This window comes from Daktulosphaira vitifoliae, unplaced genomic scaffold, assembly GCF_025091365.1.
Source record: "Daktulosphaira vitifoliae isolate Bord-2020 unplaced genomic scaffold, ASM2509136v1 Scaffold_5, whole genome shotgun sequence".
Lineage (NCBI taxonomy): Eukaryota > Metazoa > Arthropoda > Insecta > Hemiptera > Phylloxeridae > Daktulosphaira > Daktulosphaira vitifoliae.
Genome location: NW_026099576.1, coordinates 3,913,945 through 4,051,576, shown reverse-complemented (window position 1 = coordinate 4,051,576; position 137,632 = coordinate 3,913,945). Strand labels below are relative to the sequence as shown.

Here is a 137,632-nt window from a genome sequence, read left to right as displayed (position 1 = left end):
TTTTTTTTTTGTGTCTGTTACCACTTTTTCTCAGCTCTCACCGAACCGATTTCTTTCAATGATACGTCAAAAGATCACAAATTGTATCTAGTCGAAGACATTACCCTCAAAAATTGAAAAAAATTCCCTCGTTCCCCGTAAATGGGGGAAACCTCCAAAAAAATTACGAATTTAAAAATCGCTAATTTTCGAAATGTTTTCAATTTTTTTTACTTAAAAGTGCCATAACTTTTCAAAAATAAACATATCAATATAATTCTTTTTTATATAGATGCATAATATCATTACCTTTTAGTTGGTATATTTTTTTCATAAATTTAACCCTTAACCTGCCCACAAGGGGGGATTTAAAATGACAACTTTTTCACAAAAAATTAACTTTTTCAACTTAACTTTTGAAAATGTTCCGGAAGGTCTGACACTTTTATATATATCTTAAATTAAAGCTAATGTAATGTTCTTTATTATGCAAAAAAAAAATTTCGGACTTTATTTTATCTTCACGGTGAAAATGGCTACCGAATGCTATTTTTGTGTGAAAATTTTCGATTTTGTATTTTACATTTTTAACTTTATTATGCTATAACTTTTTGAAAAATGTATGGATCAGTACAATTTTTTTATGAGGAGTAGTATTCATATACATCTTTCATTTGACATACTGTTTTTTTAAATCGGACCATTTCCCTATATACGAGGGGGGTTCAAATCTAAAAAATGCACGTAAAAAAAAGAACTTTTTCAACTTAAATTTTGAAAGTGTTCCGGAAGGTCTGACACTTTTATATATATTTTAAATTAAAGCTAATGTAATATACTTTATTATGGTAAAAAAAAAATCCGGACTTTATTTTATCTTCATGGTGAAAACAGACATCAAAGTTTATAAAAAAAAATACGATTTTTGTAAAAAAATTCTTTTTTATATTTTTAACTTTATAATGCTATAACTTTTTGAAAGATGTATGGATCAATATAATTTTTTTTTTATAGATGCATGATGTCTTTACCTATCATTTGGTATATATTTTTTTTATATCTGACCCTTTACCTGCCCACAGGGGGGGATTTAAAATGACAACTTTTTCACAAAAAATGTACTTTTTCAACTTAAATTTTGAAACTGTTCCGGAAAGTCTGACACTTTTATTTATATCTTAAATTAAAGTTAATGTAATCTACTTTATTATGCGAAAAAAACATTTCGGACTTTATTTTATCTTCACGGTGAAAATGGCTACCAAATGCTATTATTATGTGAAAATTGTTATAATTCAAAAATATAAAACAATAGTTAAGTAAAAATAATGAAAATAAAAGAAGGGCGATGGGCTTAGTGAGAACCTGATGTTGTGGTTTTTTTACTTTAAAGTGCTATAACTTTATAAAAAATGTATGGATCAATAATTATGTGCCCTAAGTATGAGGTGAAGACGAAATACAAGATACAAATACCAGGTGTACTCAAAAGGTGCCCTAAGTATGAGGTGAAGACGAAGTGCAACACACAAATACTCTGAAATGTTGAGGAAGAGAGTAGGTAGGTTAAAAAAGAAAGAACAAAAACTTGACTTTATACAGTAAGCCAAACAGCGACAACCGAGTACTGAGACTGATGAACGACACAAGACACTGGAGTTAACTGACCAAGATAGACAAGTCTTTTTTTAATTTAAAATTTCAATGTATTAATAATTAAATGTATGTTAAGTTATTTATTTTCTTTAATCAGGACCCCTATTTTTAGTTTAATGATATAATTTCAAAAAATTTTGTCCGATCAACTATCTTTCTGTTATTGCTAATTTGTTTATGACCAATTTTGTATTGATAATTTGATGTTTAGCATACAGTACTCGTCAAGTACAACTTGTTATTATTATCATACTAGTGGCGTTCTTTCTTGTTAAGTTTTATCTCGGGAGGAAATATACATATAAAATTGTTTTACTCTCCACTTACATAAAAAATACATATTTACCATAAATGTTTATTTATTTTTATCACGGAGGTTTAATCTCCCGTATCCCCTTGTGATAACGCTCATGCATCATACAGATATCTTATACTTAATAATTCATGTCTATTAATATTAATAGACGCATGCTCTCATATTCAATGCAAGTTCAGTATCGTATATTGTTGAATGACTGGTGTGCAACACATTTTCTTGACAACTAGCAGAATAATAATTTATGGCCATTTAAACAGATTATTGTAGCTTCCGGTATTATAAATATACAATTAATGATTAATTTGTATTTCAAATTCAAATCTTTAAACAAAAAATTTTTGACAATATGCAATTGTAAAATTTGTTAAATGAAACAATCACTTTATTTTTTTAATTTTGCCTAAATTGAAATATTCCTTTACGAAAATAAACAATTTTTAATGATTTAAAAAAAATGAGTATCTTATCCTTTAATAATCATTCAGTAGATATTATATATAAAGAATTACTCAGTTTTTCCTTACAATATTTTAAAAGAATAAGAAAATCTACTTATGGGTGCTATGTAGCCAAAGCTTCCACCTATTTCACCTATGATTGCATATTAAAATTTTTTAAGTAAAATTTACGTAAAAAATAGTGGCAAATAAAAAATTTATATATTTATTTATTTTAATATCAAATGTGACATAACAATTTTTATTATTTTAAATAAAATTAACAAAAAATAAAGTAAAAATTAATAATAAAAAAAATACAATACACTCAAATGATATTATGCATCAGAGTCAACTTTTTTAACTTCCATTTCTAATTCTTCAGGGGTTCTTAAATCAATAGCAAATCGAGATTTTGATGAACCAGTATAACGCACTTTTCTACTGTATGCCTAAATTACACAAAATATTAATTAAGAATTGATTTATGACTAAAAAATATAATGAAGTTAATAAGAAATTAAAAACATAACATTACTTGAAAAGCTGCTGCTAAAGCATATGTTAAACTTCTTGCAGCATTTCGACTTTCACAAACAAATGCAATACAATCGAATGGCTTCCTGTCAGGTGACGTCGAATTCTTAACGATTATCATACAAAATACCCGTGTGTAAACTAAATCCTGTAATTAAAGTTATTTAAAACTAGACTACATTATTATTTTTTTAATGTGATATATTTATACGTGTACAGGGCCCCACTTTTCATAAGGTTGCGCAAATTTTTAGATCCGGGTCAGTTAAGATCTACACCGATACACATTGCAAAAAAATTAATTTAAGACTCATTAATTAATCGTTCCTAAATATTTCAGGACTAAGTAATTAACCTCTCTAATACCCCCTTCTTCCTTGCAGGAAGAAGCATTACTAGAAAATTTTGCTTTATCTTACATTTAACATCTTACTTAACAAACACTAACTTTAATAGTCTTATTAAAAAAATTATCATAATAATCTAAATTTGTTATGCTTTGTAATTCGATAGGTCGCTGTGGTATGATAAGTTATTAGGCCTATAAAAAGTTGTGCTAAATTAAATTTTTTTAAGTCTGTTCACTCTTGTACAATATTGTTGGGGGATTTTTTAAAGTAACATCACCGTTTTAGACGGGCTGAGGGCAGCCCTATGCTACTTTTACAAAAGTTTTATTATTACATTTTTATTAAAAAAAGGTAACTTACTTGAACTCCATATGAAACTGTATGAATAGGAAAAAATGCTGTTTTTTTTTCTTTGATCACCTCACATCCTTCTTCTGATATTCGTAGTTCAACTAGAGGTGGTAATGGTGACGAAGACAATTTAGCTTTTGCCACCATTAAATCTACGGGTTTACGGGTATGTTTAATACCCCATAAGCCTCTAGCTTCAGAAGAGCCCAGCTCTCTAACCACGTATGACTGAGGTAAATGTTGATGACGAATATCTTCATTCATTATTAAATTATGCAAAATGTCTTGCTAAAAATTAATTTTACAAATGAAAAAAGTTTATAATGTATTAAGTCAAATGCTTGTTATTCAATGTAGGCGCGTTTTTCGAATGAAACTGAAATGTATAAACAGGTATTACGTTGTTACATATTTCTATTATAATTTAAAGTCAACGCACGAATGAATTCACCTGTCGCCATCAGTTCAGTAGTTGGTAACACAATAGATTGTAATTTGTTGCCCATCTGCCATCTGTTATCGGATATCCTGTTTCCTGCTAAATCCCATGAATGTATGATGTCCTATTACTATTACTATTTTAGTGTAGATATCTACAAACTTGGTATAATGATAAATAATATTGACTGACACTAAGGGACTAAGCTTATTTGATCGATTTTATTTTGAAAATGTTAATGTATTTTGTTTAGGATAACATTTAGTGATGTAAAATGAGTTTGTTTTATTCTAACTCTTTACACAGAGTAGAACAACTTTTGATTCAATAATCATTTCACTGTAATTTTTTTTTAAACAATTTTTGCATTCTAAGATTACGATACAATCATATTAATTATTGTATATTTTTAATAACAAAAATATGTTTTTTATGATTTTTAATTATTTTTTTTAAAATAACTTGGGATAGTATTCATTAATTTACAATCATTTTGATACATACTCACTCGTATGTATTACTAGTGAATATACATCACCTCAAGTTGTACTCACCTGCGCTAGATACCTCTCTTGTTATTTTTAGCTTCGATGCGAAGCTGAGAATGTATTAATTTTACTATGATGTGTTTTTTTTTACTTTTTTATTTATTTATTTTTTTTGTAGCTGTGAACAAACTTAGCTCTTGCTGGACCGATTTTCATAAACAATACGTCAAAAGATCACAAATCGTATCTTGTCGAAGACATTACCCTCAAAAATTGAAAAAATTTCTCTCGTTCCCTGTAAATGTGGGAAACCCTCAAAAAATTACAAACTTAAAAATCGCTATTTTTCAACATTTTTTCAATTTTTTTTACTTAAAACTGCCATAACTTTTTTAAAAATGACCAAATCAATATATATATTTTTTTTATAAATACCTTATCTATCTTTTGATAGATTTTTGTGAACATTTGACCCCTAACCAGCCCACAGGAAGGGTCTCAAACTGGCAACTTTTTCACAAAAAATAAACTTTTTCAACTTAACTTTTGAAAATATTTTGGAAATACTGACACTTTTATATATAAGTTAAATTAAAGCTTATGTAATATACTTTAATTTGAAACAAAAAAATTGACCTCTGGATTTGTTTTCATGATGAAAATAACTACCGTATTTAAAAATATGCTATTTTTGTGTTAAAATTCTGGGTTTAGTATTTTATTTTATTTTAAAATCCCTGACAAGAGGAGAACACTGATTTTCATAAATATTATATAAATCAAATTGATAAAGCATAGAAAGTTAAACTTATTTAAATTTTTTTGCTTTTTTTAAGTACAGAAAAATAACTTTGAAATTTGAACTAGCTTAAATAGCCATTTTTTTCAGCCTACGGTAGCGACGTACGGTTGCCGAATCGGTAAATGTTGTGTCTTACGCTCTTGGGGTACAACATTCTAATCCGCATATGGCAAGGAATTTTTTGCATTTATTTCTTAATTCTTTTTAAGTTAGAATAAATTTTCAACTCCTTTAATTTTTATCTCATTTATATTCAATAACTTCAATAAAGATCAAGGATCCCATCAATGTAGTCGCCCCTCGTGAGAAGAAATTTCTTATTCATATTAAAATTATTTTACTATATTTCAGGTTTTAGCTTCGAAACAAAGCTGAGATGGTATTTTTTGTGACTATCATTTATTTTCTTTGCTCTAACTTGACCTACGTTTTTCAATGATACGTGAAATGATTATAATTAGTTGAAGATATTGCCCTCAAAAATTGAAAAAAAATTCTTATCTATCAATTAAACAGTTACTTATCCCATGTTCTCCATACAGACAATTAAAATCATTAATTTCTAATGTTTTCAAAGTATTTATTGACGAATTAAGTTTGATATGATAGATTTTAACTACAAAATTTAATCATTTTATTTTGTAATTTAATAATTTTTTACTCTATTTGTGTGTGCTACTACTAGACTTTTTTTCTCCACGGTCGACATAATGTCGGTCGCCCTGGAACTACCGTGAGGTATTGCTTTAGGTGAGGTCTACTACTAGACTACAATATTCCAAATTTTTTGGTAACACATTGCTATATAAAACATGCTATATAAAAAATGATTGTTAGTTTCTTCTGAATTAACAATGGATTTTTACAATTATAACCAAATTTTGTAATGCGCTCAATTGAGTAAATCATTTTAACAACTTTGTTTTGATTGTTCTTTTTGTTAAAGTAAATCATTAAAATTAACTAAGTTCTGAATACTACAATTGTAGAATCTTTTAAAACACCAAAAGTTACTAGGAAATGATTACTATTATTTCTATTTAAGTTTTCTATTACGATAAAAATACGAAAAAATATTGAGGTTTTCTGATAAATTTACTATAAATTGTAATTATAAAACTTTCTGACTGCATATTTATATTTATCTTAATGATACAATTTTTTGAATTTTCATAAAGTTTTCTATTTAATGATGTCAATTTCAAACTTGCAAATTGAGCTAAAAGTTAAGGTAATAAATTAATTATTTTTTACTATAAACTTTCACAAAAATTAACTTTAATGGATTAAAAATATAGGTTAAATATGACATTTTCCTTATTTTTAACATATTAATAATCAAAATCAGTATTAATTTAAAACAATTTTTTGTTGTTTTTAATTATTTTTTTTATTTATAAATACTTATTTTTTTATAATATTATTAATATTAAAACTTATAAATGATAGAAAAAGTCTAATTGCACATTTGAAAACATTGCAAAAAGTTGATTTAGAATAGTATATTTTTGTTTCTGATGAAAGTTCCTTGTAGTCCTGTATATAAAACTTATAACTTTGTTATAAATAACAAACATTTTTTATTGAAAAGTATTACAATATTAAATTATTGAATATCAATTTCATGCTAAATTTAATTACTTAATTATTATTTGTTCATATATTATAATTATAAATCAAATAATTAATCGGGATAAAATTAAGGGAATAAGAATTATTGTTGCTATTGAAATAATCTACCAATTTCTTAAAAATTAAACACTATCTACAGATTTGCATCGAAGCGTTTCTTATGATAATGATTTTAACTTTTTTGCTTTTGCTGATGGGCGGCGTAAAGCCTATTTACTTGTGTCAGGCGGGCACCTATAACAAGTTGTATAAGATTTATGATTAGTTTGTACTTACTTGTTTTATTGTATCCATTTGATCGGTTGCGTTTTCCCTGTGGTTAATGTTGCTGTTGGTGAATGTGTTTTCCTTCCAAGTTCGCGGATGTGTTCGTGCGTTGAACAGCTGTTTTTGAGAAAGAATCGTACTGTTTCTTGTGTAATCTGGTCTTTTATTGTCGTTGTATTAGCCGATTGTCGGATAGTATATTTTGACACGAATATAGGTGATTTTGTAATGTATCGGAGGCTGATGTTCTGTGTTGCTTCGATTCACTTCCAATTTGTATTTGAAACGTTTGATGCCCATGCTGGTCCGGCGTATGTAATTATTATCTTGATGTACAAGTGATTTTAATCACTGTCAGATATCATATATACTTGTCCTAACTATGTCACTTCCATATTGTGTACCGCGACCTCACTGTGCTACAATTTTTTTTTTTAATTAAAATAAATTCTTCTAACGTAGTTTATGGATAAAAAAGTTGTTTAAAAAAAATACAACGATATTTTATTTATATATTATATCAAAATTTATAAGAGTTGTTAATTAGATCTGTTCTACTCTTTATAGTTAGAAAAAATATCTTCTTTTTAGGTCTACTAAATGGTTAAAAATGTAGGAATATCCCTATCGTTTTCTGATATTAGTGATTTCAATGGCATACACAAAATTTTTTAATTAGTAATCGCTAAAGTAATATTCTATTTAAAAATCAAAATTGTCAGTCTAACAATAGTTACCATAGAAAAAATTTTATTCTAAAAATTCTGTATTATAATAATGTATGGTAGTTCTCTATATCTCTATAACTAAAATAAATTTTTACACATAGGCACACTAAAACAACTTTTTGAAGGTGTAAATTAAATTTTCACACACCCTAAAAATATTTTTATTCAATAAATGTTCGTAATTTTGGAGGTGTCATTTTAGGAAAGGGGTAAGTTTGTCAGGTAGCCCCTATGTTTTTATATTCAATATTCAAAGCAAAAAAATCAACTTATCAACAAATATTTTTATATATTAAGTAGTTTATATATATATATATATATATATNAATATGGTGAATTAACACTACCCTGCCTGACGGTAAATTTTCTTTCTTGTAAATAAGAATTAATAATTAAGTATAATGGCGCTGGAAGCATTTTTTTTAATTTATAGAGCAAACCATTATGCCAGACACGATCAAATGCCTGGGCGACATCTAAAAATAGACCGGTGCAGTATTGTTTATTTTCTAATGCTGAGGCAATCGTGTCGGTCAACCTGTGCACTTGATGAATTGTTGAGTGCTTCGCTCTAAATCCAAATTGAGTGTTAGGTATAATGTTATTTTCTTTTAATATAGGCCGAATTCTTTTAAGAAGTAATTTTTCGAATAGTTTTCCTAAAGTAGGCAACAAGCTGATGGGTCTGTATGACGTTACCATGTTTTTTGGTTTACCTGGCTTGGGTATAGTTCATTACAGAAACAAAAACAAATAATATTTTTCAATTTTTGAAACTTAACCAATTTTTTAGAAGTATAGGTAATATTATTGGTGAAATAATTGAACATTTTTTTTATTGTTTATGTTAATGGTACAGTAGAAATATTCATTTGCCTAATTTTTTTTTAGTAATTGTTAACATATTTTAAATTATTACAATTAAGATCTGAGTAATTATCTATGTCTTACTCTACAGAGTGATCAGTAATTAAGGAAACGGGTCAGTTGTTACAAACAATGAAAATAATAGAAACCTGTTTCCTCCCTTACCGAATACTCAATATGGTGAGATCTTAATACAAAAATTTTAGTATCCACTTCAAACATTTTGTTTACAAATCATGGGATTAATGATTCATTTAAAAATGATATCAATGCTTCCAAAAGGCTGTAAAAGCAATTTTTTTGGAAATATGATATTCGGCTCTATCAATAAGTTGCTTTTATCAAAACTTTGATAATTCACTTTCGACAAAAGTATCAAATATGATTTTTTTGATTGGAAACATCAAAATCTTAATCAAATGTATGCTTAAATGCAGCACATAATTAGATTGTTATAGAAAGAACTATCCTTCAATATGCGATTCATTGGTGCATTAAATAAATTATTTGTATTTAAAATTGGAACATTTTATTTAACTCTTAATTTTCTTTTTATTAATCCATGTAATATTAGCTACTTGGCAATTAATTATAAATTATTTACAATAATTTAACTTAACTCTTAATTTTTTTATCCCAATCCTATAAATAATTTCTAGATCTACCACTAGTCCAAAGCCATAGACAAATTGTTTAAATCTGTCATTTTTCTTGTATACTAGCAGTGAGCTAGTTTTTAAGTGAAACAAGTAATTTATATATTTTATTTCAGACATAAAGAATCTATTATTGTCTATTTGTAGTTAAATTGTTGTTTTTGGTAGATAATAATTGAGGTTTATTGAATGCAAGAGGTACTAGACAATTTTTTTTAATTTTAATAAAATCAACTTTAAAGTTTTTGTTTTTTATAATAAAATTATATAATAAATTTATTTTACAATAAAATCCATTTTGTATAATTTCCATGAGTATTAAAAATTTTTTTTTTTTTTTAAATTAAATTTCTAATTTTTAGTTTAAATGCTCATTATACTCACCATTTTTTTTAAATGTCACTTATTCCTTTTGCATTCAAAGTAACTAAATTTATAAATATAAGTGTAAGCTAGTCTACAATGACAATTTTCTATTCATAATAAATATTATACTTAATATGCCATATAATTTTACAATCATTATAGAGGACCAAAAAAAACCATAAATTATTTGGAAATAGAATTATAATTAATTATTTTAATTTATTCATTATAATTATTTTGTAAAGAAACAAAACTAATTTATGTAACAATTATTCACTAAAACTTCTTTTATTTTAACGGTAAAGATGATCAGCATAGATATTAGCTGCAATTTCTGATTCCCATTTGTCACCATTATTCAATAATTTATCTTTATTATATAAAAGTTCTTCATGGGTTTCTGTTGAATATTCAAAATTTGGCCCCTAAAAGATAAAACAATAATTTTAAATATATATAAAAAAAAACCATCAACTTTATAATACTTCAACAATGGCATCTACTGGACATGCTTCTTGACAAAAACCACAGTAAATACATTTAGTCATATCAATATCATAACGAGTTGTACGACGACTTCCATCAGCTCTTTCTTCAGCTTCAATTGTTATAGCCTATTAAAAATAGGAATAAATATAATTGCTAATAACCAAGCTTTATGTCAAAGGATTAGTTTATATATATATATATTTAATATGGCATAGAAACATTTATATAAATATTTTTTATTTGATTATTAGTAACATATGTTATACAAACATAGAATCTTAATTTTTTAATTAAAAAAAATATTTTCAACTTCAACACTATCATCATTAAAAAAAAAAATTGTAATTATTTATTAAATAATTGTAATAACAAAAGAAAATGACAAAAATAACAATTAAAATATTTTTACAAAAAAAAAAAAAAATAAAAAATATATATATAAATTATTATTATAAACAATAATCATAAAATTATATAATTAAATATGTATTAAATTTATATGTTTTATTTAACTTACTTGTGCAGGACAAATAGCTTCACATAGTTTACAAGCAATGCATCTTTCTTCTCCTGATGGATAGCGTCGAAGTGCATGTTCTCCTCGAAAACGTGGTGATAGTGGCCCTTTTTCAAATGGATAGTTAATTGTAGCAGGTTCTTTGAAAAAGTGAGCTAATGATACAGCAGCACCTAAACAAAAAATATAAAATAATACTTTTTGGAAAGCATTTTTTGAAAAATAATGTTGAGTAAAATTTTAAGTATACTTCAGTTAAAAGAATTTCATTATCATGGACATAATTATGGTAAATCCTTCCTTAAAGTTCTTTTGAATAATAATATAGATTATCCTCAATTCCCTTCCTAAATTAATTTTAAAATTTCCACTCGGTTTAATTGCTCATCTACCTCATTAGTTATTTCTAGCTCGAACACTACATTTTAAATCCTCCAATGAACCATTTTATATATTTGGCTAATAATGAACCATCCTTTTCATTTTAAATTAAAAACTAATCTGAATCTTAATATATAATACATAAAATATCTTTTATTCATTTAATACAAAATATTATTAAATTAAAAATGATTGTATATAGTTAATAGTTATTTTGAAATTGGATATTAATATGTAAATATATTAATAAAATAACATAAACAATTTAAACTATACTCATAGAAGTATGATTGTTATCTTAGCGGCAAATTAAGCAAGAGAAGTTAGAAAGTTTAAATGTTTCCTAATATTTATTATTCAAAAAAAGTTAAATGAGGTAGTATTGGGCTCATAAATATGTCCAATGTCTTTTTAATGATAGTAAATTGAAAACAAAATAAAAAGTCAACAAAAAGTTCTAAAAATACAAAATTTCCTGCTCGTCAGAATTTTATAGGATTCCTGGGAATTTAGAGATAAGTAACTTACTTGTATAATTTTTGATCTAAAATAAAAAATAACTGATATCACATTAACTCTATGAAAAAATAATTTAATTACCAGTTTTATAATATTAATACAATCATGTAAAATACTTTTAATTGATATATTTTACAATAATACAATTAAAATTTTTAATTTACGTTTTTTTTAATAACTAAAAATTAGGTAAAGGTTTTTTGTACAGAGAACACTTCATTTATAAAATTAATATTATTATTAAAAAAAAAATACCTCTGAATAATTCAGTGGTAAAGGCATATGAAATAGCTTCATCAGAAAGCTTGCTCCAGCTAACATCTTCAAATTCGTCATCTCTGTTAACATTCACATAATTGGTTCTAGATGCTAATTTTAATGGTAACCATGCAGATGATCGTACAACAGGTTTGCCTAAAAAAACCAAAGCATTCATTTAAGAGGTTTATGTATATTTTATAGTTTACATGCAAGTTGTAAAAATGTCTGTACTTAACCTTTTAACAATTTCATTGTATAAAAATTAACAAATTGGTTTAGAGGAATATTACAATATACATTTATATATATATTTACTATAAAGTAAAATTCTAAGAATTCTGTAAAATATATTTAGTTTATCATATCACAGTATATTACATTGATCAATATGTAATGATTTATTTGCTTGTTTAATAGTTGTTCAAGTAAAAACGAACAAACTATTTAAGAATATTAAAAGTAATATTGATATTCTTATCATAAATTTTGTTCTTTTAAACTTTAGTAAAGTTTATTGTTAAATTATAATTGACTAAACTGATGACATTAATGACTTACCTAATTTGGCTAAGGCTACAAAGCTCATTTTATACGAGATAATTCTATTAATCCTTAATTTATTAAAGTAAAATAATATTTAAAGTAATAATTAATGTTAATATCAATTAACTTTTCATTTAAAGATACAATTTTAATAGAGATTAAGTTCAAGAATTTTAACCTTCTGAAATTATATACCACAATTTACAATGATAATACAGTGCCCAATTGTCTCCTAACTGATAATAGCATTTCCACCAACACCACTCTGTTCCTTACAGTGTTTGTTACCAATATAAAATAGTTACTTTCCCCCAAAATAGATATTGGTCTCTTTATTTGCATTTTATTAGCGTAATTAATCAAAATTATTACTTTAACATGCTTTTTTTAAATAATTTTTTGCATCATTGGACATACAATTTAAAAAATGAAATAAATAAATAATTCAGAATATCAACATTTCTTTTTTTTTAACTTGAGAATTTTAAGAACTCTCATCGTTTTAAACTTATGTTAAATAAACATTATAATAGAAAGCATTCAAATTTTCAAGTTGCAATATTTTACAGTTAAAAATTAGTTACTTAGATTAATATTCACTGAAATAACTCAGAATACTAAACATGAAATGATTTTTTCTAATATTTATTTTGTTTGAATATCAATTTATAGACTAGTGACTATACAGGATCATATAAGCTCATACAAGATAATTGTGAGCAATATCTTCATAAAATATATGCAGATAGGTTAGTTATTTAAAGAAGATGGGTTTAAAAATGTTAAAATAAAAAAAATTACAACCTTTTATATATTAAAGACAATTTTTAAGCCTTTAAAAATAATACAAAACAAGAAATTTATCAGTCAACCCATACAAATGAAATAATTATAAGTAAACTTTATTTTATATAATACGGCTAAATAGTTTTAATGCTGTATTTGTTTTAAATGATTTGTTGCTCTCTCAGTGATGTTTAAAGCTGGATTAATTGGACTCAATCCTTCCATTTCAACGAGGCTTAATCCACAAAGACTTAAACATGTATGCATTGGATCTGGTATGGAATCCATATCTTTACTAAATCCACCAGTCAAGAAATTAGCATTATTTAATACAAAATCCTTGTTTTTTTCTTTATTTATTTTATCTAATGATCCTATAATTCTGAGTGTAGCACCAATCCAAAACGAATAACACGTATCTGGATCTTTATTTGGTCTACCTTGAAAACCATTAATTTGACGATTAACAGCCCAACGCTCCAAAATTTTTAATTTTTTACTGTTTATTACATCATTTAGCTTGTTAAGTAAAGATAAAGATGCAATTGCACAATAAGTAGATCCTCCATGTGATTCTGTTCCTGGATTTTGTCCAAATGCTCCATCATAGTTTAAACATTTAGAAATGAAATGAATAGTATTATTGACATTAATAAGAGATGAATCGTTTAATATAAAACAAACAGCTAAAGAACAATAAACAAATCTTAAATCACTTTCACCATATTCATAATTACTTTTAAAACTTCCATCAGGTTTTTGAAGTGCAGCAACTCCTTGAAGAATAGCAGTTTTATTTAAACGACTCAAGTCATCTCCTAAGGTTATTAAAATACATAGTGCCATGTATGTCATAGCAACATTGCTTTCACAGTATTTCTCACAACTTGGATAATTTTTTAAATGAATGACTGTAGTTGAACCCATAAAACCACATTTATGATCCAGAACATTTTCACTTGGTACAAGTTGCAGACCATAAACCCATTCAATTATACTCCGTTTATGTTCTTCTGTCAATAAATCTAAACCATCTAATACATCTAAGCCAATAAGTACAAAATATAAAATGGTCAGACGAGAACAATCAAACATAGCAGATTCACTAGGTAATATATCTAATGAACGGCGAAAATACTTTTTATGTTGTTCAGGTTTGAATTCAACTTGATGCATTTTTGTAAGATATATATAGTTAACTTCGTATCAACTATAATTCCAGTATAATATCAGCATTTTTTGTTGATCACAAATTGTAATACAAACTAATACTTGTTATTTAGGTATCTAAAATAAGAGTTTAAATTCTAGAAAGCATGAAATATTATAGTATTTNCTGAGAGAAGCTTTCTTAGAACGGTAAAAGGAATAAAAAATAAAAAATTGAAATAATACCTATTATATTTGAACTTATTTAAACAGTGGGTTATAAGTCTCCTATCCTAGCTGGTAGTTCGCGTTACATACTTGTATTATTTTTATCAATTACTATTAGATGAATTCAGCTGTTAAGTTATAGCTTAATCAAAGAATAGATAAGATATATTCTGTGTCTCGATATTGTTTTCTAATCTGTTGAGATGAATGCCAGCATTGGATCACCAAAGAATATCGGTGAATTTAGCTCATGAGATCCAGCGCCCAATCACTAATTGATAAGAAGGTGTTGGTTAAATTTCTTGTCATGTAAGATTTCAAGAAGTAATTACAAATATGTTCTTGTATAGTTGTATACTTATAAAATAAAATATCATTAACATTGTACAATTTTTATTAATTATTATTCTACCTTATAATATTATAATTATTATACTATAAAAATATATAACAACGAAATATATATAGATATAAAGGTTGACAACCGGTATAAAATTCAGTCAAATAATTAAGATACAGCCGACTTCAAATAGTAAGAATAGAAGCTGTGGTGATGATGATGATTCTTTTTTATCTATTGCATAAAGATGTACAAAAACCAAATATAAAATTTAAGCATTAATGATTGATGATTTGATAATTTTCTTATAAATCAAAAAAAGGATTTTTTTAAATCTATTAATGAAGTTTAAATCCGATGAAAAAATTGTTAACTGGTAATTATTTATACTTTGTTCATTCACAAAAATTAGTTATTTTGTTTATAAAAGGGTAATATATTCATACAATTAATATTTAATTGAATTAATATAGTAAAATTCTAAAAATTACATTTATTTTTCAAAAGGAGAGTAGTAATTTTTATTTGATAAAAATTTACGATAAAGATTACGTATATGATAATTTAATAAATTTAAAATATAAAATAAAATGGGTTTTTACTCATTACATTAAAATAAATTATATTAACTAGTAAACCCCTTAAAAAACTAAAAATGTAACCCAATATCCATTATTAAATATTGTGGCAATCAAATTCTTATTTTTGGTTACAATAATTGTATTCATTGTTTATTGTAACTAATAATTACAATAATTTTGGGAGCTTACTTTACAGACATTATTGGGGATCACTACCTTTTGTTTCTTAACCATATTGCTCCGATGAACACCTGTAAATTTAATTTTAATCAGCTGTTTAAATATAAACTGAATACGATAAATAGTATATTGTATATAAGGTATGCTCATAACCAAATTGGATTTATCTACTTTTCTTATAACTATTGTTGGATAAAGTTGAAGTTAAGTGTAAGGCATAGATATATATATATGGTGTAGGTCTGTAGTTCGTATTAATGTTATGAGATATTGGTATCAATATAATATTATATTAATATTTATATCTGTGATTCGTGTTCTGAAACTTTTTAGCAGTCGAAACAATGATAGTATACTGCGCACCTACCTATAGTTTTTTAATAAAAGTAATCATGGCTGCTATGATGTCATAATATATCTAAAAACAAACATTGTAAATTGCGATTTTTAGTGCTCGACTTATCAATCAATACTATTTGTACATGTATAAAAGTTTATGACGATTTTTGATAAATGTTATTAATATTTGGAGTTAATTTATCAAATTTATCTTAGTTTAAGAGAAAATTAAAAACTGTTTGGCTTGTTGATATCTACAGTAAGTATATTAGTAATTAGTTTTTACTTCTTACTTAGATAGTTTATAGTTAATATATAACTATTATCTTGTGAATTTAAAGATTTGTTTCATACTTCAATATTTTATACAAATTGTAATATCCATATTAATCTTTTACACAATACCCACTCTTCTTGTAAACTTCCTGGAATTTTAATATTAAAGTATTCAAGGATATTAGCCATAAGGAAACATTTAATTCAACATGAATTTCTATTTATTTTATATTCATAGTTATCTTATTTTTTTATAACCAATTATACATATAATTACAATTATAAATTGTGGTTTTATTAATTGATTTGTATTTTAAATAATTACTTATTTGAATAAATAATTAAAATGTTTTACAGATGACGCCTCAACAACTTCCTCATAATAATAATACAACTCTCAAGTTTATTGAACGCCGAAAAAATGAGTGGCGATGTTTACTCTGTTGTCATGTACGAACTGCTACTATTTTTCTTGGTCTTTGGCATTTGGTAATTAATTTAAATTTAAAAATATTCGTTGAATTGGTAAATTTTCATTTTGATGTTTCGTGTTTGAATTATAGATGTTGCAATTATTGGCTCTAAGTACGTTGGTTGTTTTGTTACGTCATCCTGAATTGTTAAAACCTTATCAATTAAGGACTAACTCAATTGAGCATAATGATTTACCTATAGCTTTGGCTGAGCAAAATATCCCTGTTGTAAATACAAAAACAGACATTCCAACATTTTTAAATTATGAAAGTGATGAAATTTCACCGACTAACTTCATAGGTGTATCTACTAAAAATGATCGAGATTACCTTTTATCATATGGAATGTTTGTTAATCATCAGATGCGATATGGTAAGTATTAAACAAAAGTCTAGATTATTATTCTTAAAAAATAAATTTTAAGTTTTTACTGTATTTAATAGTTTTTTAAATATTTGGGTTCTATTTTTAGAAGAATTAAATTTTGCTGCTATCTTAATTTTATGCATGATATTCATAACAGTAACAATGATTTATGGTGCAATCAAAGGAAAACCAAAGTTATTAATGCCATTTTTCTGTATGAGATTATTCGATTTATTTGTAACTACGTAAGTTTGATATATAACGTAATGTATGGCTATACAGTAAATATTTGTGTGATTTGTCTATATTCTTTAGTTTTAAATGCTCTATAATTTGATAACTATCTAAACATAAGAGTATTAACATTCAATTATGTATAAAAAAAATTTCAATAATATAGTGGATAGCTTAAATAAAATGTCTGATAGTTTAAATTAATGAAAATTAATTTTAAAGTAAAATTTAAAATATTTATTAGATTTATATTGTTTTTAGATTGACAGCATTGGGATATTTGTGTTATTTACCTGACTTACAACGTATGATTAAACAATCTGAATCTAACTATGTACCGCAAAGTGTGTCCTCTTTAAATCCAAATTATGTATCTCTGATAATAATATTATCATTTGCAGTGTCAATTATATCCCAGGTTAGTTTATAGAAATTATGAGTTATAGTATTTTAAAAATTATGATGGTTTAAATAAAAAGGTTTATGCTTTAAATAAAACAAATTTAAAAAAAAAATATATTTTTAGTACATAACCATTTATTACTCCCAGAAAAAAACCAAATTGATTGAGCATAATTACTTGTGGTTTAATCTTCAAAAAATATTTAATTTATAATATCATCTATATAAAGAGAAGGGCACTTAGCCTATAATGTGGCGATCCAAGGGACTCATAGTGGAAGATGCTAACATTAATTGTTCTTACTGGCAGAAGAAAGAAATATAATTTCAAGAATATTAAAAAAACCAATTCAGCCAGGCTATATTTCTGATATTATATCAGATCACAAAATTGTTTTAATAGATATAATGGAATAAATTTGAAGTGCCAGAAAAGCCAAAGAGCAAATATGACAACTAAGATAGAGAACATAAAATTCGTTGATTAATAATTAATTTTGTTAAAATGATTATATTTATTTTTAATGTTGTAATCTGACATGTATAATACAGACCTAGTGGCATTATATATACAAGTGGTAAAATTGATAAATTTTGAATTAAAATTTTATAAGCTAATGACTAGTGATGTACTAAATATTTTGTGTTACTTTTTTTAATTATAATTTATGCATTAGTAGACTTCGTTAAAATAATATTTTTTATTATTTGTTTTTAATAATAAAAAAAAAAAAGTTAGTTTTCTATTTTTAATTTTTTTAAATAGTTATTTTTTAGTTGTTTTCTCACATAAAACTGACGGATTCATATTAACTATAGGATAAATGCTCATCAAATTATAAGCATTTTAATACATAGAGTGAGTATGTAGCACAGTCGAAGTATATATTATAAATATACACCAATACAAGCTATACCCACTCAATATATTAAAAAAAAAGGTGCATAACTTAACAAATACACATCCTAAATTTTTTTGTAAAAAAAAAAGCTAAAAAAAATGGCTATTTTTAAATTAAAAACAAATAATAAAAAATATGATTTTAATGTAGTCTAAGAATGCATAAATTATTAAGAAGAAAAATTTTGCAAAATATTTAAGAGATTAGAAGTTATTAGATTTGTTAAAATATTGTGGAGTAACGTCAATATTTAACTATGATTAATAATAAATATGTTAAAAATTAATTTAATGAAAATTATTTTTAGGGATACTTTGTTGCTGTTATGTGGAGCTGTTACAAGTACTTAACCTTTAAACTAGTTTCTTCAAGACCTACTATACATTATATTGAATCAAACTTTGCCGTACAAAATCTTTTACATCCAGATTATGATTTTTCCATGAAAAAATTCCCACCACCACCACCATCATATTCAGCAACTGTAGCTGATACAAATATATCTACACCTAACATTTCACCTCCGCCATATAATTAATTTTGGTTAATCATAAGTGGAAGTTAAGTTTTTTGTCCATATAATTTAAAAATCAAATCAATGACAGTTTTTTAAAACTAGTCCCTTATATTATCTGTTTATTATATTTTCTGAAATGTTTAAAAATAATATAAATATTTAGGTCATTCTAATAATTGATTATTGTCGTCTTGATTGAATTGTAATCTCAGATCTATAATTTTATCGTTTTTTTTTTAGTGTTAAGTGTGTATTTGCTTTTATCATTTATGATGGATTATCATTCCATTTGATGTTTATGAAAATAGTAAAATAGCTCATTTATATTATATTTTCAGTGTTAAATTTATTGTTAAAGCTTAAAATTCTAAGTTTTACTGTTAATTTTTTAATCTAATGTTTTAATGGGATAAGTATTAGGTAGTGGTGGTCGATATTTTGATAATTAGGAATCGATATAAGTCGAAACAAAAATATCAATCTATAAAAAAATCGACTAAAAAAAGATTTGATAGAAAATTTATAAATTAAATCGAAAAATGTTAGGTCAGATTAAAAAATTTGAAAATCGATATTTTTTTAATATGGAGATATTTTTCTCATCAATTTTTAATAATCTTAATATATTAATGTATTTTTTTAGAAATATTTTTAAAAAATAGCCATATACTTAACATAAAAACACAGTTTAATACTTTAAGTAAATCACAATACTATTTACAAGAATTATACAATAAATAGAAAAATATATATCAACGATATATTTGTAAAACTGAATCCATTCGTATTAAAAACGATCTTCACGATATCGAATTAAAAAATCGATTTTTCATAATATCAATTCCAGATTACCTATCAGATGGAGTATTTTTATTTGAATAAATAATTATTTGATCGTCAAAGTTGGAACGATTGGAAAGAATCCATTCAACGAAACAAATATATTATAATCAGATGACTTTTTAGGTTTCCGCGAAGTATATTAGATACGTTTATTAGACTCTATTGTAATCCAACGACAGTTATTATCGTAGAAATCCATGAGAAATATGTTATTCATTTAGTTAGACAATTATTTGTTGATAGTCGGAGGTGTAACAGTTTTATTTTTGGAATAGGCCATTACATTTTTATGGGTTGTTTGAATAGGAACCAGTTCAGCGACGACCTTGAGGTCGCTGGTTTGCTGTTATGATTGCGAGTTAAAATGTTGATACTAATGTATTTCAATTTCGCTTCTAAAAGATGTAAGTAAAAGATATTGTGAGTACTTTTTTAAAAAGTAAACAATTATATTTTTATGAACGTATGATACATGGCGATCACAATGAGCGAGAAGGAAAAAATGTTCTCATTTATTTTTATTTTTTTTTCTGAAACGATCATTTATATGAAAGTACCGTTATAAAAAAAAATTGAATATGTTTGTCAGGGTTGGGTTTAATAATGACCACAGAATTTTGATCTCTCACAAAAATCAGTTTTACATATAAGTTGATAATAATTTTTAGCTTCGATGCCAAGCTGAGAAGGTATTAATTTACCCTGATGTGTTTATTATTTTACTTTATTTTTGTGTCTGCCACTATTTTCTCAGCTCTCCTGGACTGATTTTTCACAACGATACGTCAAAAGATCATAAATCGTATCTAGTTGAAGACATTACCCACAAAAATTAAAAAATTTTTCCTCGTTCCTGTAAATGGTGAAAATACCCCAAAAAATTACAATTTTTAAAATTGATAAATTTTGACATTTTTTTCTAAAAATTTCCATAACTTATTGAAAAATGAATGATTAAAAAATTTTTTATTTGATAAAATAAATTATTTGATTTGATAATCTGACCCTTTATCTACTCACAGAGGGGATTTAAAATAGAAACTTTTTTACAAAAGTCATCTTATTGAACTTAACTTTTGAAAATGTTCCGGAAATATTACGTTCTTTAAACATATGCTAAATTGAAGCTTACATTATGTACTTTTAGTTAAAAAAAAAACTTATCCCGACGTCCTTTCTTCTATGTGCGAATGACTGTCAAAATTGAACAAAAAATGTAATTTTAGTGTAAAAATCAATGTTTTGGTACTTAAAACTGCCATAACTTTTTGAAATATTAACAAATTAAAATAATATTTTTTTATATTTAAACTTTAGGTATTTCCCTTTCGTTTGATATAATTTTTTTGTTACCCGACTCATATCTACCCACAGGGGGGATTCACAATAGCAACTTAACTTTTGAAAATGTTCCGGAAATACTGCGTCCTTTAAACATATGTCAAATTAAAACCTATGTTATGTACTAATAATTAAAAAAAAAAATTTGTTCCGATGACTTATCTCTACTTGCAAATGGCTACCATAGTTAAAAAACATGCTATTATTGTGTTAAATTTTTTTTTTATTTATTTTTAAATACTTTTATAAGGGTTTGTCATAGTTATGAGTCCATTAATTTTTATAAAATTTACATGAATCTAACTTAAATTCAATATAAATTTAAATTTGTTTTAATTATTTTACCTCCTCAAAGTTAAGAAAAGCGACTTTGAATTTTTGAACAAGCTTAAATAAATCTTTATAAAATAAAATATTTTTATAAATAAAAATTATTCATCACAATCACAGTGGTTGCGTTATTAACTATTCAGTCTTATAAGTTTGTAGTACAAAGCTCGAACCCCGCCAGTTAAAATAACTTTTTGAATTTTTTACTTAATTTTTTTTTTTTTGAGGTGGAAAACAAAATTCAACACGAAAAGTTGAATAACAAAAGTATATTTTTGACTCCGAAATTTATTTGTAGATAATTTATTCATAATTAACCACAACTTATTTTCTGAACATTTTTGTATCAAGCCCTTCAGTTTTTACACACATTTGCCATAAAAGTAATAACTTCTTAATAATATTTTATAAATTCTCCGAAAAAATTACTTTACTAAATTATTAAATATCAATCTCATACTAATTTAATTGATATAGTAAATATTTATTCATATAGAAGTATATATTATACTTCTAAATCAAAAAACTACTAATCAGGAATAATGAAGAAAATAGGAGTTAATTTTGCTTTTAGAATAATCCACCAATTTATTAAAATTAAACACTATCTACAGATTTGTATCGAAGCGTTTCTTATAATAGTGTTTTTAATGGCTGTAAAATATTATCTATACTAGTTCCAATTATGCCACGTCCACAATGTGCTACCATTTTTTTGCTCATTAATAATAATAATAAAAGACTGATGTAGAATTATTTATGCAGATATTTTTATTCTACAAAGGGTCGGACCTAGAGTTACATATTCTTAATTTTTCATCGGGAATTATTATTTTTCTAAATATAAATGCGTTTATGTAGTAATTTAATTTCATAACCATTTTAATGATTGAAAAAGTTACCATCGGCATTTTTTTAACTGATAAATCAATCATATTTTTTATTATTCGAACAGAATATTTGACTTTTATCCTCTAAACCAAAATTTTTGTCGACTGTATATTAATAATAGATTTGTTGATTTTCAATGGTTTTTTTAGATTTTTTTTATCGCTACTTTATAAAATAAATTTCTTACTATTTAAAGATATATTATTCAGTTCAACGGTTTATTGTAAAAATTCTACAGTACTTTCATTGAATAAATAATCAAGTGAACAGTAAAATGATGGGTCATTTGCATATAATCTAAACTACTACAAACTATACTTGTTTGACAAGCAATGCCTTTTATATTTTACTTATATTATTTAGTAACTACACAAGTGACGTCATTTTTGTGATTTATATAAAATAATAGTTATAATTTATAATTGCATTATTATAATAATTATAATAATCAAGAATTAAAATTTTTTATGTATATAATATTTTCTACTTTCTTTTTTTTTATATTTAAATTATTTAAATTATAGAAGTATCAACATAATTCAGTGAATAACGGCGTAACAATCAAACGTATAAATATTATTTATTAAACAAAAAAATCTCTAGTGTTCAAATATTTTTTTCGATATATTATCAATTATCCGATAACTGTAAAATATGTACTTAAAATAATCTTGTTTAAAGAGACCTCAATAACAAACTTTAGCAATAATGATGATTATTGGATATAGATAAATCCTTATAAACAGTGTCAAACTGGTTACGAGACTAGCAGTCAACAACACTATTTTAATAACATTAAAATTTTGGCAGATTAGATTTACAAAACAGTTTAAAAAAAATTATACAATTTTATATAACTGTCCCCCAAAAAAAATTATCCTCTAAGTCCGTGTCTGTATATAAGGTTAGATTTATTTAGTATTAAACCATTAAATTTAAATTCTAATATAGTAAAAAATCCGCAACGGAAATTGAAATTGGGTGATTATCATTAAATATGATATATAATCTTTAATGGTAACTATAATTTCGAATGTAGGTTTTAATCTAAACTATTTAGCATTATTAAAAAACTAGTTTCATTTATCTACACTTTTAAGATTAATACCATATTGATATGTAAAATAATGTATTATTTATTAGTTTAAATAGAAGGATAAATAAAAATTTGACATTCGTCTTGATGTTATTTAAGTTTAACATTTTATAAAGCTAATGTAATGCTCGTTAGCTTTTATTGGCTAGGAAATATAAGGTATCTATATAACGGAGAGAGTAATTGTATATAAACCATCAGTAAAAGACGATCATCAATAGTTGATGACCTTCGTTCATATCCTTTTATAGTAACAAATCCCCTTGTGTATGTGCACATATACTTAATGCCATAATTATTCGTTTTTACTTTCAAAACTGCCTCCTTATTGAGGCAACTTACGTGATCACAGGGCCCCAAGAACTGTTTATATTATGTAGACGTGTGATGAATTCTTTTGTTTTTTACCATTGATGCAATAATTATTGCACGATTATAAGTGTTTAAAGTTTATAATTTATAACTGAAAAATACTGAAAATATTGATTAAAATAACTCAATTTTAATTTATTTTATTTTACAGCGATTCGGTTGTGTAAAATTACAAAAAAAAAAAAAAAATGAATACACAATTTATTTATCACTTCTATTAAAAAAAAAAGTAATATTTAGCTAGTAAACTTATACATCATCAATATTTTTAATACAATAAACTTTGCTATACAAAAATTATTAATAAATATATATTTATTAAATAAATATATACGAATAAAATATAAATGAATATTTTATTTATAGATAAATATAGAGTATATTTTAATTAACAAACTAAACGCCATAAATTTCACCATTGTTTGTCACCTAGTACTCAATATATCTAATGACTTATTTGAGTTGAACACTTTTTCGATTTTTAATTAAAACATATTTTTGTAAATAACCATTTCTAAATTTTAATGGTAAAAAAATGTTATCCAGTCAATGTTTTTTGTAATATATTTTGGAAAACTATATTTTTTGTAAATAATTTATTTTTAAAATATCAAATTAATAAAAAAATAGTTAGTAAAAATTAAATTATAATATTGTAATATATTATAATACAAACAACAAATTCTTAAATATGTGCCTAGAATGAGGTAATCATTTTTGTCATTAAATAACCTCGTAGCAATTTAATATACCTACACATGAATTATAATTTATGTATTGTAGTTATTGATCTGCTGTCTGTCAGTGAATCAATGTGGGATCAAAAAGATTTCATAAATTAACTGTATTTATTTCCTGCTCACAGAAAAGCTACGACAAACTTGGTGTTTAAATATTGATGATGGATGAGTTTATATATATAGATTTAAAAGGTGTCTTATTTCAGGGATATCATTCTTTCTTTTGTGGTAATGGATTTACAAAGTTCTAATATAGTATTATATATCTATAGATTAATTGGTTAAGAAGTTAAAATTGCAATAATTTATTCTAATTAATAATTTAATTAAATAAACACTATAATATATACATTAAGTGATTCACTTGTTAGAGACTACTTAATTAATTAAAAATAAAAGTAAAATTATTTTTTTTTTTATTTGATACTTTAAGTTAAGTGGTTTTCTCAATATTTCAATTACAAAGTTTTTTTTATGTTCACTTCTTATATATTATAAGGGCGTTAACTTAAATTTATTTAATAGATCAATGTCTAATTAGGAAAATGACAGGTCCATAGAAACTTTTGGACTAATATTTTGGAAGTTATTGACATAATCATATCTAGGTGAGAAGGAAAAAACGGCCAGAAAATGTTTAGTTATAAAAATAGCAGCACCTCTCTTCATATCTATTCATTAGTTTAAATTGATAATAAGGCAATAAAAAATTATTGAAAAATAAATGACATTAAAATATAGACATTAATAAACATGGTTAAAAATATATTTATTGTAAAATAAATAGAATATATTAGAATTCTGATGATATCAAAGAAATTTTGAACAGTCATAATCTGCTTAAAATAAAAAAATGTATTTAAATTTAAAATTTTATAACACCAAATGGTCATTTTGTATATTTAGTTATTATTTTACAATTTATTTGTTTTACTTTTTTCAAATAGTAGTTTTGACAAAAATATTTTCTTGAATCATTAATTTTTTTTTTTATCTTGTTATTTACTAGGGCTTATTAAAATAAATCAATTTTAACTCTGTACATTTTCATAAAAAAAACATTATTTATAAAATATAAATTAAATTATTCATTGCTATTCAGATAACAATATGCAATAACTAATATTAATTAATTATGAAAAATGAAAGATCTTATTAAATAAATTAGTAATTAGTTATTGCCATTGTCATTGGTACATTTGTCAATGTCAATCAATTAAATTAATTGCACCAATAGTACATTTAACAACTATACATTAAATTATATAACTGGAACTTGTTCCATTAAACAAGTAATTTTTACTTTTACTTTAAAAAACATTAAACAATATATATTTCGGAATGAGGGCTACAACCCCCTTATTGCAAACCGTCTTAACAATTATCATTTTAATTGATATAATAATTGTAATATTATATTATTTCATTTTATTATATTATATTTAAGATTAAAAGAAATTAAAGAACATTTTTTTAGATATTTTTGTAAATTTAAAGATCTTTAAGTTATGCAATTTAATTCTAAATAGTATGCTTAAAATGTAATAGTTAATGGTAGACTGTATGTATTTTTAAAGATATATACGACTATTTAAAATAATAATGAGTGTAGAAGACTATCTTTAAACTGATTATATTATTATTTATAAATGTATATGTAAATTGAACAATAAAGGAAAAAATATCCAGTTTGTTTTATTATTGCACCTAGTAATACCGTAATCGATTGGCAAACATAATCAATGTTGATTTTGTCTATTCAAACTGAATAAATTATTCATTGAAATGCGTTCATTTATCATTGTTAACAAATTCATGAACAAGTTAAATAACCCCGTTATACATTTGTTGGGAGCATATAAAAAATAGCACCCACAGTAATGTGATTTTAACCGCTATAAATATAAGAAAATATTTTGCTGAAAATTTTGTCCACTCATAAGTTCTTCACCGGAAAGTTGATAACGTGGGCGTGCCTTTGTCAAAGGAAGAAACAATTCTCAACAAGACAGACAACCGGCTCGAATGAGTATATTTTAATGAGGCAATAACTCGTCCTCCTACTTCAATTGTTTTACAACCTACTTTCGAATAAGTGCGAATTGATCCTACACATGTACTTCAATTTAACGGAGCCATATTGTTTTTATTGTACTTTCCTAAAATTATCTTACCCTATGAAAAGCAATTATTTATTTTGTATAGTAAATAATTTTTGAAACCTGAAATCTGTATGAATTAATGACTGTAAAATTAAAATTAAAATAGTTTTTGAGCGTTATTACCACGTAATAAATTAGGAAAAAATTAAATTTATTGATAAATTAATGAAGCAAAACTTATATTTAGAGTCTGAAATTATCATTTTTTTTTTGAAAATATTTTTATGTTTTTGTTCCTTAGAAATAATTAGAAAAAAATTACGAACTAGATAGAACTACAAAATTCATTAAAACATAATCATTCTTGTTTTAAACAATTTTTTTTAAATAAAATTTACTGATTTTAGGCCTCCATTTACAAATTCATGGTGCCCTTAAATACTACAATTGAATTAAGTAAAAAAAAAAAGCTTATCAACTATCCATAAAACATTATTTTCCCCAATTATGCTTTAGAGGGCCCACTTTTTTTGTGTGTCTAATACAAATGTTTTTCCATAAATATGAAATTGGATGATTAAATAAAATTATTTAGTTATTAATCTTAATGGAAAATTTTCATTATGTATAAATATGTCAAATCAATATTTAATTGATTCTTTAAATGTAATACATTTTGACAAGTTATGAACTTCCTTTATTTTGTAAAATTTTTTTCTACAAACGAATAATGGAAAATAATGAATAATTAATAACTCTATTATGAAATGCTAATACGTTATTCGGCGCAGATCTGTGTTTCTGGAGTATTTGAAGAAGTATAATTATTTAATCAATGCTTCATGTAAAATTGAGAGAGCTTCTATCAAAAAATTCGTGTTATTTTTCGTCAAGTAGGAGTGATGTATAGTTTCTTATATAGATTTAAAGTACTAAAGACGCTTACTTTTTATAAAGTATTAAGTATATATTATCTATCAAACATATGGGGGTGCCATTCTCCGAAAGTAGAATTCAATTGTTTTAGTTGGAAATTGTTCATTAATAAGGAGATTTTAATAAAAAAATAAAAAATAAAAACTCTACATCATTTAGAAAAATTATTCATTTGACACAAATAATTTTTCGTAACGCCTCCTATACATGTAGCTTCGGGATGGCTTTGGTTCTTAAGTGCGATTGTACCTCAGATTACAATTAAAAAATATTAGANATAAGGAGATTTTAATAAAAAAATAAAAAATAAAAACTCTACATCATTTAGAAAAATTATTCATTTGACACAAATAATTTTTCATAACGCCTCCTATACATGTAGCTTCGGGATGGCTTTGGTTCTTAAGTGCGATTGTACCTCAGATTACAATTAAAAACATAATACTTTGTAACTTGGTCGAATCATCCTAGTCCTCCAATGTGTGCAAAGAATTGGATGACTTTATATTTATATAATTGTTTGTAAATTTATTTTCAAAAACTATTGTACGATGAGCAATAAAAATGAATAGACATCAATAAACTAAAATGTGACTTCTAAAAAAATTAACATTTATGTAAGTAGTAATTTTGTTTTTTAACGAGGTGGACAAATAAGTTAGCATGGTCCTATGAACCTATATACGTTTGCATCTACAAATGCGATGAGTAATTATTTTAATTATAAATAATTAGCTTAGAAAGAGAAATAACCTTTATTACAAAAAGTGAACTGTCCGACTCATAACTGAAATATTTCTCAATTGTTGTTTTTAGAAAGTAAAAACTTACTACACTAAGAAGAATTTCTGAAATCAAGTAACTCTTTATTTCAAACAATCTTTTGACAGATATCGATTGAAAAGAGTCAATTCAGTATAAAAATATTATTTTAATAAATTTAAAGAAATAGATAACTTAATAGCATAGTATAAAGTGTATATTACATTATTATTTGAGTACTATGACTTAAGCGCCTCTTTTAGTAATGAAATTTTGAAATAATAATAAAATTTAATACATGGTCAAGAATAAGTCGTAGTAAATATTTATTTGTTAAAGGTAAATATTGCCCAAGTATTATTTATGCGTGGTCGATAATAACTCATAGGAGTTAAATTTGTTTAATAGGAGAAAATTTGCATAAATGCATAATAATGATGACTTCACCAGAAATATCGTATTGTATCTTAGTATTGCCCTAAAAAGTTATTTCCGTCCAATACAAAACGTAGTACGTCTATTTGTAATCCGTATAAATAATTATAAATTGAAAAAAAAAATACATTTTAAAGACTATTAGATTTTCTTAAAATGATGAAGTATCGAACAATATATAAATAAATAGTTATGTTAAGTAAAAGTTTTGATTTTGAAAATCCACAATTTGTTACATTATTTTAAAGTTGTGTGTATGTGTTCAATATTCCGTCGGACGTCGTGTATTATGTTTGTCGCTAAAAATGATTTATTTTAAGTATTTGTAATGTGCGGGGGACGGATCGGAGTTATCTGTGTTATGGCGTCGCCCACTTGAACGACTAACACCGTAGTGCAAAACTGTTCATGTTTTGTACCACATTAATTATCATAGTCTTCCAAAAAAGGCACATGCAATCTCAATACGTACGTGTAACGTCACAAATACAATATATCAATTAGTGTACAAACCATTAGAATCCAAAACTGTTAATGCTTATTTATTTAAAATTTGTATACGTTAAAATTGTACGGGTCATCTCGAATAACACTTTTCAACAATTGATTTCTTGACTATCAGATTAATGAATACATTTACGCAATTTAGATTTTACTGTGTAATATTACAAATATGTGGGTATTTAAACGTTAAATTAATACATCAATCAATTAATTATTATTGTGGAACTAGTTACATATATTTAAATAGCTTGCATTTGATAATAGCCCTCAGGTGAACTTTCATCAATTATTTTGTTAATCATTAATTATAACAAGAATATAATTATACGTAATGTAATCTGTGTGTGTTGAGATTTTTAAGAATAGATTACTTGCATAAAAAAATAAAAATTATTGTAACTTAACTTTTTTGGACTAATAAAAGTGTTGTTTGTTATTTGTTATTTTTTTTTATGAAATAAATTGAATGATTGATTCCATTGGCGTATGTATGTTAGGGACGAATATTAAAGATTAAGTTTGACAAAAATCAAAACAAAGTTTATTTAATGTGACATTAAATTAATCCAGTTATTGATAAATTTAATTTCTAGTTTAAACTATAATGTAGTATTAGTTCTTATTGCAAATAATTCTAAATTATTGCCACGTAACTTTTCTTCACTGTAAAATGTCTATGATAAAAATAGTGACCTGAAAAAATAAAAAATGAAATGTTTAATAACTTATAAGTTATGATAGAAGTTTAATAACGAATAATTATTAGTTTCTTAACTTCATATTATTATAAATCATAAAATATTGTACACGAAATCCATATTTTAACACCATTAGTAATTTTTAAATTCTCGATCATTTAAAATCAATGATCGTTAAACGTGGTCAATTATTATGACGATAACGTAATTTATTCATAAAAAATTATATTAATTGCAGTAAAACTATAAAAAATAAATAAGTATCTAAAAGGTATCATTCTCAACTGCTATGTAATTGAATATAATTGTTATAATATTAATAACTCCTGGAATGGTTCATTTAATCATTTTGAAATTTGATTTGTTAAAATAAAAATTATGTACTTAAAAAATATTTAGATTGAATAATTTATAGGGCTTTTTTTAGAAGTGTTCCAATAATTCTTTATTTTTGACCTGATTTTGTCAAAAATTTAGAAAATTATTCAAATTTTTACTTTATAATTATGTCGTTTGAATGTCATAAATAATTTATTTTCTTTTGTGCTGCATTAATGCGTTATATTAAAAAAACATACTAAATTGGTCTTTACTGTAAAATTAAATATTAGTTTTGTAGACAGTATCAAGAAAAAAGAATAAGTTGATAAATGTGTTAGATTATTTAAATTAAGTAAAAAGTAGAGTAAATTAGGGTAAGTGTCTATACAGTGTATGAGTTTAATATTGAAATAAATTATTTAACTTTATAGTTATGAACTAAATTGTTCTAACTTAACCAGTTTGATAAATATAAAATCTCGAACTATTTTTAGTTCGGTTTTTTAAATCGTTATAAAATCATCGAGTTAAAATAAAATACATTATATAGATAAAAAAATGTTAATACTTTTATATTATACAGGTGGAATAGATGTAACTGACAACTCATATAACTTATGATCTACATAACATTTTTACTTTTTTTAGCTTCGATGCGAAGCTGAGAAGGTATTAATTTTACTATGATGTTTTTTTTTTTTTTTTTTATGTCTGTTACCACTTTTTCTCAGCTCTCACTGGACCGATTTCTTTCAACAATACGTCAAAAGACTCAAATCGGTAATGTTTCTTTTTTTTTTTTGTCATAAAGATTAGAGATAATCATTTCTGTATAAAGCGCGTTAAACGTTATTATTATCCATGGAAAAGAAATAGCATACTGTTACCAATACATAACGTAATAAGACAGTGTTTACTTCCGTCCTTTATATAATATGGACTAACATTCGATACTATAGGAAAATTGTAAAAAAAATCAAAATTTAACAAATTTAAAAATGCTGTATAAACGTAAATACTGAATTAAAATAAGAATTTTTGGGTATTAAAATTTTTCTATAAAATGGCTATCTTCAAATCTTAATAAAAAATTAATTTTTAAAATATTTTTTGCAATTGCGAAAAATAACATTAAACATATTTTAAATATAGTTCTATATTGTAAAAATTGAATAAAAAAAAAGGATAAAATGTAATAGATAGATCATAAGTTATACGAGTTATCAGTTAAGTGATTCCACTCTGTATAAAACACTTTAAGAATAATATTTTAAGTTAATGACACAAATTAATAAAAATTGAATTTTATTTTAGTTGTATATAGAATATTTTTATTAATCAATATTAAGTAATGACTTGTTCTTATTTTTGTATACAATTTTTGGCATGAAATTTAAAGAAAACATTTTGATTTGAGGAAAAGTCCGATATAACCCTAAAAGGACTCATTTTATATTTGTTTTGAAATAAATGAGGTTTATAGATTATTTTATTGAATTTGGACAATTAATGTAATAATTTTTTCTTTAATTTTTTGTAATTAGTTTAATTATTGAAAAATATTACTATTAATAAAAAAATGTATTCCTAAATGGATTTAATTGCAAAATGATTAAATTTATTAAACTTTGTCAATACTTAACAGTTATTTATTTGTTAATTAGCTTGTTAAAACTTATTTTATACTAACTGGACTTTTACCTCCCCTATTGATCAGGATAAAGCTACCATTTTTCATTTTATTTCAGTTAATTACTCATTAAATAAAGTTTATATCCGACTATTAATACTTAATTTGTGAGATTAAGGGGATTTAATTAAAACTATTTTATGAAATCATCTATGAAAAGTGTCAATTTTTAAACGTTTAAAAACCAGTATGAAAAAAGTGATTTTACATTAGTCGTGGATATGACAGTATATAGAAACGACTCGTGCCGCATACATTCGAAAAATCTCAAGAATCTTAGTGTGACGGCCGCGTTACAGTAATAGTATGTGTACTTGTTATTCGTTGTTGAACAACATTGCTGCTTAGTGTAAAATTATCATTAGTATTAATTTCCTCTTCGGCATATAAACAATTGACCTGTTGATTCAATACCTACAATAGTAATGCTTTCTGTAATGTCGCCCACGGTGTTGATATGTCAATCTCCCAATTGAAAGCATAATATAAGTTGTTAAATACGCAGAATCTAGCCTTAGTTATGATATAAAAACATTCGTGCATATTATACAGTTATTGCCTTGTTTCAAACGTGATACTATTGCCTTACTGGATTTAAATAAGCAAATTCAGTATTGTTTATTGCTCTTTAAAAATCTTTTGATACAGGTCATTTTATTCAATTGCTCAATATTGTAAATTAAAACACATATTTTAGTAATAATTATGCTTGACTGCAAGACTAATATGTCTTAATTAAGCTGATGAACTAATTTGAAAATTCTATTGATTAGTTAAATATTTTGAAAGCGGTGATAGTAAATTTCAGTAATTTTTTGAGGAGAGCAAACATATAGTTAAAAATTCCTATCCTTTTAATTATAAAACAAAAATAGACACTTAAATATAAGAAAATTATAATATTTTTCAAGAATAGATTTCATTACTTGATACTACTTTTAATGAACAATGAAATCAAATCATATTAAAAATATATGGAATATTTCTGTTTTCCTCTGTACCCTTTAAATATATACCCCACAAAACAAGTTTTTATTTGGACTTGGTTTAAAAATACATAAAACAGTGGTGCAGCTATTGGTATAGACCGCTCATGAACATAAAATCATATTAGCGGAGGAAGTGGAGAGATGAATCTCCTCATTACTTTACGTTCTAAAAGCTATTTGGACTTTACTTCCACACAAAATTTCTAATTGCGCTATACCATAAGATATTATACTATTTTAATATTATAATAAAATCATTCAAACTACTTATGAAATGTCTATACAGACTTTGTGTAAAAAAAATTTAGTATATCTAATGTTAATATAAATTTTACATTTATATATATATATATATATATATATACATATATAAAGTTGTTATTTAATTAAGTTTCTAATTCTATGAAACAAATTTAAATAAATGTGTGTGTTAATACGAGACATATTTTCTCAAGTACACAGTTTTATGTAAATAATATTTATTAGTATAAACCCCTTTTTTAATTTTAAAGATGAACCATTACATAGAATATAATTCTACCAATGTATCTATTTACCTAATAAATTTATTCTAAATAATATAAAGCGTATACATTTGTAATATATAAATTCAATAAATTAACAAATTTTATATAATTTAAATGTAAATATTTAAACTAATATGTCCATTATAAATATGCTACACTAAATGTAGCTAAACAACAAATATTCAAATGTCAAATAAGTATTCAATTAATTTTTGTTCTTACAAAACTAACCTGTTAAATAACTTGTGTCTTTTTTCTAATATAATTTTTTATTTTCAAGATAATTTATATAAATTCAATAATATTGTTTTACTTTTTTAGTTAAGATAAGGCACATATGTGTTCTGTATCTTTAATTAACCTCGTGACCTTCATTTGTAAAAATCTTAAACTTCGACTAATTAGAGGTGTAACTCAATGTTATTAAGAAATTCTGCTTTGTATTAGCTCTTTCATTTTTAAATACTGATTGGAAATATTTGAATTTTAGTTTTAATATTAGTTATTGTATTTAAGGTTTTTTTTTTTAATAATTTTGATTCTATTTTATAGAATTGTTAAAAATAATTTGTCATAAGAATTTATATACAATTCATTTTAAGGATATGGATAAAACTAATTTAATTATTTTTAATTTAAAAACTTCCCTATATTTACCCACGTTACACAATATCTGTAACATAGGTAGATATAGGGAGGTTACTCCACAGTATGTTTAATAACCCCAAAAGTACAAACTTTAGTTAATTATTATTATAATCAAGTTTCCTGGTCAATTACTATATATTATTCTAATCTCCTTAAAACGTATACTAAGTATCCCCGACTGTGTTTTAAAGGAAATCTCCTTCATTCTGTATATATATACTATTCTATTATAAAAACTTTTATTGTAATTAAAGAACACTACTACCAAGCATTAGTATAACGATAATAATTAGAACTCGATTGTAATTGAAAGGTCCCTTACAGATTAATTCTTTAAGTTATATATCTTTTAAGGAAAATTGGATGTAAATTAATTTTTTATATTAAAATGTTGAAAGAAAGGTCTTTCTGTATATTGTTGACTATTATACTTTGGTTCCATAATTGTTAAAAATTTAAGTGTACTCAAGATACTTGTTGTACGTATAATTTACTTGTAACAAATGCATTGATATATTAATTCACATATGTGTAGTATTTTGTTCTGAAACAATAGTTTTAAATGCAATAATTAAAACTTGCATTTAAGAAAGGTAGCTTGTGAGTCATTTAAAATCAACCGAACCTTAATGGGTAATATTAATAAACGTGTAAAGGAAATTACATAGAATTGAAAACGAGTCCTTGGCCTTCATTTTTTTTGTTAATAGTCATTAATCTCTATCGTCCTCGATGCTGCACATTTCGCTTTTATAACATTTATTATAAAATTACTTTCACTCTAGGTAATTTTACTGTTTAAATTCGCAACAAAATTAAATTTTCATGTTTAATTGTTAAAATCTCATAAATATGTGTTGGTCAAATGATAATGTACTCAATTTTTTTTGTTAGGGATTAATACGTAGACATTCATTATAATTCCTACCAGTCGATGTAAAAATGAATGTATAACATGCATTTGCATCACGAGGATATTGATATCTATCCTCTTACTATGCATGTTAAATAGTTAAATAAAAATTATAGTTTAATATTTTTAATACTGAAATTTGAGTTTATAATTTATTTACTATGGCAATTCATTAAATAAAATAGTTATATGCGCTACTTATGCCTGTCAATTACTTTTTCAAAAACTAAATGTAAATTTATGAAACCTTTTAAACTTATTTTATTTACCTATGGCTGATGTTGTTTTCAAAACTTCATTTTATTTTGAAAAATTATTCGAATATTTTAGACTCTAAACAATTTATTTTTGAAGTTCAACTTTTTAACTATTAAGTATAGGCAATTCTAAAATATCACAAAAAGTATCGAGATAATAAATTCGCGTATATAATAAGAATACAATAATTTACGTAAGAGAAATCATAATTTAAATTCATTTGTTTGTTTATTATTTATAAGGCATCATTACATTTATGGTATAAATTTCTTCATTTGAGTTTGAAACAATTTTTAGGTCAAAGAATAAATGTAAAAGTATACATATATTTAAATTATAAATGAAAATATAATTTACTTATTAATTACATAGATCATATAATCATAGTTATTAATTTGTATATTGTTTATATATTTCCTGAATTTGATTTCCACATATAATATAGCAATTCAATAAAATCAATTATTTATGATACAAATTAACGAATCTGTAATTACACATATAAATAATAATTACTAAATAACTATTATTTAGGTTTTAGCTAAACAAAAATTTGTTTCAAATTAAACAATTTATATCTCGATTGAATTACAATGGTTTTGTTATAAAAATAATTTGGTAATAATATATATTAACAATTTTAAAAGCTTCTATTTGTTCTATATAATTTATTTAAATTGAAATATTATGAATATATTTGACTTAGTACATTTGCTACAGATAATTATTTTCCTGGAAGATAATATCTATAAAGTTAGTCAGGCTTTTCTAATTCCTAGACAAATATATAAAAAAAAACATTTTTGTAAATGATAATTTCAATGTGAATATTTGTGTTTTCGTAGTTATTGTTTATTTCATTATTAAGATTTAATAGCTATGTCGGTTTGCACGATTAACATTACTTTTTTTACGAATGTAAATAATGAATGATGCAAAATGATTTATCTTAAAATTTTATCGTGTACACAATTTTTAATTGTTTAAACCGCAATATTTTTTTTTTAATTGCAAATGAATTGTCGGAATAAACTAGTGTTGTTTCAGCAAAGCCATAAATGCAGTCTAAGCGGTATTCGCCCTTCACTCTCTCGAGTTAACCAATACTTTACATAGGGATTGCACATTTGATAATATGTAACTAGGATAAGTTAAAGTCGTTTCATGGAATTAATATTATAAAGGCTTATACAGAGTGTGCCATCGTTAAAAAATAAATAAACCTTGTTATATCACTTAAATATAAAATGTTTTTTAAACCGTCACAAATTATGTCAAAATAATATTGATTGCACAATCAAATATTATTATTTATTAAATTTTAACATGGCTATTTTACATTTGTTGGATAAGGAAGTAATGATATCTAATACTTTTATCTTCGTCATTATTAAATAATCATTTTCAAATACGTTTTTAAAGTAGTTACTAAAACATGTTTAAGTTATCAAATGTAATAACTAACTGATATATTTGATTTTTTGCTGGTAATATCTGCTTGATGTTAATTCGTATGTTACATGAATCATGCGGTATATGGTTAGAAAATACATTGCATGGGTTTTGCTATTAAACATTGCCATTTATTTAAAATTCTTATATGGAAACAAACAAGTTTTTTTTCTTAGTTTTAAATAGGAATAATTTGTAGTTATGATTTTTATGCTTTACAAACTGTATGATTTTTTAAACGTAATACCATTTAAAATACTTATAAATGTATTTAACAGTTACAATAAAATAAAAAGGATTATACAATAAAAAATAATTGCTAGTATTTTAATATCATAACAGAGTAGAAAAGTTCTCTTTAGATTCCGAATCGGACTTAAAAGCTTTATTACGACTAACAAAAGTTACTTATCAGTGAATTAAATTTCATTAATTATTGGTTTTAAAAAAGTTAGATAGTTACAAAACAAAATGATATTGTAATTAATATTTTTATGTTCATAGTCAATAGAAGTCATGAAAAAAAGAAAATTGTTGAATTATAGAAAACTACAGGTAATCGGTTGATGGTAAAGAATAGAAAACTGGGATTTAGTCTATAATAAAAAATTATTAATAGGAAATGGTATAAAAAAGGTATTCGGGCATTTATAGGCTTTACACTTAACATTTTGTACTATGTAGTGGTCAGTGTGAAGATTACCTGCTTGGACAAGTACCTAGCAGAGTCGCCAGAGGGTGACTTTTCACTTGTTGCCAAGCTGTTAGGAATGCGGTGGGATTCGTTGTGATAAGAAACACATAGGCTTGTAACCTCCGGACCGACGTAGGCCCCCGTAGGAGTTACCGAAGGACAGAACGTAATCTGCTTCATTGAGATTTCCAGACACCGGTTAGTATCCATAGTGCCTCAATACAAGACGGTACAACATCGCGAATAATTTATTTATTTATTATTTATTTGTTCGTATTCTCTTATCAAGTTATTAATCTGATCCTAGCAAGGCAGGTTAGATAAGCATATTACTTTTAATCTAACACATATTCATAGTTAATAATTAACATGTTATACTAATTTATTTAATAAAACCAACATTTAATTTCACTGTGAATTAACCCTTATATTTAATGACTATTTAAAGTATCGCGCAATTTTTATTTTATTTTATTTAGTGAAAATCAAGTTCATATCATAATACAGGATAATCCTCTAAAGGTAGTTATAAATTCAAATAGCATGTTATTACTTAAAATTAGTTAAATTGTAATGTTTTAAGAGTTATAATATTTCAATAATTACATATTCGTTTGTTTTTATCCTCAAAAACTAAAATAGAGGTTTACAATTTTTTTCAATGAAGTCATCATTTTTAACCCGTCTTAAATTACTGAAGATATATATTAGGATGTTATTTTTAGATAATTATTATAAAATCATTAAAATGTATATTAAGGGTAATATTTATAAGGAAATAACATTTATACTGTTGATTATTATCTAAAAGAATGTTTATTGGTTTTGACATTCTTTTTGACCTGGTATTCAGTTATATTACTGTTAAGAATCAAAAATGTACACCAGGAAAACCTATGACTCTTTGAGTCATCTGTAGTTAATCACAAATAAAATTAAATGTTAGCATATATATTAATAATTTATTACTAAAAAAAGGGTTTAAAAGTATTACAAACACGATTTTTTTTTTAATTGTAGTTATTTTGTAAAAATTTGTCAATTTCGTCGGAAAAGTAAAAATAAATTAAAACTTTAAATAGCATTTAATGGAATTTGATATTTAAACAATAAAAAATATACCTAACCTATAAAAAAATTTACTTTTTATGATTATTTGACAAATAACATGCTTTACTATAAAAATCATTAATAATTCTTTTGAATAAAAACTTTTAGATATAAGGCACAGAAATAAATTAATATAGTACTGCCAATAAGTGTCTTCACAATTGTAAGCGAGCATGAATTTTATATTATTATTTTATAATATAGTATAAAACATTAGAGCATTTAATAAAATATATTTTTCATTAAAAAAAAAAAGAAATATGTATATAATCATGGATTTAGTTAAATTGAATTAGCCTTACAATTAACAGTTTATAGTTAACATTTATTTATTACAAATAAAGGTATTTATTAATCTATACAAAGTGGAATTAAATTAGTGTCACGTAATTTTGTAACAATTTTGATTGTTTAAAAATAACAATATAAGCTTAGTATAACTCAAAACAAAAGCAGCATATAAGCTGTCAGGTCAAGGAATATCCCGTAGGGCGAATAACTACATATTTGCAAGTGATAATGTCATTTTGAAAACCTTTCAATTATTTACAGAAAAAATTCAATACCCAAAAGCTATGTATTGATTAACTTCAATCTTTTATTCGTAAATTCATTAGAAAAATTTTTCTTGGGGAAAATAGAAAAGGGCGCTTATTTATATATTTAGTATATGTAAATAGTTGGCTTTAATTTAATTAATAGAGTTGTTAAATTCTGTTGAAATGAAAAAGTTAATAGTGAAATTTGGTAATTCAATTTTAAAGTTAATAAAGTAATCATCTATTTTCTGATCCTTAGATCGCTAATAAAAATTGTCTTTTTTATATCTTCCTAAACCACACTTTTAGGCTTTTCATTATGAGATATTAAAAAAAAATAATAATAATTAAAAAATAATCATATAGTCATATTAATAATATTAAATGAATAAACAATTAGTAATTTAAAAAATTTTGTTGATAAAAATTTCATGTCGAATATTACTATTAAGTATATCTATGATTATTTTATTAATCTACATATCTTATTGATACTTTTATTCGTTTTGATAATGATGATAAATGTAATCGTCATGGAGATATTATGTATATTTCCTAATACCTCAGTTATATTCTTCTTAAGGTTCATAGTCCGGTGCGTTGCCTGATACAGGGTAAGCGGTAGTATACATGAATTTAAATAAAATATGGGATATCGCTCATGGAATGCAATGGGTACAATAATACAACCAGTTTTAGTGTTTCTTCGGTGCTATGCCGCCACCGTACTTAATAGTTAATACGAGTAATATGTTGATGATCTGACCAATAGGTAAGAATGCTTAAGTTATGACAAATGCAGGAACAAGTCAGTTTCCATTTTTTAGCACTTAAATGCTTTTACGGTTACATCATGTTCTAAACTAGTTGATTAAACAAAATTATTCGTTAAAAATTCATTCATTCATCTGAGAAATCTTTTTTTTATAAATTATATCAATATTATTGTTATCCTCCTCAATGTTAGTTTTATAAACTTTACAATATATGAAATAGTTTCATACAGAAAATATCATATTAACTGTAGTAATTTTTATTTGTTGAATAATAAATAGGACAAAAGACAATATGAGGCCGTTAGATTGTGCAAACATTGTTTAAAAAATTTGAGTAAAAATAATTTGTATCGTCACTGTCATGCAAAATGTAGCCAAGTGATTTAAGAGAATTATATTATTTATTTTTTGTAATAATTGGAACTTGAAAAATATATTAAATACTACAATTTTTCGATTTTATTGTGGTTTATCTATTGACAAATATATAATTACTTATAGTTTTAATTTATTTAGGAATCTGTTAACTTTTTGAAGTTTAAAAAAAATACATAAAAAAAGGTATTGGCCGAATCTTGTACAACAAGATATTAAATCAAGCACTTAATAACTTTAAGTATTTCAAGGTAACTACAAAAGATATGTACTTCTATTTACTTGCTGTTAGATACTACCCCATGAATATATTATACAGAAAATGGTTTTCACGACATACTTGTGTAACTTTTGTAAGTGTGCATGAACCATAAAGACCTTGAATGAACTTAAATATTATGACTAAACCCAACAATTCATTTATAAACAAACGCTCATATTAAAACGTATATTTTATTTTAAAAATACCTACACGTTTAAAAACTTTCTAGGATAAAAATTAATGTACAAATAGTAGGCTGAAGTAAATATTACAGACAATGTTTATTGCTTGTACATTAATCAAGTGAATTTATTCAATAAAACATTAATTATGTTTCATATTTCACAAGTGTTTAATTGATAAGCACTTATGACAATTCTTGACGATTTCTTCTAGGTTTTTAAGCTATTCATTTATTTATTTGATACTTTTTCATGAAATTTTTAACAAATATGCTAAATTCACAATTAAGTTAAACAAATATGAATAAAAGACTACGTTAGAAAAATGTATGGAATGTAATTTTCAGTCAAAATCATAAATCAAAAACGTTAAAGAGCTTCTTTTTGGCACCTGTTAATGAAATTTCAAAAAAAAAAAAAAAATGTTCAGTATTATGTACTATTTTATACATTAACAATCTAAAATATAACATCTTAAACTTATTATTTTAATTTTTTGGGTATATTGTTTTTGGCTATTTGGTGGAATAATTAAGGAAATTTCACTAGAGAATCAGATAATTAAAAAATCAAAAAGTAGTGGAAGGCGGCTAATATTTTGAAAAACTTATCATTGACGACTCATTTATTTTACAACGTTTTTAGCTATTGGAGCTTAATCTAAAGTATAAATTTCAAGAGCCTATCTTAAATAAAAACCGAGATAAGTGGGTTCAAAAACCGGTTGAATTGTTTAGTGTAAAAATATACTTGTATTGCTCATATAAGGTAATTTTTTAAAATAATTTTAATATAAAATGTATATTCTTTTTTTATTTTAACATTATTTAAGTTTTTTTTTTTGTCTCAAGGTTAAGTATAATTTTAATATTTATATATGTCTCATATGAAAAAAATTACATCCCTGTCTAAAAAATATTATTTATTAATTTAATAAACAATAATATCATGGTTTCAGGACTAATAGTGCCCAGTCAAATGGTTTACTTTTCAACGTGTTTATATAAAAAAATGTCTACTAGTTTGTAAATCTAATTATAAAATGTCTAACTAAGAGTATGTATATTGTAGCTTACTATTTTAAAATCTATTTAAGAATGGTCAAAATTAACATAGTACAATTTATTTAAAAATATAATGAAATCATGTTTATCATATTTGAAGAAAAATTTAATTAATCTTCTACTTCTGTATATAGTTTTACTTTGTAGCTAATTTCTTGCAAATAAATAACAATTTTATGATTCTCTGTGTACGTTTAATAATAAGAACCATACTTCTGATTTGTTCGTGGTTAGTTGTGTGATTTTTTTATGGGATACGGAACTCTCCGATGACCGGTTAGTTAGTGTTTGAGTAATCAAACAAGAACATGGGCAGGAGTTCTTTGGCTACATAATATTTTTATCTGGTGAAACATCGATCTATGTATTTCTTCTGTTTTGTTAATCAATACACAAATGTGTAAATGTGATCCATAATAACATTATGAATTGTGCAGATACAGTTGAATGCTTTGTCTGTTACAAAAACTAATATTCTACCAGTGTCTTTCAATGACAAATTTTAAAAACTGTTAATTTGCTAGAGTTCTGCTATAAGGAATAACTGTAACATAATCATTTCAATTTTTTGGTATGGATGGTTTATCAATATTTTGACGTCTATTTACTGTTCTCAACAAGTGTTGTATTTTTTCATTTAAAATATTTTTGGCTTTTACGTGAATAATATTTGTGGGGCTGATCATAAAGTTTTCTTTGGGCTCAATGTTTTATTCAGATTACTGTTTTCTTCGATTATATTTCAATAGGGTTTGCAATATGAGAGTACTGTTTCTTTAAAATTAACAATTAATTTTTTTATTTTATTATTATTTATACTAATTGCATTATAAGTATATTTTAATTTACATTTCTAGTATAATCATTGATCATTGTTGTTCGGTTTTTGTAGATAATATATTAAATTATTGACGAGCAAAAAATGGAGTGGCTTTTGTTCGATTTCGAAATGAAAAGCTTTATTTTAAACGTATTAAAAGTAAAAAAACGGAATATGTAATACTTAATAATGATTATTTAATTTCTATCTATAAAAGACTTTATTATTGTAGATATTTTTGTAAAGAAACATTATACGGAAGACATTAAGTATTAGACAATTTTTCTGTAAACTAATATTATAATATCTATATTTTATTTAAGTACACAAATTTTTTATAATAAGAATAGTCGCCCAAGCGCCGAAACGTAGAACATCACTACTTTTGTATTTATAATGATAAGAAAGACTTCTTGTATGCATGTCTTTTTAAAATACATATATAAATAAGTACTTAATTAAGTAGAATTATGAGGGATGGATACACATACTCTGACTGATACTTCACACAAGGCTCACCATTAGCCAGCTTGGGGAGCTGTGAATAGTGGCAGAACCGCATTTGGCTATTCGAGTTGACCCACCGACGTCAACTGAAAACCTATTCGGAATCACGTTATGTAAGACATGGGTGACTTCCAAGGTATGGAGCTTATTTAGGCTGAAACGTGGTGACTATGGGACCAACGCTAGATAATGAAACCCAAAACCACAAGACCCAGTGAGAAACCGAGCCCAAACTAGGCATTTAACTGTATCGCGTCCGGCTTAAGGAAGGTACTGAACTCTAAGGGGAACCGGTGCTGGTGTTCCTTAAAAGACTTACTGCGCTGGCTGCCTTAACGGTAGTGCACTGCAGTAACTCTTTTATCGCCTGTTATTGACGCCTAGCGCTAAGGTGCGGACAGTAAATTGTTGACGAGAGCCACAAAATCAGGAAATACTGATACTTCACCCAATCAATATAATTTATACCTAAATTATTAATGACGTTCATACTTTAACCAAAGGCTAACATTATCAGCAAATTATTAGCAATTTTATCAATCTCATTAGTTACACTTTAGCCTGCTGGAAATGTATAAAAATGTACACTGTAAGAAATGATCCAAAAAAATTCAAGTTTGGTGTAAATGTACAGAGTGTCTTATCGTAATTTACTAACTTGACTGTATAGACTAATATTTAAATAAGTGATCACAGTGGGACACTTTGTATACGTTAATTTTACATATAAATAGTGACATTTTAACATAAAAGTGTCAAAATTCATTTACAAACATAACATTCTTTACTACTATATTATAAAAAAATTTTTATATGCTATTTGCATTAAAAACTTGCAAATTCAAGTATGAGAAAATTCAAAAAAATGGTTTTCAATAGTGTATGTATTTGTAAAAATAACGACATTTTATCCTAGTTTAATTTAAAAGAATAATGTAAGGCCATGATCAGAAAAGTATTTTGAGAATGTCACGTGATCTATACATTAGTTTTTACATTTATTTCTGACTGTATAAAAATAATTTATTGATATTTTTGCCTACAGAGTTACTTTCACTCCATACAAAGCTTTATTATTATACATATACTTGTTAACATATGCTGACAATAGCAAAGGACCAAATATACTTCTAAGTACTGTAATTTATAACACATTTATTTATAGTAAATATAACACGTAACGAGATTTTTCAATTGTTATAGAAATAATTGATATTCTAAAAATGTTGTACTTGTAAAAATAATGTGTAAAACAGAACACCAAAAAATTTTTTACAACACTATTGTTTTATAATTTAATTTACAATCAAATTTTCCTAATACGACTAACATAACAGATTACAAGGTAATAATCAAGATAATTAGTTTTTTTAATCATTTTAAAATGTTTTGAAAGAATACCTTTTATCTTGCAAAGTTTGTATTTTAGAATATGAATAATATTATAATATAATATTGCTTAATGTACTGTTCGATCTGCATACATGGCAGTATATTTACTGTTTTTTTAATCATTCAATTTTTGTTTACATCGCATTATTCTTTATAGATGTTTTAAACCCAAATATATCTTTCAAAAACTCAATAACGTATACAAAATAAACTACACATTAAGATTATTCCAATAGTTTTATTCTATATAAGTTATTTAATATAAAAATCTTTGAAAATTTTAATGACAATAAATAAATAAAAAAAAGTCAACATTAAAAAAACCTTACTGCGTATAAATTTATAATACTCCAATTGAGCTGGCTAGTAAATGAAATTCATGTAATATTTTTTTATTCCATTTTTTGTTTTGTAATTAATTAATTAACGACACAATAATTATATCGACACTAGCCGATGGCTATATCCCAAGTATTCTATAATGACAGAAATATTTCAAGTGAACATTGAATAGGTGTAATACAATTGAAAAATAATTTATTTTTTAATATGTATATATGTTTTAATAATAATGCATTTTTTGTGCTTAGTTTGTGAAACAATACTACAATACTAGACATTCCGACTGCTCATAACCCTTTCTGACTCATAATGCTAGATAAGGTTTCGATTATCATGTAGTAGTATAGTGAAATTAATGTAATTCAAGAAGTAAACGACAGAATTCATAACGTATTAATACAACATATGATTCAAGAAAGATTTGAAAGTAAAACAATTTTCAATTTTTATGAAACCCAAACATTAATTTGACAAATTATATATTAATTTAGTACATAACATTAACTATTTAAAAAAAAATTCACCAAAGTGTTTTTAATTTATATAAATTATAAATCATTTTACAGTTCATGTTAATTTTAGAAAATTTTCTTTGCATATTATATTAAATATTAGGATATATTATTTGTAAGTTTCTATGATAACATAAACATAGAAACAAATGTTATATCTTGGCATAAAATACATAAGCATTTCTTTTGTAAGTATACAAATAATTTCAATATTATCAATATTTTAATTTATTATTAGACATTTAGTATAATATTTTCGTTAGTTATCTCTTGAAAAAAACGGGTTTGTATATATATATATATATATAACTATTTATTTATTTGCATGATGTATGATCTCTTGAAACAATAAATAACTTTTTGATTTTTAATAGACAGCGTGGGTTTTATAATATACTTGTTTAGATATTTTAATACGCCATACTCGGTAATGAGTTTGTTCGCTAAACGCGTAGGAATATTTTTATATTTAAATCGGAATAAAGTAATTTTTCTAAATTAGGAAATATTGCTCTTATAATTTTATGTAAATAACTTTTTTTTTATAAATACGACTTCGGACTATAAAAGTAAATAATAGAACTGAAGTTCATTATGACAAAAATGAGGTCTAGGTCACCACAACTTGTACGGTGCGTTCTGAGCTGAAAACTACTTCCTTGTATGGAAATCTGTGCGGAGTCTCTATGACACATTGTTCGTCAATAGTAAACCTCGCTTTTATTTTAAATCACACTATATACTCAAGGATAAATAATTTGTAAATTTAAGCATATATTAATTAACTTTATTTGTAACTATTGCAGTAGCTATAATTTATAAACTTGGAGTGCTCGATAAAATTATTTGTTAAGTTATAGTATCAATATTGTATTTCTTTAATTTCAAACTATATCTTACTTTATGTATATAATTACTAAAACAAGATATATTTATAACCTTGAATTTCTTTTTACATTTACTGACTACAGATCTCCGACATTTTAATCCACGTAGGTTTGACATATCCAAATCCTTCATAAAACTGCAACCAATATATGGTTTATTACTATCCAATAAAATAAAATAGTAAAAATATTACACATATTCTTATTGAAATGCGTTATTATAAATTATTTAAGTAATTAAAAAAAGTCTTTTTCAAATATATGACTATCTTATGTTTTTGTCAATACAAGGAATTGATATAATTAATTTTAATATTACTATTGCCTTAAAAAAAAATGCCATTTTCTATGTATGGACACGAGACTGTATTATAATTTAAGCATGTTTATGCTTTCATGTATATACAACTTTACTGGTCCTTTTTAAAACGTTATCGAATCTTGTTTAGCCTTAAATGGATATGTGTATAACACTTAAGTGTTATGGTTCCTTTTTTAAATTATGAACTAATTACTATAAGTGCATACAATATAATAACTTAAATATTTTTTGACTAAAAAAAAATGTTTTTTAGAAATAAATCAAGTGAATCATAAATCATGGCGACAGAAGTGGGATCAGATATCGCTCTTATTCAAGACGAAGACGAACTTAGAAGGATGGTAAATAATTTTTCAATTATTAAATAGGGTGCAGTTAAAATTAATGTCATTTTATGTTAAAGATACTCCTCGAAAGATATTTATAATGGAATTTAATAGAAAAAGTAATTTGTTGGTTTGGCGCAGTTTTTACCCTAAAAGCTTTCTGAAATTAAAATAATTAATACCAAGTAATTTTCAACAATAGTGTGTTACATAAAAATGTAGTAAAAATATAATAAATAAAATACAAAAATGTATATTATAAAATGTTACATAGAAATCTAAATTAGAAAAAACTTTATTTTGAAAAAAAATTTAATTTTGCAGTATATATGCGTGAGATTGGTATTTTTGGATAAAATGAGTTTGACTTGAAAATAAATATTTTAAACTTAGCACTTCTTTTGGTATCAACGATATAAATAAAATACTTTTGTAGAATATATTATTGGATTTTCAATACATGTATCGATATTATTTCATATGGAAAAAAAATATTTTAAATATAGCTTACTGGAAACATCATGTAGTGGTTAAATGGCTAACAAAGCTATAGCTGAAAAATAATAGCCCCCTCTTATTGTTCGTGATACTGATTGGTTAATATGACATATAATTACTATAAATAATTTATGATTTTGACACTAAAAAGCATAGATAATGAAAAATCCTATGTACTCCCTTGATTATAAGTTCTATAGAGTATATTTTAATATAGAATTGCATTTATTTTATAAATACTATGTATATTAAAATATCTTGTTTGTTAAAATAATTTTCCTAAATACTTTTAGTGGATGCAAACGGAAGATTTCGGAAAAAAGAAAGAAATACGAATGAAAATGTACAAACTTCGAGAACAACGATTAAAAGAATTTTACACCTCAGGAGAAATGATTTTAACAGAAACAACATCAAAACGATCATCAACCAGAACACATACTGAATCTATTGCTGATCAAGGGTTTATGACTATGAAAAGTAAGGAGATTCGTGATTCTGAATCCCCTACTGAAGAATACCAACGCCAGTCAATTATTGAGAAAAATTTTCAAGCTAATTCAAAAAATATTAACTCTAATGTCAACGGAGACGCGATTCAAGTAGAACCATCTTTTTATATTCATCCTGTTGAAGAAATTATAGAAAGCTCAATACAAACATCCATGACAAATTCATCATCGTCTAAGAGGGAATCATCGCAGACTATTCTATCAGTATCAGAAGAAACTCAAAAGGTAGAAACTGATTTTAATACGAAATCTATAACAAATAAACATGCGAATTCGAATGATGAACAGTTTTTGACTTCCGATATTTCTAATAATAAGTCCAATAATTATGATATTAAAAATAAGATTTCAGAGTCTATATCTACTTCATCTTTTGAAAACATAACACAAAACGATAAAAATTCAATTTCAAAAGACCATGAGACAAGTATTGAAAATACAATATCTTTTAATGGAAATAAAAATATTTTTGAACCAATATCTGAAACAACTTTTATTAAAAATAACTACTCTGAAGAAAGCAACTATAAAACAGATTCTTGTGAATCAAACAATAAACAATCATCTTCGACGACGAATAATAAATTTGTCAATGAATTACAAAAGCCTGAACCTTACTTAGAACAATCCAAAAAAGACGAAACGTCTTCTTTTGATTTATCTCAATTAAAAGAACAAAATCAAAAAGAAGTAATTGAAAAACAACTTTTATCGTCTGACTCACATAAAGAAAATATTGATGGTCAGTACACTACAACCTACAATGATTCATATCAAACACCGAAAATAAGTGTTGATTTAAGTCCAACACATGAAGCTTTTGCCAGAAGTTTAAGGTCTACTCCTGAACGATCTAGTCCTTCTCCTTGTAGAGACAGAACTGGTTCAGAACAAAGATTTAAATCACGAAGTCCAGAAAAATTTAGAACGTCCCCAGAAAAATCTCTTAGCCCACCTAGATCGATAAAATCAACAACTAGGAGGAAATTGTCCTCGACATATGAAAAAGATATTTCAAAAAAACGAGCTAGCACACCAACTCGAGACAAAAAGTATGATTCATCAGACGATTCTGAATGTTCTGCAGCAACACATGGTACTTATGACAAATATTCAAATTCTAAAGAGAAAAGATCATTATTTTCCGAAAATAAAATAAGAACTTCATCTACAAAATTTGATATCATTTCTAATAGTTCCGAATTAAAAAAACAATCCAATTCTAAAAGCCCTGAATTCAGAGAAAAATCGCCTGGTTATAGTAGTGAAGGGTCAGTAGGAATAGAAATCCAAAAATCTACTCCTAGACCAAAAAATAATTTTCATGATAGTAGTCCTGAAAGAAGTGCATTCAAACCAGTTAAGAATTTTAGTACTTCACAAACGCAAAATACAATCAAATGTGACAAGACTTACACATTACAAGAAGATAAAAAAAATACAAATAGTTATAATACTCAAAATAAAACTGATAAAAAAAATAATTTCATAAAAATAAAAAAAATTACTGATGAAGATAATATTAATGAATCTAAAGTGAAAACTCAGTATGAATATCAAAATAAAAACAATACTTCGGCAAATATATTAGATTTAGATAGATTTATAATAGCAGAAAAAGACTATAACACTGAACAACAAGAACAAAATAGTAAAAAAAGGTCAAGTATTAGTAATGATAAGATTCTTAATGAAAACAATATCGATAAAAGTATAAATGACCAAAAACAATTCATAATAAAAGAAAAATCAAACATAAAAATTCAAGAATTCGACCAAACAAATAAAAAAGATCGTGCTGATGAAGTTGATCATAAAAAGAAAGAAAAATCACCTGTAAAACAAGCCAAAATAGACATTAAAAAAACTTCTTCTTCTTCAAGCATTAAAAATTATGAAAAAAAAAATATTTCGTCATTTGATCGCAAATCTGAAAACCAAACCAGTAGTGATAAAAGTAATACAATAGTTCCTCAAAAAACAACAGTTGCAGCACCTTTATCACCAACGAAGAAAACAACGTCTTTAAACTTAGAAAATACATCGTCAAGAAAAAATATTGTACATAGAAATTCAAACGACTTAATATTACATAAAACTGTAAAAAAAGACTTATCTAGAGATAAAGTTGATAAGAAACTAACCAAAACAAATTCAAAAACTTTATTAAATAATAATTATAAAGAAAATATTTCAAAAACAATAATTAAAAAACCAAGTCAAGAAAGATTAATTAATCAGAAAACTACGATTTCATTTCGTAATAAAATTACTTCACCTGAAAATAAACTTAAAGTCCAGGAAATAAAAAAACCTATGGAAAAAAAAGATTCAAAAGAAAAAATTAAACATCAATTTATTTCACAGGCTTCACAGAGCAAATTAAAATCAACTACTGATATTAAATCACCAACGAGTATTACGAAAAATAATATAGAAAATATTAATAACAAAAAAAGTTCTATTTCAAATGCTGTAAAAGTTAATCAGAAAAACATTACTTCTAAGCCGAGTATCTGTATTACTCCAACCAGAGAATCTAAGTCTTTTCCTAAAGCTAATACAACTATAACAAAAATTCAAACCAAAAAAACGGAGTGTACTGATTTTACTTACAAAGGAAATAAAGTAGAATCAATTAAGAAGAACACAGATAAACAAACAAAAGTTATAGAAGATGAATTGCCACCTGAAATGTTTGAAAGTGGTAGTGATTTAGATGAATGTGCACAGAATCCTAATGATTACATCCCTAAAGACTCACCACATTATTCATCGTCATCATCGGAAGATGAATATAATATAGATGATAAAAAAAAAATCGATGAAATAGATGATATTAGGCACAAAGCCGAAGAAGAATATGGTGAAAAAATGATAAATAAAGATGGTTTATTAAACGTTATTGTTCAATTACCACCATCGTCTAGAGAATCATCTCCAGAATATTCTGTAAGGTTTGGAAAAAATTATAGCTCTGTTTCAGATGATGCCAGTTTACCTAGGTATGCCGATGCAGTTAGCGAACCGGAAGATGTTAATGATTATAAATTTTCGAATAATAAATATGATCAAGTAACTGATTTAGATGAAGAAATAAATGTCACAGTAGCAGACCGAGTAACTAAATTTTTAAAGAACGCCAATAAACATGAAGATATAAAAAGTACAGTAGTACCTAAAAGCCCACAAGCTGTCAGAAAAACTAAAGAAATATTTGAGTCAATCGCTAAAGGACAGACAGATGAGACTAAACTTGAAAGTGTTTGTGAAAACGAATCACAAATTGATCACCTGTCAGATATTCACGAGGAAACTAAGCAGACTAATCTTAGTAAAATGTCCGATTTCCAATCAGAAATTGAGCAAACTAGTGTAAATAATACAATTATTAAAAAAATGTCAGGTATATCCGACTATAAAAATAGAAAGGAATTTTTTGAAAATAAGAAGAATGATTCTCAAACTTTGAGAGACTTTGCAGAAAAATCTACTCCATATGTTTCAAAAAATTTATCTGTTTCGAATTCATTGAAAGATAGACGCGCATCATTCGAAACAAAAATCGATAAAAAAACTCCATTACAAGATAAAACAAATGCGCCTAAAACAGTTCCATTAGAAACTAAACAGAAATCGCCTAAAATATTTAGTAAAAGCCAAACTAAAGAATTTACAACAGATATTTTTGATGTAAAAGTTGAGGAAATTAAGAATAATCGACGGCTATCGGGTTCAAAATCTTTTAATGACCGAGCTAATATCTTTGAAAAAAATGAGAATGTTTCAAAACCAAATAAGGTAACAAAATATGTTAAAAATACACCACATATTCCATTGACATATACTAATGAAAACTCAATTAGTAAAAACTCAGAAAGAAAGTTGATTAATAATATAAAAGATGACTCTAGTTCCGAGAGAGTGTGTAAAAATCATGAAAAAACTGTTGTTGATAATAACCTACAAAAAAATTTATTAGAAAAACGATCTTCTACTGATGATTTTGTTAATAGGAAAACATTAAAAAGTCCAGAAAGAGGCACAAAAAACATAAATGAGAGTAAAATTGAAAGTCGTTATTTACAGAATACAACAGCGTCATTAGCAAAGATTGATACGTCATTAAAACATTCTGCAACGCCTCAAAAAACTACAGCAACTTCCCAACATACACTATCCCATAAAATTGATGAAGATATAAAAATTGAAGAAATATTCGATCTAGCAGTTTTAGAAATAATGGTAAGTTAATATAGAATATAAAATAATTCTAGCTAAATTTAATTTGTACTTTGTTGAAATACTTAAAGAATTTATAAGATTGCAATTAAGAAATGAAATGTTTAATAAAAGAAATAAAATAATAACTTTTCTAAAAAATTTCAGTAAAAATAATAAATTTATATAGAAAATATTAACCTTATGTATTATATCAATGTTATAATTCGAAAGATATTGTTGGACAATAAATTTTGTATATTAAAAAAAAAAACACTTATTTACATATACTTTTAAATTCTGCTCATAAATTAATATTTTCTTTGTTATTTTTTAACATTAATACTTAAAATTATATTTTTTATTTAACTAAAAACTTTATAACACGAAAATTTATTAATGATTATTATTTATATTAATAAATATTATCTTAACGTAAACTGAAAAGTATTATAATTTAAAGTGAACTGATATGAATTATTTCCGATATCTAATAAGCCTATATTTGTTGACGATATAACATCGATAACCAATTCAATGTTACAAATTATACTTAAAAAACACAATTCCAAAATGTAAATATATCGCGTTTAAAAAAAATTGACTATTTGAATATATTTTGATTATTTTTCATTAGTAAGAGTTTAACATTTTTTACTTTAAATAACAATTATATTGTCTTTTGATTGCTTAATCTATTGAAAATTACACTTTTGAGATCTTTTTAACATTCTCTATTTATTGATTGAACTACTTTAACTGTAAGTTACATATAAAAAAATATATTGATTAATTTAATATTTTTTTTTTTAAATAATTTTACTCAACTTCAGAAACTTTATGGCACATGTTGACCTAATCATATAAGTCTCGAATTTTGCATTGAATATTTTTTTAAGTATTAAAAGATAAAATTAGTGAAATTAAAAAAATGGATATTTAAAGGCTATCCTATCATAGATAATCAAGAGTTATGAAAATTTACATTGTTTTAATTTCTATAAATTTATTTTATTTATTGTAACATTTAAAATAATTCATTATGGAAATAACATTTATGTATGTTAATAATTTATAGCTTGAAAAAGCTGTTGGTTATGATCGCAGAAGAAGAATAAGAACACAAATTCGGTTAGTAAAACGTCAATTAGAATCCATAAATGGAAAAGAAACACAATCTGTCATAACTACAACACACACAAAAAAGGTAAATTATTATTAAATCGTATGTTTGAAAAATAATTTTGTTTTATGTAATAATATTGTATTCAATTTTAGAGTGTTAGAGAAGTTTCACCGCCACCACCACAAAAACAAAGTAGCTTCACTATTGAAATCAGGGAATCAACCAACAAAACAGAAACCGCAAAACACATAAGCCCGTCACCTCAGTACACGCGAACAAAACCAGCTAACAAGTCTAGATCACCTTCCCCTCAAAAAATTAATCTAAACATAAGTAAAAATCAAACTTCTGTATCTCAAAAAATATCAACTGTTGTAAAAGAAAGATCTCCGTCACCTCAAAAAACACAAATTGAAAAAACACGATCTCCTTCACCAAAGAAATCTGTTATCGAACACCTAGAGTCTAATAAACACCTTAATAAAAATACTTCAACATCTAAAAATTCTCAATTCAATTCTTCAACCACAACGACTACAACTAGCACATCAATTAAAGGTAAATATTTTTTTTTTATTAATTATTACAATTATGAATAAATTATTAATGAAAAAGTGTATGGTATTAAAAAAATTATCACATAATAATTTAAAAATATTATCTATAAATTTATTGATATAAAATTACGGCGCGATAACTTGCTTTATATATATTTGGGTGTTATTAATAATTATCCTCAGGTAGATTTTTTAAGACATCCTTATGCATTTTTGTAATTAAGTGGCATATTATCGCATAGTCATTTATTTTGTCTAAATTTTCCTCTTTGAACAAAAAGCATACTTAGTTTTATCGAGTATTCCTTAAAATTTGGCGCTAAATTCATTTTCGATACGTCATTGGAGGCAGACCTATTAAGAAATATAACGTTCGGTATCTGATGTGGAGTCGTCTATTACCAATCGTATAAAACTTTAATCTTAATATGTTTGTTGTTACAGTTTTAGTATTACTGCTGATAAAACATTTTAAGTTTTATCTGTTTATATTATGCATTGTTAAATTATTACTAATGTAAAATAACGCCTCTCCTAAAAAGTGACATTTTGAACAATTTTTTTCTTAAATACATTGATCTATTGTTCTCATTCAAATTATAATATATTTAAAATTTGATCAAATATATATTTTTTTTCTTAAAAACGCTATTGATAGGCTTTATTAGCCCTACGTCAATATCCTATATACAGCTATATATGTGTAGAGGCCATTCGGTGTATTATTATTGAGATTATCTATATGATTTTTCGGAGAACCCTTAATACAGTTGTGAAGATATACAATATCTCACCTAAACCATAATGGGACGATGTTTTTTTTTATATTTTGCGAGGCACAGCCTCTGCCCATTGTTCGCACCTGCACTTTATGAACCAAATAATATCAATAAGGATTTGATCGATGTTGACGGTAGACCATAAAAAAAGGACCGATGGCAGTACAACGTTAATGCGACAACCTGTTTAAATATGAAACCGTTGACGTCTACCTAGACCGTGTGGTTATTATATTTTAACGTGGCCACTAGTGAGTAACGGCGACTATTCACCGACTGCACTGGCTATCACAATTCAGGGGTTTGTGTCGTCGAGAAGGGGTGACGCGGGTAGGAGAAGTCGGTCGGCGGGCGATGGGCGCTTGCTGTGCATGCGATGTGCATGCGGCAATCTGTCCGGCACTCCCGCGCCGCACGGTAACGGAGTACGGTCCGTCGCGTCCGCAATAGTCATCGTGCGAATTTCCACGTTTTAATAGAAAAAACTAAGTAAATATTTGATTTTTTTCGTGGAATTTTGGATAAATAATAGCGATGGGTTTCCAAGCAATTGCGTCAATATTTTACGGCTGTAATTTGGTATGTATTGAAAAACCAGACCATTACTCGAAATATCACATATAAAGTTTTTTATTTTAATATATTTTTACATGGATTTTTATTTTATGAACATATTATTTGACCTTATCGATTGAGTGAGACGGTCTAGGGCGTCCGACGTGCGAGTATAGGTATACCAGTAGGTTAAACATCATTGTGTGTTGTATGGTATGGCGTTTAATTTGTTCGTCAGTGCTATAATTAGGAACTCTAAAGCTGGTCAGATCGATCAACAGTTAGGGCATTGGGCTAGGAGTGTATATTTTTAACGGCCGAAATCATTTTAAATGTCAAGTAGCTGGTTTTAGTAATGAGTGCTGTATCGACTAATAGTTTTAACACCATTCGATTGTTCGCCTCACTTCGAGACACAATGTCAACAAAACGTCGTCGTTCTTATTTACCATGGAGGTATTCTGTGAGAAAACGCCGGGTAAATAAACAAAACCATTATTTTACTCCACTCAGTTTTTGTTACTTTGTTAGATTCACACCTTTAAATATATTGCTAATGCTGTTTACGATGAACATTCCAAAAAAGTATATAATTATTGCGCTTCAAATCTACAGGCAGTTCATTTCGAGTAAGCGTTTAATTGTTTGATGAGATTAATACCTTTCCTGAATGTTATTTATGTTGAGTTAAACTCTTGATAACTATAGGACAATATTATCCAACTAAACTATATACAATTACATATTTAATTGAAAACTTGGACCAAAATACAGTTTTTTTATGTATTATTAAGTTTAAAGTTTACATAGACATTTTACTTGTATTTCAGGTACAAATAGCACTTCTGTTAAACGATTATTCATAACAAATTATAACATATTGTTCTAGAACGGCGATTTAAATTTGTTTCGGTTAGATTTTGCTTTCTACAACCATTATTTTGTAAATCTAATTGTATAACAGAAAATGAATTGTAGCCTTCATGATTTCGTCTCGTAACAGATTTTCCCGACCGTAACGTTTAATCTCAAAACATTAGTACTTCTATGCCAAAAAAGTTAGCACCCGTCAGCTGAGATTTATTGCGAATGTGTATTTTTTAAATCCTTTTCACAGCTTTGACGTCAATAGGCCTGATTAATTATGATTACATAATTTTTATAAGTATCCCGATTGATATATTTGTCATCGTTTTGTATCTATAATAATATTATTATTTTTTTAATTTAATTGCTCTTTTAACGCATTATTAATTCTCGGAGCATTAAAAATTGGAAATCTATACATTTTAAACTAATGGAACGAAATGAATCATCTATTTAAAATCCTCATCCATGATATTTACTCAGTAAAGTAATAATTGTTTTTGTTTAATAGAATTTGGTTAATAGTTTTTTAATTTTAAGAATGGTAACAAGTCTTGATATAATTAATAAACTAGGTGAAATTTTGTATTCTGTGTAAATGAAGAGAACAATGTCTCTTATAATTCAAATGTTTTAATTTTATCATTGCTGTTCCTTTAAACTTTGAATAGAAATTTTTTAAGTAATAAACTGATAATTTAATAACAATATTCATTAAAAATTAACCAATCTTGTTTTATTTGTTAACGAATTAATTTTACTTAACTATACATACACCAATTACATATTTAGCTAGTTATGTCAAATCGCCGTAAGAGTACATATATTTTGCTTTACGTTTTATTAACATAGTTTTTTCATAATTTTGTGAGACACGAGTTTGATATATTTTGTGTTGTACCAATTTCATGTTGTTATTTTTTTCTCGTAACACATGCTGATGCCTAACATTCAACATGATTGTGTATTTTAAAACTTGACAGTCAATGCTGTCATTGATTGTCAAGTTTTAACGGGTTTGGTTTTTCTAAGCGTTAGTTACAAAATAGTATAAATGTAAATTTTAGTGTAAAATACGATTATTGGAAAATGGGCGGTGATTGATTGTAAATTATCTAACTTACATTCAAATAAATTTCATTGAATAAATGATTTTTTTTTTAAATTGGCTATTGGTTTTGTATCTAAATTTAAACTTTTAATAGTTATACTGTAAACATCATTTAACATCAACTCTGAAAAGTGCTTTTAAAATTGTTTATTAGTAGAAATATATGATTTCGCACCACAGATTTAAGCTTTTAATTATAAATATAGTTGCCGGCTCGTTTAGTACATGTGCGTAATACATGAGATTTAATTTTAACTGTATTAAAAGAAATCATGTTAACGGTAATAATTCATGACGGGCCCATTGCCAAACTATGCTTCGTAAAAGGAATAATAAACTATACGTCTTTTATTCATAAAAAAATTAGTCTCGTAAAAAAGTAATCAATATTCTCGTCATAATAATCATTGGTCGCGTAGTTAGGGTTTTGTTCTAGAGGGGGTTATACATGAGAAAATTTTTCACTGCCCCTTCCAAACAAAAAGTAATTGTATTTATACTACGAAATCAATTTGATTCTGGAGATCTATCCTCGCCATCCCTCAATTAATTATGCGGTAATTACTAATTTTAAATTAGTTTTAGATATTCGTTTTCAACTTAAATCATTTCAACTTAACTTATAAACACGTCTGGTTGTTATAGTCTCATCATTTTTTATTATCCGAAAGATATTTTTTCTCAATTTGTAGCAGTGTTTCATTGTTAAAAAAAGTTACTAAATTTAGCATTTCTAGAAATAATCGCACAAAAATTAGTGATACACATTCCTTTGTAAAATACTTAATTTAGTGTAACGATATCTTCATTTAAAAGTATTTGTCTGCTTCAGTAATTTCTTGCAAATATACTTGTGTATAATATCACATATTTATATGAGAATTTAGCTAATTTATTGACTCACAAAACTAAGACTGCAAAGCTTCACTGCTGCTTGCCAATTTCTGCTAACTTGATGCAATTTCTAAATTTTCTAATTAAATTAAAAATACTACAGTTGAACAAATCCACAATTTGTTAACGAGCGCGTAGGATTTATTTAATTGTGCTTGCAAAAAGCAAGATCTTTTTTAGATGAAATGTATAGTTCATACCTTTATTTTGTTGGTTAACTGTGCCACAACATGCTCTTTGAGCATAACCATTTATTTATTGACGTAATGCTACGTTTTCGATTTTCACATTTATGTAAATGGTTTTCATTTCGTTTTGTTTTCTCTGATCTTCAATACAATTAACTGTTACATTGTGCACAGTTAAAAGTTTTGATTTTCTGGTATAGTTATTCTTCAGATTACTGTCACACTTGAAAAATATTATTAATGACAGTGTATGATTTACTTTTGTTTTTACACTTCAATTTTTCAATTGTTAGTACCTCAAATGCAATCAAATCATATAAAAATAATCTAAAATAAAGTTACACGTATATCAATGATACTAGGCGCACCTTTAACACATGCAATTATTATTAGTAGTCTACTACCGTATTTCCGCTGTATGTTTCCTGTAAATAACTCAACAATACACACTGACCACTAGTAAACGTTTACGATAAATTATTTTATATTGTATTATAAATTAAGTTTTAATAATATGTATGGCACTTTTTAAATAATACTAATAACAAGAAAATTCATCTAACATGATCTATTTTAATACTAATATGTAAACTTCGACAAAAGCACAATTTTTTTGGAATCATTTCAAATATTTATAAATTGTAAAGAAAATTTATAAAATTTATAGTAAATAATTTTTTTTATTAAAATTAAATTATTAAACGCTTTAAATGTAAAAACAACATACAATTTGACGATTTTTTATATAGAAGACTATTTTTTTGTCAAAATTTAAATTTTATGTCACTGTAAAATAATGAAGTAAGAGTTTTATTTTGGTGTATGGTTAAAGTAAATTAGACGTATCTTGATAGGCAGAATTGTTGTACCTATTTTAAAAACAGCACTATACTCAAAGCTGTCCTCGGGGGGGTTAGATGGGCCCTAGGCCTCGCAAATTTTAAAGAAGTCCCTAAGTTTACTACATTTCAAATTAAATTATCGGTGCAAATTATTTCAATGTATTGCAACTTTGCTTACTTTTCGGATTGAAATTACTGTAAAAACGTTGAAAATTTTTATTTTTTCTAGTATATAACACTTGATAAATGTCCAAAAACATCTACTTACTATATAATAAAAATTAGTGCTAGCCTTAACCTACATCTGCCAAATTTTAGGTCTAGTCATTTGTGGAATAATCGTCTTATGCCAAAAATATAGCTTATTAGTATTATTTTACTTTTTTCTTACATAAAAATGTTTTCAATTTAACAACTTGATTTCCATTCGAATGTTGGTTTTTATTTTTTCATTTTAAAATATAAAGCACATGGTTAATAAAAATGTATATAGTTATTTAAAAACTATAACATATATACTTACTAAGATAGTAATAAGAAAATAATTTTTCTAGTGTTGAAATTATAAAATGCTAAAAAAATTTGTAAATATATAATTTCATAAAAAAAATATTTCACGCCATTATTTAATACCAAAGTAATTCTAATGGTTTTAATTCAAGTTTTAATGCATATAAGAATTTAATAATAAAAACAGAAAAACTTAAGATATAGGGTAAACGATTTTCAGAATTAACTTAACCTTGGGACGATTTTATTACTTTTATTCAATAGATATTCTATATGTTTTTTATCTATTAACTATGCTTTATATAACAATATCTGTGTACAATGTTATTGACCAATGACCCAATGTATAATAAGTTTTTTTTCATGTGCATCGAATTTAGAAGATTTTTTAGTACCCTGCTTGTATATCGTCATAAAAATCGAAAATTGCTATTACATAATTTTGTAATGGAAATTAAGAAGCCGTCATACAACAGATCTTCAACATTGCATAGATTGTAATGCTTTCCCATAGACATGGGTAAAGAGCGGTAACTAATTAGACACGCCTATTGTAGTCATACTCGGTTATCACTATTATAATTTGATAACAATGGATATCCTTAACTCTATTTTTAGATTCACGGTAAAGATTAGATATTTGTATAGATATTAGTTTTTCTTGTTGCTAATTAAGAATAATATTCTCAATTGATTATTTAAACATATTTAACAACACGTTTTGAATTATTAATAAAATGTATAAACTCCTTTTTGTAATTAACTTTTGTTAATAGTTAGTTCATAATTAGTTGTTAAAAATAGCAAGAATTTTTTGTTTGTACTGATAATTTATTATCCTTAGTTTTCAAAATTTATTGAAGAAACAATATTTTTAAAGTTTCTAAATTATAACTAAGAACTAAGATTTATTTTAAATCTTCAATAATAGCTTCCTTTACATAAAATTAAATGTATTTTTTAAGTTTAAATTTTTAAGATATATTTAAAAATGTGTTATTTTTCGATGTGTTCATTATTAACAATATTATTTAAGTAATTCATAGTTCCCCTTGTAAATACTAGTAATGCAAACAAATAGACAGTATACTTAAATGAGATAATGCCATATTTTTCCAACGCCTTAAAACTATAATTTTGTTTAATAATATACTTTTGCTCTCTTTAATACTAATAAGACAAATTATATGGATGAGCATACAACTAAGCACTTTTTAAATGCAATTTCTCCAGTCAAATCATCTCATGCGTTGCTATTGAATAGAAAATTTACAATTCATTTAAAGGTGTATATACCATAGATGCATGTTAATGCAATAACCTACATTTATTAGATGTCAGAAAGTATTTCATACGTCATTAAGCTAATCAGCTCTTTATGAAACAGCTAAATCTAAATACTAATGTGGATTATTTGAAGTCAATTTGTATTAAATACTAAGCACCTGTTTAACGGAATTTAGCTTAAATTTCTCATTTAAAAATAGTTAGAACTTTAATATAAATTCGTCTGTAGTTAGAGAAATAATATTTAGGTAACATAAAATATAATTGATAACTAATTTTTTTACTACTTTATTTTCAGTAAAAAGTGAACAAGTAACTAAGAAAACTGGCACGAATAATTATTCAACTGGTCAGAACGTTACCGACTCTATTACTTCGAGTTATGGTGTAGGTCCTACAGATGATAATGGGAGACCATTATTTGGTTTAAGAGCTCTTAGAAAAACTAATACCAGTCAATCGATTAACGGTAATATTTACCATGGATTGTAAATTTTAATCTATGTAACATGTCCACATACTGTTTTAATAAAAAAAATTTAATAAATAATAATTCTTTAGTATAATTATTATACTTATTAATATTTTAAATTAAAAAATTTATAGTGAATGAGCCATGTGCATATCGAATTGAAGAACCAGAGTCTCCAGCAATTTTAAATCAAACGAACTCATCTCTATTTGGATTGAAAGCATTGCAAACTGAAAAATCGTGTAGGATAGAAGAATCTAAAACAGTAGTTCAAAAACAAAAAGGCGTTGTTGACCAACTAATTACTGACAACAAAGGAAAACCACTTTTTGGACTAAAAGCACTTCAAAGTGTTAGTAAGAACGACGAACCATTATACGAAGACATGCCAGAGCCACCGGTATCGCCTCAATTAAAAGAGCTGGTACTTAAGCATGAACGACATGTCGCTAGTAAGTGTAAAATAGTAAATAAACTTTAATAAACCTTTAAAGTATAAAAATTAAAATAAATTACATTTCTTATAGATGAAAATTCTAAATTAGAGTCACAACCTCGTCAAAAACCTAAGGCTAAATTTAGAGATAGTTTTATATTGGACACTAAAGATGAAGATTTGTATTCTACATTTAAACAGAATGGATTTAATGATACAAATTCAATTAATTTAAGTTCAATAATAAAAAAAAATGAAAATGAAGATAGCCAAAACAATGGTACATTTACCTATATACTTTTTTAGAACTTTTTGCAAATCTGAATTCTATTTTTTATTTAAACTTGATTTAATAGAATCCACGATAATAAAAAGCAAAAGTCAGTCTACCGTGTTTCAATCGAAAAGTTGTATGAAATCTGATGGAGCCGGAAACGTTTCGGTCACGCAAGACTTCATTAAAGGTAATTGTTTTGTTCCTGTAAAATAATATTCATGATTTGCGATGTGTTACAGTATAATATAAGTAATTTGTTTTAAAGAGTTTTTAAATATTTGAGTTATTTTTTCATAACAAAATCTCTAAGAAATTGAGAATTAAATTGAAAAAGAATGCATTAAACATTTATAATCCGTTATTATTTTATTAAACGGGGAAAATTAGTTATTTTTAATAATATTTGTCTTTAAATGCGCTTTAAGATTTATTCTTGAAAAACTTCGATTTTTATAGTTTAATAACTATCTTGTGTGTTTCCTAAGCTTGTATTTGAAACCAAATACGAACAATATTTATTATTATTATTATACCTAAAAAGAATTACTTATAAAATATGTATAAACGATGCTAATATTTAACGCTGCGCTAGGTATAAAAAAAAAAATACAACCTGGATACTTTCCAAAACGTAATTAAAATACGCAAATCTTGGTCAGTTCAAAAGCCGTTACTTGTGTGTAGCAATAGCTAGTGTAAAGATTAACCGTTCTTCTAAAAGAAAGAACCATATCATGCAAACTCATTATGATAACGTTACGAGATAATATTTTAAATGCCGGTTTATTTATTATCTTATTAATAGCATCATACGCATACAACTTAGCTCTGTTTTCTTTCTTTATGGTGTTTATTGTTTTACAAATTGGTCAATATCGTTGGAATAATAGTACAATATTAGAAGGTAACCAACATTTTAACATTTTTTAAACTTTTTTACAAATGCAAGTAAAACATTTAAAATTATACATTATTGTCCGTTCATCAAAATATTTTATCCAAAACAACTTTTTAAATTATTATTTTAACACAAACACCCAAATCAATCGTAAAACATTTCATTAAAATTAAGGAGACGACTATTTCAGTTAATCTGACGGATAAGACATAGATTCCTAGCGTGATGCCATTATTTTAAAAAATGTATAAGAAACAAAATGATTATTCGCTTATTTTTCTTTTGATAAACTCAAAAAAATCTTAGTTAAATCATGTTCTAACGATTTTTAATCTATCAAATATGTTTTTAATTGTTTTAGGTGAAGTTTCTTCTGTGAATGGCCAAGAACCGTCTGGAAAAGTAACTCAAAGTCATTATACTTATCATAGCCCTAATGAATTGGATAATCCAAAGGGTATTTCTAAAGTTACCACAGTTACTAAGGAAATTGGTGGAAATTCTACCGGTCCCGAAATCACCGAAATTACTGAAGAAGTGGAAAATTCTGACCGTCTCGATGGTAATAAAGTAATAAAAAGAAGTCGCACGAACGACAAATTTGAAAGTATTCAAAAGAGGTTCAGCCAAGAAAGTTTTGATCAAGATTCAAGGCGTTCGTCTAGGGAAAGCAACAAGTATGAAAATACCGACGAATCTCATGTAACTACATCCAATACGCCTAAGTCAACCCTAGCCCGCGGGGACTCTATACGAGCTCTTCAGCATAAATTCCAACAAGCCACTGGTAAATGATGACTTTGTAGTCATTAAAACCTTTAACTTAGAAATTATATTTATTTATTAATTTTATTTTAGTTTCGTCAAGTATGAAACAAAACAAAGCTGTAAAAAGTGAATCTTTTAAGAATGTTCAACAGATTGAACAATCTAATTCGACAGTCAACACTAAAATTAGCAGCACTTCAAAAACGGGTGCTACCTCATTTTTAGACAATAGTTCTAGAGTAACGGGTGTTCAAGACGTCTTGACTAGAATGCGTAACGCAGATTTGGGTACCAAATAAATCTTTATTTTTATTAATAAATATTAATACTTCGCTATCCCATAAATAAAATTCAGTCGTAGAGAACGGAGATACTAATGAAGATTCTGAAGCTCGTTCCTTACTAAACAAGTTCCTGGGTGCATCTGTCATTCTTCACGGAATGGAACAAGGTGCCAAATCTCCTACTTCAAGTTCAGTTAACACCACTACTTCAAATACAAGCAGTGCTACACTTGTAAACCGAGTAGAAAAACAACGTAATCAGGTAAATAATGTGCATAACTAAAAGTATTATAAATATTAGAATACCATTAGTTTAAGCTTGAAGTATAAAGATTGTACTGCTAAGAAATTTTTATTAACATAAAGGGTTTTCGCTGTTCTATGAGATAAAAACACAATCGTCCCTATTGAATTTTTATTATTAGAAACATAGTCCTAGTACTTCTCCTTGAAAGTTGATAAGTCACTTTACTTAGGCAATCTATTTGTGAAAGAATTCTACATCAAAAATTCTATTCTAGATTTAGTAGCCAAAAGTTCATGTGATGGTTATAGTTTTGATAAGATATTATAAATGAAAAACCATAGGTAGGATTGCTTTAAGACCTTAGAAATAATTATGTGAAAGCTTTAAAAAAAAATTTTTTTTGACATTGTTTTTTCACGCAAAAATATATATAAAAAATACTTTTGAGAAATTCAGTCACAAAAAGTTTAAAATCTATAGTTATATCTTTCTATTCAGCACCCAATTCTTCGTGCGTTTATCTCATATAACATATTTTTTTATAAATTCTATAATAAAAAGTTTTTTGATATAGTAGCCTTCTATTTTTACTAACACCGTTTTAAATAAAATTACATACACAATTGTTTATTTAAATGTGTTTACCATTTTTCGTTTGATATTTAATAGCAGTCTTATCACTTTTATAATTTAAAAATTGAATATATTGAAACTACTATAAGAGAGAGTATAGTTGTAGCGTCAATCGTGGATAAGATGAGAGAAAATAGACTTCGATGGTTTGGTCATATTATGAGAAGAGAAGAATCGGAAGCCGTAAGAACAGTTGTAGAAATTAATGTTGAAGGAGAAGAGGTAGAGCAAGACCAAAAAAGAGATGGAGAAATGTTATTGAATGTGATATGAGGACAGCTGATGTGAGCGTAGAGGATGTGGAAGATCGTGTCAAGTGGAAGTTTAGGATAAGGGTGGCTGACCCCAAGTAGTTGGGATTAATGCAAGGAAGAAGAAGAAGAATATATTGAAACTATTGCTATCCATACGAACAATGAACGTTATTAAATATACTTATCTTGATATTTCCAAAATTAAAAATTTACTTATAGTTATTTATTTTTTATGTTCAAGGTTGAGCATATTAACACTTTAAAAATAATTAAAATGTTAAATTAGTTAATTTGATTTAGATAACTCGTTAATTTTTGGAAGATTTGTCTTTTAAACTATCTAATTACCTTTTTAACCTAAATAACGTGTTAACCTAAAGTTGATTACAACAATATAAAAATTAAATTGATTTATTTCTAGAATACTAAAATATATGTATAAGTTAGTTTTAACCTGACCTAACCTACTATTTACAAAAGTTACTGAATTTGAATAGATTTAAGAATAAATCAATTTGCCTAGCCTTGCTCATATTCTATCTGATTGTTGATATCGGATTCTTACTTTTTTTAACTTTTAAGTTGTTATTTAAGACTTTTAGTCTTTTATTTAAAGTTTTATAATATGATATATTTAAAAAAACAAATCACAAAACATTTCTTTACCACGTGCTCTAAGTATCAGTTGACGTCACTCTTTTATTACTTTTTTATTCATGACCATTTCTTTGTAACTTAGTTCTTTGTTTATAATTATACGTTTCTACTAAGTATTCAGACATTATCCCTTCCTCGTGTTTGCAATGTCTATATTTATTTATCCTAGATTTTGGTCATTAATTTAAATATCGAATGTATTTCTCAAAAAATATGTAGAACAACGACAATCAATTACATAAAGGCTATTGTTAATAATAACAGAAGGGAAATAATTTCCCTTCTGTTGGACAATATATTTTAGTTTTGCGCATTTCATGACGAAAATAATTTTTGAAGGCAAATCCTATTTTGGTCAGCGTAGTAGTTCTCTCAGCGTCGGATGCTCACTTGGCCACGCAGTTCAGTTTATACTTGGCTACTAGATTAACTATTTCTGTGTATATTTTGTCCATTCGACGTCGCTGACAAAGAAATTAGTTTTTTTTTTCGTTTTACTATTTAAATCGATAGTTTGTAATATATTTATATACATATATACCAGAGATAAATGTGTATTTAAAAAAAATTAGTTGAGTCGCTAAGCTTAAAATTCGTCTAAGTGAAATATTACTGTTAATCACTCATTGAGTAAGGTATTTGATTATTACAATATTATCAATGTTCCAAATATCTTGTTTCATAAATACAATTAATTTTTTTTTTTACCAACTAATCCTTTATATTTAAAAATAATAATGCTTATGTATATTAATAAACGCCATATCATATATCGACAAGGAGTTAGTATTTATTAGATAACCTATTTAGGGCCATTAAATATAATTTCTGTAAACTCAATTTGAGAAACTTCATTTTCTGGTTTCATGAATATTATTAGGCCAATATTTGGCCATGTACCAGCAAATAAAACGTGCTGCCAACAATTTCGAGCGAATTCATAAATTTTTATTTGACCATATATCATGAATTGGATTCTTAATTTAGACATGCACCTGTTGATATAACGCTGACCATTTGTTTAAACAAACTAATGCTCTATATGAGCACAATTGGTCGAAATTATTATATACATTTCACGTGTATTTTTTTCCCCAGAGTTCTCCTTCAATCAAAGTAAATTTGACCGAACAAGAGCTTGATAACATTTGGGACGCAAAACAACTACAAATTTTGGTTAGTTTCTGCAATTATTTTACCGAAAAATTATAAAATTTTATATGAAATAATAATAAATTGTATAATATGTAGTTGGAGTCTTGTCCGGACTACGATCAAAGGAGAAAAATTAGAGCCAGGCTACGTCAAATAATGGCCGAACATAAAGGTAATTACATAACAGTTTTACTTAAAAAGTTCTAATTATTAATTAAAAATTTACCCTTAAGGAATATTTAAATTCTAATTAATTTAATAGCGGCAATGTATACATTACAACTAGTTAAATTTTAAATAAAAACGAATGATTTGTTTCATAGATAAGCTCATTTATAAATGTAACTCTTTACTACAGGTTTTCTTAGTTGTGGATGTTAACAAATTGTTTAAATGATTTAACAAAATCGTTTCAATACTTAAATTATAGTTTTTTTTATGAATATAATACGTGCTCTAATATTTCGGGTGTAAAAAATATTATTTTGTGTTTTTTTATTATCGTATTTTCAGATCTAGTTATATTTTTGTTGATCACATTTGTATGCCAACAAATGAAATTACATAGTCGATTTTGAATTAAATTATAGTAATTGTCTATACTTTGTATTATTATTGTTGATTGAACTTCAACATTTAAAGTATTTTTTACTTAATTTCTTTAGTAATATGATATATACTAAAGAAACGATAAACAATGATTCAACATTAAATAATAAAGTACTTTAATCGTTACAGTGTGTGCTGATGTTATTGCCTTAGCAGCTAATACAGATAATACTGGCAGCATTGAAAATAGTGGTGAGTTAAAACCTATCTGTTATTTAAATATCAAACCTAACTCGGTTATAGTAGAAGACTCTGGTACGGAGTCGGGGGAAGAGTTGAATCAAAAAATATTGGTGCAAGTTCAAGGGGCTTTAGCCAATCTAGAAAGTGCATTACCAGCACTTGACCCTGTTAGACGTTCGTCAGTTGTCGAATTACTGAACAAACTTCAAACTAGTCTGAAACTTCCCGTGGAAAAGAAACCAACTCCTCCTCCTAGAAAATGTTGGAACAAAAAGCAAGCCCGCCAAGACAGACATACAGTAGGTGTTTCGTCGGAGGAACTTCAAGATGCCCGGAGGTGGCTAGAGGAAAACGGATTCGTAGATACGAACACTGTTGCCGTTGAAAATAAACCTACAATTTCTCCTACTTCCACTTCAGGTACGCCAAATAAGAGCTACGAAGTTTCTACGCCTAAAACTTTTAGACCAGTTATATTTATACCTCCTCCTCCAAAACGAAAAATTAATTATACTGAAGACTTTATACCGGAACCGTCTAAACAGTCATTGCAAAACAATTCATTTGCATGTCCACCGCTTCATCACGCTATCGTTGAAAATATTACTGCTAATAATAGGCGATGTTCATTGACTGATAGACGAAGAAATTCATCCATTGATTCTTCGGAAAGTGGATCTGATGACGACCAATCAGTGTCTTCAGCTCAAAGATTATTGAAAATTGCAGCCAACGATCATGCCCGAAAATCATACACAAAACAACGTGTTAAGCTGAAACAAGAATCAGATCAATCAGACGATCAATCATCCGGTGACGAAATTAGTTTTTCGTCCAAGACTCCATCCATTGTTTCCAACGGAAACATACCTCCATTTACGCCCAAGACGACTAGCGATAAGAAGTATTTAGCTTTGTTACAACAAACCAAAGAAAACGATTCTGCATCCGCATACAATCCATTGCATGGAAAACTTCAGGGTAATTGGGGTAATCGCTTTGGGCGATTAAAAACATCTTTTGAAAAATGTGCCACTAGTATTATGCCGAGAAAAAACTATGCTAATTTCTGGAATAATGTATGTAAATGCCCGTCGGATGATAGTATAGCGTATAAAGCAAAAAAATCTACTTCGTTCAAACCCGTATGGACCGGACAGAAAAACTTTTCTCATGCTACCGCATCGGCTTTCAAACCAGTAGCACAAAAGTCTACGGAAGAACGTCTTTCAAGATCCATTCAACCTCCTAGACATTTACCACTTTACAATAGCGCCGTGACGACAGCACATAGACCTTATGTTTATACCGATGAAAATAAGAAGCCGTGGAATCCGACGTCACCGTGTAGTTTATCTGGCACGACTTATAGTACTCCAGTCAGTCCAATTAGTCGATCGACTGATTTTGATACTTCACCTCAACCTCTAGCTATGAGTCGAGTAATGGGTAGTCCTCAAACGGCAAGTATTGTCAAAAGCAAAACCAATCGTCCCAAACCACTAGAATCAATAAACAGACAAATGACGGCACCCTTACCATTAGAAATAGTAAACAAACAAACGATGACACCCAAACCACTGGAAATGCCTAACAAACAAACGGTAGCACCAAAACCTCCAACCAGAAGTCCAGCCAGGATGGTTTTACAGCAAAGGTCTCCGAATTCATCACCGGTTCGCATGCCGTCAGTTTTACAAAAGTCGGAATCGTGGCACCAAATTATTATGGGCCAGACCAAAGCCGCTCAACCACGTGCTCAACCCATAGCTAGAAAAATTGCACCATACGAGGGATTTTTACCAAAAGAACAAATAGCTCGCAAACAAAATATTGTTCGGCAACACTTACAAGTAGCCGATAATGTAAAAAGGTCCAGTGTTTCTCCTAAACTAGTGAAACTCAACGATGACATCGACAAAGTTGATGACACTTTTGAGAATCTTTTTAAAGAGTCAATAAAAGCCAAATAGTCCCTCTAGACCACCCTACTATTAGTTTTCGTGATATTTGCATTTAGTTATTCGTAAATTATAATATATACCTACGTGTCATGTAAAATAATACATTCATATTTGTACGCACTTTGTGTTTAAGGTTGCATATTACTATTGTTCAAACCAATTATCGTGTTTCTTTTTTAAACTATGTTTCTATATCTATTTAATTGTATAACTATCTACACAATAATATTTATTGAGTACTGAATTTTGAGTGTCCGAGGAGCGAGTGGATAATATTATAAAAAAAATTGAAGAATGCCTGTACTATTCACTGATTCATTCACCTATACTTTCTTCGTATCTCTATGCACCACGTTGAACACAAAAGTATGTTCTTGTGTGCTCATGTCGTGTGCTTTATGTGTGAACGTCGTTTGTTTTTTGTACTACAAAAATTTCACATCAGTTTTAGTGTTGATCTATGTGCTGCTCTAACGCGCCTGCCTGTCCAAAAAATAATTATACCTGTCCATCTTTTATGGTTTACTGAATCCGCTCGCTCGATTTTATTGTTTGCTTTTATATCGTACAAAGAGTCCATTTAATTAACCGCTTTATCCGTTGCACACACAAATAATCGTTTGAAACGGCTAACCGTAGTTTGATCATAACAGTAGCTACTTATGTTTTCTTTTGAATTCTTCATTTTACTAGTTATTATTAATTTTATTAGTATATTTATGAGTTGAATATTTTTACTGTAAAATAAAAATGTCTAACCTGTATTTTATAGCGCAACACGTTTACCTGTATATTGTGTGGAGTTATTATACTTGTTTTATTTTATACTTTTCGTAAATAATTATTTATTTTTTGTGTTACAGAAACTACTACTGAGTCAAAATCGTCGACTGTATCAAACAATACCGAAAACGGATCGTATGTGAAAACTGAAGGTAAATTTTCATAATCATCATTAAACATACTTGTAATAATATTTTTATAATATTTTGTTCAATAGTGCACACTAGGACAACATCTTCTAGTAATCGCCTCACTAAAGGTATATATATTTTTTAGTTTTTCGATTTTTATGCTTAAATACAAGGAATTATTGATGATAAATTATTAATTTACAGCTAATAGTGTAAGCGCCTCGCCGTTTGCAAAGTTTCAGCAACTCGAACGGCAGAACTCAGCTCCAAAGTAAGTAAAAATTTTAAAAATCTTTTATAAGAAATATTTTTAACTCTAACAAAAAGATATTATAAAGAAGAACATAAAAATAAATGGTAGATAATAATAAGTACATTCTTCAAAAAAACTATCTTTATTAATTTTTTAATGTTATTTATTAATTACTATTATTATTTTCAACACTAACACATAATATAAAAAGTATATTCAATAATTAAATTAGATATATTAAATCATTTTTAGTACATAAACATCATAATTTGACGTTAAAGATTTAATAACTGATGATGATAACGATTTAATATTATTAAACATTTATCATTAGCTTTACATCATTTTTTATATATTCTTAAAACATAATTGTAATGTGGTTTGTGGATATTAATAAAAGTAACTGGGATAGTAAAAAAATAATAAATAATCAAAAATTTAAAGATTATAACTAACTTGTATAAAAAAAAAATAATAATTATCTGTTGAAATACACTTCTCCTAAATAAAATTATTTTATTTAAAGTCAATAGTATGCACACGGAAAATAATGCTTATTCTTAATAATATATTTTTATCGTCGTATTTTTTGTATGTGCATTAAAAAGTATTTATTTTTCATTTTATAAATGTCTTATCTCTGTAATATCATCATATTTGATTCAATTTGGTGTTGTGTAATTTCCACATTAGCCAAGTTTGCAAAAAATTGAACACATTTTCACATAAAAATAACAAAAATCATTCATAGTATAGTATGTATGATAGTTATTACTCTTATTTTACACATAAACTTTACATCATTTTCAATTTTACAATTTAATTAAACATGTTGAATTATACTTTATAAAGTACAACTTCAGCATATTTGCTTTAATGTATGAAAATAACAATAATGATGGTAACATAAATACGGGGCATTTTGCTTATAGCTCACAAACGCGTCCTTGCTATAAATTCACCGATCCCGCTCTGGCGCGGAGCGCTTCATCAATCAAAGACCGCCTACTCAGCTGGGTTAAGGCTCAGACGAAGGAATATAAGGTACTTTTTTTTCATCTAACACAACTTTAATTAGCATGATATAAATAATAAATTATGGCTTTTTAACATATAATTATTGCATATGCATTATGTACTAACTGCTAATTATTTCTGATTTTTTTAAATAAAATTATTCATTAACTTAATCAACTTAATAATTTATCATATAAATTTTTATGTTTTTTTTTTTGTAATAAATTGTTAGATTCATATATACGTTTGGAACGATGTAGTTGTAGATTTTTTAGTATTAAGAATTTTTAGTTTTTATAGAAGAGCGTTCATTTGTGTTTTTTCACTTATTGATAAATTAAAAAAATAATTTAATAACGAAGGAATGTTTTCACATTTATAGAACATCCAAATAACTAATTTCTCAACAAGCTGGAGTGATGGCCTCGCATTCTGTGCCCTCATTCATCATTTTTACCCAGATGCTTTCGACTACGACAAACTAACACCAGAAAAAAGGAAGGAAAATTTCGAACTTGCTTTTAAAGTAGCAGAGTAAGTAACATGAGTTTTTAAAATTTTAACTTTATAGTGATTATTATTAACTTATTATTCAAGTATTTTATTTTCTTTGCAGAGACGAAGCTGGAATTGTTCCTTTATTGGATGTTGAAGACATGGTGATTATGCGAAAACCAGATTGGAAATGCGTGTTCACTTATGTTCAAACATTCTACCGACGATTCCATAACAGTCCACAAGCTGCTAAACCATCATTATTTTAACATGTTAATGAATACTTCGTTTTTACTTATAGTTGTTTATTTACTTATATTGTTTTTTCCTTTAAATACTGCAGCTAGACTTGTTATAAAAGTTTCCTTTATTGTTTTTTAATAAGAAAAATAGATGCAGTATTTAGTTGTAGTCGACTATTATCTAGTTATACTTATTATATTGGTTTGCTCTGGTCATCTGTTTAAAAATAATGAATGAGGATGATATTATTTACTCGTAATACTACCTAAAATATTTAGTAGATCACTATCGGTACAACTTTTTTATACATTAAAGCAATTTATAGGCAATAAATTAAATTATAAATTATTGCGGTCAAAAGTTACAAATTTTATGTTACCAATAACCGCTTCTTTGATTAAAAATGAACTTCATTAATATTATTTAAAAGAAATATTTTAAATTAAAATAATACCTGATAGTACTGAAAAAATATTACTCTACTATTATTTAGTTTTTAGGTATTATATTAATTAACAAGACTAATCTTGATAATATTTATCGAACAATATAATTTCCTATTAAACATTTTTAACTATTTTAATGTACATACAAAGTGAATGTATAACTATAAAATATTTTTCAAATTATAATATATTTATATACAAAGCATCTAATAAACATTTTACATACAAAAATATATATTTTTTACATTATATTTTCTATGTTTTAATATATTACCATATTTTTTTATGTGATAAGTATTGTTTCAAACTGTTATATGGTAAAAGGGTGAATTCCTTAATAAAAACACAAATATCGTTAATGCTATTATATTGTATATATTTCTTGTTTTTATTTTAATACATATTTTTCAACTGAAATTAATAACTTTATATTAAACTTATTAAAAAGTTTTATATTTTTCCTGTGAAAACAACAATATTGTACATGTGTTCATTAGACATGTAATTTACGAACAATGTTGATTTATAATAAATTAACATTAATAGTATTAATGTCGAAGTATAAATTTATGAAAATGACAATTCTTTAAAGACATGGATCTTAAGGTATGTGCAGCATACGTTGCAAATTATAATTTCATTATGAAAAATATGTAGATATTTAAATGAGCTAACAAAATTCTGTTATTATTTTAAAACAAATTATTATTTTTTGCATTTTATAAAAATATAAATTAATTTAATAAATAATCATATAATATTCTCTTTTAAAAATTACTATTTTCTATATTTATGTGATATGTTTGAATTATAACTAAAAACTGAAGTTGGATTTTTATAAACCATCTTTTTACCTCGACGGTTTTTATTATGGTGTGGTCTTCTGTTTAAGTTCTTATTAACATTCTGACGATAACCATTTAATTTAGGCTTAGTATTTTCTTCGATCTGTTTAAGGTCCTTTAGAAGTCTAGATCTCAATGTAGGATCAGCTTCTTGAGATTTTATTTTACAAATCTCAATGATTTTAGTTAATTGGTTTAAATAAAATTGAATATCTTTTGAGTCTTTGGCACCACCAAATAATATAACTAATTTAATTTCGTTACACAATAACTCCGCTAAGTTAAATGTCTTGTCGGTGTCTTGCGCAAAAATAGAAAAATGTTGCTGAAAAATTGTATTAATATTTTAATATTGATATTATTCAAAAGTGAATTGCATGATTTAAATTTAATCTATTAAATTTATGAGTGATAACATAAAACGAGCTAAATGCGTTAGGAGTGATGAAGGAATGAATAAAGGGAAAAATAAAGAGGGAATATAATATATTTTTTAAAACAAATCACAAAAAATTTTGATTAAAAAGAAAAGTTAATGAAGCAAATGAAATTTTTTTTTTAATTAGTTATTATAAATAAAAGCTATTTCAGAATTTTACATTTTTTTTTAGAATTTTAAAATATGAATAATTAATCAAAATCATTTTTTAACATATAGTATGTTATTCACTTTAAGTCTTTAAATATTCAACACAACATAATATACTAAACCACAAATTTTAATTCATGCTTAATATTTTTTGGTTAAAATGAAAAATGAAGAGGTAAAAAAATGCCATACCGTTATGAATTCTTTAGAAGCATTTCCTTCGTTTTGTATTAACATTATAAATTGTTCTACGCTAGTTCGTAGAAAACTTGGACCTTTCCATATAATTGTGTAGGAACAAATTTGAGCTAAGATTTTCCATTTATCATCTTCATTACGACATTCTGTCAGTATATTAAATAAGTCCACCACCGGATCTCTGCCGTTATTATGTTTCTCGATGGCCGACTTCAAACACTCTTTTAAATTAAACTCGTCAATTTCATTTTGTACTATTTCACTTAGTTCATTTTGAATTGTATCACTTTCGGTAAAAATATTCTCCGGAATTGTTCGTTTTTTATTCTATAAAAAAAGTTATTAACTATAACTATTCAAGAAATATTTATTTAATAGGATCTAACAATTTTTTTATAAACATCAAGACTCTTCTTAATTGCTCTAATAACAGTTGGATCATTTTTGGATATATCTAATGCTTTCAATAAAATATCCTTTACAGAATTATTACCACGAACTTCAACGGGTAATACCATTAGAGACCGTGCGCATCGAATTAACAAGTGTGGATCTTCAGGTTTAATATCTAGAATAGCTCTGGAAATATCAAGAACTTATTCAAATACATTTAAATATTATTAAATATTAGTAAATATTTTTAACATCTAATGCCATAAAATTAACTAGCTTACTTAATCAATTCGGCGATATTTTGAAAATCCTTTTTTATCTTACTCATTAATTCATCAGTAATATTATCATCGTTATTATTAAGATGTTGATGAAATAATGTTTTGGTTATCATCAAGTGCATTCGATGAAAATAGAAGTATGGATTTTGTTCACGATTCAACAAAATAATGGCGTATTGTATAGCATTAAATTCTGCTTCTGTAGGACATGATTTGTTAGTTTTTAAAAATTGTCTTTGTGCACTTAATGTCAATGAATACACATAATGCCAGTAAGCAGTGTCGGAATCTAATTCACATGCAATTTTTGCACTTTCCGTAGCTTTTTCTAAAGCGTCGCCACCATATTCTATACAGATAGCAGCTTGAATACAATAGACAGCTGCTCGTGCTTTCGTACTTAAATTATTGAATGGTGTAATCATGTGGTGTAACTAAAAGAACATAATAGACATTAAGAGTTAATTATAATTATTTCTTTACTTTAGGTAATAGAATTAATTATAAGTTTATAAATTAATAGAAGTCATTTAAAGATGTAAATCTGATATGCGATTTTTTGTTTTCAATTTAATGTCGGATGTTCATTAAAAATAAATAGCTGATGTAAGGCTAATAACATAAGCTATCTGTCGAAGCCTTAATAATAATGTATAAATAAAAAAATTAATCCGAATACTACGTTTTTATGGAGATTTCAGAATTCTAAATCAATTACCCTATTTGAATGTTAAAATTCAGGTATTTTATAGTTTAACAAATTATCACTTTCATAATTCTGATCTTCTAGATTAAATCATTAACAAAACACATAAAAAATACAATATATTATCATTTAAGGGTTTTCTAATTTCAATGAATATTAAGTGGATTTTTTTTTTAGAGTTCGTTATTTGTTCTGTTATCATGTTTGTTTTCGATACCAGTGAGTTCACCACTTAAACTACATAAAAATAATTCTTTTTAAAATAATAGTTTTACTTTGATAGTTAGTATTTGAAGATTACAGAATATTTTATTAAATTAATATCATAATTTAATGACAACAAGTGAAATATTATTTAAACTTACTCTTTGACATTCTGTGATTTGACGCGAATTGTAAAACATAAAAGCTAAAGTTGACATTACAATATGTTTCAGTCCATCTCTAATATTCAAATAAAATTGATCACCACAGTGATCTATATTATCTAACCATTTCCAAATTTCCATAATTTTTTTAAAAGATCTATCAGGCTCATTCACTTTGAATAAAACACAACTGACTATAAGATTACTTACATACCTAAAAATAAATGTTGATACACATATTTAAACTGTCTAAGTTCAAAATAACATGATTAATATTACAAAAAAATGATCTCACTTTTCAATCGAAAAATCAGCTGTAGAAATATCCATACCAATAAAACCATATTTATTTTCGATTCGGTATATAATATCATGATTCCATTTATTTGGTTCCAAATGCCACGTAAATGGGCATTCTAAAGATTTTAACCTATGTTTAATATTTTGCTTGTAATTTGAATTTATTGAAAGTAGATTTGATTCTATATTTTCCATAACATGTACTTCGTTAGCCATTGTAGTAGGCTCATCTTCTTGAATAAGATCCTCTTCTTCACTTTCATTAAGAAACGAGTTGATGAAATCATGATAAGGGTCCACAACAGACAAAATATTAAAACTGTTGTCCTGTAATGTCATACTACCACGTAAGTTTACTTCGGATGGATTTTCTTCTTTTAAATTTAATAAAATATCTTTAACTATTTGTTTTACATCATTTAATTCTGCTGATTTTTTAGAAACCTTATATTTAGAAGATTTCTTTTTAGAACATTTTAAAAAAAACGACCAAAACATATTGAATTTTAAAATATAATTTCTGTTAAAAATTAAATTAAATTTAAAATTAATAAAATATTTTCTTTTTTAATTTTTTAGTCCTAAAATAATAATTATTACAATAATAATAGTAGTAGAATGAAGAAGTCGTTAACGTTAAGTGGTAAATGAAGAAGTGATGAATACTATCAGTGTGGTTGGTATTATACATTTTACAAATTATGTCGAATAGTTTTTATCTATCAGTCATTGAATCAAATGACTTATTGTTATGTATATATTTACATACCGACTATAAGTACATATTTCGTCTATTATTTAAAAGTAAAGTAGATAGTTAATATATTCAATTAGTTTGGTTCTTAAAAAACGTGAAATTTATTAATTGTAAAAGATAATATATATTTTTAATTCATATACACAGTGTGATTCCTTAACTACTTCTTATTCAATATCTTCGAAAATATTAGAGCTAATCATTATTTTATTTTTTTAACATAAATATTTTTTTTTAGTTTTCTTTACCCGTAAAGTTAATTTTCTGCTACCATTCTTTATATCCTACAATTTTTTTTTATGTCATCAGATTTATTAAATTGAAAAAAAAAATGTTATATTATTCGATTTAAATGAGTTAAAGCTATTTAAAGTTTAGAGGTGATCAGAAAAAAACCTACATATTTTTAAAGTACTGCATTTTTATTGGGTGCTATATATATATATATTTTTTAACGTTTTATAAGCCCATCAAGGACTGTAGGGGTCTCACCCAAAAGAGAAGATTTCTTAACCATTAGTACCATTGAGTGCTATTGATTAAGTAAATAAAATACTACCGGTTTAAATATGATAGGATATACAATTTACGTAACGTTGGCATATTTTAAAAAAAGTATGTTTTTTTCTGATTACCTATAACTTAAAATTGATGTAACTCGTTAAAAATAAAATAAAACAATTTTAACTAATTTTTTTTTTAATTGAATAAATCTGATTATATAAGATTAATTAGTGTTACCACTTGAATATCGAAATCTATACAAGTTTAGATTATAAGGGGTTGTAGCAGTAGATTAATTCATGTGAAGAAGCTCAACAAAAAATCAAATATGATTAATAAATAAAATAATGATTTGCTCTACTATTTACAAAAATATTTTCTGAAACATCGTTAAGTAATAACTCTATATAANGAAAACAAAATTGAATCCATGGAACGCCGCCAAATATCAAATGATATTATCATTGATGGAATACCTGAAAATAAAACAGAAGATTGCACTCAATTAGTCCACCAAATATGTAAAGAATTAAATTCAAATATAAACGTGTCAATGATAAATGATTGTCACAGAATCGGTTTTAACCGTAACAACGCACGTCCCAGAAGAATTATAGTTAAATTCATAAATCACCAAGATAAAATAAATACACTTAAAGCTCGCCAAATAAAAAGAAACTTTTCTACTAAGGACATTAACTTACAGCCTGATATGCCTATCTACATAAGAGAAAATTTAACTACAAAAGGTAGCAAGCTATTCAAAGAAGCAAGAGACATCAAAAAATCACTCAACTTTCAATTCGTCTGGACGAAAAATGGTCTTGTTTTCCTACGAAAAAACGAAACGGATAAAATCATACGTGTTGACAATGAGGAAGTAATTTTGAAATTAAAATCACAGTATGATCATTTAAACTCAACAAACCTAAATTCGTAAATATAAAATTTATATACTCATTACTTTTATACCTATATTTAGTTTATATAATTTATCATACACACATATTACCTCGTCTTTATACAAATTTAATACTACATTTCAACTTTATACATAATATTATCTTATACAATTATTATTTCTATGTTAAAACTCTCACACACATTCCTTATCTTTATTACTTCTTAATTGCCTTCATAGCGATAGCTGGGGGCAGCGTATTCATAGCAAAGCCATACGAAACTCATAAAATTACTAAATCGTTTATTTCTACAAAACATTATACAGATTTCAGCTCTCATATATACTACATATATATACCCAACTCATTTATTAACACCTTAACCTGTATATACCTCAACAATATCTATTATGAATAAAAACACTAATAAGACATTTTTATTTGAAGTTAATGAGGCAATAAATACTATGAATTGTTCTTTTGATAAACTAAACAGCATTATAAATCTACAAAACTCAATAAATATTTTCTCTATGAATATCTGTAGCATTAAAAAACATTTTGATGAACTATGTATTCATCTAGATAACATGAACACCAAATTTGATGTTATTATTTTAACAGAGGCTTGGTTAGGGCTTGGTAATATATCAATCACCAATTTCTCAATCTCAGGTTACTCAACTCATACAACTTTAAATAATAAAAATCAAAATGACGGTATTGTAGTATACTTAAAAGACACCCTATCGGATGTCTCGATAATAGAATTTAACACATCAGCACTAACAACTTTAGAAATTTCTTTCAAATTATCAAAAACGGCCTTTGTAATTTATCCTACTTATAGATCTCCTAATGGTATTATTGATATAGCACTAGAAGAATTAAACGATATAATACTGAGTAGTTCTAATCTAAAAAAAGCTAAATATAAAATCATATTAGGTGATTTTAACATCGACATACTAAAACCTACAAAAACAAATGAAGATTATCTCATGTTAATGGCCCAGTTCGGATTTATACCTGTAATTAAAAACATAACCAGACCTGTGTCTAATACTTGTATTGATCATATTTTTGTTAAAGCAAAGTCTTTATATCACATAAAGCCAATAGTTATTAATTCCAATATAACAGATCATTACCCAAACATAATTAGTATAGGAAATTTACTTGACAACCGAAATAATAAACCAAATCTCTTAAAAATACTTATAGCAGATGATGCTAAATTAACTGACCTAATTCAAAATTTTGAGTGGTCTGAAATGTATAATATTATCGATTCTAACAGAGCAGCACATTATTTTACGGAAAAAATAACTAGTCTTAAAAAACAAGCTTCTACCGAAATATCTATCAATTCTAAAACTAAAAAAATTAAACCATGGGCCACTACCGCATTAATTAATTCCATAAGGCATAGAGATCACCTTCACCTTCAAGTTAGGAAATATCCTTTAAATCTAAAACTAAAAGACTATTACCTTAAATTCAGAAACAAGTTAACGTATTTAATAAAAGAAACTAAAATTAAATACTACAAAAAAGAAATACATAAATCCGGGAACAATACCAAACATAAATGGCAATTAATCAATGATATCATATCCAGAAACATTAAATCAAATAATTTTAATGAATTACTAAATAATATAAAAGCTAATACTGAACCTAATGACAGAAAACCAGCCTCAATCTTGGCCGATAATTTTAATGATTATTTTATAAATGTGGCAACGGATCTAGTAACACAACTGAATAACGATACTAATGTAAATAATTTGTCCAACATCCACCGATCTAACAATACAATTATGTCAAATAATTCCCCCTTAAATAAATTTGAGCTGATAACACATGAAGATATATTACAAGCAACTTCTAAATTAAAAAATGGTGCATCACCTGGTATCGATAACATATCCTCTAATCTTCTAAAAAAATATATTACTTTTCTTGTTAAACCTCTCACTCATCTTTTTAACCTATGTATCACCCAAAATAAAATTCCTGATGTTTTTAAAGTAGCAATTATTACACCCATTTACAAGAAAGGTCTAACTTCTATTATTAGTAATTTTAGGCCAATATCTGTAATATCAAATGTAGCAAAAATATTTGAAAAAATTATAAAAGCAAAATTAGTACATTACTTAGAATCGAATAACCTACTATTTGAACACCAATATGGTTTTAGACCCGATAAAAGCACTGATCAAGCCATAGCAATTGTAACCAAAACGATCTATAGTACACTGGAAGAAGGAAAAAAATGCGCAACTATTTATCTTGACCTGGCGAAAGCCTTCGATACTGTGGACCATGTAAAGCTTCTAAAAAAAATGCACGACATAGGTATTACTGGTTCGGCTCACTCACTATTCGAATCTTATTTGGAAAAAAGAAAACAGAGGGTTAAAATAAATGATAGCATCTCTTGTGAGCAAACTATTATATGTGGTGTTCCTCAGGGTACTACACTTTCTCCAGTACTCTTCAATATTCAGCTAAATGATATAAAACTTTTAAACTTAAATAGCAAAATTATTTGTTACGCTGACGATACGGTATTAATTTGTAATGGTTTAACCTGGGAAGAAGTTTTCGCTAATATTGAGGCAGATTTACTGTCAATTAAAATCTGGCTAAAGAAAAACAATCTATTTCTAAATTTAGATAAATCAGCCATACTACTTCACTCCCTATCTGAAAGTACCCTACCTACCTTAAATGAACTAAAAATCCATGAATGTAAAACTTTATTACTAAATCACTGCCAGTGTAAATCTGTTTCCATTGTCAAAAATTACAAATACTTAGGTATCGAAATGTGTCATGATATGAAATGGAAAAATCAAATTATTAATACTTCCAATAAGTTAAGAAAGATGATTTTCATCATGAAATCACTACGTGAAATACTAGATTTTAAAGACATTAAACTTATATACTTAACTCTATTTGAACCTTTAATCACATATGGCATAATTGGTTGGGGTAGCGCCTATGATAATGTGCTATCACGACTTCAAAAATGCCAAAATACTATTATTAGAGTTGCTTGTAACAAAAAATGGAGATATCCTACAAAACAATTATATGAAGAATTTTATGTACTTAATATAAATAAACTATATATAAAAACCTGTACCATTTTCCTAAAAAAACATAACCTGTTATCCCCAGTAAATCACAAAATCAACACTAGATATGCTTCCAATAACTATTCGCTAAAATATANTTAAAGTACTGCATTTTTATTGGGTGCTATATATATATATATTTTTTAACGTTTTATAAGCCCATCAAGGACTGTAGGGGTCTCACCCAAAAGAGAAGATTTCTTAACCATTAGTACCATTGAGTGCTATTGATTAAGTAAATAAAATACTACCGGTTTAAATATGATAGGATATACAATTTACGTAACGTTGGCATATTTTAAAAAAAGTATGTTTTTTTCTGATTACCTATAACTTAAAATTGATGTAACTCGTTAAAAATAAAATAAAACAATTTTAACTAATTTTTTTTTTAATTGAATAAATCTGATTATATAAGATTAATTAGTGTTACCACTTGAATATCGAAATCTATACAAGTTTAGATTATAAGGGGTTGTAGCAGTAGATTAATTCATGTGAAGAAGCTCAACAAAAAATCAAATATGATTAATAAATAAAATAATGATTTGCTCTACTATTTACAAAAATATTTTCTGAAACATCGTTAAGTAATAACTCTATATTTTAGCTTTGAAGCGAAGCTGAGAAGGTATTAATTGTACAATGATGTGTTTTTTTTTAATTTTTTAATATTTTTTTTTGTATCTGAGAATGCTCAATCTCAGCTCTCGCTGGACCGATTTTGATGAACAATACGTCAAAAGATCACAAATCGTAACTAATCGACGATATTACTCTCAAAAATTAAAAAAAATTCCCTCATTCCCCGTAAACGGGGGAAATCCCCCAAAAAATTACAAATTTAAAAATCGCTAATTTTCGACATTTTTTCAATTTATTTTACTTAAAACTGCCATGACTTTTTTAAAAATGACTGAATCAATATAATTTATTTTTTTTTTATAGAAACCTTAGGTATTTACCTATCTTTTGATATATTTTTGTGAACATTTGACCCTTTACCAGCCCACAAGAAGGGTTTCAAAATGGCAACTTTTTCAACTTAACTTTTGAAAATGTTCCGGAAATACTGACACTTTTATATATAACTTAAATTAAAGCTTATGTAATAAGCTTATTAAAACTACGTAAAGAAAAATAACATTGAAATTCGAACTAGCTTAAATTGCCATTTTTTTTAGTGGCCGTAAGCCGGTAACACTTGTGTTTTGCACGCTTGAGGTACAAGGTTCCAACATGTGTATGGCAAGGAATTTTTTTCTTAATTCTTTTTAAGTTAGAATAAATTTTTAACTCATTTGATTTTTATCAAATTTCAAGAAGAAATTTCTTATTTATATTAAAATTATTTTACTATATTTTAGGTTTTAGTTTCAATGCAAAGCTGAGAGGGTATTTTTTTATGACTATCATTTATTTTCTCTGCTCTAACTTGACCTATCTTTTTCAACGAAAAATGATTACAACTCGTATCTAGTTGAATAACCCTCAAAAATTGTAACAAAATTATAATTTATCAATTAAACAGTTACTTATCCCATGTTCTCCATACAGACAATTAAAATCATTCATTTATAATGTTTTCAAATTAATTATTGACGAATCAAATTCGATATGATAAGTTTCAATTGCAAAATTAAATCATTTTACTTTGTAATTTAATAATTTTTTTACTCTATTTGTGTGTGATACTACTAGACTATAATATTTCAAATATTTTGGTAACATGTTGCTGTATAAGTCATTTCTAAAAAAAATGACTGTTAGTTTCTCCTGAATTAACATTTAGATTTTTTAGATTAATTTATTAAATTATAAATATTAAATATAAAACTTCCTGACTGCATATTAATCTTAATGATACAGTTTTTTTAATTCTCATAAAATTTTTTATTTAATGATGTCAATTTCAAACTTGTAAATTGAGCTAAAAGTTATGGTAATAAATAAATTTTTTTTTTACTATAAACTTTCACAAAAATCAACTTTAAAGGATTAAAAAAATAGGATACATATGTCATTACGGTTGTATTTCTATTGAATAAAGAAAAACTGTAGTTTTTTTTATTTATCCGTGATCATTATTTTTCATGCATCCGTGGAAAAATTTCAAACAATCTTCTTCTTTACCCGTTTATCACAACTACTTGGGGTCCTAAACTTCTTTTTGTCACGATCGTTCACATCATTTACGTATACATCAACCATCTTCATATCGCGTTCAATAATATTCCTCCGTCTCTTTTTTCCTCAACCTCTTTTTCCTTCAAAATTAATTTCCATAACTATTCTTATAGATTCTAATTCCTCTCTCCTCATAACATGACCAAACCATCCACGATTGACGCTACACCTATACTCCCTTTTATATGTTCATTCCTTATTCTATCTTCTCTAGTCTCTCCACTCATCCATCTAAGCATTATCATCTCTGCTAGTTGCTTTTAGTTTGATTTAATTTTTATTTTTATTATTAATAAATAATTATATGAGCGATATGAGGACGGCTGATGAGTGCGTAGATGATGTGAAGGAACGTATCAAGTTTAGGATAAGTGTGTCCGATCCTGAGTAGTTGAGATGAAGACGAGTAAAAAGAAGAAGAAAGAAGAAATGAAACTACTCCTAGAGGATAATTGGTCATAAATAGTAACTAATACCAAATTAATTTTTTTATTAACAAATTTCACTATATTCTTTATTATGATATTTGTTTAATTTTACATCATATTTCATTTATTTATAAGTTTGAGTTTAATTTTTAGCTACTAATCTAATGTCACTTTACTGAATTTTATAGGTAGTTACTATTTTCATCCTATTACACTCTAATAAGTATACTTCAATATAATATATTCATATAACTATGTCTCAAGTAATATCTTTAAAAGTATAAGTGTTATAAGTAATTTTATTTTTTAATCATTATGGATCTTTGATGAGGTGTTTCACAAGAAAATATAAATTTCTACCACTATCCCTTGTGCTTACAACTTGTATCAACTTCATATTTTCAAATGGCAACTCTATTTTTTTTTTTTTACATCATTAGATTTAGTTAAATAAAAAAAAATATTTTATATAATTTTATATTAAGCGCTCCGCGGTTCTCTAAAGTTTAGGGTTTATTAAGAAAAAAATTATAACACAGTCGAACGTTATATGTCGTAAATTAATAAGCACTACCAGTTTTATGAATAAATACCAAGCTTACCATAGTTAAAAACCCAGCACAGTGGGTTATCAACTTCAAATTTTCAAATGGCAATCCCATATTATTAGCTTCGATGCGAAGCTGAGAAGGTATTAATTTTACCATGATGTGTTTATTTTAGTTTCGATGCGAAGCTGAGAAGGTATTAATTTTACCATGATGTGTTTATTTTAGCTTCGATGCGAAGCTGAGAAGGTATTAATTTTACCATGATGTGTTTATTTTAGCTTCGATGCGAAGCTGAGAAGGTATTAATTTTACCATGATGTGTTTATTTTTTTTTTTTTTTTTTTCTGTCACTACTTTTTCTCAGCTCTCACTGGACCGATTTCTTTTAACAATACGTCAAAAGATCACAAATTGTATCTAGTTGAAGACATTACCCTTAAAAATTTAAAAATTTTCCCTCGTTCCCCGCAAATGGGGGAAATATCCAAAAAAATTACAAATTTAAAAATCGACAAATTTTGTCATTTTTTTCACTTTTTTTTCTTAAAACTTCCATAACTTTTTCAAAAATCAACAAATCAACATAATTTTTTTTTAAACTAAAACCTTAGATATTTTCCTTTCATTTGATATAATTTTTTTGAAAATTTAACACTTAACCTGCTCATGGGGGGGGATTTAAAATTGCAACTTTTTTACAAAAACTAACTTTTTCAACTTAATTTTTGAAAATGTTCCGGAAATACTGCGTCCTTTAAACATATATCAAATTAAAGCTTATTTTATGTACTATAAAATGAAAAAAAAAAATTTGTCCCGACACTTTTTCTTCTGCATGTAAACGGTTGCCGTAGTTAAAAAAACACTATTTTTGTGTTAAAATGTTCGATATTCGATTTTTAATTTTCAACTTAAAAATGCTATAACTTTTCGAAAAATGTATGTATCAGCACAATTTTTTTTTCTTAATACATTATAAGTACATCTTCCATTTGACATACTTTTTATTAAAATTAGACAATTTCCCCTTATATAGGGGGGTTCAAACTTTGAAACATTGTATAAAAAATAGAACTTTTTCAACTGAACTTTTAAAAATGTTCCGGAAATACTGCGTCCTTTAAACATATATCAAATTAAAGCTTTTTTTATGTACTATAAAATGAAAAAAAAAAATTTGTCCCGACACGTTATCTTCTATGTGCAAATGGCTGTCGCGGCATAGTGGGGACGTTGCATAGTTGGGTCCAGTATAGATTTAATCTGACAGTGATTAAAATCACTATCATAAGATACGCTTCAATGCAAATCTATAGATAGTGTTTAATTCTAAGAAATTGGTGGATAATTACAAAAGCTACATTATCTGCTAGTTTCTTATTAATACCCTGATTAAGATAAAGTATGTCGAATGAAAAAGGGATTATTAAAAAATATTATTTCTCATAAAAAAATCGTGTTGATTCATACACTTTTCAATAAGTTATAGCATTATAAAGTTAAAAATGTAACCAACATCAACTCCTATTTCCTTAATTATGTCCAGATTAGTAATTCTTTTAATTATATATTATATAATTTTTATAATTAATTATTTTCAAATTATTATTGATTTTTAATATGTTAAAAGTAATCATTTTGAACCTACTTCTTTTTGTTCTTTAAAGTGAAAGTTTTAATAAAAAAAAAATGAATTTATTACCATAACTTTTAACTCAACTTGCAAGTTTGAAATAAATATTATTAAATAGAAAAAAATTAAATTGGTAGATTATTTCAAAAACAACAATAACACTTATTCCCTTAATTTTACCCCGATTTATAACTATAATATATGAATACATAATAATTACAGTAATTAAATTGAGTATGAAAGTGGTATTCAATAATATAATATTGTAATTTTTACGGAGATATTATAAAAATAAAAAGGAGTTGTATATTCATATACTTTTAATGCGTATACAAATTTAAAGGAATTTATGCAATACTTTTTAATAAAAAAATTTTGTTACTTATGAATAAATACACTAAACAAAAGGAACTTTCATCAGAAAAAAAATATACTTTTCTAAATAAACTTTTCGTGATGTTTTCAAATGTGCAATTAAACTTTTTCTATTACTTCTAAGTTTTAATATTATTACTTATTATTAAAAAATAAGTATTTTCATATAAAAAAAAATAATTCAGAACAAAAAAAATTGTATTAAATTAATACTGATTTTGATTTTTAATATGTTAAAGGTAATCATTTTGAACCTATTTTTTATTGTCTTTTAAAGTGAAAGTTTTAATGAAAAAAAAATGACTTTGTTACCATAACTTATAGTTCAACTTGCAAGTTTGAAATTGACATTATTAAATAGAAAAAAATGAAATTGTTAAGATTAATATGCAATCAGGAAATTTTATAATTACTATTTACAGTACATATTTCAGAAAAATTCGATTTTTTTGCATTTTTATCGTAATAGATCACTTAAATAAAAATCATAGGAATCATTTCTAATTAACTTTTGGCGTTTAAAAAGATTGTACAATGGAAATATTCAGAATTTAATTAATTTTAATGATTATATGACCAAAAAAACCCACAATAAAAAAGTTGTTAAAATGATTTACTCAATTGAGCGTATTATAAAATTTGATTATAGTTGTAAAAATCCATCGTTAAATTCAGGTGAAACTAAAAAGCATTTTTTTTTTAAATTTATAATTTATATAGCAACATAATACAAACAAATTCGGAATATTATAGACTGGTAGTAGTACACACAAATAGAGTTAAAAAATTAATAAATTACAAAGTAAAATTATTTACTTTTGTATTNTTATAGACTGGTAGTAGCACACAGAAATAGAGTTAAAAAATTAATAAATTATAAAGTAAAATTATTTACTTTTGTAGTTGAATACTTTTATCATATCAAATCTAATTCGACAATAAATACTTTAAGAATATTAAAAATTAATGATTTTAATTGTTTGTATGGAAAAAGCTGGTTAAGCTACTTTTTATTTGAATAAGGAATATTTTTTCGATTTTTTAGAGTAATAACTTAAACTAAATACAAATTGTAATCATTTGACGTATCGTTGAAAAAAGTAGGTCTAGTGAGGGTTGGCAAAATAAATCGTAGCCACAAAAAGAACCACATAGTAAAATAATATTAACATGAATATAAATTTCTTCTCACGAGGGGAGACTATAGTGATAAGATCCTTTATATTTCTTGAAGTTATTGAATCTAAATGAGATAAATATCAAATGATTTTAACATTTTATTCTAACTCAAAAAAAAATGCTAAATATTAAAAGCACAGACGAATTTGAACCTCGTACCCTAAGTGTGATAGACACAGATGTTACCGATTCGGCAACTGTTCGTTGCTTTTGTCGTGTGTCAAAATTAGCTATTTAAGCTAACTCAAATTTAAAAATTACTTTTTCGACTTTAAAAAAGTAAAAAACATTTAATAAGTTTAATTTCGTATGTCTTATGACTTTATTCTATGTCAATGAAATTATATAATATTCATGAAAGTCAGTTTATTCCCCTAATAAAATATTTTAAAATAAAATAAAATACAAAACCTAGAATTTTAATAAAAAATAGCATATTTTTAAATACGGTAGCCTTTTGCGCATAGAAGATAGGTCGTCGGGACAAATTTTTTTTTTTCATTTAGTAGTACATAAAATAAGCTTTAATTTGATATATGTTTAAAGGACGCAGTATTTCCGGAACATTTTCAAAAATTAAGTTGAAAAAGTTAGTTTTTGTAAAAAAGTTGCTATTTTAAATCCCCCCTGTGAGCAGAATAAGTGTTAGATTTTCAAAAAAAAATGATATCAAATGAAAGAAAATTACCTAAGGTTTCAATATAAAGAAATATTATTTTGATTAGTTAATATTTGAAAAAGTTATGGCAGTTTTAAGTACAAAAAACATCGTTATAAAAGGTGATTTTTATCGCAAATATTACATTTTTTTTATAATTTCGACAGCCATTTGCACATAGAAGATAAGGTGTCGGGACAAATTTTTTTTTTTCATTTTATAGTACATAAAAAAAGCTTTAATTTGATATATGTTTAAAGGACGCAGTATTTCCGGAACATTTTCAAAAGTTCAGTTGAAAAAGTTCTATTTTTTATACAATGTTTCAAAGTTTGAACCCCCCCTATATAAGGGGAAATTGTCTAATTTTAATAAAAAGTATGTCAAATGGAAGATGTACTTATAATGTATTTAGAAAAAAAAAAATTGTGCTGATACATGCATTTTTCGAAAAGTTATAGCATTTTTAAGTTGAAAATTAAAAATTGAAAATCGAAAATTTTAACACAAAAATAGTGTTTTTTTAACTACGGCAGCCGTTTAAATGTAGAAAAAAAAGTGTCGGGACAAATTTTTTTTTTTCATTTTGTAGTACATAAAATAAGCTTTAATTTGATATATGTTTAAAGGACGCAGTCTTTCCGGAACATTTTCAAAAATTAAGTTGAAAAAATTAATTTTTGTAAAAAAGTTGCCATTTTAAATCCCCCCCAATGAGCAGGTTAAGTGATAGATTTTCAAAAAAATGATATCAAATGAAAGGTAGATATCTAAGGTTTTAGTATAAAAAAAAATTATGTTGATTTGTTGATTTTTCAAAAAGTTATGGAAGTTTTAAGAAAAAAAAGTGAAAAAATTTCGAAAATTAGCGATTTTAAAATTTGTAATTTTTTTGGATATTTCCCCCATTTGCGGGGAACGAGGGAATTTTTTTCAATTTTTAAGGGTAATGTCTTCAATTGTGATCTTTTGACGTATTTTTGAAAGAAATCGGTCCAGTGAGAGCTGAGAAAAAGTGGCAACAGACATAAAAAAAAAAAAAAACACATCATAGTAAAAGTAATACCTTCTCCGCTTCGCATCGAAGCTAATATGTTATGTGGATTTTATTATTTATTTAAATTACATACATTTTAAGCCTAATAGTAACAACTTCGCATCGAAGCTAAAAGTAATACGTGGGTATCGAATATAAGTATGTTTGTCATAAAACACAAATTTTGAATAACTCTTATCAGTTTGTTTAATCTCTACAGTCATGCCACATATAAACATATATCTGAAGTTATAAACACACAAATATGGCTCGAGACTATTATCATTTTAAAAATAGAATATAAATGTAAAACAAAACACTGTCAAAGTGTATAAATAAATATCAATAAAATAAATAGGATTATTTTTATTATTTCACGACAATTTTATTGACATTTGACAAAATTTAAAACATTGACCAGAAATTAACGATATAGCACATACTAAGTTGAAACTGAAAGTTATTGGGTTAACCTATAGCTGTTGAAATTGGTAATTTGTATTTTTCCGTAATAAACCGTTTACCAACCAATCTAGTATTTAATATATTACCTATAATGAATTAAGATAGTGCTAACATGTACCCATTCACGTTTATTTCATTTATGTTTTAACGATTTGTAAACAATGATTGTAAGATTATTTTATTACTGCATAAAGTTTATTGTTTATTTACAAAAAATATAACAGTATCTTATAATACACTTATCGATTATATGACTATGAAATTTAGTTTATGTAAGAACTTAGAAGTGTCAGTAAAAATATTCGAATAATAGTTTGGAAGTTGGAAGGAGCAAGGCCGTATCTGGGAGGGTTAGGAGTTTTAGTTGCATTATGTAATAATTAGAAAATACATATTTTTAACACAGTTAAAACATCACAATATTTGTATTCCGTCCCCTAAAACTATGTTATAGTTAAGGCCTTTGAAAAGTAGTGTGAGGGTGAAATTCCCCACGTTTCCTCATTTAGGTTTTTAACTTATCTATTGATCAAATTACGACTATATCACTGTTGATAATGTATAAAATTAAAAGTTCAACAAAATAATTGTGAAATATTGTATGTAGAAAATATAAACTTCAATGGGGGGTGTGGGGGGGGGCGAAGCCCCCCACGATATTATCTATTCATAATATAGGCGTATACCCATAAACATTTTTAGGACTACACCACTGCTCGAATGATAATAGTCATTCATTAAGTAACATAAAATTAATAGTGTTTAATACAAATGTACATTTTTGAAAAAGTTTTCTCTATTGTTAGAGTATATATTTATCTTTGAGAATTTCATTTTTTAATTATCCAATAATTACAAAATATTTTTATCAAATCAAAAAACTGTTAATTAACTGTTTTTTCAATTGATCCACAAAATTTTATCTAACCGTAACTTATTTTTTAACATCTAAGAGATCCATTTGAAAACTAATTTTTCTATAACAAATATGTGCTGTAAAAATTGTCATGTGACATTTTATTAGTTATTAATTCCTAAGTGTGTAATATTAAAAAATAATGACTTTTGTACAATATAAAATTGGGTGTTCTATGTTGAATCTGATAATATCTTATAATCCAATAATTTTGGATGTAGTGCAATAGAACCTCAAGGTTAAAAAAGAAATTTCTTCCATGTGTTCCTCATCATTCTTGGGAATGACTGGATTTTTTCCAGTGCTGCATTAGGATATCTAAGTATAAAATAACATATATCCAATTTCAATGCAGTAATTGTTGAACACATTTTTTTTAGTCTAATTACTTTCTGGAAGTTTCTTCCAATAGGTTTGTGTTGACTCAGTAGATTATGATTAATGTTTCTTTCAGCAATTTTAATTGAAAATTAATTACTAAAATTATTTTTAACTTATATTTAAAAAAATTAAAATAATATTAAACTGTGTAATTTTTGCTACAAGTTCTAATATGAGTTATGCTAAGAATTAGTAAGTTTTGGTTACATATAAGTAGAATTAATTTTTTCTTATTTAAAAATTCTGTGTGTCATCTAAAAGTAAAAGTATATTAACTCATCGTTAAACAGTTTTAATTTTGTGACATGAGTTTTATAATCAATGTTAAATTATAAGTAAAACCATTATAATCTTCAGTGGTGCTCAAAGAAAAATTAAAAATATTAAGGAGTAAAAAATTATTTATTTAAAGTTCTTTTTCTTTAAAATCTAATATACATTTATTGAAATCAGTTTGATATTTCCTTGAAAAAAATACCTGAATAGCCTTTCCTTTTTTTAATAATAATTAAATTTGTTGGACAATTTTCTCAGTGGTCCAGCGAGAAAAAAAATCTTAAATTTAATGAGGGCCTTCTGAGCCAGGCCGACACTGCGAAAAGATGATTATTTTGACAATGTTTTCATCTCGTTAACTTAACGTGTATCCTGCAAATACAAATGTATTGTTCTATAGATAAAAAATGAAGTTTTTTTAAAAATTTGAATTCATTTTAAATTTACTTTTTAGAATATGAAAGCATATTCCTAAAAAATAAAAATTAATTTTCAAAACAAAATCACGTAATGTAATGTATTATATATATATATACATATATATATAAAAAAAGTTGTACAGTTTCAATATTATATTATTATATTTGATTTCCATTTAATGAGAAAAAATGAATAATTATTTGATTATCAATTATGATTATAAATTAAAATATTTAATTATACGTATATTTGACAAAACTTCAAATAATCATAATGCAAATGAAAAAAAACTCAACCATTATTTAATGAATTGACTGCATATTTTTAATCGAGTTAGTTAAGTTTAAAACCAATTATCTTAACAGAAGATTTAAGTAAGTTTATGATTAATCATAAACTATTGTCCACTGTTAACTTATAACTGCCTTGTGTTTACTTAATTTGACTAGAGCGTAGGAGTATTGCAACAAAATATTTGGGAACTCTAATGACATCATTTTTTACTTAATCTAAAAAATATTTCTATACAACAAGAAATACAAATTAATTCATTTTCGGTATATTCTATGGCAGAATTTTAGGAGACAAAGCCCCCTCAAGTCTCTCCAGATTGCGGTCAAATCCAAACTGGACTGAATTAATTTCGTTACCCACCTTTGAACAATGAAATGATATTAAATCATATTTTTGTTTGATTTCATATGAGACAAATTGTAATGACAGTTTTAGAGAATGGGATACCAAATATCTTTATAAACGCATCAGTTTAATGACGAATACTATCATCAGTGAAACGTACCTCTATATTTTTTAACTAAACTAATTAAATGTTATAATATTAATGTGCTTATAATGTTATAATAAGCACTAATAAGGAGAGGTATAAAAGATTTTACGTCTGAAAATTGGAATCGCTCTTCTTTCCCCTCCAAAAAAAAAATTTAAGGGCTCACACCAGTTATGTTACCTTTATGTACCTATTTTATCAAAAGTCGGATACATTTCAGGGATCTTTATTGTAATAATTATTTGTTAATAGACAGTAATCAATTATAACGCTATTTATTAAATTAATTAATATTTATTAATTAGTGATAAGGGTTATATTTTTCCATCAGATAATATATTGCTACGATATTCATCTACTCCGAAATTTGATAATTTTTTAATCGATTTCGCGATTAATCGATATTTGGAGCTAATTTCAGTCGGAGCAATCAATTAATAGTCCTATTCGGAGTATTCATCGTCGTAGTAAAATCCAAATTTTTGTAACCAGGTATTCGTAGTAATTGTTGTCAGAGTAAATGTATTCGGAGGATTTTTTTTACAGTGTCGTAGTATATGAATGTTGGGGCATCATCAGTTCGTGGCAATCTCCGTAACCCACTTTATTATACTTTAATAAGTTTAATTTAGTTTTATGGTATCTTAATAAATAATTATCTATATATTTAAAGAAAATACAAACAAAATTATTTTCTAATTAAATTAATATTTAAACAACGTCATATTTATTTGTTTATTACAAATGCAAAATTTTTGCTGAAATATAAAATTATTTATCTTATCAATAACATTTGAATATATATTATCTATGATAACTTACTGACAAATAAGTGTAATAGTATTATCAGGAGTAACTTTTAAAAATACAGTTTTAATAGCGAGACTGCTAATATTTTCTCATTCCTAACAAAAAAAAATTATCTCATGATTGTTAGCAATTTAATTTCTGCTCAATGTATTCAATGAATATTTAATAAACATCGCAAATTAGTCGTTATATTATTAGAAGTTTGAATGATATAAATTTAAATTATCTTATAAAATAACTATGTTATAACATCTATTAAAATCATTTTTATAGAATGTAAATGATTTAAATACGCTCAAAATGTCAAAAAATTTCCTGAAAAGTAGTATTGAAAACGCTTCACTAAATATTCTTCTTCAAGTAATGATATTTTATTCTTAAAAATATAAATAATTATAAAATATTTGCAAATTTAGATTGGTTTTAGATGTTTAACCTTTGTCTTAAACGCATGTGTTCTCAGACACGTGTCCCAAGATGAAATTGGGATAACCAATGTCAGGTTACTATTATTAGAGTCAACAGTATTATTCTTAAGTCGAGAAGCTTTTAGAAGAGCATGTTTAACAGCAACAACACAACATGATTGGCCTAAAGTGATTAACCTTATCTGGCTATCGTATGTTATTTATTTTGTTATATAAATTTTAAATTAATAAAACTATTTTTGTTACAGAGTACCACTTTGTATTGGAATTAGTGGAGTATGTGGTTATGTTTGGTTAAACTTATTGGAACAACCTAATATATCTCTGACATTGCATTATAAATTTGGAGTATGGTCAATATTAATAAGTTGTGTTATGGAACTTTGTTCTGAGCAATTGTACATTGTAGGACAAGCATTTCTATTTGTTAGAGTACAGGTAATAATTGAATTTGGTTTATTTATATAGTTATTTTTAATTTAAATCATTTTTAGATAGCATTGGAAATTATTAATATAACTATACGAACAATTATTTATACTACTTTGGTTATGAGCTGGAGTGGACAAAATGCTGTACTAGCTTTTTCATTTGCTCAACTAGCTTCAATATTTATATATACTTTATCATTTTACGCATATTTTTGGTACTATTTAAGAAACAAAAATGACAATTTACCATTCAATTCTATGTGGGACTTATTTCCTAAAATATTTAAAAAAGTAAAGTGTAAACAAATTAAAAACCCCATTGATTAATTAATAATTTTGTGTTGAAAAAAATTAATATAGACATTTAAAAAAATTGTTTAGTCTTTGAAAAACTTTTATAATATATAATTGATATATAAATTTTCCAAATAAAAATATATAGAGAAGTTAGCTTAACATCACATAGTACTCACATAAAAAAAATGTTGAATAAATTTACTAATTAAATAAAGAAATGTGTACATAATTTAAACACAATTTTGCTGCTAAAGTTTACAGTTTTAACTAGCATTTTTTTTTTTTTAATCCTTTAATTAAAAATTCATATTATGTTCATTTCCGTTAACTAGTTTATTTTTACAAAACTTAGTATTTTAATTTACTTAATGTAGCCTGTATAAAAAAAATTTCAAATGTATTTTTAGAAATGGTCAGAATGTTTAGATTTTAGATTAGTTTTATTACTATGGAGTTTTTTGAAGCAAGGATTTATGAAACAATTACTGACTGATGGTGAACGTTATGTAATGACATTTTTCAACACACTAAAGTTTAATCAACAAGGGGTATATGATATTATTAATAATTTGGGATCTTTAGCAGCTCGGTTTCTGTTTAGACCTGTAGAAACTGCTTCTTATTTTTATTTTAGTCAACTTGTACATAGAGATGTCCCTATTAAAAAACAAATAGAGCAAGTAAGTTCAAATTAAAATAAATTTTTAATGATTAACAATAATATATTTCATAGGATTCAAATAGAATCAAAGAAGTTGTAAATGTTTTGGAATGTCTATTACGTGTGAATAGCTCAATTGGATTAGTTGTTCTATCATTTGGTCAGGCATATGCAAAACTTGCCTTATATCTTTATGGAGGGTCAGCATTAGCCGTTGGTATAGGTCCTATTATATTAAAAATGCATTGTTTATCTATTTTGTTTTTGGCTGTAAATGGCATTATTGAATGTTATGCTGCCGCAACCATGAATATCACTGAATTAAACCAGTAATTTTAAATCATATATTTTTCCCAAGTCAAAAACTAAGTTAATTTTTTTTTATAGGTATAATGTGGAAATGGTTTATTTATCTGTGATATTTATATTTATTTCATTTGTGCTATCTTCTTTTTTTGGAGGTTTGGGTTTTATTTTAGCAAATTGTTGTAATTTTGCATTTAGGATTATACAATGGTATGTATAACAACTATTTAATTAAATTTTGATGGTTTTAAAATTATTTTTATTTTTAGTGGACGATACATTATATCTCAATACAAAAATACCAATTATAGTCCTCTTAAAAGTTTAATACCAAAAAAACTATTTTTAATGACCTTAATACTTTCTACAATTTTAACATTATATTCAGAGGCAAGTAAAATTCAATAAATAATTTACTTTACTAATAAGCTACATTAATGATGATTTTTTTTTCAGAACATATACTTTGAGAATGATAAAGTCTTCCATGTTTTATTTGGTGCAATTTTATTTTTCATAACTGTGTCTATTTGGTTATTTGAAGAAATATCTACTCTAAAATTTTTAAGTAAAGTTTACCATAAAAAATATAACTAAATATAGATTTTTTTAATAAACAAAATTTCTAAATAGCTTTTTTAAGTTCTACTGCATTGAGTTACTTTTAAATATTTAAATAATCATTATTGAAATCTGGAGTGCCATTTAAATTTCCTTTTTGATATTCATAGATACTACAGACGCCACTATATATTTATATCGATTATGTGGGGACACCCTTGATTAAAATCAATTTTAATGAAATACTTATAATAATTTTTTAATTTGAATGTTTTTTATTCTATAAAACTTATTTATTGTGTTGCTACAAAAGTAAATTAATTAGTTTCAATTACTCCAAATTTGTAAATAACTCTTTGGCTATAAAAATTGGATGGTTGTGTAATAATATTGCCAAAGTTATCCTGAAAAAAATTTAATTAAATAGTAAATGTACAATTTACAAAGAATCCTATTTTAAAATTAAAACTTACATGATTAGGCGCATCTGGAAAAAGTTGAGGGCGTAATGAGATACCAGATAGCTTATTATAAATTGTCTTAGATTTGCCTATAATAGGACTATTTATTGTAGCTTTATTATTAAGATATAAATTGGTCTCTGGAATTTTTATAGTAGTTCCTTCCTCCATATCTTCAGATACTAGTTGTTCAAGGCTATTAATAGTAGTATCTTCTACTCCTTCTGAATGATGTTCACTTCCACTTTCACCAAATATAGCACTAGGGGGTACTAAATCTGTAACCTTTGCTGAATTTTTGTTGATTCTGTCTAAAATTCCATAATCAGGAAATCCTTGAGCAGTATTAACATGAATACAAGGCATATCTGTATAAACATCCAATGTTCGACCAGAGGGTTTATGAACTAAACTATAAGAAAAAGTATTCAATGGTATTAATTTTTATCAGTTTAGTAAAAATAGTAAATATTACCTTGCTGCAAGATTAAAAGCCTTCCTATCATTACCTTTGAATAATTTAAAAGTATGGTTATACCCTGAGCCTGGAACATGAACAAATGCTCTTTTTAATAATCTAGGCACTCGCAAATCAAGACAAGTTCTTTCTACATTGCCAAATAAACCTACAGGTGTCCGGTCTGGTAATTTTATTACTATATATTCATCAGCATTAACCATAATCGAATGATTTAAAACTTCCGATTCTCCTGCATCCTATTATTATTATTCATAAAATAATGTTTTTTCATTCATTTTAAATATAATTACATGTCCGGCCAAATTAAAAAAAATATTCATAGAAATATTTAATGGAGTGGGTTTTGATGTCATTGAAACATAATCAATGATAAGCTCATTTTTACATGTCAGTTGAAAAATTACTCGAGTTTGACAGGATCCTGGATAGCCTTCTTCACTATCAAGACTTGTGTAAGTCATAACCAACTTATTTTCAGATACATATCCATCCCATATTACTTTATCAAAACCATTTTTACCACCATTATAATGATGAGAACCAATATTTTTTGTCAATTCAATTATATGTCCTCCAGGAGATACAAAGTTACCATTAGTTATATAATCTGTTACTCTACCTATTGTCCCTCCAATATAATGGGCATTATTAAGTCGATAGTCTGATAAAAATATAAAGGTTCCGTATTAGTAATTGAAATTATAATATCTTTTGCATTTTTAAAATTGTTTTATATAATAAATATAAAACCCATTTGTAAGCATTTTGAGTAATTTTTAGTCATAGTTTATTTTTTTAGTACAAAAATCCAATCACAATACATCTACCCTAATCACTAATGTGAAAACACTCTTGAGCAAAAATAAGTAGTTATTACCATCAAGAGTATCAAAACCCAATATAACATCATCTATTTCTCCTAAAGTATTAGGAACCCAACAAGATAAAATTGTTGCACCATAGTTAATTATTTCAATATTAACACCGTGTTCATTCACCAAAACATATTTCTTTATAACAACATTTTTTCCATTCTGATCCTAATCAATATTCTTTTAATAATTTAAAACTTAAAACATAATTGATAAATATTTTACTTTAATACTCCCATAATAATCCTCTATAATAAAATTTGATTTTTGTAATTTTGGCTTGTATTCGTAACTAACACTTTTATCACCTCCATCTTCAGTAATTGTCACAATATTTTTGAAATGATCAAAGTCATTTAATCCAGATGATTCAAGAGATATAAAATTTTCTTCCATAATAAGTATTTTTTTTTCAATATAAAACTAAACTAAAATTAAATAAATAAAAAAAATGTTCATACATATAATTATAAAAAAAATTCTATTTACATTTCAGCCAACATACAAAAAAATTCACTCCTTTGACATTAAAAAAAAAACACTTATAGTTATAAATAATTATGCACACAATAAAGTAATTACAATATGTTTTTTTTAATAACTAGACTAACTAAAACTGGATATCATTTTATTCTTTTTCACTGTCACTTGTGTAATTAATTTCTTCTATGCCTTCCATAGAACTATCATCAATTTCACTTTCAGAATCGTCTTTAATTTCATTTTCATGTTCTTCAATTGCTTCATCACTTACATGTACTGAAGTTTCAATAAATTCAGCAAACCTAAAGTTTAAAATTGTATAATATACCTACAAGGTATTAATTATTATATAGTTACATTTTAGGGTCTCGAAGCTTGCTCATAACTTTCCAAGCGTCACAGTTTGGGCTTCTACAATATTTGCGTAAATCTTCAAGAGCTTTTGGTGTTTCAGACATCCCTTGTTGAATATATTCATCTTCAGTTAATAAGCTCAGTTTAGGCTTGCTATTGGAGAATAATTTCAAAGGAAATTTTACCTTTTTGTAGTAGATAAAAATGCTCAAAACATCAACCAAAACCATTGCCTCTAAATGATAACTGCACATAGTAACCATAGATAATCCAAATCCCTAAATTTGATAATACATTAAATTACTCTAAATAAAAAATTACTTCATTTTGTCAGAATACATGCTGTAACTTAATGTGGGACCTATAATTAATTTATATTTTATTATACATGAATTTCAAAAAAATAAACTAATTCATATAATGAAGGAAATTAAATATTTATTTTAATTTTTTTAAAGTCTAGAAATGTATTTATGAAATCTATAATAACTTTGAAAATTACTTGTAAAGTCCATCTTATAATGTCCATCGATCTAGGATTAGTAACAGGTCCATATCTGTAGCAAACTACAAAACTTATAAAAATAGCAAACAATATGTATGCAATGACATATTGATAGTACATTAATAAAATGAAATTAAGATTTTCAATTAACATTTGAATTCCATATAAACTCAAAGTACAACTAGCACCTAAGAATCCCAACATCATTTTTTTCTGTAATTAATACAAATAATGAATAATTTTAAAGACAAAATTAATTAATACAAAATTTATTTTAAATTCATACCTTGGGTATTAAACGACTAATAAAGAATATAATAACTAGAAATGAGGCACTAACACCAATACATATTCCACATAAATAATAAAATAAGGAATTATGACTAAGTTTTTCTGACAATGCAAATAGGACCAACCCAAAAATAAACATGACCAGTCTTCTGGTATCTAAAACTAATTTCAAAAAACAAAATTTTGAAGTCAGTATTACTGAAGTTATTTTATTCTAATATTTTTAATACCATTTGAAGAAATTATTATTCTGAAATCAGAATTAGTCTTCATACTAAAACATGATGTTTGAAATGGATCTAGGTTAAAATTTTCTTTTCTCCATACATAAGAGATTATTTTATTAAAAGATAATGAACTCTCATCAAGCAACATTTTTTCTTCTAGCAAATCAGAATTAGGAGCTTGGTATATAACAAAATCTTCAGTTCTGCTTATTAATAAATCAACCTGTGAAGCATAATGTTTTAATTTTTTCTTAAATACAAAATTTTGAAAACTCACCTTAATGGTTTGAAAAATGTTCAATATTTTTTTGTCACTTCCACGGAAACAATACATTGGAGGTAATGGATACGTTTTATCTTCTGCAGTACAACATTTTTTTATTTCTCCTATACTAATATCATATACTTTACCTAAAAAATATAAATTTTTGTAATTATACAATAATTTTATGATAAATATAATATAAAACTAACTTTATGAAATATTGTAAAAATTTAGTTTGCAACACAGCCCACAAAATAATTAAAAATACTTTATACACTTTTATACTTTTAATGATATTAGGCAATATCAATATGCTTTTTTGAAATATAAAAAATAATATATTTACATGATATTATTATTGTTTATTTATATCAAAAGATAATAAACATTAATTAATTAAAATATGCTTACTTTGTTTTTGAGCACTATTATCTTTGAGAATAATTAATAAAATAAATAGATAAATGTATTTATCAAATGCCATTTTTTTAAACAGGCTTAAAAAAAATTACACAATTAAAAATTAATAAATCACTTAACATTGAAACAAAATAAAGTAAATTTTATTGCATAAGTAATGTAAGTGTCAAAATTTCTTTAAATTCAGAAAAAAATAACAAGACTTATGTAATTGAAGCTTGCCTTAAGCTTATATCTCTGAGTAAATAATACATTGTAAATGGAAATCCGTTAAGAAAAAAGAATGCCGGACACATTTTATTTTATTGATAGAAATATTGATAACATAAATTGTTTATTTCTACTTCACCCAAAGTTTTTTTCAACAATTTCCAATGCTTTTTATACATAGTTTGGTTAAATAAACCAAATTTTACCAAAAATTATGAAAATCTATTATTTAAACATGTATGTAATTAGATTTTCACTCGATTATTATATTTGTCTACTTGATTTTAAATGTGAATTAAGTTCTTATTAGGAGAAAAATTAGTTAGGTTTTCTGGATGTTGGCAGAAATATTGATAGGAAAATTTTATTTATCAGCTTATCTAAAACTAAATTAATTCACATTTAATAGATAACATATTTAATAATTTCGAAATAATTTGTTATGTAACCTTGTTTAAAATGCCTGTTGATCTACACAGATTGATTCAGGGATGGCTAGAATTAGAAAGTGATCCCGGGTTGTTTACATTATTGCTAGAAGACTTTGGTGTGAAAGGCGTTCAGTTAGAAGAAATCTATGACCTTCAAAAGCCTTTTCTAGATAGCCCCGTTTATGGATTTATATTTTTGTTTCGATGGATTGAAGAACGCCGTAGTCGGAGAAAAATAGTAGATCAAACTGACATTTTTGTTAAAGATAATGATGCCATAAATAGTATATTTTTTGCTCAGCAAATGATTCCAAATAGCTGTGCTACTCACGCCTTGTTATCAGTATTGCTCAACTGTCCAGGAATTCATCTTGGAGAAACATTGGGAAGGCTAAAAGAACATACACGAGATATGGATCCTGAAAATAAAGGATGGGCTATTGGTAATACTCCAGAATTAGCACGTGCTCACAACTCACATGCTATGCCAAAAAGTAGACCCCGAATGGACAAAACACCTGGTCTAACAACAGGTCGATTTACTGGTGAAGCATATCATTTTGTCAGTTATGTACCAATTAATGGTCATTTATATGAGTTGGATGGTCTTAAACCATATCCAATGGATCATGGTCCTTGGGCAGAAGAAGAAGAGTGGACTGAAAAGTTCAGAAGAGTTATAAGTGACAGAATAGGTGTATCAGCTGAGTATAGTGATATAAGATTTAACTTAATGGCTGTAGTCCCAGATAAAAGAATAGGTATTACCCATAAGTTAAATATGTTAAAGACAAACAGACAAATTGTTTTAGAAGCACTACAACAACTTGTATTGGTGGATGATTATGTAAAAAAAAGAAAAAGTAGTGATAATGAGTTATCATCTAATAAATGTATAAAAAAAGATTTGTCTCCAGTTCCTGGTACCTCAAAAGATTTCAACGATGAAAAAGTAAATTATTTAGTTATTTTAATATTTGTCGGATTTTTAGCTTTGCATTAAGTTATTGTATAATTATTTTAGACATGCCCAGAATCAGGAAATATTGTAGTTATTCACGTGAAATCATCAGATTATAATTACGAAGGAAATGAAAATCAAAAAGAATTAAAAAGTGTGTGCTTAGAAGCAGGTGCTATGCCAAAAGGATGGGAAACTACTTCTGGGCATTGCATGGATAAAGAATTACAGAATAATGAAACCTCAGAAAATGGAATGAAATCAAATCATACATTTACTCCAAAAGATTTACTAGCTTTAGTTAAAAACTTAGAACTAGAAATAAATATGAGTGAAGGTAATATTAAATTTAAAACTGAAAATTTATTGTATTAAATTTTTATGATTTCAGGGATATTACGAGAAGAAAATGAAAAACGTAACAAATATAAGATTGATGATTGTAGACGTACGCATAATTATGATCAATTTATTTGTACATTTTTAACTATGCTAGCCCAGAAAGGTATACTGGCTGATTTAGTTCAACAACATATGGGAACACAAAAAAAAAATACAAATGCTCAATTATTGTCAGTGCAATCACAATCAATTAATCAAGCTCAAATTAAGTCTAAAACAAATAAAACAAGTTCTAAAAATAGTACTAATACTACAACTTCTACTACGTCAACTAGACTAAGAAATAAACGTAAAACTAGTACTAAAAAAGGACGTAAATCATGAAAGGTTTAAATTGTATTTATTAATTTAAAGTATGAATTATATTTATATTTCATTTCATTTCTGTATGAAGCATTTTTTTGCTATTCCATTAAAAAAAAAAAATTTTTGAGTAGCTTTGTAAATATTTTGAATCTATTTATAATGCAAAAGAATTATGTTTATACATTGACAAATTCTATTAGTTATGTAAATACTAAGATCTCAAAATTTTCATAATATTAGATTATTATTTCAATACCTATTATTTTCTTTTTTTATTATTATTTTAAACTATTTATAATCTACTATTGTGTGCGAAATGACCTGTTAATCACTAACTATTTTTTTTTACAAAAACTGATAATCCAAAAAACTACCTCTAATCAGTTAATCTCAGACTTCATTATTTTGTTAGTTTTTAGTAATGAAGTATAAATATAAACCCATAAAAATTTTAGTAAACTTAGTTTCTTTTCCCTTATTTTATTTTAATAAATAATCTTCATATTTTTTCTATATATTATGTTACTTTCCTAGTTATTTTTCAAAAGCTGATATGTCAACTGTAACATTTTTTTTAGAAGATTAAAAACAAACAATTTTAAATTTTCATTAATATCTAACGGAAGTTGGCATTTTCAAAGTAAAACATGGCCTTATCATTAAAATACACATGTTATTTTTCAGAAAATGACATTTTTTACACATCTTATCAATAATCCCAAAATCGTGACTTTTGGATCTTGACACTAAAGTACATTGCAAAAAAACATAAGATTTTGTACTTTTTATGACAAATTGTAACGGCGTATATCCATTAACAATTTATTAAATAAGCGTATACTCTAGAATAATAATAATATTTACTATTTATATTGATGAGTTATCACAAATCAGCTTATATCATAAATTTAAAATGTTTTTTGTGAAAACACCTCTGCACTGCTTAGACAATATATTTTCAATCTTAATTGTTGGTAATTCTTAGGATTCATATTACGAAAGTATTTTTTTAAGTTGAATTTATTTAATTTAAGTATATCAAAAAATATTGTAGTGTAGGTTGTATTAAGTGTTGATGAAAATTTCTACAAAAATAGATACTTTCCCATCCAAAAAAGCAATAAAATCATTACAAATAATGTAAAAACGGGATAAATTAGTCTAATTTACAAAACGGCTTTTACTTTTTCTTTATGTATACAAGACTTATTAAAATAAGTTTTGTAATCAAGTTGCAATCAAAAGTTTTATAGTAACACGTTCGGGTCAACTATGTGTGATTTTCAATTGAATTATCGAATCATAATACAATAGTAGATGCGACTTATGTCGTTATATTGACTTAAAAATCCACAAGATTTATTTCTTTTTTCAGTTACAATGAGTAACTGGTATTACCGGTACTTTCTTACAGACGAGAAAATGTTGATGTGTTTAATAATTCTTTATTTAAAAAAAAATAAATTGAAAAACAATCCTGATTCTCTAATTACCATAACTGTAGGGTGGTCAAATTTTTATATGGACTAAATTCCTTCTTAAAAAAATAACTTTTATATGACAATGCATATAAGTTTGCTAAATTTCCAAGGGGGTTATGGTTTTTGAAATATTTAAAGTATTAATACATTTATTATTTTTTGTTTTTTCAAAGGATACCCAACCAAAATATTTTCAAAGTTTATGGAAATAATTAGAATAATACACCTTAAAATTTTAAATCCTGGTACAGTGGGTCCATAGATCCATACATCTTTATAACTTTTATAGATCTTTATTTATATGTCTTTTTTATAAAAAATTAAAATGTAATTTTTATTCATAACTTTTCCTTGCATTTATTCAAAGACGAGGATAGTCAAATTTTTCCCCTTTCAAAATAATTTTTATACAGCAATGTCTATAATTATTATAAATATCTGGGTGGCTACGATTCAATTTAAAAATTTGAAAAAATTCAATTTCATAACATAATTAGCATACTATTTTAATGTTTCAATGCAATAGGTAATTATGAGTCACAATTTTATTGTAGTCAAGCATACTATGCATAATTATTTTTTATTCAAAGACATAAGGATGTAAACATGCATACGTTTCCCCCAAAATAATAATGATTTTAATCCGAGAGTAAATATGTACCTATATAAAGAAAAACTAGTCTGAATAAGAGCAATTTCCAGCATAGCGTTACTATTCAGTTGCGCGTGAAACAACCTGTTAGTCACTTCAATCCTCTATCGTTAAAAATGAGGCTACAGAATACAAAAAATACATGTTTATAAAATTGTGATAAAATTATGTTCGTAAGTGTTAATATTTAATCAGTATTACTTTTTTAGAATATTTAGTTGAATGACATTGCCGCATTTGTACTAGCAAGAAAAATATTTTCTGACCGTCCTGACGAGTATTTGAGTATCTCTTTTTAAATAAGGGTTTTTATAATGTCAATTGGCACTTAAATGTAGTAACAATGAAATATTATTATATTTCATGTATATGATATTATCATATTCTACAAAATGTAATGGAGATGTTGCATTGAAACCAAAAAAGCATTCTAGTTATACCCGTGTAATGCCCAGTGTCAAAATTGTTGTACTATTAGTTATTTTTCGAAATTTCATTCGTCATGGAAATATTTTTTCGAAAAACTGTTGTGAATTAAAGTGTTTTAGTTCTAAAAACGTCAATTACAAAATTTCAATCCCTTCGCCTGAAGAGTTTACTATGATATTGTGGAGTTGGCTAACGTTTTTGATATTTTTCTGTGCACTCATGAAACCAGTCAGTAACATAGAATGGTTGTAAGTACTTATACATTGTTAAATTTATTAGTTAAACTACTAAAAAATTATTTATAATTATCGCCAGTGAAAACTAATTTATATATTAAAATCTAAAACTATTAAATTTTTTTTTTTATAAAACCTGATAGTCCATAAAAAACTATCTAGTTAGTTAGTCTTCGAATATATTATTCTGTTGGTTTTTTTATTGGAAATGCATAATATGTACCCATAAAAATTCTAGTAAACCTCAGCAAGATAAAATTTTTCATAACTATATATCGTGTAAAATTTATTGGTAGTAATATTTAACTTAGTCTAAATTACTTAGTTTAAAACTGTATTTTATCATTTCTTTTTATGGTGTTATCAGAAATATTTTTAACTGGAATTTACATTTTTTTATATTATCTTTACTGTAATAAAACTACGAGCTATATTCTAGTCTTATTTGTAGTAATAGTAAATTCATAAATTATCGATGAAAATGCGTTGCAATAATATTATACTTGCGAATAAAAATAACTCTGGTTGCTTCTCAAAGATAGCTGGTTACATTACAAGTTGTAATCGCAAATAAATTCCAAACGCAATTTGATTAATAAATATGATGAATTATTTAAAAAAAAAGTATTATATTATGTGAGGTTCAATCGCTTTGTATAATATCTTAGTAATTTATTAGTCTCGTTTTACAACTACTTAAATCTTTTTATGATTATAATGAAAGATTTTGCTAAAGGCACGAGCGTAGACATTAAAAATATCACATAATATCGCACGTGCTCTACTACAGTTATGTTGCCTTAGGAATAATTTTTTTCATCGTTCATTTTTTATGATAATATACAAGATTTCATTTTGATTTGAATGCACGATATTGTTCATATTAATGTTGAGACAAAGATATTAATAATGCACACAAGTGGTATATAAACTGTTTTACTTGGAGTTTTATAAATTACTCTAATTAATGATCATGAATTTTAATTTAAATTTAATTAAAAATAAGTGCAATTTTAAAATACTCAAAATTAAATATATAACAAAGTTAAGATTTGTAGGTTTTTATTCTAATTTATCGATATAATTTAATTGCATAAATGATATGCTAAAGGAATTAATTACTAAAATGTATTTTAATGAATATAAAAATCATGTGTCCATAAAAAAATAGGTTGGCTTTTAATTGTGTATTCATTGAATTTATTTCTAAAATCTTAATTAAATTTTGTTTAATAGTATTTGTTCTCTAAAAAAAATGTAACTTATAATACTTTGCCATTCTTCGACTAAAATTAAGTGAAATTAATAAGCAGAATTATTATGTATGAATTTCAACTCATCTGCACTATAAAAAAAATATTTGATAATGAATTAAATGTCATTAAAATTTGTCTACCACATAATATTTTAACAACATATATTTAAAAAAAATATTATTCTAAAAATGTAAAATTTTATCATGGCTTAACAAATAAAAAAAATTAAAAATAATAGAACTATGAATACGTTTTAATTAATTCAAATAAATTAAAATTTTAGAACAAAAATATTTTAAATCAGTTTGTTATCTAGCAGAATGCATATATCTGATGTAAATTTTTATTCTTCAAAAACAGTATTATATTTTCTTTATTCGTCGTGAATAATTCCAAAATCAAAAAATTGTTAACTAACAGAATTTGCCACATTTATACAATAATGTAATATTTTGAGAAAAATTCCTAAAACCTACTAACGTAACCTAATTTTCACAAACCATTTTCACCACAAGTAATGACGTTTTGGGTGGTATACGGTATATACTTACTTATATTTTTTAATTAATGTATACCCTAGAAATACTTATATAGTATTTATGGAGAAGATTAAATCCAACCCTACCCAACCAAATAACACTCATAATTTAGTAAGGATAATAACATGAATATACTGAGAAATTAGTAAAAATGAATATTAAAACAAAGTATATTAAATCACTGCGACTAAAAAAATATCTCGGTAAAACAAATTTTTTAAACATTAGATCATACATTTTTCATAGTTAGTTGCATAAAAATAATCATTTCTCATGGGGAAACAATAAAAAAAAAAATTATTTTATTATAATTAACTAAACTACAATCATAATGTAAAAAAAAAAATTGTTTAACCGAGACAATATTAACAAATATATAATTTTGTTGTTATAATAGCATATGTATAATAAAAAAATTGACTTTATAATTTTGAAATATAATAAAATAATTTTTATCGTTTTAAGATTATTATAAATTTAAAATACGTTCGAAATCTAAGTGAAAGTACTAAAAACGAATATAAATTATTATAATTTGTATTTCTCAGAAATATTATTCAAAGTTAAACATCACATTGATGGAAAATCTTTTTATTATTTTTTACCCTGATTCCGGTTTTATCATGTTTGAATAAATTAATACAATTATTTATAAGCTTATAATATTTAATAAAAAATAACTGCCAGGATTAAAAATAGATTTTATTTTTATTTTCTATTTAATCAAAGCATTGATTAATTATCTAAACTTATGTTTTTCTTCTATTACATTTTTGTATGAAAAGATTTTTTTGTAAAAAAATTTAAAAAAATATTTAATTTTTGTAAAAAGATGAAAAATGTTTAAGTATTCATTTATTGTTGAACCATCAGTTGTAATAACCTATAATTCAAGTCTTTATCTATTTTAGTACGTTTAATTTACATGCAAATAAAATTTATCATACGATCAAAAAACTACTAAAACGTTTCTTTAGTTATGTTGTAAAAGTGCTTCTTAATGATATTAAAAATAGGAATTGCCTAGTCATCAGTCTACTATGCTATTTCTATTTCGTGTTATATCATTACAAAAAAAGCAATACTACGGTGTAGACAAAAGGTACTATTTTTCCTTTGAATACAGCCGTATTCATCAGATGATTCATTGTTTACTTTTTTCTTATTCAACCTTGAAATATCTGTGTCTTTTTAATTAATAATTAGACCACGCCCAAAATAAAATGGTTAATTTTATTCTAAATCATAATCTTATAATAAATCATGTTATAAGACTAACAATATTTAAATTCCTATTTCTAATTAGCAACAACTAGAGGCTTAATTTGAGTCAAATTTTAAAAAATATTCTGGGAGGTTTTAAACATTTTTGTTTTCCCTTTAATTAGTGGCTGAGTTTCTATATTCATAAAAATAACACCAAAAAATGCACGCGAACTAAAAAACTTTAGTATATGGTTGCTTTTTCAATTTCATAAAAAATAATTCACTTAACTAAATCTTATTATATGATAGAACAAGAAAAAAACGCTGTTCTGAGATAATTAATTAGCATGCTCCAATTACCAATAATTTTTTTCCAACAAAAGTACTCGATCACGAGACTCCATGAAAATGATTGGCAAAAGTTGAAAAATTTCTGGCGTTCGCCTGCGAGCATTTTAAAATCTTGACCGTTTTCGAGAAAAACGCTCGCTAATATCAGCGTTTTACAACTTAAGGTTTGAAATTTTTACCAGACCTGCCCAAAGAAATATTCTGAGATATCATAAATAATTAATTCATTCCGTTCATTTTTTACCGTTGTACAAGGTTTTTTGTTTTTTTTTATCTCCGCACAATGTTTATATTAGGATACGATTTTGTATTTCCGCATAGTAATTTATTTTGTATATTTTATCAAAGAATATTTGATAAGTTATACATATATTTCAGGGCGATTATGAGTATATAAGTTTGGTCAATATTATCAAAACAGTAAAGTATTAATAATCTTATTTATCTCATATATGATATATAAGTCTACACCCAAAGAAAAACCTCAATCAATTTTGATAGAGAAATTTTATCAAGGGTTTATGATAATGTTTTATTAATACGAATAAAATAATTATTCTTATGAATAATTATTGTTCAAGACAGGAAAAAAAATCATCATATTGATAAATATATCATAGATTCAATAGTAATGATATATTTATCAAATTGAACAATGAATTTATTATATAGATCGAGGTTTTTCTCTGGGTGTATAAATTTATGTAAAAACTGGGATCCATCTATGAAAACTATGATGTCTAACGTTATATCACAGCAACCAATATTCTTATCAAAATTAACTTTTTTACATAGTCACATATATAACCTGCCAATTTTGTTTTTTTAATCATTCTATAATATTAATGCAATAATTATCATTAGAATATTATTAATTATTGTGTATACCAGGGGTGTATTTAAGTCTAAATGGGCCGTTGCCCCTCTTGAACCAATCAATATTTTTTTATAAAATATGTTACTAATGACTTTTTTTTTTTGATTATCACTTTGATTTTTAGCAAAAAAATTTCCATAGCATGTTTATCAAAGTAAAAAAAATTAAATACCCTCCTAAAATTATTTCTGATTACTCCCCAAGTAACAAATACCTCAGTAACAAACGTCAACCTTATACCCAATACATTTTATTATTTTCTCTTTTAGAATTTTAATAATTACATTTTTAATACATTTTTGTTATTCTGATGTAATATTTTTCTGCAAACGCTTATTGCGTTTTATATACGTATTGTATAGTATTGTATAATCAGTGATTGCTTACAAGAATGGGCCAAATAATCTTAAGCTTGGCAAAACCTTATATTTTATATTATTGTCATTAATTTATCTTTAATGTCCTTTTTGATAAGCCATGCTTGTGTAAAGAGAACAGGTAAACGGGATGTATTATATTTATTTTTATATTTTTCCATGATGAATAATAATGATAATAAAATAAAAAAATTATTGTAGTGTTTAATTTAATATAAATTGTAAGAAAATTATAAATATGGCAGCTGTTGACAACATAGGGCGGTTATACATTGACTCTAGATAACAAAATTACTTCGTAATGTGTTAGTAATAATAATAGACATTGCCATAAATAGTTGTCTATGAAAGACGAAATAGCCTGTTGATACCACAGCCGATAAACAAACAAAAATTTATTAAGAAAATATACTGATCTTCATTAAGTGGTTCCCACTCGATTGAAACTTTTATTAATTGACTGATCAACAGGTTCATAACGAATCATTATATAATCATACAATATTTTGCTTACATAGTCTCGCAATAATTAGCAAAAGTGTATCATTGAACATCTTGAATTTTAAGAACACAGAAAAGTTTTTGGTAGGGTTTTAAAAGTATACTTTTGCGACCCCACCATTTTATTATCACCGTAGTAATGTCACTCACAACATTTGTTGACTGTGGTTTATTTAAATTTTTATTTAAAAAAGTTTTTTTATGTCATGTTAAAGTATAATTTAAACATTGGTGTAATCAGAAATTATTTTTTTAAGAGGTTATTATTTGTCCATGTTGAAATAGTTGGAATAAAGGCTAAGAAGATGATGAATAAGCAAAAAAATTGATTTGACAATTATATTGGTTGTATTCTTAAAAAAGTCATGCATGACTAAATGATTCTATCAGAACCACCGCCAATTATTCGGTCAAAGGTTGTACCCTATAATCTAATCCTTGTTGCGCCACTAAAGCCTCTCCTACATTTCACACCTTAGAGTGAATTGGTATATAGATATCACGAGACGTCGACTAAAACGTATAACAACTACTTAAATTACAAGCAAATTAAAAAATTCGATTAAAATTAACTCTATTTAAGTAAAACAATAAATTTAATAAAATTTTATTAAAATGGTGTATTAATTTAATAACAAACATGGGATATTTCAATAAATGAGTTTTTAAAAATACTGTAAAGCCTAACTATACTTTATTATACATCAATTTTTGAATTATTAGTTTTTTGTAAAGGTAGAATTGAAACTAAAATTGAAATTCTCTACTAAGCAACCCATAAAAATAACGTAGAACTGGATTTACGAAGAAGCCGAAGGTCCTATTTTTGGTAAGAACTCTCAAACACCGACATTTATTATACAGAATATGTGTACAGGATTCGATCAAAATATCTATTTATACATTTTAAATGCAAATTATTTTTCAGAACCTCGAACAACACAAAAATAATGACAATCCACTAATATTTATACTAATTATGGTTTCTATAACTTAACTAACTGCAATTACTTTAATATAGAACATTTTTACAGTTAAAATTAATTAATTTACCTAATTAAAAAAAATTATATATTAAGCTAAGTACTAAAATCTAGAAAATATCATAAATTATAATTATATTGGAATAATGCCAATATTTTTTATTCAGTAATTAGTGGTTCACCGATATTCGTGTAAAATATTATATTACTTTATTGTAATAAAATAGGAATGTATTTATTGTAAATATATTTCCTTCAATCGAATGTATAAATAATGTATACAATCTAACACCTAAAATATATTATTATAATTGTGTATGCACATCTAATGGATTTTTAGATTAGTATATAGTATACTAAAATAAAACGTTATGCAACGCAACATTATGTGTGTGTGTGTCCTAAGTTGAATATTCAAAAAATGTCAAAGATTTGTTATTTATTTATGTTTATAATGGTGTTTTATTCATCTAATGGAAAATACCTACGAGAACTTATGTAATGTAAATAGTTTGTAAAAAATAATATAACTAAATTAAAAATTTTTTGTCATGTTATAATTATGCATACTAATATAATTGTTGCTTACTAGATACATTAAAATAAACAAATTAGGTGTCATGAATAGGCCACAAGATGTAATATGTTATAATTGTTATTTTCTATTATTTTGAAGAACATTTTACATTTTAATATAAAGGTGTGTAATATTACAGGTCGTTAAAAATGTTAACATCCACTGTATAAATTTTAATATTAAGATCTATACGAAGGATATTTAAATTTTCATTTCATAGTGTAATTTTGTTTAAGAGTATCAAAATTAATACAGCTGAGTTTTAAGATAGAAAAAAGTCCTAACCTCAAATAAGTAGGTTATCTATAAGCATTCAAAAGTAACTGTTTGATTATCAATGTATCAAATGTATGAAAATAGTCAATAATTGATTTACGCAAATTTTGGGGAATTAAAAAAAATGTTTATTAGATTTCTTGCGTTTATCATTTAACACATCATATTTTTTTGTAACTTGTAACAGACTCCAATATGGAATTGAAATAAATAATCCGTTTCGAATAATCAATAAATAATTATAGGATATGGCTAAAATAATTTAGTCGTTTATTAATTAATTTGTCAAAATAATAGATAAGTATTGGGGTGAACTATTCTACGTGTGCGCTAATATCTTGTAAAATACCTCCATAGTTTGAATTTTTTTACACAATAATTATATCTTATAAATATTACTTTTCGACAATGTTTAATTAGAATTATTTACATTTAAGAGGTATGCGAAAGGCGAAATTAGACTGGAACAATACAAGTGTCTGTCGAACATTGCGAAAGGATTACGGTTTGGATTCACGTCAAACGCGTATTTGCAAAACATGGCGTCCGGTCATGCAACAAATATCCAAAGCAGCAACATTAGCTGTTGCCGCTTGCCAAGCTGTTTTACAAAACAGGCGGTGGAATTGTTCATCCGTCAAAGCTGCTCCAAGATTGACACCCGAGCTGATTAAAGGTTAAATAACTGGTTTCTTACTTGCATTTAAGAAAAAGATTTTTTTATTAAAATAATACAAATACCTAAGCCTATAATTTTATACATACACATGTTATGTTTTTAGTCGGCAGTATTGAAAAGTTGTACCTACAGATTGACATGTTACTTATAGGTTTAAATAAAACCTTCTTTTCTGTGACATGAAGGCTTAATCTGTGTTGAATATTTATTAGCTATACTTTTACTACACAATTCTTTAAATAACTTATGTACACTGTAAGAAGTGATTCAAAAATTCCCTGTGTCAGTATGGTATTTTTAAATATACAAGTAATGTAAGTTTGATATAATGTATTCGTACACAAATATACTATTTTTCACTATCAAAGACATATTTAGAGTTTTGACGTACCAGGTAAAGTTTTAGTGCCTTCCCAACATACTCCCACCTTTATGTTATATATTTTGGTTACAAAAAAATCCTGCCGCCCCTTAATTCGAAAAAAATTGCTGCTCGGGGCAATGATACCCACTCGCCTCCCCACCGTAACTAGAAAATAATTAGTATCTGATCACTATTTATTAAAATATTTCCTTACACTGTATGTATTTAAAACTTCCAGTACATGTATGTGAAAATCAGGAATTTTTTTTTTAAGAGTGTTTTATTTATACAGGAACCAAAGAGCAGTCATTAGTGTATGCTTTGGGCGCAGCAGCTATGACTTACACAATAACTAAAGATTGCGCAACGGGTGCAATACCTAATTGCGGATGCGGTACACATCCAGAAGCTACAGATGGAACATTTAAATGGAGTGGATGTGACGAAAATGTTCGATGGGGTTCAAAGTTTTCAAGACAGTTTACGAAAAGCGAATACTCATTCATTAAAAAAATCAATAGTTCTTACAGTAAAAACGACATTGATTTGTCGCCAAATTCAAATGATGAAACGGTTCGTCGCGAGCTAAAAGCTTTGAATATTATCAATGAACATAATTATAAAATCGGAAGAAAAGTTAGTAACAGAAGTTAAGTACATTATTTGGGTAATTTAGAGCATCTGTTTCGAAATGTCCAATTATTTTTATTTAGATGGTTATGTCTAGTATGAGAACTCATTGTAAGTGTCATGGAATGTCTGGATCGTGCAATATTAAGACGTGCTGGAGAGGTTTACCAAATAAATTTATCGGAGTGGGACTCAAGTTATTGAAACATTATAATAAGATGACAGTGAAAGTTGAAGTTAGTCAAGTAGCCCGAACAGGGTTACCAGAACAAACGAGAAATTCATTAGTATACGTAACGGATTCCTCAGATTATTGTAACCATGATTTGAAGAAAGGCAGCGTTGGAACTTTGGGCAGGTATGCGATTGTTAGTTTTTATTAAATGCTTAGAACAATCAATAATTCAATTAATGAATATTTACATAGATATCTTACAAACAGTGCATATATTAATTACTTGTTTCTAGACAATAGATAGAGATATTATAACACATTTTTTTAAAAATGTCAAATACGATTTACAGAAATATACTCAGAATTTGTCCTTATGAAATATACATATAAATTATTTTACAATTCCCTCCGAAATTGTGACTTCATCAAGTAATATTTTTGCTATAGTTTACTTTTCTAATGATTTTTAAATAAAATTTGAATCAATTAAGTTTTGTAAAAATATTCAGCTTTATTTTTTTATGAACCATTAAATAAATTTTTAAAAGTTCAAAAATCAATTTAAAATAACAGTCCTTAAATTTGTATGAGAGAGAAAAATAAAACATCGGAAAATACAAATTAATGATGGTGTGTTCGGGATTAACTTAGCAAAATTTATAAATGCATATAACTCACAACCCTAATTATTAACAATGTATCTAAAAATATCTTCATTGATTATGATTAAATAATAAGAAATAATTACTTTTCATGATTTATGTCAATTTTATTAAATAATAATTGTAGCATCAAGTACTAGTAACAAATACAGTAGTGTAATTAGAAATTTTGTATGAGGGGTCCAGATAGCTTAGAGTAGAGGGGACATCACTCTTGCACTACCACCCATTACACTGATTGTATGCCCATGGGGATCTAGACACTATGGACGTATCCGTAAATACGCCACTGAAAAAATACAAATAGTGACTTATATGGGAAAGAAAATTACTTGCTGTATTTTTTTATTTTGATTTGGTTTAAAAATGTATAAAATTTAAACTATTATAGTAGTTCTAATTTTTTTTAGAAAATGTAATGCAACATCAGCTGGTTCTGAAAATTGTTTCATTATGTGTTGTGGCAGAGGCTATACCACACAAGTAATAGAACAAATAGAACATTGCAACTGTAAATATCACTATTGCTGTTATGTAAAATGTCAATCTTGTAAAAATCTTGTAAAATGTCAAGTTTGTAACTGATTAATTTATAAAAATAATTCGAAATTATACTAGATGAAACATAAATATATTTTCAAGGTGTTTTGTAAAATAAATGATTATAATAAAAATAATATTATAGTTTACATTGTTGTGTTGTTTAAAGTATACTTATTTTCATATCTTATTTTGTTAACAAAATCACATGGTAAAAAACATTTGGTGACAATAGAATAAATAGTAAAAATTGATACTTTAAAAATTGATACACAAATGTAATTGGCAAAAAGATCATTTGCACATGTATTGATTTAAAATATAACAAACATTAGATGTACTATAACTCAGTGTGATTATTTTGATCTGAAAAGAAAATACAATATACAAATTAGTTGATTGCTGTAATAATTTAATTTTTGAAAAATACAATTTTTAAAATCATGTATTGATATTTTATGATATATATGTAATTTCTATAAATTTGTTAAAAATAATTAGAGAGGTCTTCTGTAAATTTCATAGGACCGCTTGAGAATAAGAGACAGTCTAGGAATGTGTACTGTGAATCATGTGAATAAAAGAGGCTTAGTATGAGACTAGATTTTGCAATCAGAGAATTTATATTGATGACCTTACTACACTTTCACTTTCAATTCTGGTACATATCTGTATAAGTTGATAACATAGTGTATATCCAACGACACACTGTACTGTGTAATTTATTTATCTTGTCCAATTTAAATAAAAATATTGATATAATAAATTCATTAATACCTGTTGATTGATCTTCTTCATTAATAATTTCATCTTCATGTTTACTTTGTTTAATTTGAAGACTCTTTATTTCATTATCATAATCTTTCCATTCGCTCACAATTCTCATAGCTGCTGTCAACTTAGCTTCTTTTGTCAATGGATTATTACACTAGAAAATAATTTAGTTTATTAGTTAATTCATTTATTTATATATTTTTTCTTCACAGTACATGTCTATTATTTAATTTTATCTCTCATTGGTGTTCATATAGATTATTTATAGAAAGGAGGGTTGTTTGAATAAAAAAAAAAATGTTTGTAAGGTGGAGAGTTTAACACCTAAGTTTGGGTTAGGTTATATATATTAGAACTTAGTTATTGCCCATCTCTATTTATCAATCATTAAGTATTTTATTAAGTTCATCCTTCTTCTGCCATATGATGGTGGTGACTTATTTTTTAAAGTGGGAAAATATATAATACATTAGTTTATTTATTAGATAATAATCTAATTTATTAAAAGACTGATTGATAACAACTTTTGGACTAGTATTTTGGAATTTATTAATAATTTAAAGTAATGGTTAGAGGTGAGGTGCAGATGAAGTTGTTTCTATCACTAGATATTTATCAGATGCACTCCTCGTCCTAAATATAAAAATGTCAATAACTTTTGGTAGTTGTTATTGACCAGCCATTTTTTAAATTAGATCATTATCTAATAAATGGCCACACTTTCCTCCCCACTTATATACAAAATTTTTCATAATTTTCGAAATACTAATCCAAAAGTTGTACTTGACTCTAAAATTATAATCTAGTTAATATTTATGTTGCAATTAAAAAAATTAAATCTAAGGTTCTATAAATTATAAAGAATAATACTAAAAGTAATTAATAGGTGATAAATAAAAAAATATATGTAACTAAAAAAAACCAACATTTTTTTTTTCAATATTGTGTTTATTTTGCATGTAATTGATTGATTTACAATAAAGGGACCACCCTTTATGTGTATAACAGTTAAAATTTGGTCTAAAATTTTATATTTGGAAAATAATAAAAATATTTACCATTTTGGGGGGAAATATACATTATACTTTATAAATAACTTGAATTTTTCACTGAGACCTTAATATACATGTATATCAAATATTCATATGAATTATTTAAACTTACTAAGTCAATAGTTTTAGCAAAAATTTTCGATTCATCATCACACCATGTTTCACACCATAACCATTCTTGTGGCAAACTTTTTATAGATACTTGATGTATCATGTTGTTTGGTAAATCCTATAAAGTAAAAAAAAAAATATCTCATTTTATTTATAACAGAAGTAAATAAACCGTATCTATGTATATTTTGTTACTTGATCTAAATTTGATAAACTATTTGGATCCTGACTGAGAGCTTGATATTGTCCTCTTAATCTATCCCCAGCTGCAACTTTTCTGAAACGTTTCAAATCTACAACATAAAGAGCACTAATGTGATATCTACGACCTTGTAAATGAGTTTTCCAATATCCTTGTTTCCAAAATCTGTTTATAAATGAAAAAAATTTTACTAAAGGAAATAATAGTAGAATTAACATAATAAACCTATAATTTTAAACATACCTAAATCCATCCATCTCTTTTCTACTTTCACAAAATGGAGTGTATGCGTATGGAGCACCACCCAAATCTAAATCTACTAACTCTTTCATATCTGCTCTTACTACTTGATCTGCATCAACAAATATAATTTTTTTAACGTCCAATGGAAAAAGAACATCTAAAAATAAAATTTTGTAGCCCCAAATAGTTCTTTGTTTTTCAGTTTGTTGGTGTAACCAACGAGGCCATTTATATTCAACCAATTCATACTGAAATTTATATTCATTTGCCATAACAGGAAGAAAATCCTTCATAAATAAAAATTAGTTCTATAATTATATATCATAAAAATATCAATAGCATGAAAAGTACTTACTTTAAATGTGGGAGATAGATAATTTTTAAGAAACCAAAATTTAACAGGTGATTTGGTATTCTTCAAAACACTCAACATCATTATTCTTAAAAAACGTTCATACAAATGGCCTGAAGCAACAGAAAATATATTTATTGTCTCATCAGCTGCTTGATCAGAAGAACCTGAACTGAAAGAACTAAAAAAAATTTATATTGTTTAACAAACTTATTTACCACTTTTAGCTTTGATGTGAAGCTAAGAAACAATTTATTTTGCTATATGACATATAATGAATGTACCTGGTTATAGAATTCCATAGACCTTTATTTTCAGCATTATCATCCCCTAATACACTTAAATTTTGTTTTCCAGCCTTTTTGGCAACTTTAACTTTCAATATATGTGAGCGGAAAGAGCTTATTAGTACTTTAATATCACTATTATTAGTAGACTTCTCAGATCCTTCACTTGATACAATATCATAAATATCAGCTGATGGTCCTTGGCGAAGTCTTAATGTCCAAGCTCCAGGATTAGCCTTTAACTGAAAATATCCTAAATTTGCCATAACTATTGTATCAACCATTACTGGATTTAACTTAGTGCCTAAAGTCATTTGAAGTCCACGAGGAGGATTCATATTAATTGCATCATAGCAATGACCTTCAAGCAAAAGATACTCCAATTCATAACGACTATAACAAATATAAATGTTTAAAGTATAAAAAACCATTGATTGTGAAATAGGAAATTTTGAATTTATACCTATAAACTCCCATTTCAACATCTTCAAGACGAATATTATCAAGATCATATGGTGATGATACAGATTCAACAAGCCAGTTATCAGGGACATGAAGAATTTGTGTCAATAAAGGACTAGTAGGCATATTAGTAAACTTAGCTATAGGATTAGGAGACAAGTGTCCAGATTTATCAAAAGTAACTTGGGATTCAAGTACAAAACGATAAAAACTAAAAAAAAAAAGTATGTAAGCGTTAAGATAATTATTTTATAAACTAAGTTTTTTGAAAAATACATAGTTGATAAATGAAAGGTTTGGTCCAACAACCTGACAATTTCAACTTTTTAAGAAACTTATTTTTTGTTAATTTTGAATAAATATGATTTTTTTGAGCAATTCAGTACAAAAACAAGTTTTTTATACCTATTATTTGTGGATATATTCAATTTAGAAAGAACATTTCTTTTAATAAAAATGATTGATAAAATTGCTTATCCTCAATAATAAATAGGAAAGTTATTTGGCTAAAATAGTAGTAACACAAATTGCTAAAAAAATATTAAATGTTACATAATTTATATCCTTTTACTTTTTATTTGAATTTTGCTTATGGATTTTGATTTATAAGTATAGTATTTTGAAAAATAAAAGGAAAAAAATAGTGATTCAAATTATTAAATATTGAATTAAATAAAAAACTTCTCAAATTTAAGTATCTTAATTTTTTTTTCTTTTATTAAAATATTGATAACTGTAATCAAAGAACTATTTATAAAAACTATTAATGTACATGTTTGTATCCTGTCACTTGTATATAAATGAGAGTGAATAAGTATGTAAAGCAGAGGGGTTGGTAAAAAAATGGATGAGTCAGAACAAATGAAAGAGAACGAGAAATGTATTATACACTATTTACTTATATATAAAAATGGATATGTATAGAACAGCATCATAGCTTTTTTGTTATAAAACTATATTACTCGACTTGTCATTTTTTTGAGTTAGGACCCACTGCAAAACTTATACCATATCCCAACCTGCAGTAATAAACTTCATTCCAAAAAAAAAAAATTGACTTATTTGGTTGTTGCACCCAAGCCCTTCAAATGATAGGTTGAATTAATAAAGATATTAAACAAAATATTTTTTTTAATAGTTCTTACATTATAAATATTGCATAATAAATGTTTAAGATAAATAATATTTATGTCATGAATTAGTACTTGAAAAGAGTTTTCAATGTCCAATAAACATCTTTTTTTTACTCAACCTTTTAAATATATTAACTAAACAAACCTTTTTAAAGGCATATCACTATTTTTATCAACACAATTCAGGTAAATATTTATATTAGCATTAAGAACTTGAGATAGCACTGATATAATAGAACCAATCTTCTGAGCTCCTCTAGAAATAGGATCAACAATAACATTGATTTCAAAAACTGGTTCATCTTCATTTTGAGCTGATAATTTTATAACACTATGGATCAAAAATAATTTTTAATGACTACTCTAATTAATATATGAATAAAATATACCTATATTTATCTGATACTTCAGGTATAGAATGTCTATTTTTTGTTTGTGGACGACTACTTATTAATGTACTAGCTTTCATTATCATATCACTAGTAATATCAGATACATCTAAAAAATTCAAGTTGAATAAATATACAATTTATGATATTAGTTTTATATTAATTACCAGAATCTTTAAGTATATTTAAAATTTTGTTTACACTTCCTTTAAGGGTGTGCTGTTCTAATAAGGCAAAATCATCGACAAGAAACTCTTCATCATTATCAAAAGGTCCTAAAATATGGCCATTAGTAATAACACCATGTTGTCCTTTATCAAATTTTAGTATATCAGCACAGTAATTAGAATAAATTGTTAAATCTTGATTTGATATATCAAAATTTAACTCCTCCTGAGTAAAAGAAATATTAGAAATCATATTCTTTTTATATATTTATAAATTTAAACTCAAATTAATATAAAATATAAAAACTTGCAGGCAGTGTTTTGATAATCTCAATATAATCTTTTTTTGAAGAAACTGTTTGAGATAAATATTGGATCAAAACAGATAATTTTTCATTTTGATTAAATGCTTCCAAAATAATTTTATTTAATTTTATGGAATATTCGTCATTACTAGATAGGTTAGGTATAATACCAACACGAGATTCTGATTCAGATTTCTGAAAAAATAATTACACATATTAATGATGTATTATTAAAAAATATTTTGACTTTCAAATATACATAATCTATCATATTTTTCATAAATAATGACATACTAACCAAATGTTCATAAACATTTATGATTAATTTAATAGCAGATACATTTGAAAAATCTCCAACAATCCAGTGAGTTATTGGATAAATAGTGATTTTCTTAGAAAAACTGAAATATAAAATTGTATCTGAAATTGATCCCTGGAAATTTGCTAACTGTAAGGTTTTTGTTGAATCTGGGTTCAAGATACGGGAATTGAGTCTGAAATATTTTATTAAGGAATTTATTATTTATATTATATTTTTAATGAGAAAATGAGTGCCAATAAGGTACATTAATATAATATGAGGATACCTCACACCTTAAAAAGTGTGAGAGGAATAACAGTACATTTTAGGGTAAGAGTAGGAGTGCACCAAGGTTTTGCTTTAAGCCTTTACTTATTTTTTATAGTGATGGAAGAAATTACTAGAGAAATACAAGAAGAAGTACCGTGGTGCATGATGTTAGCGGACAATATAGTTTTAATAGGAGAAAATAGGGAGGAAATTAATCAAAGAACAGAAATGTGGAGATCAAAATTTACTCTTAAAGGAAATGGATTAAGAATAAGTGTAGCAAAGATGAAAATGTTTAGATGGATGAGTGGAGTGACTAGACAAGATAGGATAAGGAACAAACATATAAGAAGGAGTTAGGTGTAGCGTCAATTGTGGATAAGATGAGGGAAAATAGACTTAAATGGTTTGGTCATGTTATGTGGAAAGTGGAATCGGAAGCTATAAGAAAAGTTATAGAAATGAATGTTGAATGAAGAGGTAGAAGAATACCAAAAGAAACTTTTTCTTGTCCTCATATAAAGACTTTATTGAATGCAATATGAGGACAGCTGAAGTGGGAGATTGTGACAAGTAGAAGTTTAGGATAAGGATGGTCGATCCCAAGTAATTGGGATAAAGACAAGGAAAAAGAAGAAGAGTATTAAAAAGATAAAATCGACTAGATAAATTGCCAAATTACTATAATTCGGTATAAAATGCACACAACCTACAGGTCTGAGGTGGACAGTTCTTATCCATCTCCTTAATAACTAAAATTATTTTTACAACATTTTATCACAAAAAATTTTACCTAGGCATTACATTTGGCTGTGACATTAACCAATCTACAACACTATCTGCATCAGTAAGTTCTCTTTTATAAACAGCTTTCTGTAAAATTTGAGTTTGTTGCACTAACTCAACCAACACAGCTTCTTCAAAATCTTCTTCAACTAAAGATTTTTCTTGTAAAGGTACACCATTTAGTAGTACTTGAGGCAATTTTCTAAAACCTATTTTCCCTATATATTCTTTAGCCAGCATTCGCGCAGTATCATAATCACTATCTTCACCAAAAATATCATCAATAACTGCTTTAGGGTATAATTTTTTAAATTCTGATAGAACATCAGTTACAATAACATCTCTATCTTCTTTAATTGTAGTATAAACATTTGTTATAAAACTAAATGCAACTGATGGCTTTGATGTTTGTTCAACAATATAATTGTATGCATTTAATAATGCTACACTAGCACTTGTTAAGCCTGTTATTGGTTTTGGTGAAACATCAAAGACAATACCTATTCTCAATGGACTGAGATGTCCCAAAAATGAATCAGATAATTTTAGTAATGACCAAGAGTTTCTAGAGGCAGGATTACAAATAACTATTAGATTGTAAAGATTTCTCCTAATGCTTCGTAACATGCCTGGAAATGTAGGTCTAAGTAAATCATCAATTGAAGATGGCCATCTTTTATATGCTACATCTGATTCTAAATCATTTATCCACTGAATGGCAGAATCTCTAATGTCTACTGAGTATGATTTTCCTTTAATACTACCTACATCAAGCTCTAACATAGATGTTACAGCTTTTTTGTCTGTAATACCTGTGAACATGTTATTAATTCTAGAGTTTAGGTAGAAAGTTTAAATTTTAACACAATAACTAGAAATATAAGTTCATTAAAATTTATAGTTAGTTTAATCTACCACTTTTAAACATCTAAACAGAATATTTGTTTATATAGAATCATTAAACTATAAGGATTATTTTTTATGCACCAAAGTTAACTATTAAATTTTAAATTCTCAAAATATCTAAAGTTTAAAAATCTAAGAATTTCTCATTTAAATCTATTTACTGAGAAATAAAATTTAGGTTAAGGCGTCTGGGTACTGACCGCTTTTTAGTAAAAAACAACCCGTTTTTGTTCCATCAGTATGACGAAACTACTGATGCGATAAGAATTCTGAAAACATATCTGAATTCAGCATCATGTCATTTAGGTATCGGTTAGGCCATATTTTTGAAATTTTGATATTATATTGTACCTGTATATATGATATTAGATTATTTGCTTTTATCTTATTTGCAAAGCTATCATTACATAGTAAGAAACAAATTTTGTTGTTGTATTCCTATATAAGTGTCACTAAAAATATGGGGAATCATAAAAAAATATCGCTACAAAAAAAAAAAAAAAAAAAAANNNNTAAAAAAATGGGGAGTAATAAAAAAATATCGCCATCAAAAAAAAAAAAAAAAAAATAGAGGTAACATATTAACATTATATAAGTGGCGTCAAAAAAAAAAAATCTGGTGAGGTACGTATATATAAAAATAATTTTCATACACTTAGTTTCGATAGAAAACTGAGAAGGTATTAGTTTTGCTATGATGTGTTTTTTGCTTGTGTCTATCCATAGCTGTATCTACTGGACTGCTATTGTTCAACGATACGCCAAAAGATCAAAAAATATATCTTGTTGATGTATTTAGCATTATATTTTAATAATTTCTCTTTAAATTTGACACAATAACGTGTTTTTCTCAGTCGCACACTATGTTATCAAACTAGATCTAACACTAAGTAACTGATGTTATGAGATTTTTATCTCAACACATTTGAAATGTATACTTACATAAATTGCTTGATCATCAAATTTATAAATCTCTTACATTAATTATAAAATAAATTTTAAACTACATGCAATAAAAAAAATAAATCATTTTTTTAAAAAAAGGTGGTCAGAATTGAGTGACGATGAGATATAACCTATATTTAATATAATACGAAGTGTTTAGAATTCATGAAGTATAAGTGACATTTCAAAAAAAAAAAAAAAACCCTGCACAGTGGGGTCGTGGCATAGTGGGAACGTTGCATAGTTGAGTCCAGTACAGATTTAATCTAACAGTGATTAAAATCACTATCATAAGAAATGCTTCGATGCAAATCTGTAGAGAGTGTTTAATTCTAAGAAATTGATGAATAATTACAAAAGCAACATCAACTTCTATTTCCTTAATTATACCCAGATTAGTAATTCTTTTAATTATATATTATATAATTTTTAAAATTAGTTTTTTTTAAACTATTATTGATTTTGATTTTTAATATGTTAAAAGTAATCATTTTGAACCTACTTTTTTTTGTCCTTTAAAGTGAAAGTTTTAATAAAAAAAAAAAATGAAATTTTTAAGATTAATATGCAATCCGGAAATTTTATAATTACTATTTACAGTTTAATTACTAATAACTATTTATCAGAAAAATTCGATTTTTTTTGCATTTTTATCGTAATAGATAACTGAAATAGAAATAATAGTTATCATTTCCTAATAACTTTTGGTGTTTAAAAAGATTCTGCAATTGAAATATTCAGAACTTAATTAATTTTAATGATTTACTTTAACTAAATGAACCAATTAAAACAAAGTTGTTAAAAAGATTTACTCAATTGAGCGTAATATAAAATTTGATTATAATTGTAAAAATCCATCTTTAAATTCAGGTGAAACTAAATATCATTTTTCTTTTAAATTTATGATTTATATAGCAACATATTACAAACAAATTCGGAATATTATAGACTGGTAGTAGTACACACAAATAGAGTAAAAAAATTAATAAATTACAAAGTATAATTATTTACTTTTGTAGTTGAATACTTTTATCATATCAAATCTAATTCGACAATAAATACTTTAAGAATATTAGAAATGAATGATTTTAATTGTTTGTATGGAAAAAGCTGGTTAAGCTACTTTTTATTTGAATAAGGAATATTTTTTCGATTTTTTAGAGTAATAACTTAAACTAAATACAAATTGTAATCATTTGACGTATTGTTGAAAAAAGTAGGTCTATTGAGGGTTGGCAAAATAAATCGTAGCCACAAAAAAAACTACATAGTAAAATAATAATAACATGAATATAAATTTCTTCTCACGAGGGAAGACTATAGTGATAGGATCCTTTATATTTATTGAAGTTATTGAATCTAAATGAGATAAATATCAAATGATTTGAAAATTTTATTATAACTCAAAAAAAAAATGCAAAATATTAACTACCACAGACGGATTTGAACCTCATACCCTAAGCAAGAAAGACACAGGTGTTACCCATTCGGCAACTGTTCGTTGCTCTTCTCGCATGATAAATTAGCTATTTAAGTTAACTCAAATTTAAAAATTACTTTTTCGACTTTAAAAGAGTAAAAAAATTTTAGTAAGTTTAATTTCTTATGTCTTATGAACTTAATTCTATGTCAATCAAATTATATAATATTCATGATAGTCAGTGTATTCCCCTAATAAAATATTTTAAAATAAAATAAAATACAAAACCCAGAATTTTAATACAAAAATAGCATATTTTTGAATACGGTAGCCATTTACACATAGAAGATAGGTCGTCGGAACAAATTTTTTTTTTTCATTTTATAGTACATAAAAAAAGCTTTAATTTGATATATATTTAAAGAACGCAGTATTTCCAGAACATTTTCAAAAGTTAAGTTGAAAAAGTTAGTTTTTGTAAAGAGTTTCTATTTAAAACCCCCCCCAGTGAGCAGGTTAAGTGTTAGTCTTAAAAAAAAAATGATATCAAATGAAAGAGAAATATCTAAAGTTTTATTATAAAAAAAAATTATGTTGATTTTTTGATTTTTAAAAAAGTTATAGAAATTTTAAGAAAAACAAGACAAAATTTTACGATTTTTAAATTTGTAATTTTTTTGGAAAATTCCCCCATTTGCGGGGAACGAGGAGAAATTTAAAAATTTTTAAGGGTAATGTCTTCAACTAGATACGATTTGTGATCTTATGACGTATTGTTGAAAGAAATTGGTCCAGTGAGAGCTGAGAAAATGTAGTGACAGACACAAAAAAAAAAAAATAATAAATAAACACATCATGGTAAAATTAATACCTTCTCAGCTTCGCATCGAAGCTAAAAAATGATTTAGGTACACCATCAGACTGAAAATTAATAGTTCTTATTAGTAGAAAAAATTTGTAAATAAAAAACACATTATTGTAAAATCAAGATACCACTTCAGCTACACATGAAAATTAAAAAAACCCAGCACAGGGGGGTCGCGGCACAGTGGTGACGTGGCATAGATGGATCAAGTATAATGATATCTGACAGTGATTAAAATCACTATAAAAAAAAAACGCTTCGATGCAAATCTTTAGATAGTGTTTAATTTTAAAAAATTAATTTTGAAAAATAAAGTACGGATTTTTTTTTTGCATAATAAAGTAAATTACATTAGATTTAATTTAAGATATATATAAAAGTGTTAGATTTTCTGGAACATTTTCAAAATTTAAGTTGAAAAAGTAAATTTTTTGTGAAAAAGTTGTCATTTTAAATCCCCCCCTATGAGCAGGTAAAGGGTCAGATATGAAAAAAAAATATACCAAATGAAAGGTAATGATATCATACATCTATATAAAAAAAGGGGTATAAAAAAATAATAATATTGATCCATACATTTTTCAAATAGTTATATAAAATATAAATTAAATAATATAAAATATAAAATCGAGAATTTTTTCACGGAAATTGTACGTTTTTCTTTAATTTTGATGTCCGTTTTCACCACGAAGACAAGTACAGAGGTCAAATTTTTTTTTATCAAATTAAAGTATATTACATAAGCTTTAATTTATGGTATATATAAAATTGTCAGTCTTTCCGGAACATTTTCAAAAGTTAAGTTGAAAAAGTTAATTTTTTGTAAAAAAGTTACCATTTTGAAACCCCTTCCTGTGGGCTTGTCAAGGGTCAAATGTTAACAAAAATATATAAAATAATAGGTGAATATCTAAGGTATCTATAAAAAAAAAAGTTATATTGATTCGGTTATTTTTAAAAAAGTTATAGCAATTTTAAGTAAAAAAAATTGAAAAAATTTGTAATTTTTTTGGAGGTTTCCCCCATTTAACGGGAACGAGGGCATTTTTTTCAATTTTTGAGGGTAATGTCTTCGACTAGATACAATTTGTGATCTTTTGACGTATCATTGAAAGAAATTGGTTCGGTGAGAGCTGAGAAAAAGTGGTAACAGACACACACAAAAAAAAACACATCTTAGTAAAACCAATACCTTCTCAGCTTCGCATCGAAGCTAAAATAAATACAATATATATTATTTTTGTAGAATGTTTCCAATTCTCAAACTAACATTTTACTTGACATACCTCAAACAAGTAACGAGGAGAATTTAATAAATGAGTGAGTAATTTTTTCACAAAGAAAAATTTTTAAAGAAGGGCAAGGTTAAAATATAATTTATTAGAAACAAATATTTTTTTTCTTTAGAAAAATTGGAGATAATAGTTTTTATGATTTTTTACCATTTCACTCAATGCATAAACTCTTGATACTTGTAAAAATATTTTTTCAGAAGTTAATCGACCAATATATCAAAAAGTGTTAGTTTATTTTTTATAGTATTATTTTACAATGAAATTAATACACACATTTAACTATTTTAGGTATAATTTAAACAGTCTTAAAATAATAAATAATAAATATTGAATATTTTTTTTTAATAGTTTGAAGTCAATTAAACACGAGTATTTGCCTGTAATTTTTACACTCGTATATACTCGTGTTTAATTGACTTCAAACTATTAAAAAAAAATATTCAATATTTATTATTTATTATTTTAAGACTGTTTAAATTATACCTAAAATAGTTAAATGTGTGTATTAATTTCATTGTAAAATAATACTATAAAAAATAAACTAACACTTTTTGATATATTGGTCGATTAACTTCTGAAAAAATATTTTTACAAGTATCAAGAGTTTATGCATTGAGTGAATAGTTTGAAGTCAATTAAACACGAGTATTTGCCTGTAATTTTTCAAATCTTGTATTTAAAACTGAAGTTCAAAGGGTTTTTTTTTCAGAATTTCACTTTGAATGTAATTTTTGCAAAAAAAAAAAAAAGAAATTATTCAGAGANGTTAATTTATACCTTTTTGCAAAAAAAAAAAAAAGAAATTATTCAGAGAATCCCAAATTAAATGATTCTCTTAGTATAAATATTGCAGTTGTTACTGCTACTTTGAATACTGGTCAGGGGTTTACAAATTTAAAACAGTTTTCTGCTGTACTAAATATGCTTTGTATGAGTAATAAGACGTATCAAAAATATCATGATTATATTGCTAAGCAAACTGGATGGGATTCGATAGAGTTAGTGGAGAAAGAAGAAACTAGGCTTGCTATTGAAAATGGAGAAGTGAATGACAAAGGACTTCCCATAAAAACAGGCTTATAAAACTTAAATATTTTAGGCTGTAAATAATGTAATTTTGTAAATTGAATTCTTATAATTAAAATTAGTTTTTTTATAGTTTTATAACTTCAAAATAATCGATGTGGATCTCATATGATTTAACTTGTTTTCTGTAAATATTTAGTTTTTCTTATTCGTCAAAAATAAATAGTTTAATTATTTTTATAATCAATTAAAATTTGTGAAATCATGACGCGTCTATTAGTATTTACAGTGAGGCTGGTGCTAAACTATAGTTTTTACATAAAAGACTACATAAAATAAACATGTGTCGTTATCAATATAATTGTATTGCATCAAAAAGTAAGGCAGGTACACAACCAGTTTTGTTATCGATTATAACACGACGAAAATACTACCAATAATGGACACTCACACTAATAATCATTTATTTCTCACATAACGACATTGCGTAACATGTAAAAAACTGCAAAATTGCCTATACTTGACCCCTGAAAAAAGGTCGGTACCCAGACGCCTTAATATTAAGACTTATCAGACAATAACTATCTTGAACAAAATTTTTTATCATTATGAATTTCAAAATTCATAATGCTAAAATTTTTATATTTAACAATAATGTTTAGTACCTTTATAACACAGTATTGTTACTGTTACATTTTTCTACTAATTGTTTACAACTGTTGAGCTGATTATTATTTTAATAAAGGCTATATATAAAACAATAATGTTTACCTATGGAATATAACCCTTCCATTATTTGCAATTCTTGAGTAATTGTATCTAATATAGTGGACATATCAGTCATATCAGTGTCAAAATACATTCCATTTAACAACATTATGGTGTCACTTGGTTGCAAATTTAAATTCATTGAAAAACTATCTTGGTTTTTGGCAATTTCATTTCTTAATTCTTTACTAACTTTAATATTTGCTAATGAACGTGCCTAAAAGATATTAATATTTAGTTTTGACTATTATGAAATAAAATATGTGAATCAATGAAAAAAATTTTTACTTGAGTTGGAAAATTTTGAGCTATGTGAATGAATGTTTGAATAGCGTCTTGAGGTGGTCCACTCATTATTCTTTGAGCTGCCTGTAAGCTTAATTCTTGAAATTGCCAAGCTTTAAGTGGTGCTAACTCACCACTTACTTCAGATAAATGAATTCTAAGTTTTAGTAACTCTTGTTTTTTATCAGGGTATAATTCACTAAAATTTTAAAATTATTATACTTTCATATACAGTAATTAAAATGATAAACATTCAAAATAATCAGAGTAATAAAAAATGACTAAAATATATTATTCTAAATTTAAATATATTCTGGATTAATATATTAAAATAATAGTTAATTAAACAAGAAAATTAAAAATTTTTTTTTTGTTCTTTTTACTTATAAAACAAAGTTTTTTTTTTAAATAATGAGCTACATAAAATGTATAATTAAAACACCATCAAAAATTAATTTTATTATTTTTGTTCACATTTTTATCTTAAAAAGTTGTTAATATTAGGCTTAAAATGTATGTAATTTAAATAAATAATAAAATCCACATAATATATTTTGTTTAACAAATATAAAAAATGTATAAAAAGAAAAAAAACTTACATTAGTCGTTTAAAATCAAAACCTTCAATTTCAGAAGTATCTTCATCAGATTCATTCACATTCATTTCGTTTTTATCTTTCACAACACTATCATCTTCAGCTTTATATTCTGTCGATTTCATATGTAATTCAACACCATACCCAGATAATCTTACTTTTTGTTGGCTTCTATTCTGAAATATCAATGAATAAGAACATCTAACATGATATTCATGTTATAAAGTACATGATTAAGTAAATTTAAATTAAAATATACCTTTACAAAATGGCGAAATACATAATCAATTACACCTTTTTGAGCAAACTTCTTTAAAATTTTGTGATAGTTAGAAAATTCTAGTGTTCCTAATTCACCATATAGAATTGCCACATTGTTTTTATTTCCTGAAGTAGGATAATGATGATCAATTTGATAAACTAATGAAGATATTTTTGAACCTCTTTTCTAAAAGTTAAACGAATAATTTAATATTGTAATGTAGTAATAACAGTTTTTATTAATTTAAAATTAGTAACATTTAAAATAGTATAAATAACTTTTTCAAATTAAGAGTTGAAAATTTTTTAAAATTAAATTTAAAAAAACCCAGTATAGAAGCGTAGTGGGGACTAGGTATAATAGACACCAGTATAGTATTGAAATCTGACAGTTATTAAAAGCATCATTATAATTAGCGCTTTAACAATTTTTTATCAACAATATAAATACTTACTTCTATTTGTTTTAAAATGTCTTTCAACTGATCTACTGAACATACAAGTTGCCCATCTAAATCTACAGCTGTACTGCATTTTACTCCTACATCATCTGCCATTTGGGTATACATTTCAATACGCGGTGAATAAATATGCATTGACAATGAAAATTTAAGTAGTCTTAACTTTGATTTAGATAGTAGTGATTCAGCATGAAATAATGCTGTTTGATACTTAATTTCATCATTTTCTATTTAATGTAAATTAAATATAAAAAACTATAATAATTATACATTAACTATAGTATATAATATTAAGTATATAAAAAATATTGTTTGGAGAAAAACACTATAAATATTTAAAAAGAAATATAACAAGTAAAAAAATATTAATTTAAATCTTCTTCAAGTTAGTTTAAATTAATAGAATTAACAAATATACATTTTTAATTAAATTTTACCAAGTTCATTTAACACTGGATTAAGATCTGATATTTTATCAACAAATGACCACAAAGATTGTTGACTATCTTCAGCCATATATTCAGCCATTTCTAATACTAAAGGTGCTAAACTCCATTTGGCATCAATCATTGTTGTAACGGATTTGCCATTTTTTGTTGATATTTTAGATTCAATAACAAAAAGATACAAAAACAATCCAACAAATAATAGCCAAGTAATTGATTCTGCAATATATATATATATATATATATATATATAATCAAATAATTTATAAAAAAAAAGTGATTTTAATAAAATAGGTTATTTGCCTCTAAGATATTCTCCTTAAAATGTGCTACTAAGAACCACTGCTACATATACCATTTTAGTCTAGTAGTATCAAAATGCCTACTAAAGAACAATATATATATATATATATGTATATATATTGTTCTATATTTATATTAATAAATAAATGTGAAGTACTTTACATCCACAAAATTTATCTATGACAAGAATGTTTTATTACATTTAAACATAAAAAAAAATCGTAGCGTAGTGGGGTTGCAGCACAGTATGGATGTGGCATAGTTGGGACAAGTATAGATGATATCTGACAGTGATTAAAATCACTATCATAAGAAACACTTTGATGTAAATCTGTAGATAATATTTCATTTTAAGAAATCGATGGACTATCCCAAAAGCAAAATTAACTCCTATTTCCTTATTTATATCCTAATTACAAGTTTTATAATATATAAGTGTAATATGTGAATAAATATTTAACAAATTTGTTCAACTTCACATAGAAGGCAGGTCGTCATGATAATTTTTTTTTTTCTTAAATTATAGTACGTAACATAAGCTTTAATTTAACATATATTAAATAATTCAGTATTTCCGGAACATTTTTAAAATTTAAGTTGAAAAAATTGACTTTTGTGAAAAAGTTGCTATTTTAAATTGTTTCCTGTGGGCACTTTTTCGAAAATTTATATCAAATTAAAGAGAAATACAAAAGTTTTCTATATAAAAAAATTACTTTGATTTACTATTTTTGTAAAAGTTATGGCAGTTTTAAGAAAAAAAAAATGTCAAAATTTATCAATTTTAAAAATTGTAATTTCTTTTGTAGATTTCCCCCATTTACAAGGAATGAGGAAAATTTTTTTAATTTTTAATGGCAGTGTCTTCAACTAGTTACGATTTGTTTTTTTTTATGTATCGTCAAAAGAAATTTTTGGCGATAGGTAAGAAAAAGTGGAGATATAAAAAAACAAAAAACACAGCTAAAAATGATTTGAAATTCAATATTAATTGATAATTTATAAAGGTGTTCAGTAAATAAGGAAATGGGTTACTAATGTTCTTATTGTTTGTTACAATTGACCTATTGATTTACTCACTGAATATCCTGAATATATATAAACTAAATTACTGAAATTAAATTGATAATGATAAATAAAACACTATCCTAAAAAAAAATAAAAACAACCACTAAGAAAAAACACTATTAAAATAATTATAAAATTTATGTAGTTTTCAAAATAATTATATTTAAGATTAGAAATTTTTAACAAATACTTCATTTTGATATATTATATATATATAAGTTTATCTATTTTAATATCATCAATTTGAATACTATAAAGAGCTTGATTTGATTCAATTAGATTTGTAGAATCAGTCTTCATTAACTTTTAAGCAAAAATAATTTAATATAAATTACATAAAACAATACTATTATTATTACCATTATTTTTGAATCTTGAACGGCTTGAATATTGGCCATTGTTATCTGTTTTTAAAAATAAATTATATATTAATGGAAGCACTTATTAATGTATAATATTAACTTACTAAGTTTCTTTCTAATGATTTTAGACATATTATAAATCAATTAATTGATTAAATTGTTATTGTATATTTAATAATAATGCATTTTATTAAAATCTGTAGATGAAGAAATATAAAATATTCCTAAAATTTAATTAAATAAAAAAATTTTATATAACTACTGTAAAAATTGAAATGTAACTTGATTGTGTACTTATCATTTATTTCTTCCGCCAGTTATGCGAATCGTTATAAGCTTAAATGATAACATAACCTCAACATGCTTCCATGTATTAGAATATGATTGGTTAAATTCACGATTTAAGATAATATTATTTTAAATTGTAGTTAAATTTAAAGAAATTACTAACAGTGCTTCCTCAATAACTGTATGGTCAATATATAAAATAATTTTTAAGTATATTAGCATAGATAAAACATCATTGGCAACCATTTTTTTGTTAATTTATACCTAGAAAGATAGTGCATTATACCTTCTCGAAAAATATAAATATTTAATAATAGCTGTCCAGCTTGTTAATATTTGGGTAATAGCCGCGATTATCAACGATGACTGACATTTGCTAGCGCAAATTAAGATAAGAACCAGTTACTATTTAAAGGTAATTGTTTGTACTTTGATTGAAATGAAACATTTCGTTTCACATACTAGTTCGATGAAGCATATTGTGTTCTTTTTTTATTTATATTTCACTATTATTTGTTTCATTTTATTTTAGTATTGAGAATCTTAATATTTACATAAGTCCTCGCTACTTATTTGTTGTAGCATTTTCAAAAATTGAGTTGAAAAAAAATTACGTACGTTTATGGTCTCTTTTAAATTCTTCCTGTATTTGAATTTTTCTTTGGAATTTTGTACAAATCATACCAAAAGAAAAATTATTACCTCTTGTATATTTTAATAAAATTTCATTGAGATCATTGATTTTAAAATGTAGAAAAAAAATGGTTTTTATACGGTTGCCTAATTTTGAGATATTTTTTTAAATTAGCTTTAATGAGTGTTGTTCTGGTCTGCCATATCAAGGCACCATATAAAACCATAAGTTTAATCACTGAAGTGTATAGCTAATATATAATTCGAGGTTCAAGGCCTCAGGTCTTTCACAGAGTTCTGCTGCATGTTCTCTATGTAGCCAGGGCTTTTCTAACTCATGATTTAATATGTAATTTCCATCTTAGCTTACTGTCTAAAATAACATCTAAGTATTTCACCTCCGACTTAAAATTAATTTCTTGTTCATTCAGGCTAAGAGTACTAAAACTGTCAAGTACTTTAATTGGTAAACATTACTACCTCTGCTTTGTTTAGATTAACAGCTAGGTTACATTTACTGCACCACGTGTGTATAGTGTTCAGTCTCTGCTGTGTCAAGTCTATAATTTTGTCTGGGAATTTACCCTCTACTGCTATAGCTAAGTCATCTTTATAGGCTTGTGTGTTACAATATTTGTTTGTTTCTTGAATATGAGAAGCTACAGCTAGACACAATAGAAAGGAAGATAACACCCCTCCTTATGGGTATTCTTGTTTAACACTCATAATTACTTTGATTTTATTGAGCTGTCCCAAAATGGTATGTTCATTAACCATGGTTTCTATCCATTTAATGATAAATGAATCTAATCCATGCAATTGTGCAGATCCACACATAGCATCAAAGGGTGTTTTGGAAGAAATTAATAATTTTTGTGGTATAGTAATACAAGATATTTGGGTAGCATTCAAGTGCCAAAAAAAAAAAAAAAAAAAAGCAATGATTACTGATTTTTACTTAAAGAGTACTACAATTAGATATTGATTTGAAAGGTCATAATCGTTCTAAGTTTTTAACTGACATTGATTTTTCACCACCATAAAAATTTCTAATTACTTCATATTTAATGAAATTTATTATGCTACTCCTGATAAATTTTGGATAATAAAAAACAATTTTAATTATTTAAAAGAATTCTTCTTAATTAATTAAACTTATGGTAAGTTTCGCTCATACAATTTAAGAAATAAATTATAATTTATTTCTTAATAATTAATTATAATAATTATTATTTATTAATTCCTTGCTTCGATCTAAGTTGGAATATTTTTGAACACATAGAACATTAACTACTAGAACACTTTTTTTATAATATATTGAGTGTTCAGTATGTAAGGAAACAGGTCAATTGTTACAAACAATGAGAACAATAGAAACCTGTTTCCTTACTTACCTAACATCTACACACACACACACACAATAATAATTTAGTAGTTTTGGAAGCAAAATTATATAATATATTTTGGCCTCAAAATAAAAAATAAAGCTTATTAAATTAATAAGGAGTAAATTTATTATCAGTTTTTTCTCGTTTCTTGCTTAATTGTTTTTTGCTGTTAATATTTCCCAATAATTCTTTAAGTCCAGTTAATGCTCCTAAAGCACTAATTCCATTGGGGTTAGTTAATAGTGATGCTAATGTTTCAGAAGTTGATTTCATATCTGTTGTGTTATTAGTTGGGCATTCTTCGTCATAATCAGGTGCTTCACCTCCAGATGATTTATTATATTGATCAACACTAAACATTATATAAGTTTTTTAAAATGTTTTCTGAATTTAAAATATTGTTAGACAATTAAAACAATAAGACAACAACCTTAAATTAATTAAAGTCTTAGCAACATTAACAGCATCAGTTTGACCACTAATTGTAATAGCTCTTTCCATTTTACCAGATGCTTCATGTTCTTCAGTATTTGATATTCTTATCATTGCACCACTTATTCGCCTTAAAATAAAAATATAGAATACATTATTTTAATTTATATTATTTGGAGACAAAATGGTACATTTATAAAATAAATACTATAAAAAGGAACTGTTATTCATAGACTATCTACTAATGAAAGACGGACAGGGTCACTGTGCTATATCACAGAGTGCCAGTAATCATTGTATCTATGACTGAAAAGCGGACAGTCAGCTAACCAAATTCTAAG

General features: G+C 25.6%; 14 protein-coding genes and 1 long non-coding RNA gene across 24 annotated transcripts in view; 6 read left to right on the top strand and 9 right to left on the bottom strand.

Annotated features, from left to right (window-relative positions):
* The window catches only part of LOC126906729 (uncharacterized), a 2,606-nt gene extending 1,447 nt beyond the window's left edge, over window positions 1-1,159 (bottom strand). The window contains exon 1 of the long non-coding RNA XR_007704318.1: window positions 330-1,159. This is a non-coding gene — a long non-coding RNA (uncharacterized LOC126906729). The remainder of the gene's footprint in view (window positions 1-329) is intronic.
* A 1,442-nt stretch (window positions 1,160-2,601) lies between these two features.
* LOC126906721 (uncharacterized) lies at window positions 2,602-4,241 on the bottom strand. The gene is made up of 3 exons (XM_050687485.1): window positions 3,639-4,241; window positions 2,930-3,076; window positions 2,602-2,843 (listed from the first exon to the last, which is right to left on the bottom strand). Exons 1-3 carry the CDS (start codon window positions 3,891-3,893, stop codon window positions 2,730-2,732), a joined length of 516 nt encoding a protein of 171 aa, XP_050543442.1. The 5' UTR covers window positions 3,894-4,241; the 3' UTR covers window positions 2,602-2,729.
* Window positions 4,242-10,057: 5,816 nt separating this feature from the next.
* LOC126906717 (NADH-ubiquinone oxidoreductase subunit 8) lies at window positions 10,058-12,789 on the bottom strand. The gene is made up of 5 exons (XM_050687476.1): window positions 12,600-12,789; window positions 12,036-12,194; window positions 10,881-11,053; window positions 10,360-10,488; window positions 10,058-10,299 (listed from the first exon to the last, which is right to left on the bottom strand). The coding sequence occupies exons 1-5, from the start codon at window positions 12,625-12,627 to the stop codon at window positions 10,168-10,170; spliced, it is 621 nt and encodes a 206-aa protein (XP_050543433.1). The 5' UTR covers window positions 12,628-12,789; the 3' UTR covers window positions 10,058-10,167.
* Window positions 12,790-13,372: 583 nt separating this feature from the next.
* On the bottom strand, window positions 13,373-14,994 carry LOC126906709 (geranylgeranyl transferase type-1 subunit beta). The gene is made up of 2 exons (XM_050687463.1): window positions 14,766-14,994; window positions 13,373-14,657 (listed from the first exon to the last, which is right to left on the bottom strand). The coding sequence occupies exon 2, from the start codon at window positions 14,544-14,546 to the stop codon at window positions 13,515-13,517; it is 1,032 nt and encodes a 343-aa protein (XP_050543420.1). The 5' UTR covers window positions 14,547-14,657; window positions 14,766-14,994; the 3' UTR covers window positions 13,373-13,514.
* A 1,284-nt stretch (window positions 14,995-16,278) lies between these two features.
* LOC126906710 (lysosomal-associated transmembrane protein 4B) lies at window positions 16,279-24,464 on the top strand. Its single transcript, XM_050687464.1, has 6 exons — window positions 16,279-16,446; window positions 16,821-16,952; window positions 17,027-17,309; window positions 17,410-17,548; window positions 17,799-17,955; window positions 19,149-24,464. The coding sequence occupies exons 2-6, from the start codon at window positions 16,821-16,823 to the stop codon at window positions 19,377-19,379; spliced, it is 942 nt and encodes a 313-aa protein (XP_050543421.1). The 5' UTR covers window positions 16,279-16,446; the 3' UTR covers window positions 19,380-24,464.
* Window positions 24,465-38,086: 13,622 nt separating this feature from the next.
* On the top strand, window positions 38,087-73,154 carry LOC126906695 (serine-rich adhesin for platelets-like). 7 transcript variants are annotated; one of them, XM_050687440.1, is made up of 22 exons: window positions 38,088-38,215; window positions 38,380-38,422; window positions 47,244-47,331; window positions 48,108-52,571; window positions 53,626-53,754; window positions 53,826-54,231; window positions 61,562-61,732; window positions 61,870-62,187; window positions 62,263-62,451; window positions 62,528-62,635; window positions 63,708-64,133; window positions 64,205-64,402; window positions 64,470-64,660; window positions 67,288-67,365; window positions 67,441-67,516; window positions 68,083-68,145; window positions 70,964-71,035; window positions 71,101-71,142; window positions 71,219-71,285; window positions 72,200-72,311; window positions 72,667-72,818; window positions 72,901-73,154. In XM_050687440.1, exons 3-22 carry the CDS (start codon window positions 47,269-47,271, stop codon window positions 73,046-73,048), a joined length of 7,473 nt encoding a protein of 2,490 aa, XP_050543397.1. In that variant the 5' UTR covers window positions 38,088-38,215; window positions 38,380-38,422; window positions 47,244-47,268; the 3' UTR covers window positions 73,049-73,154. The 7 variants fall into 7 exon arrangements, with proteins under 7 accessions (XP_050543403.1, XP_050543397.1, XP_050543401.1 ...); XM_050687444.1 differs by having other exon boundaries at window positions 72,882-73,154; XM_050687443.1 differs by lacking the exon at window positions 68,083-68,145.
* A 124-nt stretch (window positions 73,155-73,278) lies between these two features.
* On the bottom strand, window positions 73,279-77,739 carry LOC126906699 (uncharacterized). Its single transcript, XM_050687450.1, has 6 exons — window positions 77,144-77,739; window positions 76,846-77,062; window positions 75,775-76,208; window positions 75,487-75,679; window positions 75,095-75,427; window positions 73,279-74,638 (listed from the first exon to the last, which is right to left on the bottom strand). Exons 1-6 carry the CDS (start codon window positions 77,644-77,646, stop codon window positions 74,246-74,248), a joined length of 2,073 nt encoding a protein of 690 aa, XP_050543407.1. The 5' UTR covers window positions 77,647-77,739; the 3' UTR covers window positions 73,279-74,245.
* Window positions 77,740-77,766: 27 nt separating this feature from the next.
* LOC126907173 (uncharacterized) lies at window positions 77,767-79,501 on the top strand. The gene is made up of 2 exons (XM_050688282.1): window positions 77,767-77,791; window positions 78,805-79,501. Exons 1-2 carry the CDS (start codon window positions 77,767-77,769, stop codon window positions 79,347-79,349), a joined length of 570 nt encoding a protein of 189 aa, XP_050544239.1. The 3' UTR covers window positions 79,350-79,501.
* A 15,144-nt stretch (window positions 79,502-94,645) lies between these two features.
* Window positions 94,646-102,426, top strand: LOC126906700 (protein RFT1 homolog). Of its 3 annotated transcripts, XM_050687452.1 has the most exons (10): window positions 94,648-94,925; window positions 94,982-95,184; window positions 95,242-95,431; window positions 95,488-95,715; window positions 96,129-96,401; window positions 96,455-96,711; window positions 96,770-96,898; window positions 96,958-97,078; window positions 97,145-97,256; window positions 102,298-102,426. In XM_050687452.1, exons 1-10 carry the CDS (start codon window positions 94,866-94,868, stop codon window positions 102,300-102,302), a joined length of 1,578 nt encoding a protein of 525 aa, XP_050543409.1. In that variant the 5' UTR covers window positions 94,648-94,865; the 3' UTR covers window positions 102,303-102,426. The 3 variants fall into 3 exon arrangements, with proteins under 3 accessions (XP_050543410.1, XP_050543408.1, XP_050543409.1); XM_050687453.1 differs by lacking the exon at window positions 95,488-95,715 and having other exon boundaries at window positions 94,646-94,925; XM_050687451.1 differs by lacking the exon at window positions 102,298-102,426 and having other exon boundaries at window positions 94,647-94,925; window positions 97,145-97,300.
* On the bottom strand, window positions 97,478-99,498 carry LOC126906726 (galactose mutarotase-like). The gene is made up of 6 exons (XM_050687495.1): window positions 99,289-99,498; window positions 99,069-99,231; window positions 98,482-98,852; window positions 98,186-98,427; window positions 97,723-98,122; window positions 97,478-97,653 (listed from the first exon to the last, which is right to left on the bottom strand). Exons 1-6 carry the CDS (start codon window positions 99,457-99,459, stop codon window positions 97,567-97,569), a joined length of 1,434 nt encoding a protein of 477 aa, XP_050543452.1. The 5' UTR covers window positions 99,460-99,498; the 3' UTR covers window positions 97,478-97,566.
* LOC126906706 (nuclear envelope integral membrane protein 1) lies at window positions 99,528-101,741 on the bottom strand. The gene is made up of 7 exons (XM_050687460.1): window positions 101,600-101,741; window positions 101,201-101,334; window positions 100,927-101,146; window positions 100,692-100,858; window positions 100,403-100,618; window positions 99,904-100,178; window positions 99,528-99,848 (listed from the first exon to the last, which is right to left on the bottom strand). Exons 1-7 carry the CDS (start codon window positions 101,670-101,672, stop codon window positions 99,692-99,694), a joined length of 1,242 nt encoding a protein of 413 aa, XP_050543417.1. The 5' UTR covers window positions 101,673-101,741; the 3' UTR covers window positions 99,528-99,691.
* LOC126906702 (ubiquitin carboxyl-terminal hydrolase calypso) lies at window positions 102,210-103,993 on the top strand. The gene is made up of 3 exons (XM_050687455.1): window positions 102,210-103,201; window positions 103,274-103,547; window positions 103,602-103,993. The coding sequence occupies exons 1-3, from the start codon at window positions 102,278-102,280 to the stop codon at window positions 103,934-103,936; spliced, it is 1,533 nt and encodes a 510-aa protein (XP_050543412.1). The 5' UTR covers window positions 102,210-102,277; the 3' UTR covers window positions 103,937-103,993.
* Window positions 103,994-105,836: 1,843 nt separating this feature from the next.
* On the top strand, window positions 105,837-116,785 carry LOC126906703 (protein Wnt-11b-like). Of its 2 annotated transcripts, none has more exons than XM_050687457.1 (5): window positions 105,837-106,224; window positions 114,097-114,335; window positions 114,995-115,338; window positions 115,416-115,690; window positions 116,580-116,785. In XM_050687457.1, exons 2-5 carry the CDS (start codon window positions 114,101-114,103, stop codon window positions 116,752-116,754), a joined length of 1,029 nt encoding a protein of 342 aa, XP_050543414.1. In that variant the 5' UTR covers window positions 105,837-106,224; window positions 114,097-114,100; the 3' UTR covers window positions 116,755-116,785. The 2 variants fall into 2 exon arrangements, with proteins under 2 accessions (XP_050543414.1, XP_050543413.1); XM_050687456.1 differs by having other exon boundaries at window positions 105,841-106,728.
* LOC126906697 (UDP-glucose:glycoprotein glucosyltransferase) lies at window positions 116,779-134,819 on the bottom strand. Its single transcript, XM_050687447.1, has 22 exons — window positions 134,655-134,819; window positions 134,548-134,592; window positions 132,809-133,036; window positions 132,366-132,598; window positions 131,909-132,097; window positions 131,653-131,825; window positions 131,057-131,252; window positions 130,772-130,985; window positions 123,551-124,355; window positions 122,485-122,680; window positions 122,193-122,381; window positions 121,882-122,107; window positions 121,715-121,823; window positions 121,471-121,656; window positions 120,194-120,403; window positions 119,728-120,123; window positions 119,447-119,624; window positions 119,092-119,378; window positions 118,842-119,013; window positions 118,648-118,764; window positions 117,487-117,637; window positions 116,779-117,075 (listed from the first exon to the last, which is right to left on the bottom strand). The coding sequence occupies exons 1-22, from the start codon at window positions 134,680-134,682 to the stop codon at window positions 117,050-117,052; spliced, it is 4,554 nt and encodes a 1,517-aa protein (XP_050543404.1). The 5' UTR covers window positions 134,683-134,819; the 3' UTR covers window positions 116,779-117,049.
* Window positions 134,820-136,906: 2,087 nt separating this feature from the next.
* LOC126906705 (poly(rC)-binding protein 3-like) overlaps window positions 136,907-137,632 on the bottom strand; it is a 14,460-nt gene continuing 13,734 nt past the window's right edge. The window contains exons 9-10 of the mRNA XM_050687458.1: window positions 137,290-137,421; window positions 136,907-137,211 (exon numbers count right to left, since the gene is read on the bottom strand). Of these exons, the coding sequence (XP_050543415.1) occupies window positions 136,968-137,211; window positions 137,290-137,421 (376 nt within the window). The 3' untranslated portion in view covers window positions 136,907-136,967. The remainder of the gene's footprint in view (window positions 137,212-137,289; window positions 137,422-137,632) is intronic.

What these genes read in the sequence shown, in the direction of transcription:
- LOC126906700 (XM_050687451.1), top strand. Translation starts at nt 94,866, where the DNA reads ATGTCAAAAAATTTCCTGAAAAGTAGTATTGAAAACGCTTCACTAAAT. An exon ending in TTCTATTTGTTAGAGTACAG is followed by an intron (nt 95,432 to 95,487) that starts GTAATAATTGAA and finishes AATCATTTTTAG; the next exon opens with ATAGCATTGGAAATTATTAA. An exon ending in TTTTAACATTATATTCAGAG is followed by an intron (nt 97,079 to 97,144) that starts GCAAGTAAAATT and finishes TTTTTTTTTCAG; the next exon opens with AACATATACTTTGAGAATGA.
- LOC126906703 (XM_050687456.1), top strand. Translation starts at nt 106,415, where the DNA reads ATGTATATGATATTATCATATTCTACAAAATGTAATGGAGATGTTGCA. An exon ending in ATTATAAAATCGGAAGAAAA is followed by an intron (nt 115,339 to 115,415) that starts GTTAGTAACAGA and finishes ATTTTTATTTAG; the next exon opens with ATGGTTATGTCTAGTATGAG. An exon ending in AGCGTTGGAACTTTGGGCAG is followed by an intron (nt 115,691 to 116,579) that starts GTATGCGATTGT and finishes AATTTTTTTTAG; the next exon opens with AAAATGTAATGCAACATCAG.
- LOC126906697 (XM_050687447.1), bottom strand. Translation starts at nt 134,682, where the DNA reads ATGTCTAAAATCATTAGAAAGAAACTTA. An exon ending in TTCAAGATTCAAAAATAATG is followed by an intron (nt 133,037 to 134,547) that starts GTAATAATAATA and finishes TATATATTGCAG; the next exon opens with AATCAATTACTTGGCTATTA. An exon ending in TTTGATTTTAAACGACTAAT is followed by an intron (nt 131,253 to 131,652) that starts GTAAGTTTTTTT and finishes TTAAAATTTTAG; the next exon opens with TGAATTATACCCTGATAAAA.
- LOC126906717 (XM_050687476.1), bottom strand. Translation starts at nt 12,627, where the DNA reads ATGAGCTTTGTAGCCTTAGCCAAATTAG. An exon ending in TGTAGCCTTAGCCAAATTAG is followed by an intron (nt 12,195 to 12,599) that starts GTAAGTCATTAA and finishes TGGTTTTTTTAG; the next exon opens with GCAAACCTGTTGTACGATCA. An exon ending in AAGCTATTTGTCCTGCACAA is followed by an intron (nt 10,489 to 10,880) that starts GTAAGTTAAATA and finishes TATTTTTAATAG; the next exon opens with GCTATAACAATTGAAGCTGA.
- LOC126906699 (XM_050687450.1), bottom strand. Translation starts at nt 77,646, where the DNA reads ATGTTTTGGTCGTTTTTTTTAAAATGTTCTAAAAAGAAATCTTCTAAA. An exon ending in AATATCGCCGAATTGATTAA is followed by an intron (nt 75,680 to 75,774) that starts GTAAGCTAGTTA and finishes TGATATTTCCAG; the next exon opens with AGCTATTCTAGATATTAAAC. An exon ending in TTGATGTTTATAAAAAAATT is followed by an intron (nt 75,428 to 75,486) that starts GTTAGATCCTAT and finishes CTTTTTTTATAG; the next exon opens with AATAAAAAACGAACAATTCC.
- LOC126906695 (XM_050687440.1), top strand. Translation starts at nt 47,269, where the DNA reads ATGGCGACAGAAGTGGGATCAGATATCGCTCTTATTCAAGACGAAGAC. An exon ending in CTACAACACACACAAAAAAG is followed by an intron (nt 53,755 to 53,825) that starts GTAAATTATTAT and finishes ATTCAATTTTAG; the next exon opens with AGTGTTAGAGAAGTTTCACC. An exon ending in GCATGAACGACATGTCGCTA is followed by an intron (nt 62,188 to 62,262) that starts GTAAGTGTAAAA and finishes CATTTCTTATAG; the next exon opens with ATGAAAATTCTAAATTAGAG.
- LOC126906706 (XM_050687460.1), bottom strand. Translation starts at nt 101,672, where the DNA reads ATGGCATTTGATAAATACATTTATCTATTTATTTTATTAATTATTCTC. An exon ending in ACATTTTTCAAACCATTAAG is followed by an intron (nt 101,147 to 101,200) that starts GTGAGTTTTCAA and finishes TATGCTTCACAG; the next exon opens with GTTGATTTATTAATAAGCAG. An exon ending in AAGCTTCGAGACCCTAAAAT is followed by an intron (nt 99,849 to 99,903) that starts GTAACTATATAA and finishes TTTAAACTTTAG; the next exon opens with GTTTGCTGAATTTATTGAAA.
- LOC126906702 (XM_050687455.1), top strand. Translation starts at nt 102,278, where the DNA reads ATGCCTGTTGATCTACACAGATTGATTCAGGGATGGCTAGAATTAGAA. An exon ending in AAGATTTCAACGATGAAAAA is followed by an intron (nt 103,202 to 103,273) that starts GTAAATTATTTA and finishes TAATTATTTTAG; the next exon opens with ACATGCCCAGAATCAGGAAA. An exon ending in AGAAATAAATATGAGTGAAG is followed by an intron (nt 103,548 to 103,601) that starts GTAATATTAAAT and finishes TTATGATTTCAG; the next exon opens with GGATATTACGAGAAGAAAAT.
- LOC126906726 (XM_050687495.1), bottom strand. Translation starts at nt 99,459, where the DNA reads ATGGAAGAAAATTTTATATCTCTTGAATCATCTGGATTAAATGACTTT. An exon ending in ATTATTATGGGAGTATTAAA is followed by an intron (nt 99,232 to 99,288) that starts GTAAAATATTTA and finishes AATATTGATTAG; the next exon opens with GATCAGAATGGAAAAAATGT. An exon ending in TTTTTAATTTGGCCGGACAT is followed by an intron (nt 98,428 to 98,481) that starts GTAATTATATTT and finishes TAATAATAATAG; the next exon opens with GATGCAGGAGAATCGGAAGT.
- LOC126906721 (XM_050687485.1), bottom strand. Translation starts at nt 3,893, where the DNA reads ATGAATGAAGATATTCGTCATCAACATTTACCTCAGTCATACGTGGTT. An exon ending in CAGTTTCATATGGAGTTCAA is followed by an intron (nt 3,077 to 3,638) that starts GTAAGTTACCTT and finishes CTTTAATTACAG; the next exon opens with GATTTAGTTTACACACGGGT. An exon ending in CTTTAGCAGCAGCTTTTCAA is followed by an intron (nt 2,844 to 2,929) that starts GTAATGTTATGT and finishes TGTGTAATTTAG; the next exon opens with GCATACAGTAGAAAAGTGCG.
- LOC126906710 (XM_050687464.1), top strand. Translation starts at nt 16,821, where the DNA reads ATGACGCCTCAACAACTTCCTCATAATAATAATACAACTCTCAAGTTT. An exon ending in TTCGATTTATTTGTAACTAC is followed by an intron (nt 17,549 to 17,798) that starts GTAAGTTTGATA and finishes TATTGTTTTTAG; the next exon opens with ATTGACAGCATTGGGATATT. An exon ending in CAGTGTCAATTATATCCCAG is followed by an intron (nt 17,956 to 19,148) that starts GTTAGTTTATAG and finishes AATTATTTTTAG; the next exon opens with GGATACTTTGTTGCTGTTAT.
- LOC126906709 (XM_050687463.1), bottom strand. Translation starts at nt 14,546, where the DNA reads ATGCATCAAGTTGAATTCAAACCTGAACAACATAAAAAGTATTTTCGC.